This window comes from Notamacropus eugenii, chromosome 2 (genome assembly GCF_028372415.1).
Source record: "Notamacropus eugenii isolate mMacEug1 chromosome 2, mMacEug1.pri_v2, whole genome shotgun sequence".
Taxonomy (NCBI): Eukaryota; Metazoa; Chordata; class Mammalia; order Diprotodontia; family Macropodidae; genus Notamacropus; species Notamacropus eugenii.
This window is the reverse complement of record NC_092873.1, coordinates 481,219,886-481,364,064: the sequence shown is the minus strand read 5'-3', so window position 1 is coordinate 481,364,064 and position 144,179 is coordinate 481,219,886. Positions and strand designations below refer to the sequence as shown.

At 39.5% G+C, this 144,179-nt stretch overlaps 1 protein-coding gene across 1 annotated transcript; it reads right to left on the bottom strand.

Moving 5' to 3' along the window:
* Window positions 1–40,015: 40,015 nt before the first annotated feature.
* On the bottom strand, window positions 40,016–133,611 carry RXRG (retinoid X receptor gamma). Its single transcript, XM_072648765.1, has 10 exons — window positions 133,373–133,611; window positions 99,706–99,965; window positions 75,882–76,026; window positions 67,381–67,560; window positions 60,876–61,036; window positions 60,635–60,764; window positions 55,523–55,655; window positions 53,851–53,942; window positions 51,628–51,733; window positions 40,016–40,325 (listed from the first exon to the last, which is right to left on the bottom strand). The coding sequence occupies exons 1-10, from the start codon at window positions 133,419–133,421 to the stop codon at window positions 40,178–40,180; spliced, it is 1,404 nt and encodes a 467-aa protein (XP_072504866.1). The 5' UTR covers window positions 133,422–133,611; the 3' UTR covers window positions 40,016–40,177.
* Window positions 133,612–144,179: the final 10,568 nt, after the last annotated feature.

Below are 144,179 nucleotides of genomic sequence, written 5' to 3'. Positions count from 1 at the left end.
ATTTGGGGCTTTCTTGGGAAAGATTCTGGAGTGGTTTGCCATTTTCTTCTCCAGCTCATTTTACAGACGAAGAACTAAAGTAAACAGGATTAAGTGGCTTGCTTAGGTTCAGTATAAATTTATAAATTTTAAATTATGTAAAAATTTTGCAAAAAATAAATTATAAATAAAAAATAAAAATAATAGTTCACATTTGTATAATACTTTAGAATGCACAACTTCACGGCAACCTTGTGATATAGGTGATTGAACGTTATCTCTCTGTCTCTGTCTCTGTCTCTCTGTCTCTCTCTCTCTCTGTCTCTCTGTCTCTCTGTCTCTCTCTCTCTCTCTCTCTCTCTCTCTCTCTCTCTCTCTCTCTCTCTCTCTCTCACACACACACACACACACACACACACACACACACACACATAAACACACATTTTACAGATAAAACAACTAAAGCCCAAAGACAATTGTGATCCTTTTAAATTATGCTCAAGATCTTCACCAGAACGGCCCCCAAATATCTCAGAGCATGAGGGATACAACCACACAGAATTTCACATTTGGAAGGAGGTTGTTTAGGAGATTATCTAGTTCAATCTGTACCTGAAAAATAATCCCTTCTACAGTATATCCAACAAGTGGTCAATCGCCCTCCCCTTGTAAAACTCTCAGTGGTGGGAATCTACTATTTCCTGAGGCAATACATTCTACTTTAGGACTGCTCTAATGATTAGGGCATTGTTCCCTACTTGAAGCTTAAGTTTGCCTATATCTCCTCATGGGGATGCATCAAAGGCATCAAGCCACAAGCAAAACAGTCCCTAAACATTTGTAAAGCACATGCTATAAGCCAGGAACTGTACTAAGCATCTAGTTGTCTCTTCTTGGTGTTAGAGCTGGTTATTTATTAATTTAAACTCTGCTTGAACCCCGTGAGGCAGGGAGGAGCAGACAGACACAAAGATTTTTGAATTTTCAAATGGGAAAACCAAAGATTCAGAAAGTTGAATTCACTTTCCTAATTCGGAGAGCCATGAAAAGATTTGTATGAACTGATACAGAACAAAGGAGGTAAAAGAACCAGAACAATTTACACAATGACTAGTATAATGTAATTGAAAAGAACCCTAAAAGGCAGTCATAGTTACATTCATTGACCAATGGTCATTCAGTGACCAATCCTGGTGGTAGAGAATAGTTGATGAAACTCACTTCCATAGTGTTGGCAGAAAGATGGGGGACCATATGTGTGGAATATTGCATGCACTGACATGTATAGTTATTGTGTAGTTTTTTTAACAACTATTTTCTTTGTTACAATGGAGCATTCATTGTGAGGAAGACATCAGTAAAGGACTCTGGTATAAAATTCAAAAGAAATTACTAAAACTTTTTATAAATTCTATAATGCTTTTAAAAAGAAAGAAAGAAAACAATGTCTTCGCATTCCTTGGTTTCTTAGTACAATGGAAAGAGCACTCCACTAGAAATCAGGAGACCCAGGGATTAGTATAGCACTTCTTAGCTCGATCCCTGACCTGTCTGAATAACTATAGGCTGTTCACTTAAGGTCTCTGAGTCCCAGCTTTTTCATCTAATAAATGGTGCCTTTGCTGCCTCCCTCACAGCATTGTTGTGGGGAAATCATTTTTCAAGCATTAAAAGACAAGATCCTTGGCCAGGAGCCATTGGGCAGAGGTGAGATAAGCATTCAAGAAATTCTTCCTCCCCCTTGGTCTTGTCCTCATACTACTGAGCCTCACTTTCTCTGACTCTAAGAATAAAATAAAACAGGGGAAAATCATTTTCATGGTAATTCCTGGCAGCTGGTTGGAGAGTGTTTTTTCTCATAATCACTCACCAGTTGATAATATTTTTAACTGATGTGTCACACAAATCTGAACATGAGATAAACTTGACAACAATTATATATTGCTTCATTTGAAGTCAATTACATTTTCCAAAATGTCACTGTTGTTGGACCATGATTCATGTGAAGGTGTTCAAACATTTCAGGGAAAGAAAGGTATAGGGAGAGCTGGATAAACACTCATCTTACAGTCAGCTATTATATACCATGTTTCCCGAAAGGAAATGCTTAGAGTCACAGGACTTTGGTTGGAGGGGATCTGAGAACTTGCAGATTAACTAGCTGAGGTATTATTTTTCCCTATAACATTCCCATTAAGTGATTTTCCAGTCTCCACTTCAAGACCTACAGTAGTGGGGACACATTTCTTAACAGTGGCTCATTCTATTTGGGGACAGCTCTAGCTGATAGGACACACGTTCCTTATATAGAGCAGAAATGTGCTTCCTTTTAACTTTCACTCATTGATCCTAGCTTTAGCCTCCGGAGGGAAGAAAAAAATCATTCTTCTTCCACATGTCAACCAGGGAATCATCAATGGAGAAGAGCGTAGCCATTCCACCAACTGCCGCTCACAGGGCAGGTAAGACAATTTAGCTGAAGCAGCAAAGCAACCTGAGTGAAAGACAGGAGGTAGTAATCTACTTGCCAAGCAAGTAACCATCTAGACTACCATCAGCCCTTAGAGACTCATAGAGATAACCTAGGACCCAAGGGACTTGAGAACAAAACAATGCTTCCACACTGATGTCTCCAACCATCATCCTAGAAAGCAATCCCTATAGAGATAGACAACTACAGACAACTGTTACAACATCTTTTCAAGACCCAGAAAATACAGTTCTTATGACCAAAGTCCTTGGCAACATTAAATGATTGTCAGAAATTGACATAATTCCATCAGTGGAAATGTTATCAAAGAAGAGACGTTATCATGCATTTTTCTACTACACCCTTAGGACCACGAGACCTTTCCATCTGAGTAGTCGCTGAAACCTCCTCAGATATTGTCTCCCTCATTAAATGGGAGTTCCTTGAGAACAGGGACTTTTTCTATCTTACTATTCTTTGAACTTGTACTTAGCATAGTGTTCTGCACACAGTAAGTTCTTAATAAATATTTCATTCATTGTTTGAGGACAGTTTTGGTTTGTCTAATTTTGGGTTTATCCTGAGTCTCCCTATCTCACCAAGGCTAGAAGCACATCAGCCACTCGTGCTGATCACAGTACTAATCAGCACAGAAGATTGTTTACCTGAGCTGATTCACCCTTCCTTAGGCAGTTTGATCCCCTTCTGCTCCCTGGTGCTCTGCACATATGTGCCTGATTTAGCATGGATACCCAGCTGACTTTTGTTGCTGTTTAGCTGTTTTTCAATTGTGTCCAACTCTTTGTGACCCAACTTGGGGTTTTCTTGGCAAAAATACTGGAGTAGTTTGCCATTTCCTTCTCCAGCTCATTTTATACATGAGGAAACTGAGGCAAACAGACTTAAGTGACTTGCCCAGGGTCACACAGCTAATAAGTATCTGAGGCTGGATTTGAACTCAGAAAGCTGTCTTCCTGATTCCATACCCAGTATTCTATCTACTTTGTCTCCAGTTGGCTTTAGACCTACTGTAACTCAGAACTCCTGAATTCATGCAGTCCACTACCCTCAGCCTTTCCAACAGCAGGAGCTACATAGGTGTTCCATTATGCCCAGTTTTGAGGATAGTTATTCTGTCTTCTCTACTTTAGGCTAAATATCCTCTGTTCTTTTAACCAGTCTGGCTTAGTCCCCTTACCCTCAAGCACAGTCACCTTTCTTTAAATAAGCTCTATCTTGTCAGTGTCTCTTCAAGGACGGAGTGCAATATTGTACTTGTAGACTGATCAAGGCAGATTACAAGTGGGATTCTGAGCTTCCTTGTGATGCAACATGACTTCACACCAGCATTTTGGATCATCACATCACCTTGTTGACTCTCATGGAACTTGTAATCCACTAGAAGCCCCCGGATCATTTCATCCCCATCTTCATAACTCACACCCTACAGAAAGGACACAATTTCTAATGTATCTTTTCCACCTCTCTACCCATGCCCTTCCTTTCTCTCATCAGTGGCTCCAAGAAGCTGTAGCATGCACAGCAGCCACACCCCAGTAAAATTGTCTCCATAGATGGGTTAAACCAGGTTGAAGGGCCTCCAACCCATCAGTAAATTAGGAGGATGTCTACCCCAAGCCTATGAAGACTTCCCCAGATGAAATGGGCAGGTTAGAACAATTTATTCCAATGGCCATGAAGGCAGCTGTGGCATACTTAGAGCTTGATCAGACATCGAAGACACCAAGATCATCCATTCCATTCCAGGCCATCACCTGGACTGACTTCTTTGTTGTCACTATACATCAGTGACTCTGGAAGAGAGAGTGTGGTTGATGACTTTGTACAACTCTGTCTCACCAAAACCAATTCATCCATGAATCCAGATATCACTCTGTGATATCATTGGTCCTCTTTGAAAACAAAGGATGAACAGCACTCACTCATGCCTGCAAGTGCTCCTTTTTTTTTTTTTTTTTTTTTACCATATTTGTGTCTTTATCTATCTTTAGCATTGGAGTCTGGAAGCCAATTAAGGAAGAATTAGATGTCCTTCTGGTTTTTTTATCCTTTCTGTTACATTAGTGCTTCTTCATTAAGTATTAAATAGATTCACCGAGTCACACAATCTGAAAGGAATCTCAAAATTCATCATGCGCATCTCTGTGGAGCAATCCAGCTGATTACTCTGCATATGGTAAGCACTAATCCCAATTTCTAGAAATTAATTGAACTCATCTGTCTATAACTAGTGAAGGAATACTTCAGTACTTACAGAGATCCATAATTTTATTAGTTTCCGTACCTCCTTCACCAAAGCAGTGTTGAACGGAAGAAAGAGTCCTAAATGTTCGTGTGAGAAGGAGTCTTAGCTTTCAGTCCTATCATGGCTGCTTTGCTAGTTAGGTGGCTGGAGGCAAACAATCTCTTTTCTCTGTGCCCTGTTTCCTCGTGTCTAAAATGAAGACCCTGATACAATAAACACTGTAGCCACAGCTACTGAAGGGCCAGAAAAGAAAGTTCTCACAAAGTCCTTGGCACTTTCAAATGGTGGAACTTCAAAAATAAATATGGTTCTATCAAGGGAAATGATGTTGTAGAAGATTCATTTCCATCTGTTTTGCCCTACACCCTAAAGACCATGGGACTTTTCTATCTGACTTCCAGATGAAACCTTCCATGTTTGTTGTCTCTTACATAAGAAAGTGAGCTCCTCAAGGATAAATACTGTCTTACTTTTCTTTTGGTACCCATTACCTAACCTGGTGTTTGACATATAAATAGCACTTAATAACAGGGCAGCTAGACATTGTAGTAGATAGAGCACTGGGTCTGGAGTCAGGAAGATTCCTCTTCCTGAGTTTAAATCCAGCCTCAGACACTTGCTGTGCAACCCCGGACAAGTCACTTAACGCTATTTATCTCAGTTTCCTCATATTAAAATAAGTTGGAGAAGGAAATGGCAAACCACTTTAATATATTTGCCAAGGAAATAACTGAAATGGCTTAACTACAGTAACAACACAAAGTGTTTAATTTTTTTTCAGTTACTTATTAGAATACCTCTAGCAGTATGTCTGGCTTAATTTTCTTCCTCCATACATCCAGGTGACAAGAAGCCTTAAAAAAAGGAATGAAGATGCTTTAACTGAGATGTTTCTCACCTTCAGTGGCTTCCTTTCTCCGTCCACCTCCACTTCATCTACAATTGAAATTTTGACTTCTCTTTCTCCTTTGCCACCCACATTCTTCTCCTTTCTTTTTCACATGTTTTGGAGGCAATCGGGGTCAATTGACATGCCCAGCATCACATAGCTGTTAAGTGTCGGAGGCCAGATTTGAACTCAGGCCCTTCTCACTCCAAGACCACCGTCACCTAGCCTTCCCTGCCACCACGTTTAACTTTGATGATTCTTCTAAAACATTCCTTCAATCTACCCCTTTCTTTTACTTTCCTTCAACTGTGACTATAGGGACCAGGTCTTAGCAGAGTGGTTCACATATAGTCATCATTTAATAAATGTCTGTTGAATTGAATTGAGGGTGTAGCATTAAATCATCACTAAGTCACTCAATATAATATCAATAACTGTAGAATTTCCAAATGAAATTTTGCCGTGCCTTTATAAGCAATCTCAAGAGTTGCAACAACCAAGAGAGATTCAGAGAATCACAAGAGAAATCATGGAACTGGAGGGGGATATCTAACCTATACTAGAAAAGGAATTACCACTATGGCATACCCAACATAGTCACCCAGCTTCTGCCTGAAGACCTCCCCTTATCTCTAATTGTAGGAAGGGATTATTTTTCATTTCATAATACTGAAATCTGATTAAACACCCTCATTGCTTGTACAAATCATCATGTGACATGACTTTGAACTTGCTCACCATCTTGGTCACCTTCCTCTGGGCACTCTAGCTTATCAAAGTTCTCCCTAGATTGCAGGACATTGAACTGAGGCCAGTGCTTTAGGTGCAGTCAGTGGGTGATTTTAATAATGAGGCTCTCCAAACTTAGCTAATGTGATCTTCAGATGACACCACATGTCCAGTGTCAAACCCCTATACTTAACGTTTCCCATCTTTGTTACTTTTATCAAGTACTCGACTGGTATGCATTTTTTGAAACCTCAGGATCACTTCTACAGCAAGATGAGACTTCAGAATGTGACTAGAGTAGAACAGTACATAAAAAATTCTTGAAACATATTTTGGGATAAGAGAACAAGACAAGTTCTTCCAGAAGATTTCTCATAGGGGCATAGAGAACTGTTAGGTTTCTATGTTGGTTCATTCCAATAAAACCTTGCACATAGCAGATGAATTAACTATTTGAAAAAAACTCCAATACATATTTCAACAGAGCTCCCCACTGAATGCTGTTGTAGTGATAAGGCATATAGGCAAGGGACTCCCGCTGAGTCCAGGGCTATTGGCAAGAAAATCACACAAATTTAGAACTAAGAGGGACCAGAGGTTCTTAGCCTGAGTTCCATGAATCCTTAAGAAGTCTATGGATAGAATTCCAAGACTTCTATAAACTTAGGAAAAGTATCTCTAGTTTTGCTAACTTTGATCTGGAATTTGGCATTTCCTCCAATTACTTAATAACATTATTCTGAGAAGGGGTCCCTTGGTTTCAGGTAACTGCCAAAGAAGTCAACAACACACATAAAAGTTAAAAAAAAATTTTGACCTAGTCCATCATGTCTTTTTTTTCATAGAGGAGACTGAAAATTGTGGTGAGGGAGTCTTTGTGACTTTTACGGTGGGGAACTTAGCATGTCTATTAAGCAGTCTTACCTAGAATTGCCAAGAAATTCTCCTACCAAGCCACAGGCAGAGACATTAACATCCTCCCCCTTTTTTGCTGGGAAGGGAGGAAGGATGGGTTTTTATTACTATTAAAATACTTACCAAATTGATCAAGACCTCCCCTGATGAATTTTTTTTAGCATGTATCCTGCTTTTCTGAGAGAAAAAAGAAAATTCAAGAGCCAAAGCAAGGGAGGGGAATGAAGGTCATCTGGGAATCTGGCAGGAGACCTTGGGCAGGACACTGGAATGTCTCCAGGTCTCTCTCTTGGACAGGATAACACTGCCTAGTGCATGATGAGTGTTTAGCAAGTATTCCTTGTGGATGATGGATGTCTTATCTGGAATTCTTCCACACCACAAGTTTATTTCTTCATATACCCAGGCAATCAGAAAGCTTAAAAAAGGAATGAGGTTACTTCAACATCAATATCATGCTACCAAGGGTCTCTTTTCCTTTCTACCTGTTTCTCTTATTTCCAACTCCCCTCTTCTACCCATCATAACCTTATTTACTCTCTCCTTTGCCACTCACATCCAATATACCCCCTTTCTCTCCATTTCCACAATCTCAAACCCAAACAAAACTCTAATCTCCTTACGTATAGACTCCTCCAACAGTCTCCTGGTTGGAGACTAGCTGCAGGGACCTCTCTGCCTCCTGTCTCTTCTTCCCCTACTCCTCCCTCACCACTAAGTCATCTTATGCATTGTTGCCTGAATCTTATTTCTTTAATACTTAGATACTTTGACCAGCATTAGAAAACTACAGTGATTGCCAGTGGTCTCATATGTCAAATTTGAACTAGTAATCATGTGTCCCAAATCTGTCCCCCACCCCCAGCCCATCCCACCCACCTCATTTCCTATTATTCTCCAACTCAAGATTTTCTGTCTTGAGTCTAGCAGCCCTTCTTAATATCCCCACACATGCAGTTTACTTATTCTAGCCACCTGAGTCTTCACATTTATCAAGTAATCAAGTTCATACCTATTAGGGTACAACCATGCCTTCTTGTTTTCCTTCTGGTATTAGACTCTAAAGTCAGTATCTAAAGCTTGAAAATTATCTTCTCTCCCACAGCCAATTTCTAAGGTGAATAACTTCTGACTTGTTAGAACAGTGTAAGCAAAGTAAGTGGTGAAGTCTGATACATGATTTTGGAATAAAGATCGGCTCTAGCTAGGTAGGAAGGAAGGAAGGAAAGAAGGGAAGGAGGGAGGAAAGGAGGAAAGAAGAAAGAGAGAGAGAGGGAAGTAAGGAGAGAGGGAGGGAAGAAGAAAAAAGAAAAGAAGAAAGGGAGGGAAGGAGGGAAAGAGGGAAGGAAGGAAGAAAAGAAGGAAAAAAGAAAAAAGGAAGGAAGGATCTTCCCAATGAGCCTGTAAAGTAGGTGCTGTTATTACCTTCATTTTAAAAAATGGAGAAACTAAAATCTGAAATGGGTTAATTGAGTTGTCTGAATCAGAATTTGAACTCATATTCCAAATTCCAAGTCCCACACTCTATCCAACGTTCTGTTTAGCTGCTTAATCATCTTTTTTTCTACTTTATTTATTTATTTTAACCAAACCTATGATTTTCCTGGTAAATGGAGACTACTCAGTGCAGGTCAGAACTTGCTCGTGTACTTAAAGTCTTTGAAATTTTGTGGGTCAAGAAGTACAATGACTTGCTCAGAGTCACATAGTCAATATTTCAAGCAGAGATCAGTTGAACCTAGAAAAAAAGGTATATTATACTAGACTTAAAAAAAACTAATATAACCATATTGTTTTTTAAGGACAAATTTATTTGGGGGGGGGGAGGTGTAATTTCTGTAGTGCTAAGAGCATTGGATTTGGAGTCAAATAGGATGCATCATTCAACATAAAGAGCGCTGAATTTGGAGCCAGATGACTGGAGTTCAAACCTTTGCTCTGCTACTTACTAGTTGTATGATCTTGAACAAGTCACTTCTATTCTTTGGGTCTCTATTTCCTTGTGGGTAAAATTAGGGGATTAAAGTATCTGATCTTAAAGTTCCCTTACACCTGTAAATCTCTAATCCTATGACTTGGCCAGGGGCTATACCCATGACTGTAATAACAAGGTTCTCCATGGCTTGGCTCCAGTCTAGGACATTTCCTTTGTACCTTCTCTCCTCCCTTAGTACAGACTCTCAGAGCTGGAAGGGATTTCAGCATCTCTAGGATCTGCTGCCTGCAGCAGTTTAACCTTGTTTTACTGCCCTATTTGTCTTCCCCTTCTCCACTTCCATATCTCATTTTAAAAAGCCCCATCTGCGAGTACTGCCCCTCTCTCTGTTCAGATCATTTCTCCACATGGACACCCACCTCCTACCCACCCCCTTCCTTGAACTGGAGCAGATAACATTATCTGCACCCACACCAGCATTCCTGAACATCCTGGACATAAAAGCAAGACTGAAACACAAAAAATCCTCCCGATTTTTTTTACCTTGCATCTCTTTGGCTTTGATGTCTGGAGATCTTAAAAAAAAGTTAGACTTAACCTGCAACGCTGGAATGCGAAGAAAAACAATGCAGAGAACAGATGGTACAGTGATGGGAAAAGCTAGGAGAACACTGGGAATTGAAGAGTTAGTTCTGAAGTTTTGTGGCATCACACAGCTGGCTATTAGCTCCCTATTTGATAGTGCAAATCTCAGAGCAGGCATAGGCTGCTGACTACCTCCTCTGGGAAGGTCTCTCTGACAATCACCCGGCTCCTTCCTGGGTGACCTCATCTAGAAATTTTGTTTTGCACTTACCGTATAATAAGATGTATTTCTTTATTTGATGGGAGCTGCTATGTGATTCAGTGAATAAAGTGTGGGCCTGGAAGACCTGAGTTTAAACCCTACCTGTGTAACTCGGGGCAAGTCATATTCCCTCTGTCTGACTCAGTTTCCTCATATGCCAAATGGAGGTGATAACAGTATCTGCTTCTCAGGTTTGTTAGAAAGATTAAAAGAGATAATAGCTATCAAACCTTTAGCAAATCTTAAAATATGGTTTAAATCTTAGTTATGACCTAAGCCTTAAAATCCCACCAATTAACAAACAGGTGTTTATTAAGCACCTGCTATCAACCAGGCATAGTGCTGAAGACAGCAGTTCAACAGTCCTTGTCCCCAAGGAGCTTACATTCTTTCAAGAAATATTGATGGTTCTAGTTAATTAGCTAAGGTTAGCCCTTGCTCTCTCTGACCTTACCATTTAATGGAAACAAGGACGATTCCCTCAGCAAGGTCTTTGCTGACACTTTGGTCTCAGGCTTCCATCAGTTTGTGTTAACTTCATATATACTTTGTATTCACTTACCTAGGCACTTAGTATGCCCTTTCCACCTGATCCTCACCCAGTCCCCCAACAGAGGGGAAGCTCTTTCAGGTTAGAAACCTTTTAGTCTTGTGTTCCCAGCATTTAGTATGGTGTTTGCACACAATAGGCACTTAACAGATGCTTTTTGAACTGAATTGAATTGGAACAACAACCAAATTGGTCACATTCCACTTAATTGCTCATCAAATGTTGAAAGCAAGATTTACCTCAAAATCAAGACAATTGACAATGGGGAGAGAGAGAGAGAGAGATAACAGATGTAGAGACTAGTAGGTTGATTAGATAGATACATAGATGGGGTACCTAGGTGGTGCAGTAGATAGAGCACGAGTCAGGAGGACCTGAGTTCAAATGTCACCTCAGACACTTGACACTCATTAGTTATGTGACTGTGGGCAAGTCACTTAATCCAAATTGCCTCATCTTGGGTCATCTCCAGTCATCCTGATGAATATCTGGTCACTGGATTCAGATGGCTCTGGAGGAGAAGTGAGGCTGGTGACCTGCACAGCCCTCCCTCCTTCAAAACAAAGTCAAGTTCAAATCCTGTCAATATTTCTCTGATGGCATGGTCTTCTTCAGCAGTGAAGGATGATCACACACACACATGAAGATATATAGATATCACATAATAATATAAAACTGGCTTTTATTATGCTTTTATCTGTTATTTCTTTGGTGTAAGAAAATCCTGGTGAGGAAACTCTCAGTCAATGTAGATCAATGCCTGCTCTTCAGTTTGTAGTATTTCAGAGTTCATTGTTGGAGCGCTGATTGGTTGTTCAGGGTCTCAAAAGCAGTGAGAGTGTGTCCAAGACGGGACTTAAATTCAGGTCTTCCTTACTCTAAAGCAGTTCTCTAAATACTACATTATGTAACCTAAAGTTGGTTTCATGCAAGGATTTACAAAAAAGCTCAACATTTTGTAGGGTTTTTAAACTATGACAATAAGAGATTGTCCAGAGTTGCCAAAGAGGTAAGATGTAAGAGGTAAGATAAGAGGATGTCCATCAATTGGGGAATGGCTGAACAAGTTGTGGTATGAGACTGTAATGGAATATTATTGTACTGTAAGAAATGATGAGCAGGAAGACTTCAGAAAAACCTGGAAAGACTTAGATTACTTGATGGTGAGTGAAGTGGGCAGAACCAGGAGAACACTGTACACAGTAACTTTCACATTGCTTGATTACTGTCATAGACTTAACTCTACTCAGCAATACAAGGATCTAAAACAGCTCCAAAAGACTCATGTTAGACAATGCCATCCACATGCAGAGAAAGAACTATGGAGTCTGAATGCAGAAAAAAGCATACTATTTGCTCTCCTTTTTTGTTGTTGATTTATTTTGTTTTTCCTTTTTCATAGTTCTTCCCATTGGTTCTAATTTTCTTTTCAATGCGACTAATGTGAATTTAACATGAATGTCTACGTAGAGCCTATATCAGTTCTTTATGTTATTGTCAATATTGGTATAATTCATATTTAAATTTTTGTTTATTAAAATAGAACCATTTTTAAGCCCCAGATTCCTTGAGGCTGGGAGTCTGGCCAGGGGTTGACTATGAGCTTCTCCCCAGCTGTGATTGATTGATAACCATATGTCTGCTCTATCTTTTTTCAGAAGCATATTTCCTTTTGTGTTGGTGACATCTCTTACAAGGCTGTAAACTCTAAGCTTTGTATCCCCAGCCCCATCCCTCACCTAGCACACTGTTAACACTTTATAAATGTTCGTTGAAAAGCTCCTGCCCTGGACCTAGTCCCCCCTAGTCTGCCTCTATATGGGATTGGCCTGAGAGACTTCCCAGAAGTGATAGTTTCTAAATGGGGGTTTCTGGTTACAAAGTGCTTTCACTTTCATCATCCTATTTGTTCCTCACCACAAAAAAAAAAAAATCTAAAGGAATTCTTGCCCTCCTCCATCCCTCCCTGAATCTCTTGCCTAGCAGCTTTAGAACTTTTCTCCAGCCTAGGACAAATTCCAGGTTCCAAACTGGAATTTTCTGCCAGCTCCTGGTAAAAGCTTAGCTGTTCCTCAGATTCCTTCTGTTTTCTCCTTCCCCATCTTCCTCACTTAGTTTAATGAGGATACAAATGGAATTTTGCTTCCTTATCAAGCCACTCTCAGGGTCTTTTGGGAGATTCTGAACTTCTTTGGAACCTTTAAGGAGTCCCTGCTCTATCCAATTTAAATGCAAAGGGGAAAACAATTCCTTCTTTATGTATGTAAAGGTAGTGTAATATGAAAAGACTGCTGGTCTTCGAATAAGAAAGTAGGTTGGAACTCTGACTGACATGGGATTCAGAGAGGTTTTCAGGTTTAGGGAAAACACATGAAAGTGAAACTAAGCTGATTCTGGTTGGTCACAGAAGGCAGATGTAGAAACAATGGATAAAAATGTCAAAGTTTCAATTTGGGTTTGATGTAGAAAACATGTCCTGATAATTAGAAGTGTTCAGAGGAAGAATGGATCTCCTTGGGAGATGTCAGATTTACCTTTACTAGAACTCTTCAGGCAAAAACAGAATGATTATTTGTTAGGTACCTGGATCAAGAGAATTATTGTCCAAGTAGGAGTTAGATTAGACGAGGGCTGAGGTGAGGTCCCTTCTAACACTAAGATGTTGAAATTCTGTGATCTTTGGGAGTTAGAGTAATGGAAACATATTGGGAACTCGAATTTTAGTAGTGGTAGAAAAAAGCTTTGTATAGTGCTTCTCCAACTGGTAGTGGTTGGGGGTGGAGAGACTGAAGAAAGTTGGACAGTGATCAACTCACCAAGAAATTTATGGTATATTTCCAAGTGCAGACAGGAACTACAACTTCCAAGAAGAGATTTGTCAGACAGTGGCAGACTACAGAATGAAAATGGAATCACACAGACTCCCCTTGCTCCTACTTCTGTCTTATTTTATGATGTAATATCAAGAGGGATATTACCAGAAGAAGGGCTGGAGTTACGGCTCCTAAGGAGTTATAACAAGACTAATCTCTCACCCAATATCTTGCATTCAGTAGCTGGAATGGGTGTGTCTTATTGGCATATGAAGCTTGGCCTAATATACTGTATCTAAATTTAGTGTGATGTTGGATCAATTAATAAACCTGCCTCAGTTTTGGATTCTTCATCTGTATAGTATGGCTAGGGCTTCCTAAACCATAAGAGGAGGCAAAGTGGTACAGGAGAAAGAGTGCTATGACCTGGGTTAAAACCCATTTGTTATACTATTGATATGACCTTAATGAAATTTAACCTCACTGAGCCTCAGTTTTCTAGTTTGTAAAACAAAAGGAGTTTACAATCGAAGGGGAGAAGACAACAAATAAAAGAAAGTTGAAAAGGTGAGATTAAGGGAAATTCCAGAGAAAGAAGGATAGTTTGTTACGGCACTACCTCAAAATGTGTGTGTCCATCCTTCATTGCCAAAGAAGACCATGCCACCAGAGAAATGATGACATGACTTGCACTTGACGTTGTTTTGAGTGAGGGAGGGCTGTGCAGGTCACCAGCCTCACTTCTCCTCCAGAGCCATCTGAATCCAGTGACCAGATATTCATCAGGATGACTGGAGATGACCCAGCATGAGGCATTTGGGATTAAGTGATTTGCCCAAGGTCACACAACTAGTGAGTGTCAAGTGTCTGAGGTGACATTTGAACTCAGGTCCTTCTGACTCCTTCACTGGTGCTCTATCCACTGCACCACCTAGCTGCCAACCTCAAAATATAGATCCCATGAGGAACTCACCAATGGGAGAATGGGATCAAAGAGGCAGAGGAATAAAGCAGTTAAATCATCATGACAAAATTCAGAAAGTGGAGCATAGATGGCTTGAACCCTTCCTCAAAATGAAAGTTGTTAGAAGAATGAGCTAATAGGAGAAAGAGGCTATGGGGATGTAAGGAGAAGGCAGCATTTGGGGTAAGGGCTTGTCTACAAGATACTACTAAAAGTAGCTATTGAGTTTTTGCTTGAAGACATCCATGGACTTGAACTAGATGTTTCTTCTATCTCTAGATCCAGGATCTTATGAGCCTGTGAAATGTGAGCTGTTCAGTGATTTCATTAACATCAACGGGACTGTCACCCTTGAACCCTTGTATCCTGAAAGAGTTAATGCAACTGTAGTGTATAAAATCTCTGAAGGTCCTTGTTTCAACACACTCTCACAGATGAGTCTTGGAGCCCACAGCAATAGGGGTACCTATAAGAAAGTAGTTATGATTCTCTGATGCCACTGGCTTGGACCACCACCACCATGTCCCCCAAGATTATCAGTTGAGAATCACTTAGTGAGATAGCCTTAAGTAGCTTTTAGAAAGTATGATCTTAGAAAAACATGGAAAGAGTTACACGAAATAATGAAGAGCAAAATGAGCAGAACCGAGAGAACACTGTATACAGTAACAGCAATATTGTTTTAAGAATGACTTTGAACAAGTAAGTTATTTTGACTATTATAAATACTCAAATTAAGTATAAAGGACATGGGAAGAGAGATGCTATCTGCCTCCAGAGAAAGAGTTGACAAATAGAAATATGTATAGAATAACTATATGTGTGTGTGTGTGTGTGTGTGTGTGAATGTATAGACCAATTTGTGCTAGTGGTGACCATCTCTATGGCAGCATGAGGGGAGGAAAGATAAAAAAAAAAAAAAAAGAAAAATGGACATTAACTTCGTTGTATATTTAAAAGGAATAGTAGGTTCTACAAAGCAGATTTGCAACTTCATGTGCAATCTTCTTTTTACTATATTACATTATGAAAATGCTTGCTTTATTCCATAAATTAAAAGTAAAATACATTTTTAAAAAGTAAGTGGCATTAACTAAAGTGGTACAAGAAGAATAGTTGGTGAAAAATATTTCCCCAATAGTCTGTGTCATATTCTCCCTCAAGTACATACAGAGTCTGGGGAGAAGCAGACTCCAGATTGGAAATCACAGATGGCAGAAAGGTCACTCATAGCTCCCAGTTAAAGTGAATTCTTTGCTCCCATTTGTAAAGTGTTCAAGAAATTTCCTTTAGACATGGCAGGGTTTCTTTGCTGGGGCTCTTTCTCCCTTTGTCTCCCAAAAGGAATATTGCCATGGTGTTAGGGGAGATCAAAGTCTAAAGCTGAAGCTTCTCCACCATTCCCTACTCTAACATCTGTTCTCAAGAGTTTTGGCTAAAATGTCATATTCACTTCTGGAATAAAACATCTTTTTAAATTCTTTTGATAATTTATAGATGACCACTGGGAGCAGGGCAAAATTTCCCTAGCCTATCCAAACAAGATGTTTATGCAACTTCATCGCCATTTGGAGATACCGCTCTGCACCTCAGTCTAAAGCTTTTGATTAATTTATTGATTGACTGAGATATGCTCTGATTTTTAAGGTATCAAGATTAAAATGGAGTTTTGTGGGTTTGACCCTATCCAAATACAACTATATCCAAAGAAGGTAAATTTTTTTTAAGTGTCTAGCAGAGGAAGGAAGGGAGGGAGGGAGGGAGAGAGAGAGAGACAGAGAAAGAGAGAGAGAGAGAGAGAGAGAGAGAGAGAGAGAGAGAGAGAGAGAGAGAGAGAGAGAGAGAGAGAGAGGAGAGGGACAGGGAGAGAGAGCCCCAAACTCAACTGATAAAATTAAAATCTGTTTAGTGTCAGTTTAACTGAGTAACTGCAGGAAGTCCTCCACAAAAACCTATGTTCCAACTACTGATATAGAGTGATATATTCCATAATTTTTATTCTTATTGTTACATTTAGTGCTATTGTTTTTCCCTTTCTACAACACTTTACATGACTGTTGTATGAACTCATTGACCAGTGTCATTTACCTTTCTTTTAGAAGATTTTTTCTAAACTTTCATTGGGGTCCCCAAAATGAAACAAAATATTACTCAAGGAAATTCAGTGAAACTTAATTGTCAAATAACTTATTCCTGAGATTTCTTCTTTCCAGGAACTTGTAAAAATTATTAATTTTATGAGCGTTTATTATCTCTTCCTTCCACTACACCCCACTTGAATAAAAAAAGAAAACTCATAAAAATATTCATGGTCCAGGTTGTCCTCTGATCAAAGGGAGAGGGCAGAATTCCTTTCTTACAGTGCCCAAGCAAGTCTGTTTCAGGAACATGTCTGAGATTGCTTGCTGGCTAGACATAGGAATGTTCATCTCTAAACTAGCTTGCTAATTTATATGAAACCCGATGGGCATCACCAAGCTGCTTCATTCATTCTAAATATAGCTCCTGTACAGCAGCCACACCATATAATACTTTTCAAGGACTTCTGGAACCTAGTCTACTGCCTTTGATTGACTCAGTATTAATATTACTATAACCTATGTAACCTTGGGTAAGTCATTTCAACTCTGAGGTTCAGTTTCCTTATCTGTCATATGATAGGTTGAAATTTTAAAATCTGTAGAATCCCTTTCTCTCCTAAATCTATGATGTTGAATAGCAATTAAAACCATATTGATCATGTAGTGATGGTAACTAGACAGTACAGTCAATCTGCATTAATTAAACACAAATAAAGGAGAGAATCTCTGGGGAAACATGCAAACTGTTCATGAAAAGTAATAATTTTATAATTCAGTTGTGTTGAAAATAAGAAATAATAATAAGCAGCAGATAATAAACAGCTGTATCATGATCTTGGCTGTAACTTAGAAAACCATTTAATTTTAATCTAGATCACGAGATAAAGACAGATGATGATAGGTTACAAGATCTCCTTGGATACATTTAGCGACAGATTGATAGAGGTAGGGCAACCATACATAAAGTAAACAGAAGAAATGCACTTGGACACCGCTACTTCTACTCTTCACCTTAAAAAGTAATGTAATCTAGTCCCAACCAACTGAGCTGTGACAAAAACAGAGCTATCACATAGTCTAGCCAGAGCCAGAAATGTGGTTTCTGGAACGGAAACTTCATGGCGTTGGTTGGTCCAGAATGCACAGCCATAATCAGATGCTGCCCAGTAAGATGTGGTCATGATTAGTAATTGAAAGATAGGGCACAGCTGTGATTAATGAGGCACAGCCATAAAATTGGGGAAGGGTGGTGATGAGGGAATATGGGTTTCTTCAATGTTGTACTGATTCACAATAGATGGGACAGCTTCAAGAATAAAACGTGTGAAAATAATATATAAGATAGTTTTCTGGGGCAAGAAGAAAACAGATCTTTTTGTTATTATGCCTGTAATATATTTTTCAGGGGATGGCTGAAGACTCCATCTAAGTGGGGTATTGTAGAGAAATCACTTGAATCAAAAGTTCCAGACGTTCCTATTCACACATGACATTACACTCATTTCAGACCCCCAGAATACTATAGGGTCCCCTCAGTAAGATCAATAGCTACTCAAAGGAAAGCAGCTTAGCAAGCCATGAAGGAACAATCACATGTATGAAAAAAGTCTACTGTTGAGATTGTGACATTTAGTTAGAAAGGGAGGATAGCATAGAAGACAGAAGGCTAGACTTAAAATCAGGAGTACTGAATGTGAATCACATCTCAAACATCAGTCAAGGAATGGCAAGTCACTTACAGGAAGTTATGTACTAGCCTTCAGGTCATTCTCCCTCCTTTTTTTTTTTTTTTTTAAAGGAATTCAATATCTGGTCAATAGGCTTCTTCTCTACCACCAGTTCTAGTCCTCATGCTCTAGGATTTCCCTATCTATTTGGGTGTCCCCTTGAACATCATGATTTCCCAATTTTTCCACCTCCTGAACTCTCATGACTTTGGTCACTGATATAGTCAGATCTTAACTCCCACCATCATGTATAGCTGTAGTACATGATGTGGAACACACAATGTTCTCTGATCATAACCTCAAATCTTTCCATTTCCCCCTCTGCTCCATTCATTCTAAATGTATTTTTTCCATCCTTCAGTTCCCCATTTGCCTCCATTCACTCTCTTGATCCTGTGGTTGACCAGTTCAACAATACCCTATCTACTCTCTTAGAATCCTTTCCATCCCTCATCCTATTAATAGCCTCTCATACCTTGCCAAATCCCAGTTCTTCCTTCTTTACTGTTCCAAAGCCACTATGCGTGAAGGGTTGGACTTCATTCCAGGTTGTACTGAATACCAGTTTGATTGATACCAGTACCACTGTTCTATGGTACAAACAGCATAATTTCTGACATTCAGGTTTAAGTTTTGCAAAGGCAAATCTCTAAAGTAAATTCTTTATCTTGTATTCCATGCAGCCTCTTTCCACTAACACCACAACTGAGGATATTTATATGACTCTTTAAGGCTTGCAAAGTACCTTAAATTTATGTATATATGTATATGTATATATATATATATATATATATATATATATATATATATTGATGGTCCATATCTATAAGGTGCTCAACCAACTGCATAGCATGGTCTGTACAGTAGACATTTTTTATTCACTTGATATTTCCCACATGGATAATTAGGGGAGATCTTAAGTAATCATGGATTTCATTTAGAAGACTCCACATTGTTTCATGACTGGATGCTTCACTTCAGCAAATTAAATGCTTTCCCACAATCAACAATGAACAAGGTGAAATCTCACATTTCCTCTATTTTCAATAAGTAAAAATGTGGTCTGGTATAGAATATTATCTGCATGGTCTTTTTTATTCCCTTATAAAACATTCATCAGAGAAACATTCATCAGTGATATCTTTAATTCATGTATAGATTATTCTCATTAAGATTCTGTTGAGATGAAAAGGTGAGCACATAAACCCCAAAGATCAGAACCCCAGGTGCAGCAACTGTACCTGGCTCCTTTTCCTAGCAGTTATTATGAAGTGATGCTACTTAGAGCAGCAAAGGCAAGGATTTAAGATGCACAGTGGAATCCAAGACAGTCAAGTGATTTCTAGGGGACCACAGAGTTTCAAGACCAGGAATCAAGACAAGTCACTATGATAAGAGCAGGAAAGGAATGTTCCAAGGCAAAACTGTTATTTTGCTGTCATTGTGACAGAGATGAGCATGTACTATATGCACTCTAGCAAGAAATCTAGTATTAATTTACCTGAAGCTACAATCCGCTGGATCTTTATATAATTAGGAATCATGGCTACTATAGCGGGTAAGTTCCTCTAGAGTTCAAGCCAGCCTGACCACAGGTTTAGGAATTTTCTGGGGGAAGTGACCATGTTGTAGACAGACTGAGGCATAGATATAGACCAGACATCAGTGAAGGGAGTCAGCCATAGGGTGGTGAAAATTCTCATAGAGACAAAGGTTGGAGGGAGTACATCGAAACCAAGGAAACAGTTCCTACACAAAGTCTGAAAAAAGTCACCAGAAAATCATACTAGAAATGGTGAACCTCTCTGTCAATATATGCTCTTTTATCGTTGTTTTAGTGACAACAGCTTGTTTCAATAGCTTTCATTTAATTTCATATCTTTCACTCACTTTTTCTCTTTATTTTAATTAGGTATACATTTTTATTTTTGCTCTAAGAAATCAATGGTTTTTCTGCATATTAACAATTGATTAGCAAATGATTTTTCTCATGAACCAGCCATTTCTTAAAAACAATTTCATGTTTATAATGTTATTTAGTACTCACCATTTTCACTACCTCATGACTCTCTGTCAAAGAAAACATATATAGATAGATTAGATGATGGAGAGATAGATGTGTATATATACATATATGTCTCTTTTACATCTATGTTTGTATATGTGAATATAAGTATGTGTATAAGTATATGTAATATACATATACATGTGTATTATATATTGGCATAAGGCTTCTATTTAATCTATAAACCACTGGTAACCTGTGAGAAGGAAATATATCTTGGGTGTTACTTTTTTAGACTGTGGGTCCAAAGTGTTAAAAGTCCAGAGTTAAAAGGATGTCCAAACTGCCATATAATGCTACACTTGCAAACATACTTCCAGAATAAGGGGACTGTTCTCAGTCCATAGAGAGCATCTGAACGCATTTGGAAACTTCTTGACCTACCTCCATCTAACCTGAACCCTTACTGTGACCAGAAACATCCCATGATCTCTGGATCACAATGAGATTGGGAAGGGATCAGAGCAACTAGGTAGTGGCAAAAAGTTGTTTGGGAAGATTTTCCAAGGACTTTTTTGAAAGTATAACAGGAAATAAAGAAAATCCTGGTAGATGTGTCATGGTAAAAATCTCCCTAGCATCAGACTAGATTACCCAAGAGATCCATGATATATACTTAGAGTTTATCTGAGTACCTCACCCTTTCCAGGCAGAAAATTATTTATTTTATAGCTTGAATGCCCCTAAGACAGAAACCTGGAAATCAAGGTAGCCAATCTTTGCTCCAACAGCAGCCTCCTACATGCTGGGACCCCAATCAACTCATTAAAACCACTTATATGCTGTGTGATACTAAGTAAGTCATTTCTTCTCCCAGGGCATCAATTTACCCATCCGTAAAATGAGGTGTATAGACTAGATAATTTCTTCCAGCTTTAAGTCCTCTGACTATTTATCTACTTACTATCCTCCAGACAAAAATTCTGAGCATATATTTGAAAATAAAGTGATTTCCATGGTGTCAACTGACTTTCTGTTAAAACAAATGGTCTCTCTCCACTAAACAACTGCACAACACAAAATGAGGAATTCTATCCCTGATAGGAAACATGCTAGACTTGGACCCAGAAGAACTGGGTATGAATCCCAGCAGTACCACTATTTAGTAGTTATATGATCTTAGGCAAGGAACTTGATCTATTTGAGCCCATTTACTTCTCTATAAATTGGAAATAATACTACTTGCTTTTCTGACTTCAAAGGGCTATTGTGAAGAGCAAACAAGAGAAGATATGTAATATCGCTCAGTCTTTTCAGTTGTGTCTGATTCTACATGACCCCATTTAAGATTTTCTCATCAAAGATACTAGAGTGTTTTGCCATTTCCTTCTCCAAATCATTTTACAGATGAGGAAACCAAGGTAAACAGGGTTACAACTAGTAACTGTCTGAGAGCAGATTTGAACTCAGGAAAAGGAATCTTCCTGATTCAAAGCCCAGGCTCTATCCGCTGTGCCACCTAGCTGCTCAAGATACATGACAGTAACTATTTTAAAGTACTATAGTAACAAGGGAGGTAGCATGATCTGGTAGAAAGAATACTGACTCTAAGTCCAAGGTTCAAATCTTGCCTGGTGGCAGTCACTACCTATGTGACCTGGGGCAAATCTTTTAATCTACCTAGGTTTGTTTCCTCATCTGTAAAATGAGGAGATTGGACTGCATGACCTCTAATATCCCTAAAAGTTCTAAAGCTATGATCTTGTGTCACTTGGGGTATCCCCCAGTCTTTGTTCTAAGCTTAAAACTGGGGACACCATTATTGTTGAGAAATCTGCAGTTTTTCCTTCTCATCATTGAGCAAGAACTTACTGATGCTGGATATTTGGCAATGCAATTTGAAAGAAAGAAGTACAAGTTGGTGATTTCATTTACTTATTTATTTTGTAGGCTTAAGCTGTAAACTTGACGTATATGTTGGGATTTGTCCAGTTTTGACTTTAACACATCTGTTTCTAAAGTTCTTTCTTTTTTTTTTCTAAAAGAAACTAAGACTAGGCTGCACGCACCATGGCTGTTGGACTTTTAAGGAGGTTTTACTGTTTCTGATTATTGAGCATCTAGAAGCAGGTCCAAGCAACTGTGTAATGTTACACATACACCACTAGAGACTGAATGACAGAATGAATTCTTGGTAACAAAATGCTGAGGTTAAGGTTGAAAGACAACTTCCATTATAACCTCCTGTTTTCACTCACTTATAATTGTCCAAAAATTGTCCTTTTGCTCCAAATCTTTCCATGCTCTGTTTCCACCCAGAGATGAAATTGGTTGGAAAGTCTGAACTACAGTGGTTTGGCCATTTCAGAGTCAGGCAAGTGGGGGGAAATGTAACTCCTCCAACTGAGAAACCAATAAGGTACATTTCTGGCTGTGTCCAAGTCAGAAACAGCTGTGTCTTGATAACATCAACAACTTCACATGGGTGGTCAGTGTTCACCTGGGAAAGGGAATCTGTGTAAGGGTTGGGGGAGAGCCAATATCAGGAAAGGCTTCAGAGGCAATTAAAATACAGGATTTGGGTTTCTAGTGCCATTTTGCTCTGTGTAATAAGTTGTATTACCTACAGAAGGCATCATGTGCCTCTCCCGGGCATTGGCAGCTTCTTTGGGTCTATTAAATACTGTGTTTGGAAAGAGTATATAGTGATCTGAGGAATGCCTCCTTTTTCCACATCTGTATCAGTTTCTTGAAGCAGGGTGAAGGAGACTTCAATTTCATGCAAAAACCTACATATGTTAAACAAACCGGTACAGTGGGTAAATCAGAATGGAAGCCAAGAAAGTGATGTACAACTAGTCACTTCTGAACTTGAACCATCACAGTCAGTCAGCAAGCATTTTATTAAATACTTACAAAGTGTCAAGAATTGGGCTAACTGCTGAGGATACAAAGAAAGGCCAAAGACAGTCACTTTCTCACAGACAAAAAACTCATGGGACTATAGAGAATTGTGTTTGTCCTTCATTGCTGAAGAAGACCATGCCATCAGAGAAATGATGACATGACTTGCACTTGACTTTGTTTTGAATGAGAGAGGGCTGTGCAAGATCACCAGCCTCACTTCTCTTCCAGAGCCATCTGAATCCAGAGACCTGATATTCCTCAGCATGACTGGAGATGACCCAGGATGCATTGGGATACCTTGGGCCCTTTAGGCCAAGGTCTTTGCAGGCACTCACTTAGGGTGAGGTAACGGCCATTCATTGAATAGGCCTGTTTAAGAAGTAGCCAGGGCATGGCCCCTTTAATGAGGTCAAGAAAAAAAAAAAACATCAGGCTGGGAGGGAAACAGCAACAGTTACTATTGATAATCCCTCTAAAGCTAGGAGGGTCCAGAGGAGCCCTCAAGCAGGGCCCCAATGGAGTCCCAGTTTCAGAATGCAGTAGGTTTAAAGTTTTGGGAGAGGACAGGACAGGGCACAGGACAAGAGAGGAGGGGAGGGGAGGGGAAGAAAAGGAAGGGGAGGGGAGGGGAAATAGGAAAGGAGCCAGTAAAACCCAAGTCAGCTGGGCATCTTTTGGCCATCCAAGTTTACCTTCCTTTGCAGAGGAGAAGGAAGGGGAGGCAGATGATAAAGCTTGAAGGGACCTTTGAGATCAGGAAGTCTAACCTAACTTATTCTGCAGATGAAATCTCTAATGAGTCATTCAATTGCTTTTGTTCTTGGTTCCTTGGAGGAAAAATGAAAAGGTTTTAGGTAAGCTGATGTCAAAGGGGTAAAGTATAGGAAAATCTGGTTGATCAGTCTGTCAACAAGCTCTATTAAGTACTTCCCGCCAGGCACTATGCTAAGCAACAGAGATACAAAGAAAGGCAAAAAAATCCAGTTCCTGTTCTTAAGGATCTTACATTCAAATGGGAGACACTGATATAAACTAGACATACCCGATACAGTATTAATGGACAATCTAATTAATCAATTGGCATTTACTTAGCACCTAGTATATGCCCAGCACTGTGTTTATTGCCCGAGATACATAAGGGGGAAATCTCCACAAAAAACAAAAACAAAATAGAATCAGCCGTCAGAAAGCTTACATTTGAATGAGAGGTGAAAAGCAATCTAGCATTTCTATAGGTTTAAAGGTTTGCAAAGTACTTTACATATTTAACCCATTGATCTTCACAACAATCCTGTGAAGTATGTGCTATTATTATCTTCATTTCACAGATGAGGAAACTGAGGCAGACAAAGGTTAAATTGATTGCCCAGTAAGTATCTGAAACAGGATTTGAACTCGGGTTTTGCTGACTTCAGGTCCCTTGTAGCACCTAGTAGCTTATAACAATAGCTAACGTATAAAAATAGGCAACATGTATACAGTACTTTAAGGTTTGAAAAATCATTTTATAGTATTTATGCACATGTAAATATAAATATATGTATATATATGTATGTGTGTATATATAAATATATATTTACACATATATTTTATATGTGTGTATAGACATACATATACATATATGTGTGTGTACATATATATATATTTATATAAAATACAAGGCACTTTGAATCTCAAGGACCAAAATTCTGCAGGGAACTTCAGTCTGGAAAGGATAGAAAGCAAGCTGCACAAAATAAAATTCTGAAAATTCAAAGAGTAGCCTTTTCTATATAGAAAAAAAGGATAGTTTTCCACAGAGACTAATGTGCCTGTATATGGTACTCTTTGATCAACTCCACCTTTAAAAAGACACACAGAAGATGGGAACAAAGGCCAATGGTGAAGGAACGGTACAAAATCATTACATCCAGAAGTAGGAAAAATGTCACAAGAGCAAAGGCTCAGAATGAGCTGCAACTGGCAAGAAAAATGGACAGCATTTTAAAAAGCTATATCAGGGAAAAGAAGGCAATCAGAGAGAGGCGCAAAGCTCCTAGTAGTTGAAATGATAACTGATAAGAGGGAAAAGACAAAGTCGGTCACCTCATTTTTTTGACTTTATTTTCTTTTCTAACTAAAATACCTTTTGAACTAGAAAGGCAAAACAATGATTTAGATAAGTAGGGAGATAGTAAGAAAGTGCCTTCCTAACCACAAACTTCCTAACAACCAGGGCTTTTCAAAACTGGAATGGGCTGCCCCAGAAGTTAGTGATTTCTCTTTCATTGAAGGTGTTCAAGCATGTTCTGGATGACTACCCATGGGGCAGGTGGTAGAAAGAATTCTCAGTCAGGTATGGTTTACTCTAAGTGGACGACGAAGTCCCTTCCAACGTTGAAATTCCATAAAATTGTGGTTAAGTGATTGGTCCAAGTTCTTTTAAATGGTTAGTGGAAAAACACGGATTAGAATCCAGACCTTCTGGTCCCCTATTTACTGTTCTTTTCATTTTATCATCTCTTACTCCTAAAGGACGTCTCCATTATCCACAGAATTACAGTTTTTTACCTTTCTTTTAATTTTGTTTGGAGGTAATTGGGGTTAAGTGACTTATCTAGGATCACACAGCTAATAAGTGTCTGTGGCCAGATTTGAACTCAGATTACCCTTACTCCACGTCTTTAATTCTATCCCTAGATAGCCACCCCTAACAAATGCCCCTTCTACAAAACAAGGAGGGAGGGGAAAGCTTTCTCTTTATCCAAAATCTGAAACAGTGGCATGTTTGAAAGATATCTCTTCCTTCCCTTGCATTAATTAGCTGTAAGACCTCAAACAAATCACTTACTTTTTCTTAAGCCTCATTTCCTCATATATTGAATGAAGGGATCTTATTGGATGCTACCAGATATATGTCCCATCCAGTTCCTGCCATTTTACTTGAAAGCACATTCCAATGTTTTTGTCTTATAAAAATTCTTGTTGTCTATTATAGTTCATATGTAGGAATCAATTTGTAAATGTTCACATCACTGAAGCCGAAGTTCTGATTAAAAGTCAGCATTGATTTGCTTTGGTTTAAGGTTAGCAGAACCTAAACAAATTCCTTCCTAATTGGCAATTTCAAAACTTAACTACATTTCAAAGCCATCAGAATGATGATCTCAAAGCCCAAATGTGTTCTGTTGGGAGGCTTGGATGCCATATTTAGGTTCCTAAGCTCTACTTCAAGCACAGAATGGTGGGCTGGCAGTAGAGAAGTTAGATTCAAACCCACTATAGTCCCACTTCCAACCTTATCATTCGGTTGAAACTGTTTTCTTTAACGTCACCAATGCTGTCTTCATTCTAGAATCTAATGCCCTTTTCTCAGTCCCTGGTGCCTTGCACATAGTAGGTCCTCAATAAATACTTGTTGGGTTGTTGGATGGTAAATTTAGTAAAGTTCAGTGTTCAGTACTCTGTTCGGTAACCCAGAGACACTTACTGCCAGGACAGGGACACAGTGGAGAGAGATGACCATTGGGTTTTGAATGGAGAGGTCAATACCCAAGTGTCTATTTTTGGCAAAGTCACCATAAAAAATACGGCGACTATTTTTATTCAAACTCAGCACCGCTCTTGCTACACTATCTGCTTAATTCCTTGGTTCTATACTCAGTGAGAAAACCAGTCCAATGTATCCTCACCCTACACTTTCACTGACATCACACATTCAGCCACACTCAAAACCCAAATAATGCCAGAGAAACAGAAGTCTAGACGTCATTGTTACCATGGGAACCCCCATTGTTGCCCAGAGTGATAGTGATAGATAGGTTTAAAGAGACAGCCTTAATATGATCTTTTCCTTCAGCCTTGGTATTTAATCTTATTAGTTTTATAGTTGTGAGTCTGGGAAGAACAGGAAGGTATCCGGCATCCTCTTAGAGTGAGAGATGGGGGCCTAACTGGGGGAGGGGCAGGGAGTGACGGGTGGAGTCTCTTCCTTCACAACCTACACTCAAGCTTAAAAGTGTCTTTTCATGCTTTTTCAATAAATCATCCCCTTGGAATCTTCTTACAGCTCAGTTTCCCAGATTCTGAAACAAACTCTTAAAGTGTGTCCTCTCCACTCCCCACCCCGCATATGCTTTTAGTAAATACAAAGGCTGTGTCAATAGAACAAGTTAGGTTCAATCTGCAAAGAAATACCCATTTTATTAGGGATCCTGTATCTCATTCTCCCAGGGAGGGAACTTGATGCACCAAGCTAACTGCAGGTGGCATCAATGCCTAATAAGTTCTTCTGCCCAGATTATCTGGGGGCTGGTACTTTGCAGGCAATCACCAGCAGCGACTTTGTGACCAGATGGTGCTTCTTTCCAACGAAGTCTGGGTCTGAGCCAGTGCTTTTGTGGTCAGGGATGGCTCGAGGCTCAGACAGTATCATGGGAAACATTTTCTGCAAAGAAAGGATTGAGGGGTCTGATACCCCCAATGGGGAAATAGTTTAAAAGGAGAACTGGGGAGCCTCCTCCCCATCAGGCTTGCCAAAAGACCCATTTTCCAAAACCTTCCCATGACCACCTGAGGAGGGAAAAAAAAGAACTAAGTCTTTGTGATTTATTTTCATTCCTCTCCCCACTCAAGTACAGTCCCCCCAGGATAGCCCTGCCCATGTAAGAGGTCCCCAACCTCTCCATGGGGAGGGGCCTTTTAATATCCTGAAGCCTTGAGATTGCCAAGAGACACTATAGTCCTTTAATGGACCTGTGATCTCCTTTAGCTTTGGGTACTCTTTCCAATGGCACAGATTGCAACCCACCATCATCTTCTTATCCTCTGTGACTCTTGGCCTTGTGAATCCTCCACAGGGAATCCAGCCAGTGGGGCCCTTCTTGTAGGTCTCTTGGCATTGCATGGGTACCAGTGCAGCATGCAGGCTGCCATCTGTTATCACTGCCTCTGATAAAGCCATAGGGTTGTCAAAATCCACCCCATCCCCCAAACAGCCTGAATATAACATACCAGTAAAAACCATCCTGGCTTCTGCATTCATATCCCTGGCTTTCTGGTCACATACCACCTATTTGAAGATCCTAACATGCAAAGTGCAGCTTCAGAGCCCATGGTGCAATCTATCAAATACCCTGAAGTTGGCAAATCTCTGCAGTTGTTTTAAAAAATAATTTCACTTACTTATGTTTTATTTATTTAACTATTTACTCAAATACATACATACGTACATACGTATATATATACATATGTATGTATGTATTTGAAATAGCCAAAAGTCCTCCAGAGACCAGTCTGGCAATAAATTGAATTTATTGATAATAATGATGATATGACATAGAGAAGTAATATGGTATAGTAACACAAGAACTGGGGTCTCAGAGTTAAAAGACCTGGGTTCAAAGTCACCTCTGCCACATCCTGACTGTATAACCCTGAGCAAATCTCTTATCCTCTTGAGGGACTCAGGAAACTCTGAAGAAATCATCCATCTGTGTTGAGGTCAGGATGACACCAAATAAAGGTGTGAATGAAACATAAAGATGAGAATAGAAATTCATTTCCTTAGTGTTTGAAGGTTTAGAAAGTACTTTCCCACAATTTGTAACTATATCCAAAAAGTTACTAAATTGTGCATATCCTTTGACTCAAAAATACTACTAGGTCTATATAACACAGGGATCCCCTTCCCCCACAAAAAAAAGAGGAAAGGGATTTATATTTATAGCAGCTCTTTTTGTTGTGGCATTGAACTGGAAACTAAGAGGATGCTTACTCACTGGGGAATGGGTACACAAATTATGATATATCAATGTAGTGGAATACTATTGCAGAGAAGGTCCAGGTCACATGAGCAACAAGACACTTTCTCTGATCCCTACGATCTCCCAGACCTATGCAAAACAAAAACTACATGCCCAAGATAAAGCAACCTAAGACAACCAGAATCCAAGAGAAAGTTAAAAAAGAAAAGCATCTCAGGAGCTGATGCTGACTGACACTAAGTTCACTCAGTACACAGATATAGGGACATGATACAGGTTTACATCAAAACTCACCCCACACCAATCCCTTCTCCCTCTTTTCAGTGTCAGGGAGGTCTGCATCTCGACAACCAGTTTGGCCATAGCCCTGCAGACGCAAAAACCTGTCAAGGATTGTAACTTGGAAGTATTAGTGCTGCCAAGTTATAAAAAGGTGGTGTGTGTGGGGGGAGGAGTCAAGATGGCAGAGTAGAAAGACACACATACGCTAGCTCCAAACCCACAGCCCATAAAATACCTGTAAAGAAGAACTCCCAACAAATTCTGGAGCAGCAGAAGCCACAGAACAATGAGTAGAGGAGATTTCTGTTCCAGAGGGACCTGAAAAACTGACACCAAAGGTCTGTCATGCACCAGACCCATAGCAGAGCCCAGCCCTGCCTTGGCCAAGCCGCACTGAGAGGAGCAGATCCAAGCAGGCTTCAGGGACAGAATTTCCAGCAGCCGTGTAGGTCCCTCCACCCACGGGCGCTAAAGGTCAGTGAGAGAGTCTTTTTGGCTCACCGGGAGGGGAGCGGGGTGTCTCCATAACTCAGGCCTCCTCGGGAGGCAGCAGCAGAGGCAGCAGAGGACAAGGGCTCCCAAAGTAGGCAGGAGCTCGGATCCATTGTTGAAGGTCTCCACACAAACCCCCTGAGGGAACTGAGTCCTGTGTGGCTGCCCTGCCCCCACCTGAGCACCTGAACTTAATCTCACACTGAATAGCAACCCCGCCCACGCCAAAAGCCCTGAGGCTGGGAAGCAGCATTTGAATCTCAGACCCCAAGTGCTGGCTGGGAGGATCTGGAGGCAAAGTGGGTGTGAAGAGAATATTCAGAAGTCAAGTCACGGGCTGGGAAAATGCCCAGAAAAGGGGAAAAAAAAAAATAAGACCATAGAAGGTTACTTTCTTGGTGAACAGATATTTCCTCCCTTCCTTTCGGATGAGGAAGAACAAGGCTTACCATCAGGGAAAGACACAGAAGTCAAGGCTTCTATATCCCAAACATCCAGAATAAATATTCAATAGGCTCAGGCCATGGAAGAGCTCAAAAAGGATTTTGAAAATCAAGTTAGAGAGGTGGAGGAAAAACTGGGAAGACAAATGAGAGAGATGCAAGAAAAGTATGAAAAGCAGATCAACACCTTGCTAAAGGAGACCCAAAAATATGCTGAAGAAAATAATACCTTGAAAAATAGGCTAACTCAATTGGCAAAAGAGGTTCAAAAAGCCAATGAGGAGAAGAATGCTTTCAAAAGCAGAATTAGCCAAATGGAAAAGGAGGTTCAAAAACTCACTGAAGAAAATAGTTCTTTCAAAATCAGAATGGAACAGATGGAGGCTAATGACTTTATGAAAAACCAAGAAATCACAAAACAAAACCAAAAGAATGAACAAATGGAAGATAATGTGAAATATCTCATTGGAAAAGCAACTGACCTGGAAAATAGATCCAGGAGAGACAATTTAAAAATTATGGGACTACCTGAAAGCCATGATCAAAAAAAGAGCCTAGACATCATCTTTCATGAAATTATCAAGGAAAATTGCCCTGATATTCTAGAACCAGAGGGCAAAACAAATATTGAAAGAATCCACTGATCACAGCCTGAAAGAGATCCCAAAAGAGACACTCGTAGAAACTTTGTGGCCAAATTCCAGAGTTCCCTGGTCAAGGAGAAAATATTGCAAGCAGCTAGAAAGAAACAATTCAAGTATTGTGGAAATACAATCAGGATAACACAAGATCTAGCAGCTTCTACATTAAGGGATCAAAGGGCATAGAATATGATATTCCAGAAGTCAAAGGAACTAGGACTAAAACCAAGAATCACCTACCCAGCAAAACTGAGTATAATACTTCAGGGGGAAAAATGGTCTTTCAATGAAATAGAGGACTTTCAAGCATTCTTGATGAAAAGACCAGAGCTGAAAAGAAAAGTTGACTTTCAAACACAAGAATGAAGAGAAGCATGAAAAGGTAAACAGCAGAGAGAAGTCATAAGGGACTTAGTAAAGTTGAACTGTTTACATTCCTACATGGAAAGACAATATTTTCAACTGTTGAAACTTTTCAGTATCTGGGTAGTTGGTGGGATTACACACACACACACACACACACATACACACACACACACACACACAGAGACAAAGAACACAGAGTGAATTGAATAGGATGGGATCATATCTTAAAAAATGAAATTAAGTGGTGAGAGAGAAATATATTGGGAGGAGAAAGGGAGAAATGGAATGGGGCAAATTATCTCTCATAAAAGAGGCAAGCAAAAGACTTTTTAGTGGAGGGGAAAAGAGGGAAGATGAGAGAAAAACATGAAGTTTACTCTCATCACATTCCACTAAAGGAAGGAATAAAATGCACACTCATTTTGGTATGAAAACCTATCTTACAATACAGGAAAGTGGGGGTGAAGAGGATAAGCAGGATGGGGGGGAGGAAGGAAGGGAGGGCAATGGGAGGAAGGAGCAATTTGAAGTCAGCACTCTTGGAGAGGGATAGGATCAAAAGAGAGAATAGAAGAAATGGGGGGCAGAATAGGATGGAGGGAAATATAGGTAGTCTTACACAACATGACTATTATGGAAGTCATTTGCAAAACTCCACAGATATGGGCTATGTTGAATTGCTTGCCTTCCAAAGGGAATGGGTGGGGAGGGAGGGATGAAGAGAAGCTGGAATTCAAAGTTTTAGGAACAACTGTCGAGTACTGTTCTTGCTACTAGGAAATAAGAAATACAGGTAGTGGGGTATAGAAAGTTATCTGGCCCTACAGGACAAAAGAGAAGATAGGGACAAGGGAAGGGAGGGATGATGGAAGAGAAGGCAGATTGGTGATAGGGGCAATTAGAATACTCGGTGTTTTGAGATAGGGGGAGGGGACAAATGGGGAGAAAATTTGGAACCCAAAATTTTGTGAAAATGAATGTTAAAAGTTAAATAAATAAATTTTTTAAAAAAGAAAAAAAAAAGGTGGTGTCGGGAAAAAATAAACTTTGAATTGCTGGTATCCAGGAATGCATATTCTCAATTACCTATGTCATGTGAGAGAACTGAGGAATAAAGAGAACAGGACAGGTCACTTGGATAGGACATAATGCATATGAGGGGCTCTTAGTACTCCATCAAGCCTGTAGTAAAGAGCATAGCATCCAACTGGGGCCAGTTCTCATTACCCAAAAGTCAGCTAGAGCAGAGATCTAGTGAGATTTTTTAGTGTGAGATTAGTGAGACACTTTAATATCCAGTCCCCAAGGAAACCACAGTCAGAAGGGATGGAGTCAAGTAGTGAGTGAAAAGGAAAATAAAAGGGAAAAAGACTGAAGACCCTAAAGATTTCATAAAGAAGAAAATTCTAAAGACTTTGAACATGCACAGATAAATTAACAGGAAAAAGTAACAACAGAATATTCTTATGGTATAAGAAGGGACAAAATATACCATTTCAGAGAAACTTAGGGAGATAATCTAGGAACTGACAAAGTAAAGTAGGCAGAAGTAAGATGATAATTTATCCAATGACACCATATAGAGAAAAAAACTTTGAAAGACTGTAGAACTCTGACCAATATAATGATAAACCATAAATCCAGAGGACCAATGATGAAAAGCACTCACCTTGCCAGAGAAGAGATAACTAAAAATACAGAATAAAACATATGTTTTTGGACATAATCAGCATGGTAATTTGTTTTGCTGTACTATACACACTTGTTGAGGGTTTTTTTCTTTTTTTATTGTTTATGTGAAGGAGTGAGTAACAGTGATAGTGGAAAAGAGAGAAAATAAATGTTTACAAAATAAGTATTTTTAAATGATGCTAATACCATCCTGAAGGAGAAAAAAACTCTACACTGATTAAAAAAATAAAAATTCTTTTCCTAAAGATATTAGGAATTCGATTCAATTAAATAAACATTTATTTAGTGCCTAAGCTGGGCCAGGCACTATGCTAGACTCTAGGGATATAAAAACACAACCACAAAAAAGCTATTTCTACCCTCCTGGGGAAAACAGAATATACACAGATAAATAAACATAAAATATGAATGTGGTACCCCCTTGTGAATGCATGAGAGCAATAGAAGTGTTCTTTTCCTCCCCCCTCCCCACTTCAGAGCAGGTGTGACTGATTCTCCTCTTCGGTGTGACTGAGTCATTCTAGATTCCAAGGATCAGAATACAAAAAAGGAGGAGGAGAAAAGAAGGAGGAGAAGGATTCTAAGTTCCTTGAGGGCCAAGGGACTGTCTTTCTTTTTACTTATTGATCTCCAGCATTTAGGATAGCGATAGTGCCCTGCATATAGAAGGTGCTTAATAAATGTTTATTGAATTGAACTGGATAAAAGAGGATGAGTGCAAAAGCATACAGATGGTACATAGAGTACTGCATTAAGGGATAGAAAAAAGGCTAGTTTGGGGATTATAGAGTGAGAGATGGGAATTAATGTAAAATGAAACAGAAAAAGATAGATTGGGGCCAGGTTGTAAAATGCTTCACAAACCAAAGAAGGGATTTTGTATTTTATCCTAGAGACAGTAGGGAGTCATTGGGATTTATTGAACAGGGAAGTGACGTGGTCAAGACCTTAGTTTAAGAGTAATCATTTTGGCTGTTATGAGGAGGAATGGACTGGAGAAGAGGGAGCTTTGAGGCAAGAAAACCTATCAGAAATTTCTTGCAGTAATTCAGACAAATGGTGATGAAGGCTCTATGTAAAGCAGAGAGAATTGGCAGTACAGGAGAGGTATTGTGGAAATAGAAATGGTAAAATTTGACAAATGACTGGATTATGGGGTGATTAAGAATGTGGATAATGTCAAAGATCTAAACTTAGGAAACTAGAGAACTCTAAGGCCTGTAATAGAAACAAGGAGGTTTAGATGAAGGATATGTTGAGTTTCACACGTCTCTGAGACATCCAGTTTGAAATGTCTAACCTGTCATTGGTGATATGGGACAGGCTGGAACCAGATACATAGATCTGTAAGTCATCTGTATAGAGATAATTAAGTTCATGAGATATGGTGAAGTTATTAAAAGAGAAGATGTATACAGGAGAAAACAAAGGAAGGCCCAGGATAGAGCCTTGGAGAACACCCACAATTAGGAGGTGTTTTATGAATGATGACTCCACAAAGAAGACTGAGGAGGAACATCAGAAAGGAAAAGGAGAATCAGGGGAGAGTAGGGTCATGAGAACTCAGAAGGGAGAGAGTAAAAAGGAGGAAAGGGTGGTCAACAGTATCAAATACTGCAGAGAGGTCTAGAAGGATGGCCCTCAAGAAACCATCAAAACTAGCAATGAAGCAATGGTTGATTCTGAAGAGGGCAGTCTCGGTTAAGTAAAAAGAGCAGAAGCCACATGGCAAAGGGTGGAAGAATCCATGAGAGGAGAAGAATTGGAGGTGATGAGTGCAAACAATTTTTTCTGGAAGTTTGGCTTATACAGCAAGAAAAGATAAAGCTTAAGGGAGTGGTAGCTTCTGGTAAAGTATGTGTTGTTAGTTTCTTAAGAAACTTAGTCACGTTTGTGGAAGGACATAAGAGACAGGGAGATATTAGAAAGGTAAATAAATGGATATCAGAGATGAATTGATGATAGATGATAGATGGATAGATAGATAGATAGAGATTGATAGATAGATAGACAGATGGATGATGGATGGATAGATAGATGAATAGATAGAATTAACACTTCTGTGCCAGGGTCCTGGGGATACAAATATAAGAAACAAACCAGTCCCTCCTCCCAAATAGTTTAAATTCCAATAACAAACTACAAAACATAAAGGAAAGCTGTAATGGTGGGTGGTGTGAGATGGAAGAAAGAAAAGGGCACTCTTAGAGGCAAGGCAGTTTGTAAGGAGAGCAGTCTAGAAAGTGAATTTAGAAGGAAAGGAGAGGAAAGTAGATGACTGAGAAGTCAATCCACTGGAGAAGATCAGAGAGAATGGGATCAAAAACACATGTAAAAGAGTTGACTTTGTCAAGGAGAAGGGCTACCTCGTTCTCAGAGACTGGAAACAAGGACAGCACACTGGATAATATCAAGAGATTTCAAAAGTGAGAGAAGAGGGAGTTCACGACAAACAGACCAAATTACCTCCATGAAGTAAAGAGCATCCTCCCCTGAGAGGATGGGGAAAGGAAGTGTGGAAGTTTCAAGGAGAGGAAAGACTTGGAGTAAATTTTGTGGGGAATGAGACACCAAGTCAAATGAGAAAGAATTAAAGGACAGCTTTGCAAAGGTCATTTGGGCAATAAACTTTTACTTTTAAGCACTTACTATGTGCCAGGAACCATATCAAAAGCTATGTCAAGACCCAGAGCAGGTTAGAGAACAGAAATTTGTATTTTACCCACTCAGCATGGTTGGGTAACTTCTCAGCTCCATTCAGCAACAGGAGAGTGGGAGTGGAAGCCAATGGTCAGAGTACTTTAGGACTGGGGTTTGTCAAGTAATAAGCAGTGGTAAGACAAGGGGAAAGGAATTTGAGGTAGAGGATAGTATGGAGTTGAATCTATGAATATATGATTCTTTTTCAATTCAATCAACACTTATTGAGTGCCTATTGTGCCAGGCACTGTGCTGAATGCTGGTTCATTCTGTAGTGCCAGATTTAGAGTTGGCAGTCTTTCCAGTCTGATTCAGAATGTAGGGGAATATGGTGCTAAAGTATCAACAGGAGCCACCGCCTTCATAATATCTGGCCCCACTCTCCCAGTCATTGGCATTCCACCCCAACCACCAAAATTACTTTATAGATTTTGTATTTACTTTCTATGCATAATATTTCTCCCCATGAGATTATAAGCTTCTTGAAGTCAGGAGCTATTTTATTTATTTATTTGGCTTTGTTCCCCAACACAGGGTCTGGTAGAGAGTAGTCACTTAATAAAGACCTATTGAATTGACTTGAGTTGATCTTAAACCTGAAGCATGGAATTGTCACTAAATTTATCCAATGAATGCAGCTTCATCTTCAAGATCAGTCATGGGTTATCAGCATCCAGTAGGGCAAAATTATTTTTTTATTTATTTTGTTACCACTGCATCTCAACCTTCATAACATGGCCAACTTGGTATAGGAGATGGAGTGCTAGACTCAAGGTTAGAAAGACCTGGTTTCAAATTCTGACTGGGACACTTACTAGATGTGTCAGCCTGGGCAAATCACTCAATCTGCTCACTTTCCTCACCTGTTAAAAGGGAATAATGATAGTACCTGCTTTAGAGAGTTGTTGTAAGGATACAATAAAATTTTATATTTGTGTATATCTATATACATATATATTTGTGTGTGTGTATACATACATATATACACGTATGTATATATGTTGTTTTGCAAACTTTAAGCATTATATAAATGAATTATTATAGAGGGTTGAGGTGGGGAAAAACACTTATGACGACTTACAATATAATTTTTGTCCTTCATATGTCTTCAAAACTTGTTTATTAGGCTTCTATAATGACTAAATATCTTGTTCTCCAGGTATGTGTGCCTTTAATACCTGTTAATGACTAATATGGAGATGAGTCTTAAGGAAAATTGAACATTTCTCCATTCGGGACAGCATAGCTGATCAGTTGCCTACCCAGGGGAGTAAACAGTAATGGGTAACAATAGAGGTGGCCTGTGGAGGCACAGAATGTGGGTAGTGTTACTCAGGCATGAATAGAGGCCAGTCTGGCTCCCGCTGAGCTTCTGTCTAGCATTCATTGAGGTCCTGTAACAGCAATTACAGGAAACACCATGCCTGATAGATGGGATGCGATAAGGGCTACTCATTGATCAGCCTCAGATTTCGCTCCAGGCTAGAACTGGAGCCGGGTTAAGAAGGGATCAAAGATCGGAATGGGACATGGGGTTACAATCCATGGTGGGGAGAGAAATTATTTACTCCAGGAGTCCTAAGTGTGGCACCAATAAGTCATCTGTACACTGGCCAGTGATTTACGCCTGAGGAGGGAGAGAAGGCCTACAGCCGAATTCTTGGGCCACCATTTCCACCACAGGTCATGGGAAATGCACATTTCTTAAGAAAAGTACGTGAGAAACATCAGAAATTAGATTTCTGTCTTAGCACTTCATTCCCATTTCCCAGGAAAGCCCAAATTTCTCTTAGTTAATCTTCCCAAAGTCCTTGATAGATAGATAGATAGATAGATGGATGGATGGATGGATAGATAGATGATAAGTAGATAAATAGATAGATGAAAAAATATAATATAAACATATATGTATATACGTGTGTATGTGTGTGTGTGTCTATAAATTAGGCCTCAGACACTGTGTAACTCTGGACAAGTCACTTAACCTTGTTTGCCTCAGTTTTCTCATCTAATAAATGAGCTGGAGAAGGAAAAGGCAAACCACTCCAGTATCTTACTCAAGAAGAGTAGGATACTGCTGAAACAACAATATATGTATTCATATATATACCCATACATGCACATATATACATATATGCATATGTATATGTGTATATATAGTGTGTGTGTGTGTGTGTGTGTATATATATATATATATATATATACATATATCCTAGAGATAGAAGAATCAATCCTATTCTTTATATGTATTTACACATATAACACGTATATGTATATACTTGTATGTATGTTTATGTGTGTTGTATATGTATATACATAAAAAGAAAAGGATTAATTCTTCTATCTCTAGGATTCAATATAAAATCCTCTATTTGCCCTCTAAATCCCTTCATCGCCAAACTTCTTCCTACTCTCTCCATCTTTGACTTACTCTCTGTACTCTTAGTCAACATGAGCCTCTTTGCTGTTCCTTGTACATGTACCCCATCTCCCAAATGATCAATTTCTCTGATTGTCCTTCATGCCTGGAATATTCTCCTTCCTCATCTCTTTCAGCCTCTCAGTTTCCATGATACCCTTCAGGTCTCAGATAAAGTTCCATCTTCTGGAGGAAGGTTCTCCCAGTCCTCAATCTTAGTACCTTCTCTATGAGATAACCATCAGTTTATGCTATATGTAGCTTATTTGTATGTAGCTGATTGCATTTTGTGTGCCCCCAAACAGTCCCTGAGTTCCTTGAGAGGAGCACAGGATTTTTGCCGTTGTTTGTACCCCCAGAGTTTAGCACAGTGCCTGACTCCTAGTAGGCTCTTAATAAATGACTGTTGATCAACTGACTGATATGCATGTTAGGAGGAAACAAAGCCTCTGTCGGCCATATTCCTTTGTCCTTAGGGTAGAAATTCTTGTGAACTGAGGATAGGAGTTCTCAGACTAGTGGCAGTGACAAGCTTATGGCCAGGTAAGGCTTCGACATCTGATGAGAGAGTAAGATCCAGCTAGGTGCCAGACCTAGAGTCAGGAAGAACTAAGTTCAAATTCAGTTGCAGATACTTACTAGTTGTGTGACCTGTACGTCACTTATAACCTCTCTGTCAGATTCTTCATCTGCAAAATGGGGAGACAATAAGCATTTATATAGTGCAAACTTTAAAGAGTTATATAAAGGCTATTCATGATGTTGATGACGATGAATTGTTTAAAGGGACTCTGACAAAGGAGATAAAATGTTTTAGTCCTTTCTCTTATATGTCAGTGGTGGTTAGTGATAAAAGATTGATTTCCCCTCAAGAATAAGGTTGTTTTCTTACTGACTCAGGATACTCATGTACTTTGCTTGGAATAAATCAAAATACATCAAAGTCCTAATTACACATATCATATGCTCATTGACCTAGGGCTAGAAGAGATGTTGGTGGTCATGTGGCTCAATCCTGCCCTTTTAGAGATGAAGAAACTGAGACCTGGAGAAGGTTAGGGACTTAATCAAGTTCACCCAGTCCTTGGATCATAGAATCACAGACTCACAGTTAGAAGGGACCTTAAGAGTCATTGAGTACATCCCCTTCTTATTCGATAGATGAAGGAACTGACACACAAAGAGATGAAGCTATTTATCCAAGGTCATACAGGTTCTAAGCAGCAGAGAGGATTTGAACCTGGGTCCTGGGACTCCACCAGGCTTCCCACCATTCTCTGCTGCCTCTCCATCACTATTTGGTTACCATAAGACTAATAAGAAGATTCCCTCAAAAAGAGATCTCTTTTAGGGAATTTTAAATACGACTCAGTGTCTAAACACAATCCCATTTATGCATAGCGTTCTTGGAACACACACATGATATGAGTGTCTCCTTTGAGAAATCTACTCCTACAGAGGAAGGGTGGGTTTTTTAACTTATTCATGACATATCTTCTTGATCCATTCCTCCAGAAAGGTAGCCAGTGATTTAATACCTTCTGCCCTTCTGTAGATGGTTTAGTCCACTCAGAACTTTCTCATCCCTCTCCTCCACACTTATGAGCAAGTTGTCTTAAATTATATGGGGCTTGAATCAAATAAGACATGGTCTATCTCTGTCTAAGAGGCTGAGAAAATTCCTTTAATGTCAATCTATGAAATACATTCCTAGGGACCCCACTGAGATATTAACATTCCCAAGGATTAAACATTAGGGTTCTATTGTATGACAGTATTGGCCAGGGACATGGCAGCAAGGAGAGCTTGAGGACTTTCCAAATGCCATCTGGAGTAACCAGTCCAAACCCAATCGGACCTAGAGATCTAGAGATGAAAGATATCCTTGCCCACTCCCCCCTGTCAACTCCTTCTGATGGAGGGTTATTCTATTTAATAACATACCCCATACAACAGCAAGTGCCAATGTCATATATTATTTTATTATTTGCATTTCTTTGTCTTCTATGGTAAGTGAAAAAATAATTTAAACCAATTATATATACAGAGTGTCTGGTTAATGACCCAAGGACCATCAGAAAGGCCAAAACCCCTCAACCGCTTTCTAGCAAGGAACCGTTAAGTTTATCATCTATGCAAAACTCCACCTAAAAAGGTCTCATGTTTCAAAAAGTCTTTCTTTATTACAAGCTATCACATTACGGGGATGGGAAGAAAGTCAAGGTTGGGGGGAGGCTGGGAGAAGAGTATGCAGAATAGGGGGATCACAGGATCCTGGGCCTTGGAGAGTCCCAGGTATGAAGAGTGAAAACTGATGCATTCAGGTAATCTGGAGTGGGGTTTCCAGCATCTCCATGAGAAAGGTATCAATGGGTGTGTCTCCAATGAGCTTGAAGAAGAAGAGGTGCTCAAGACATTTTAAGCCAATGGATCGGAGAGCTGGGAGTCGGAGCAGAAGCTTGGCAAACCTGGAAAACAACATTAAAAATAGGTGACAGTGATGCTGGTGGGGTAGATTTTAGTTACACACAAGGAAGAACTATTGGGGTAAAAGAAAACTCTAATTGCATCTGATCTTCATAGCCTCCTCAATCAACAAGGATTTGTTGTTAACCACCTACAACTAGGTGGTACAGTGGCTCGAGCTCTAGACCTGGAGTCAAGGAGACCTGAGTTCAAAACCAACCTCAGACACTTAACTAGCTGTATGACCTTGGGCAAGTCACTAAACCTCTACTTGCCTCAGTTTCCTCATCTATAGAATAAAGATACCTCCCAGGGCTGTGATGAGAATCAAATAAGCTAACAATTGTAAAGCACTTAGAACAGCGTCAGATACACAGTAGGCAATATGTAAATGTCAGTTCTTATTACTAAGTACCCAGCACTATGCTAAACATAGCTGGGGAAGGGGCAGGGGAAAGAGACATAGAAGTAATCGTAATAGTAGCTGGCAGCTATATAGGGTTTTAAAGTTTACAAAGCACTCTACACATGTTATCTCATCTGATCTTCTAACGACTCTGTGAGGTAGGTGCTCTTATTATCCTTGTTTTACATATGAGGAAACTGAGGCAGACATTAGTAAAGTGACTTGCTAGTAAGTGTCCAAGGCTAGATTTGAACTGAGATCTCCAAGACTCCCAAGCCCAGTATGCTATTCACTGAATCATCTGTCTGCCTCGAGAAAGAAAGCATTGCCTTTCCACAAAGAGGTTATATACTGTCGTATAGTTGAGAAACAAGACATACATAGATATGTACCCCCATACACACATACACACACACATATACATATGTGTATATATGTGCACAAAACATCCACATACATGTGTATGAAATAATGCCAGAAACTTCCCAGTCATTTTCAACCATGTCACCTGCACGTTGGCCATCCTCTTCATCAGCCTACCATTAGAATTCAGATCATGCACTGGAACCCTGGGCTATGAGAGGTAGTCTTTAGCCTTATCCTGCTCACAACCAGACCATCCCTTCCTTCCCAACCATTTCCAACCATGTCGTCCCAGCCATCTTGCCATAAACCTTCCTAATTCCCCCTTCCTCACTAAAACTAGAATACGAGCCCTTTGAAAGCAAAGTCTTGCTTGTATGTGCACAGTGCCTGACATCTGGTAAGCACTTAATAGCCCTTGACATCTCAAGATACTTCTCCACCTCAGTCCCAGAATTCTTCTTGCCATAGTAATACCTCTACCCTTATACCTTCCTCCTCCAATGGGTGAGTTCCTATCCAGAAACTCCTTTAGAGAAAGTGCCTCTGCCAGCCATAGTCACATCTAACCTGACTCAGCTCCACATTCTGTAGACTTCTTTCTCCACCATGCCCATAGGCAGGTACCTTCTTCACCATTTTTTTGTGTTGTCTTCTCTCATTAGAATATAAATTCCTTGAGGGCAGAGATTTTTTCTTTGTGTTTACATTCATATTCTCAGCGCTTACTATATCTGGTACTTAATAAATCTATCTATCTAGAATCTTCTCTATAAATCTGCCTGTCTCTATTTCATTCCTTCATTTACTCATTCAGAAACAAATGCTACATTATAGGGCACAGGCTGTAAACAATGTCACAACTTTCAGAAGGGAGAGATCTGGGCAGCCTGGGATTAATCCGGACCCACTTTGACCTCTCTCTTTTTTTGCTCCAGCCTTGCAATTTTCCTAAGTTCCCACCTATTCACCCACTCTTCTTCCAAATCCCTAAGTTCTTTCAAGTGTTGATGGTTCTAACATTCCACTTTTCTTCATAAAATATGCTCCCAGATTTTAAAAATATTATTTTGAAAATGGGATAACTTCAGTCATCACTTATAAGAGAAAGCTGAAGGATCCACAGGGCAGTAATTTCCAACTTCGGTTGCAGATGCCTGGGAGGGGGGCGGTGACAATATTATTATGGGGGTGGAAGAGGGAAACTTTTCAGAATATAATTGTTCCAGGTGTGGTGGGGTTGCTACTACAGACAGGTTGGGAACCCCTCCTCTATCTATATAGACAATTTAAAACTATGGTAGCACATCACTTTAGAGCTACATTCCAAACTTTGTTGTTTGTACTTGTTTTTGGAGAAGACTGGTGACATCGCAAGCTTATGTCTCTGCTTGAATTGGATGTAAGTGAGACAGAGTCACCAGCCTCACTCTCTCTTCTTGAGTTATCTCAGTCTGGTGGCAAGACAAAAGCTAAGATGACAGGTGATGGCCCGGGATGCAGTGGGTGACCTTGGTGTCTTTGACATCTGACCGAGCTCTGAGTGCTCCACAACACCTACTTCATGTGCCTTTATGGTCCTTAGAATAAATTGTTCTCATCTGTCCATTCAATCAGGAGAAGTCATAACTTTAGGTATGATACTGTATATTGTGGTGGAATGGGAAAAGCCATGTCATTGAAAGTCAAGAAATATAGCTAGCTGCCACTTACTGGCTGAGTGACTTTGGACAAGTCACATCACCTCTTTACACTGCAATTTTTTCATCTATAAAACAAATGGGGTTGGACCAGATGATGTCTAAACTCCCAACCAAATGCTATGATTTGACAAAATATTCAAATCCATGCACTTACTTTTCTAGAACTTTTTACAGTAATAATCATTATAACAATATCTAACACTTCCCTAGCACTTTGATGTTTATGAAGCTCTTTACATAGATTATCTCATTTGATCATCATTACAACCCCCATTCTACAGATCAGGAAACTGAAATTTAGAAAGGGTAAAAGACTTGCCCATGCGTCACATAACTAGTAAGTTCCTAAGGCAAAATTTGAACTCAGGTCTTCCTAGTTCTAAGTACCACACTCTATCCACTATGCCACAAAGCTGTCTGAGTATATAGTACCTTTAAGAACTAATGAAGTTCTTGGACACCATCATGTCACAATTCAGTAATTCATTTCCTGAGATACATTGAATTCTACCTTATATCAGGCCCTCAGTATTGCTTCCCCCTTCTCACCCCACCTAACAGGCTCCACAGGTGGAAAAGTCATGGTCAAAAGTCTATAGAAATGACCTTCCCAGACAATTCAGGATCTGTGTCCTTCAGGTTAAGTTGACTTTTTCTTCTTGAATGATCTGGGTGATTGGACAATCTAGATACCACTGAGCTGAGGACCACTAAAGTGTGTGCATAGATTTTGCCTCACCTCTGTGAGCGCTTAAAGCATTCAGACATACTGGATTTCCTCTACAGCAAGGGTTCTTAAACTGAGGATTGTGCACATGTTTTTTTAAAAATATATTTTGATAATGATTTCAACATAATTGGTTTCCTTTGCAAAGCTGTGTATTTAATTTTGTACACTGAAAACCCTCATTCTGGGAAGGAGCCGCTAGGTTTCACCAAGGTGGTACATGGCATAATGAAGTTGAAAACACACCCTCCCCCTTCCCCCCACCCCCTACTGTATACAGTTCGGCAAGGACATAAACATAGCAGCCTTAGTTCTGGCAGGTCATTAAGACAATGATGTTGGCGGACCATTGTGCACACCTATTAGGAGAGTTCTTGACCCTTACTTTAGGCTTAGGCCAGTGAAAGTAGCAAAATGTTCCCCAGGGCTCTTCCTTTCTGGGAACTGTCGGCAGTAGAATAGAAAGGCAGGTTCTCATTCTAAACTGTTCAGTGTACCACTAGGGGGTAGCACACTCCCATTGAGGAGATTCTTCTGCTGCTTTTGCCAGTCTATTCATAAAGAAAGATGTATGCACAAGTGTACCTGCTGCCCAAAGGTGTAAATGATAGGAAGGTCACCCCCTCAGCCTACTCTACTAGACACAGCCCCTCTGGGTCAGATCTGCTGGATTTTGTCTAGATTTCCTTGGATAGGTCTCTGTAGTGATCACCTCCAGTCCTAGATTGAATTTATGGAACCAACCAATGGGCATCACATATTCTCGGGGCACTGGCACCACATAGTTTAAGCAATTAATTCAAAAAGAGCAGGACTTCATGGTTACAACTTCTTTGTTTATAACATAACTCAGGCTCATGTGTTCTTTGGCACTTGCTAAGTATTAACTGAAGATGTGAATGTAATACAAGTAACAGACTGGACCTGGATGGATGAATAATCACAAAGCAGTGTGATGGGACATGTGGTGAATCTTGAAGACTGTGTGGTTACTTCCTTAGCCAATCCTGCCAAGTCCCATTCCAAAGTTCTCTCTCTCTCTCTCTCTCTCTCTCTCTCTCTCTCTCTCTCTCTCTCTCTCTCTCTCTCTCTCTCTCTCTGTGTGTGTGTGTGTGTGTGTGTGTGTGTGTGTGTGTGTGTGTGTGACTATGCACGGTTGCTTGGGGGATCAAGGACCAGAAAGACATGCAGACATGGAGGGACACTGAGAGAGAGAGACCAGTGAAGACAGAGAAAGAGACTGAAATATAGACACAAGATGAGGTAGAAAACTGGATTTAGAGTCAGAAAGAGCAGGGTTCAAATATTGCCTCTGACTGTGTGATCCTGGAGAAATCATTTCAGCTGTAAGTACCTCTTAGAAGGTACCTCTCAGAAGATCTCCACTGGTTCAGAAAATTTACTGCATCAGTGAAATCGTAGGTACAAACCAAACAGAAATTTTACTTACTTAGTTGTTTATTTAATCTACAGCTGGAAACAAGTAAGCTGAAAAACTATCATTTAGAACTTAAAAAAAACTAGATCTGTATTTCTATCAGTGAGAAATTCCCTCTGTCAGTGCTGATCTCCACATGTTTGGCAAACAATCATAGTCTTAAAGAATTAGTTGCCTGCGGCACTGAGATATCACTGAAAGTGATTCACCTAGATTTGCCCAGCCCATGTGTGGCAAAAGAAAGTGTTATTTTAAATTAATGGAGCAGTTAGGATCTCAAACAGAACTCCAGATGAGTTCTATATCTGTGAATTAAAAGGGAACAGATTTCTTTTTTTTTTTTCTTTAGGGAATAGATTTCTATTCCATATTCCCAATTAGAGCCATCTATAAATAGATTAGGATCTCTCAAGGAGATAGAGAGTTCCTCATTAATAAACGTATTCAAAACAAAGACCAGATGACCGCCCATCAGGATATAGTGGAAGGTATGCATGTAGGGGGTCAGGGCTTTGGCAGCAAACTCGGTTAGAAACAGGGGCCATTAAACAATACATAAAATCCATGTGGGGTTACATATTAATTTAAATGACCACATATACATATTAACTGTCCTGCATTTTTATTTATTTTGTTAAATAATTCCCAATTACATTTTAATCTGGTTCAGGTTACACTCTGGGAGTATTATGAGCTGCATATTTGATACCCCCTCAGGTCCTTTGTTACTGTGAAGTTCTATAATGGTAAACCCGACGACCAGATTTTTGGTCTTAGAGGTGATTGCTGTTTGGTCATTTTCAGTCGTATCTCACTCTTCATGACCCCACTTAGGTTTCTCTTGGCAAAGACATTGGAGTGGTTTGCTTCTCATTTTACAAATGAGGAAGCTGAGGAGAACAAGGTGAAGTGACTTGCCCATGGTCACACAGCTAGGAAGGGTCTGAGGCCAGATTTAAAATCATGAACATGAGTCTTCCTGACTCCAGAAACAGCATTCTATCCACTGTGCCACTAACTGCCCTTAGAGGTGAACGAAAGCCCAGTTAGGGATCATAGGGTCATACATTTGGAGCTGGAAAGTACTTTGAAAGTCGTCAAGTTCAACACTCTCATTTTGAAGGTGGGGAAACTAGGAAGACAGGGCTTAAGTGACCTGCTCAAGGTCATTCAGCTAGTGTATTAGGCAGGATTTAAATTCAAGTGTTTTTGACTTCCAAGTCCAACACACTATCCATTCTGCCACCTAGTGGCTGCAGATGGAAGCACAGTCACACTCCTTAGGATTATCCTTTCAGAGCTAAAATAGATTTTAAAGGTCGCAGGATCAAAGACTTAGAGCTGAAAGATTCTTTAGAATCAGACTGGTTCAATCTCCTTATTTTGGAAATGAGGAAACTGAGGCTCATAAAAGTCAAGTGATTTGCCCAAAGTCACAAAGGCAGTAAGTGGTAGAGACTGCATCATCTCATCCCATTTCTCCGACAAAAATAAAACAGACTATAGGTGATTTATAAGCAGAAACAAAAAGCTTCTTCCCTGATCTGTTCCTAGGAGACAACTTAATACAAAAAAGTTTAGAAATATATTGGGGGAAATGTTAAATGTTAGACGATTAAGACTGAAGAATAAACATCTGTCTTCTCATCTCTCTCCTTCTTCTTAAGGGAAGGAAGGTAATCAATGTCCCATTCTCCACTAATCTTCTAGCTACTTTTTTATGAATTTTATTCATTTACAAATATTTGTTCAGGCCCCAATGCAAACCACTTTGCTAATTGACATGAGGGATGTCAATTAAATATGACACAGTCTCTACACTCCAGGACAGGATATTAATATATTAAAAAGTCTTTTAAAAATATGCCATGTCACAAAGCAGCTCACAATCAACAAATAGGTATGATGGCAAGAAAGTTTCATGGAAATTTTGGACATGAGTTGAGTCTTAAGGGGTACATAGGGTTTCAGAAGGCAGAGGTCAGAAAAAAAGACTGCAAGTAAGGAATAAGAAAAGATTTAGAGGCAGGAAATCATGACGGGATGAAAATAGTAAGAGCGGTTTACAATACTGGGTCCCCTTGGGTAAGCAATATTTGTATGAACACTGTTTTTCATTTAACTAAATGCAATAAAACTTCATGAATGCACCCTTGCAACAAATGTTGGCATTTAATGCAGTATGTGATTATAAGGAGAAGAGACAGACATGATGTGAGAGTGATGAAGGCAATGTATGGTGCAGAGTGCTGGACTGATCAAGGACTTATCCTTTCCCATCTAAATATTTGCATTCATCAAAAGTGCCACCCCCAAAGCAAAAAGACTACCAGAAGAAATGTGTAAAAGCTTGTTGGTGGGAGGCAATTAAAGTTCTCTCTTTGCCTATACATGCATGTCCACACCTGTGTATACATGTGTGTTCACATGTGCATATACACACGTCCACATCTGGGCATACACCTGCATTCACACCTGTGTGCATTCACACATTAACACTTGTGTATGCATGTATGCTCACGTGTCTATAGACATGCACTCACACCTTTTTATGCATGTGCATTCACACCTGTGCATGCATGCATGTTCACACATGTGTTCACATGTGCTGGCCTGTGCACATGTGCGTGTTCACACCTATGTACATATGTGTTTCACAAATGTGCATGTCATACCTGTATATAAACGTGCGTTAACACACTGCACACACATGCATGTTCACAACTGAGTAAACACATGTGTTTACACATACGTTCACACCTGTACACAATGTTCACACCTGTGTATATGCATGTGTTCAACCATTTCTTTACATGCATATTCATACCTGTGTATAAAAACACATACACACTTGTGTACACACATGCATCCATACCTCTATACTCACACCCACATGTGTATACACGTGCATTCTCACCTGTGTATACACTCACATTCACACCAGTGTAAACATACATCTTCACATTTGTGTACACATACACATTCACACATATGGATACACACATGTTGTCATGTGTCTATACACTAAACTCAATAGACCTTTATGGATGCACCCTTGAAGCAAACATTGACATCTAATGTGATGTGATAGATTATGTGATTATAAAGAGAAGAGACAGACAAGATGTGAGACTGACAAAGTCAACGTGTTGCAGAGTGTTGGACTTATCATAGACTTATCCTTTTCAAGCTAAATATTCTCATTCATCAAAAGTGTGCCCCCAAGGCAAAATGACTACCAGAAAAAATATTTAAAAGGTTGCTAGTGGGGGCAGTTAAAGCCCTCTCTTTTTCTATAAAGTGGTTTCACATGTGTCTGTACATGCTCATTCACACATGTCTGTATACACTCTTTCACAGTCTGTATACACATGCATTCACACATGTCCATACATACAGTTCACATGTGTCTACATGCACACAGGTGTGTTCTCATATGTCTATACACTAAATGCAATAAAACTTCATGGATGTACCCTCACAGCAAACATTGGCATCTAATAGAACATGTGATTGTAAGAAGAGATAGACAAGGTGTTGACAGTGATGAAGGGAATATGTGGTGCAGAGTGCTGGACTGAGCATAGACTTATCCTTTCTAAGCTAAATATTTGCATTCATCAAAAGTATCACCTCCAAAGCAAAATGACTACCAGAAGAATTAATGTCAACAAATTAGAGTTCTTCTCTGAGCATGAACAGTTTGTTGCTAATTTGAAGGGAAAGTTGAGCCAACACACAGCAGGCAATAGTGGAGCAGAAAAGCAGTGGGCAGCTTTCAGAGATTTGGTGTATAGCACTGCATTTGCTCATCTGAGTCAGAACGCTCGCAAACACCAAGATAGGTTTGATGAAAATGATGGAGAAACTCAGAAGGTAATAATTGAAAAATGAGAACTCCATATGGTTTATCAGCAGGATAGTTCATCCATCTCTAAGAAGGCAGCATTTAATTCCATCAAAAGTAAAGTACAAGCAAAACTTAGAGAGATGCAGGATTCCTGACTCAGTAAGAAGGCAGTTGAAATTCAGTTTTATGCTGATAGTAACAATCCAAAGCACTTTTATGATTCCCTGAAAGCTATTTACGGACCAAAAACCTGTAGTGCATCACAATTACTAAGTAATGATGGAACCATATTGATTAGTGATAAGGACCTGATCCTAGAGAGATGGGCTGAACACTTCCATAATGTTTTCACCAGACCATCATCAATCAATGCTGAGGCCATTAACCATTTACTTCAGGTTGAAGTCAATCCCTCCTTAGCTGAACTTCAAACTGAAGAAGAGATTTTGAGGATCATTAGGCTACTTTCATGTGGCAAAGCACCTCGTGCTAATTCTATTTTAGCTGAGATTTACAAGGTAGTGGACCCTTCCTCATACAAAAGCTGACTGAAATTTTCCAGGTTATATGGAAGGAAGAGGTTATCCCCCAGGATAACCTCCATTGTCCATCTCTATAAAGGTAAAGGAAATAGATTGTTCTGCGACAATCACTGTGGGGGGTCTTTCTTTTAGTCATTGTTGGCAAGATTCTTGATGGAGTACTCCTTAATAGGCTGATCCTTCACCTGGAAGATGGTCATATACCTGAGAGCCAGTGTGGCTTCAGAAAAGGCAGAGGAATGGTTGATATGGTGTTTGCTGCCTGACAACTCCAGGAGAAATGCCAGGAGCAGAAGGTCTGTAGATCTAACCAAGGAATTTGACACTGTTACTTATGAGGGCTTATGGAAAACTACGTCAAAATTTGGTCGCCCAGAGAAGTTCATCAGTATTGTACATCAATTTCATGATGGCATGTTTGCCCGGGTTCTGGATAATGGACAAAGCTCTCATGCCTTCCCAATTACCAATGAAGTGAAACAAGGTTGTGATCCTTGCTCATATGCTTTTTAACATGATGTTTTCAGCCATGTTGTCAAATGCTTTTAATAAAGATGAACATGGCATCAAGGTCAGCTACTGTACTGATGTTAAATTCTTCAATTTGAAAACGCTACAAGCCAAGACTAAAGTGGAGGGAGTGTTGGTGCATGATTTTCTGTTTGCAGATGATTGTGCACTCAATGTAACCTCTGAAGCCAAGATGCTACAAAGTATGGATCAATTCTCTGCTGCCTGCGCTAGTTTAGGCTTAATAATTAACACCAAGAAAACACAAGTGTTCCAGAAGCCACTACCATGCCATCCATACATGGAACCATTGCTTACAACAAATGGAGACGTTTTGAATGCTGCGGATAAGTTCACTTGTCTTGGAAGTGTGCTTTCTAGGGATGTACACATTGCCAATGAGGTTGATGCACACATTGCCAGAGCTAGCTCAGTATATGGGAGTTTCCAAAGAAAAGTATGGGAGAGAAGTATTAGCCTGACTATCAAACTGAAGGTCTACAGAGCCATTGTGCTGACCTCGTTGTTGTATGCCTTTGAAATATGGACAGTCTACCAGCACCATGCCAGGAAACTAAATCACTTCCATTTGAACTGTCTTAGGAAAATTCTGAGGATCACCTGGCAGGATAAGACACCAGACACTGAGGTCCTTACTCAAACTAAACTGCCAAGTATTCAAACTATGCTTCAGAGAATGCAACTCCAGTGGGCTGGCCACATTGTTTGACTGCAAAACAGCCTGCCAAAAAGACTATGTTATGGAGAACTTGCATGGGGCAGGCAACCAGCTGGTGGTCAGAAGAGGCAATACAAGGACACTCTCAAGGTCTCTCTCGAGAACTTTGGAATTGATTGTATGACATGGGAGACAGTGGCACAGGTCCGCTGAACATGGCATGCCCACATCAGAAAGGGTGCTGTGCTCTATGAGTAAAGCAGAATTGAAACAGCACAAAGGAAAAGAAGGATGTGCAAATTTGGAGCATCCACCCCAAATATTCATATGGACTATCTGTGCCCAATCTGTGGTAGAGCATTCTGAGCTTGTATTGGTCTGATCAGCCACAGTTGGATGCACTGAAACTTGACTTTATCATGGTGATGCCATTTTGGTCCACTTTGAGAATGAAGGACAACAACCTTACCATAGCATTTATATGAACACTGATTTTAAGACATTAACCTTGTCAGACAATAATAGAGATATCAATGATGATAGCTCATGCTTATACCATCTATAATGAAGAAGCAGTGTGGGGAGGGTGGATAGAGGGCTGACTTCTGAGTCAGGAGGGCCTGGGTTCAAGTCTTGTGTCAGCAGACACAATCTAGCTGTGTGATCATGGACAAGTGACCTAATATCCCTGTTCCCCAGGCAACTCTCTAGGACGACAAGTTACAAGTGATTTGCCAGTTGGTGTCAGGTAATTCTCTACATCTTTGGAATCACAGGTCTAGGTGAAATTCCCATAACCATAGTGTTTTCCATTTCCAGATACTGATAACAAGCAAAAAACCAAACCATCAGGGGCAAGACATGGATGTCTACAGTACACAGCTCCCCGTGTAGAAGACTGCTTTCCCTATACAATAATCCTCCATATACTGCCCATGCCATCTTTACCAAGATTTCCCATATGGGTCAACTTAGTCCAGCCCCTTCCCCCTCTCAATTGCCTTCCCCTTCCAAAACATAGAGGAAATTTCTGGGAACACAGTTCTTTGGGCAGAGCTGCCAACTCACACATAGATGTTGACTCACCTGCCAGGCTGATCGGGGTATTTCTGCTTAGTGTATGCTTCCAGGGTAGCATAAACCTTTTCTCGGAGGGCCTCCACTTCAGAGGGATTGGACAAGCCCTTAGCATCTGAAAAAGACCAACTCAGGTTGTGCTCCTGGGTAAAGACAGGAGACTAGAGCAGCTGACTATTCACATTGACTTTCAGAGGGATGAGGGGAAATTGTGATGTAAATTTCAGGGCCATCATGCCCCACCTTTCCTTGACCCCTCTCTACTGCCAGGTTCCTACCTAATAAAATGATATCAAAACATTAAGGTATGTTGGTACCTTCATGTGTCACCCTCTTATGTGTGAGATTTGTGTTTTAACAATGACTTTCTAGAAACAATGCCTTAACCTAAAGGATGAATCTCTTCTGTCTCACTCGCTGGGGCAATGGGTAGAGCACTAAGCCTGGGATCAGGAAAATCTGTGTTTAAAGTTGGCCTCAGATAATTAGTAGCTGTGTGACCCTGGGCAAGTCAGTTGCCTCCTGTCTGCTTCAGGTTCCTCATCTGTAAAATAGGAAGAATAATAGCACCTAACTCCCCCCATTATTGTCAGGAACAAACAAGCATTGTAAAATGCTGAGCATGGTGCCTGGCACTTAGTAGACATTTAATAAATATTTGTTTCCTTCCTTCCTTGAGAATTTTCCAGAACCAAAGTCCACAGATTGAGAAGATGAGACTCTCTTATTTGGAGTAAAGAGAGATGCGAGGGGAGAGGTGTCAGGCTTTCCCCATACTCTTCATATTGTACCTACTGCATGGCTGCTTATCTGACCAGAACTCAAACAATTGCTGTAATCCTTAAGAAGCAATGAAATAGCCCTTGAATGGTCCACTGCTGACCCTGCACCATAACCTATTATTACTGTGGTTCAGTCATTTCAGTCATGTTTGGCTCTTCACGATCCCATTTGGGGTTTTCTTGGCAAAGATACTGGAGATAATTGCCCTTTTCTTCTCCAGCTCATTTTACAGATAAGCAAACTGAGGGAAACAGGATAGTGTCTTACTCAACGTCACACAGCTTGTCTGAGGCTAGATTTGAATTTAGGAAAATGAGTTTTCCTGATTCTAAGCCAAGGACTCTATCCACTGTGCCACCTAGCTGCCCATAACTAAAACTAGTTAATTCCACAGCTAGAATGCTGCTCCACCAAAGGCCTTCTCAGTCACCACACTGAATCATGGAGGTGACCCTGAGCTCTCAAAGCTGTGGCAGGGGACAGGGAGCTTTGGCAGGTTCTTCAAGTTCAGTCCCATCAACTGACTGATTCTGGAATCCAAATAATCAATAAACAAGTTTTTAAGAAGTACCTACTAGGTAGCAGGAACTGTCCAAGGTACTAGGGATGAACACAATATCTATTTGCAATGAACTCGTACAGGATGTCCCAAAAGTCTTGGTGCCCTCTTAACTTATCTGCACCAAAACTTTTGGGTCATACCATATGTTATCAGATAGGACTATATGTATCTAGGTATGTATTATGTATGTACTATATACATGTGTACATATGTAGAATATGTAGTACAACTACAAGGTAGTTTGGGAGAAGGGCATTAATAGTTTGTAGTAGCAGAAGGTCAGCAAAGGTTTCATGGAGAAACCATTTCAAGGTTTGTTGATCAAATATAAAATGGTTTATAAACTCTACAGCACTGGACAGATGTAGCATTATTGCTGTTATCATTGTTATCATCATTTACCAATAGTCCCTCTTCTTATCAAAATAACTTCATGCAGGCAAGGAACAAGTAATTCTTAATCTCTATCACCACCACCACCCCCAACTTAGGACTGTATTCTGCACATAGCAGGTAGTTAATAACTTTCTCCTAAACTGACTTGACAAGGATGACCCAGAGGATTGAGTCAAAGAGTGCTCCGGGAGTCCATAAAAAAATAATAGGGTAGCCAGCATTTACATTATACTTTAAGGTTTGCAAAGTTTGCAAAATATATATTATTATCTCATTTATTCCTCACAACAGCTCTGTGAGGTAGGTGCTATTATTGTTTCCATTCTATAGGAGGGAAAAGAAGCCTAAGAGAGACGAGAAGGGGAGTGCTTTGCCCAGGGTCACCTAGCCAAATAAGAACTGAGGCAAGATTGGAACTCAGGTCTCCCTGACCCCAAGTTCAGTGCTCTATGCACTGGCTGCCTTGGAGGACCTTAGCACGGTGGACTTACCTGGGTTAAACAGGACAATGGCCCGAAGACAGCCTAACTCGGATTTATCCATCTGCATGTCTTTCATTTTAGAAACCAGTTCGGTGAGAACTCTGTTCACAGGAAGCAAGAATAGGTAATCATCACAGAGAGAAAATGCCAGGAGTAGAGGAAAGCTACAGCGGCAGCCCAGAGAAATCCAGGGGTGCAGACTCGGGGGAGTCATTCTGAAAAAAACCCAGCTTTGGCTTTCCCCCAGTTGCTCTTCATGGGATGCTTTCTTACTCACCTTGAAGGCTCCACAGGGCCAGGTCTTAATCATTTTTTGTATCTCTCTTTCAATGTAGCCAATGAAACCCTTTCACTTTGATTCTTCCCAAAAGGGGTTAACATAACCAAGTGTTTTGTTTTATTTCTGTTTGCATAGGAGATTTTGTTTGCTTTTTTTAAAAAAACAAACTATATTTCACCTGTGGAAGAATTTCTTCCACCAATGTAAATCAACTACTCATCAGAAATTGAATTCTAAGAAGTTGGATGCTGTTGTTACTCATCCTTCATTTTCAGAGGAAGACTTGAACCAGCATCTTCCCGAATCTTCAGCTGGCCCATTACCCACTATGCCACAGTAGCTCTCTACATATCTGTATAGTAGATACTCAATACAGGTTGATTGAAAGGCGCCGTGTTGAAATCAGAGTTGAAGGAAAGAGGCAGACCTAGCTTCTAACCAAGCCCTGAAACGAACTCTCTGTGTGAATCTGGAAAAGTTACTGCCTCTCCCAATTTCCTCATCTATCAAATGAAAGGTTGGATTTAATGACCTCTAGGGTCTGTCAAGGCTCTAAAATTCCAGAATTTTATTCCATGAAGGAAAGAGACATCCAAGTAAATGCATGTTCAAGTTACAACATGAAGATAGAAGTCATAGTCTGGGACCATGGATAAAAATGGACAAAAATGGAGGGAATCTGTCCTCTACTCCCTCTCAGGTCACCAATAGCCACACTAACTGCATTTGCCCCCTTTAAAATAATAATTCATCCCTCTTTATCTGATATAAAAACATGTACATGAACATGAATACACAATCTATATAAATAAATGTGTACATGTACACATACACATATGTGTGTATACGGTTCATTTGTTTCAGTCACGTTCAACTCCATATGACCCAATTTGAGATTTTCTTGGCAAAGATACTAGAGTGGTTTGCCATTTCCTTCTCAAGATCATTTTACAAATGAGGAAACTGAGGCAAATAAGGTTAAATGATTCACCCAGGGTCATATAGCTAAGTGAGTGTCTGAGGCTGGATTTGAACTCAGGTCTTTTCAACTCCAGGCACGGTGCTGTATCCACTGCACCACCTAGCTGCCTATCCACATATATGTAGTGTACTTGTACATATACCTAAATGTATGTATATGTATTTATATACACAGGTGTATACATACGTGTACACAAGCTCATATAGTTGCATGTACACATATGCTTATAACATGTATATACATTACTGATGTGTAGGTATACACATACACATATATTTGTTTTCTCCCTTGTTATCTGAGGCACAAAAAGCAAAGAATGAATGCTTTGCTTATGCACAGATCAGCTTCAGACTGTGCTACCAGATCCTACCCAGGGCACAAACTCCAACCCAGGAATTCAGGAGGAAAAAGGAAAGCACCTGTCAAAGATGGAGCCAACCCCGGCGCTGTGCGCACTGCTTCGATGAACGTGCAGACCAGTAGCAAGGAGGATCCCATCTTGTACAGACACTGAGCGATGGGAGAAGGAGGCAATCAGCAATTCATTCCAGCCTGAGAGGACAAGAAAGGAGATGGAGCTGGATGGAAGCTAACCTCTTTAATCCAGAAATAACCCCAACAACATGACATGTATTTACACACTACATGTTTTTAACCTTGCCAATGTGATTTTTGCAGCTGTAGTCTTATTTGAAGTTAATCGGTTTGCGATAAAGGTTTTATCAAGCCCACTTGACAGATGGGAAAATTGAAATACAAAGAGATTAATAAACTTGCTTAAGGTCATTAAGTTAATTAACAGAAGAGCTGAAAGCAGATACTAGTGTATACTCTTTGGTATGCGATGGCAGCTTTCCAGTACTTCCTAGTGTGGTGGCCAGGGAGTAAAGAACAAGTCTTTTGAGTAAATTAGTTCGTAGATATAAAGATCTATCTGTCTGTCTGTCTATTTGTACATGTAGAGAAAGAGAGAGAGAGAAACAGAGACAGAGAGAGACATAGAGAGAGAGAGAGCGGCAGAGACAAGAGAGAAAAAGACAGACAGAGAGACAGAGAGACCTACTATTTGCAAGGCACTGTGCTAAAAATGGAGGGGAACACAAAGAAATATAAAATGTCCTTCCCTCAAAAAGTTCATAATCCAATTCCATTTCTTTAGCACCCCAATAACAATTACTTCCCATAATGCTTGGCACATGGTTGTTTACCCACCCATTTCTATTGATTCATTTCTATTAATCTTTCTTAATTCAGCTATTGGATGATGATTACACAACTAATTTCCCTGCAATTCATTTATTCCCCCTTCAGATGTTGGCTGCCTAGCACCACATTGGACACTGTTCAGCATACAAAGAAGGATGATGTAATCTCCAATTTTTTTTCTTTTGAGCCTATGGTCTAGGAGAGCTTCCTGGTTCATATTCAGGTACTCACTCCTATCTCAACAGATAGAATAGCGGGGTTGGAATCAGGAAGATCTGAGTTCAAATCTGACTTCAGACACTTATCGTGTAATGCTGGACAAGTCACTGAACTTCTGTTTGCCTTAATTCACTGGAGAAAGAAATGACAAAGCACTCCAGTATTTTTGCCAAGAAAACCCCATGGATGATATAGTCCATGGGCCCATGAAGAGATGGACATGACTGAATGACTAAACAACAGTCTAGCAGGAATAAATGAACATATTATCTCAAAAATCAAAGAGACACAGAATACTCTTGGGCTCAATGGTGTTTAAGGTTTAGAAATAAGGGGTGAAAAACATTGCCATCCTCCTACAGTGAAATACATAGGGGAAAGCAATAAGAAACACCTTTCCATATTATCTTTTAAAAAATAAATGTTCATATTTTAATGGCAGAAATTTTTCTTTTCATCTGATAGATGTGTGTATATTCCTTCTACAATAAGTTGTCACATGCACTGCAGTGACAGCTTAAAGACTCCAAGGCTCCCCAATAAATAGGAGACAACTTTTCAAACACAGGGAAACACATTTTCAAAATTTCACTAGGATTCAAAATATCTTGTCCTGGCTCATTAGTGTATGACACACTTGTGCCTAAGAGTTAGAATTCTATATATCCTTAAACAAATGCCTTTGTCTTCCTTCATCTCATCTGCACAATGGGAATCACAATAGTGTTTTAATATGTTGGACTTTCATAAAGCTAATTCATCATTTTATCCCCAGCAATTAATTCTTAGTCTTGGAAAGTCATACAAAATCTTATACCATTGTTGGCTAAGAGGAGGTGTCCTGCTTCTTTTAAAATATGTTTAAAAAAAAACTTGTTTAAATCACAGGATATTAGAATCAGAGCTGAAAGTAACTTTAAAATATATTAAATTGAATCCCATCAGTTTATAGATGAGGTAACGGAGGCCCAGAGAGGCTATGGAATTTGTTCAAGCTCTCATAACTCAATGACAGAGCCAAGGCAAGAACTCAGAGAAAGGATGAAATCAATAAAGACAAAGATAAAATTCCAAGTCATCCATGACCTAGTGATATAGTAAAACTCAAATGTCAATAGTTAGTTACTAATAGATTCTCTCCTGGAAAATGGCTTTGATTTGTGGAAGAAAGAGAACAGGTACTTGAGGAAAAGGGTAAAGAAAGAAAAATCTGGAGGTAGCAACAGGAAATTCATGTGCTTCATAATTTGGCCTGAAACTAGGTCTAGGTCCTTTCCTATGACTAGAAAACATCCTTTGTCAACTTGGTGAGTAGAACATTGAAGTAGTTGTTCAAGACATCTCTTTGCCTGAGCAAAATTAGATTCTATTCACTGACATGCTTCTTTTTTTTTTTTTTTTTTATCACAGAAGTGGTTTTATAGCCATCAAGAGTCCTTTGATTACAAAGAAAATTGTCGGAGCCAAAATGGTATACAGGCAGCAACTCAGCTGAACTCTCCCAACATTCCCCTCTGTACAACTTTGAAATAACTCCTAAATTTTGGAGCAGCAGAGCCAAAAAAAGGTCAGAATGAGACATTCTTCCAGCCTCCAACAACCTAGGAGGTTGGCAGGAGAGATCTGTGACACCAGTGTCAGAGTCAACCCAGAGCACAGCAGCAGCTTATAAACAATATTTTTTTAAAAAAGAAAATTATCAGACTTCCTCATGTTTTCAAACACCTGCATAGATGTGACTGAGAAGCAAAAAGTATGGTTTTGTTGGTCTCTAAGGACAAGCCCAGAAAACTGGACTTTAAGAATAAGCACAAAGAATTAAAACAATGGGAGTAATCAAAAATAAAAGAATTAATTAAATCCCAGTAAATCAGCCATATTTTCTCTTTAGTATTAGCTCAGTGGTGGGACTGTCAGGGTCCTGAGATCTCTGACATAGGAAAGCCTAAAAGAGGAGGAAAGTCCTCCAGAAGTTCTGGCTGTTGCTGACTTAATGGCAGATTCATCATTGCCCAAACCTTCCACATCCTCTATGCCCAAGACCTCAGGTCACTTATAGCAAAGCAAGACATCCATTCTCTAAAGACAAATGCAACACAATCACACACACACACACACACACACACACACACACACACACACACACACACAAGGAAAGAATTATTCCCCAATTGTTATTCCCCAAGAATAACAAATACCCATGGCTGCTTTATTCTTCCCAAAGAGGTCTTACCTGGTTCCCTTCAAGAAATAATAACAACACAACAGGCAGTAGCAAAGGCCAACCTAACACCAGCCCAGAAGCTCTGACCTTCTCTCCTTTAATTGCTTTCTGCAGAAAACCTCCGAGTGAAAGAGAAACCAATTCAGTGATAGATGCTTTTGCCCACAGCTACTGTGTGTTGGAAGACCTTCCTGGGTGTGGTCACTTAAGGATTATTTCCCCTAATCTAAGTCTCTTCTCTCTTCTGCTTGGCTATTAGGAGAACTGAAGGGATCAGCGATTGTTTACCATTTTTTATCCTTCCCTTCCTAACACTAACTACCCCTACTCTTCCTCAAAAACTCTACACACGTTGCAGTGATGCTTCCAATGGTATCCTTTCTATTTGTTCCTGCCAGAAAAAAAACTATTCAGAAAAATTAAAAGCAGTTTACACTGGTTGAGATTTTTTTCTAAAATGAGAAGACATTGCTAATTGTGCATCAAACTAGGCAACTGCCCTGTCCCCAAGTGGCCATTGGAATCATACCATTAAAGCAAATCTTCCTTTGGAGAAGGTCAAGAGCCCTAGCTCTCCAGTGGCACCAGCCCACACCTACTGAGTCTCAAAAGAAGTGAACATAAAAGTACCTTATGAACTTAAAAGTTCTTTGTACTGATTTTCCCAGTGCCTAGCACAGTGCCTGCCTGACATGTAGTAGGTGCTACTTGATTCACTGATGTACAATGTTCTTCATTACAGGAAGGAATTCAATGTAAAGATCTCTTCTCTTTCCAAACCATTCTTCATGAGTGGCCAGATTGATATTCCTAAAAGAGATCTAATCATGTCACACTTTCCCCTACAAACACACGTACACACAATATTTAATAGTTCTCTATTGCCTCTATGATAAAATGCCAGATCCTTAGCCTGGCATTTAATGTCCTACACAACCTGACTCCTGCCTTCATTTGTTTTGGTCTTAATTTTAGGTCCTAGACCATGCTCACACGTTCTCTGTTCCTGTCAAGTAGCCTGCTAGCATACTCCCAGTGGGAGACATTTATCTCCTGCTATTGTGCCTTGTCACCTGTGCTCCCCTGTGTCTTGATGGCACTCCACCTACCCTCTGACTCAATCTCTAGATTCCTCCAAAGCACAGCTAGTGTGTCACCTCACACAAAGTCTTTCCTGATTGACCTCTGGGCCCCAGGCTTTGTATTTACCTCCTTATGTGCATGTCGTATCCCTTGGCCCAATACCTGGAACATAAATAGACTCTGTATATTGAATTGAATCCTAGATCATGTCCAAGGATGTTTAGTTACTAAATAATAATTCAAATTTCTATATCTTGTTAGAGTTTATAAAGTGCTTTGCTCAAAACTCTGTGAGGTAGGGAGCATAAGCTGTGATTCCCATTTTACAAATGAGGAAATTGAGATTTAGAAAAGACATTGGTAATTAAGTGTTAGAATCAGAACTTGAGCTCAGCATCCAGTAGTGCTGATGTGTAAAAAGTCTCCATATAAAGTGGTCCCAGGATGACATATAGTTTTAGTACATATTTTACACTGTAATTACAATTATTAATAATAACAAGTAGTACCTATGTAGTACTTTAAAGTTTGAAAATTCTTTACAGATATAATCTCATTTATTCTCACTTCAACCAGGGGAGACAACTGCTATCACAATTTTACGATAAGGAAATTGAAATAGACCAGGATCACACAGCTAGTAAGTGGTGGAGGTCAGATTTGAACTTGGCATTTCCTGACTCCATTCCAGTGTGCTAGCCCCTGCACCAACTAGCTGCTATATAGTATAACAGTTCCAGAATGATTCCAAAATGGCAGCACAGGCAAACAGGAAAGAGAGGACCCACAGCCCCTTTACCTGCCCGAAGAAGAATAACTTGGTCTTCCAAGGTGAGGTCAGAGAAGTGTGGGATGCGTTTGGCCCATTCAACAAGAGTAAAGAGCTGCTTATCAGCAGCATGGCATATGTTGGTGACCGGATCATTTGTCTAAAGGAAGAACAAATAGGGAAATGTAAACATAAAAAATGGAACTGGCAAATTCCACACTTGGGGCATAGATCAAGTGGTCACCCAGGACCCTCATCCATGGCCACTTACCGAGTTCTCCATGCTTGTGTCTCCATAGGATTCAGTCTTTGGTTCAACAGCTAGTTCTGCTTCTAGGATCCTCTCTACGGGCATGTCTTCATGGCCACTGCTGGTGGACTCCACTTCATTCTCAGCCCTCTCCCGGCTTCTCTGTCTCTCCTCCTGCACAGCTGGAATGGAGCAGGGCACACAGGTGTTACCTGCTCCCCTTCCCCACAAACAGGCACATGCATGCTACTCTTATTTTAAGGAAAAATGAGTCATCTGCATTTTCATTGCTCTGATCAGAGAGGCCTGAGATTCTGGGAGTCCTCCTCAACCCTTTCCAGAATCTTAGAATGTTTTTTTTTACTCTCAGCTGAAAAGAGGAAATTATACTCTTCCAAGAAAAGTGTGAACTTGGACTTCAGAATACACTTAGTTATTTCAAAAGATCTGTGATTTCCCTGGCCTGGGTACTGCTTCCACTAATCACAACCACTTTCCAGCACTGATTTCTGTCCCTACTACCTCTAAAAATAAGGAACTGGCATCTGTTTCCAGCTCGCCTGATGGATGGAAGAGATCCCTGATGTTGGTACCATAGTGAAGGCTGGTCTTCTCAATGAAGAGGAATAGAAGGTCCTATTCGATTCTTCCTTTATTTCCTAGTGACCAGATCTAGGATTCATTTAAGGAGGAATGTCACCATCATTATCATCTTGTTATATAACCCTTTTTTAAAGGTAGTTAGGTGAACAAGTAGACAGAGCACTGTCTAGAGTCAGGAAGACCCAAAGTCAATTCTGATCTCAGACATTTACAAGCTATCTGACCTTGGACAAGTCATTTAACCTCTGCCTGACTCAGTTTCCTCAATTGTAAAATGGGGATAATAATAGGGAGGGAAGGGAATCAGGCACTGTGCTAAAAGAGTTAATTGAACCTACCTCCCAAGGTTGTTGAGAGAATAAAATTAGATAATGTTTATAACATGCTTAGCACATTACTTGGCACTTGGCAGGCAACTAACAAGTGCTTATTTCTGTCCTTAAAGTTTACAAAAATCTTTACACATGCTTTTTCATTCATCCCAACAATCCTAGGAGGTAAATATCATTATCCCCATTTTACAGATAAAACTGAGGCCAAGAGAGGTTAAGTGACTGACTGGGGTCACAAAGCTAGTAAAGTGTCTGAAGCAGGATTGGAACTCAGGTGTCCTGGACTCTAAGAACTAACACTTTGTCCACTGGGACCCCTGGCTAGTGTTAGAACAAATTTGTCAAGGTCTGAAGAGCTGACTTTGACCCCTGGCATTTTCCCAATCCTACTGGGAAAGTAGACAGTGCCTCTGAAATATCCTTACTAGACAATTTACATGAGTTGCAGACCACGGGAGGTGCATCTCCAGATGGACTTCATGTAGCTAGGTGGGACCAAGGGCATTGCTGGATGTGCAGTGGAAACCTTTCCAGTTTAGTAGAACCAGGTAAGGCTTGGGCTCCACGGACATAACTTTAAGGACCCCAGAGTCACCTCCATGTCATGATAAGCATTAAGGTCAACTTTAAGGGAAGATGTTCTTCAAGGCTTATAAATAAAATTCAACATCCTACAAACTTTCAAGTCCCGGCAAGATGGGATTGATTCACATTCCTTTGCAACTGATATCTAGGCAGCATAATGAATAAAGAGGAAAACAACCAACCAACCAAAGAACCTGATTTCAAATCCTACCTCAGGCAGTTTGCAACCTGTGTGACCCATGGCAAGTTACTTAACCTTGCTCAGCCTCAATTACCTTATTTGTAACATGAGGATAATAATAACTGTGAGGATCCAATGCAGAAATATATCTTTAATGCTTTACACATTTTCAATGTTATGCCAACATTGCTATTGGGTTGTTTCAATTGTGTCTGATTCTTTGTGACCCCATTTTTTGGGGTGGGGGTTCTTGGCAAAGATGATGGAGTGGTTTACCATTTCCTTCTCCAATGGTAATAGTAGCTATTACTTAAATTTTCAATAGGGTTTTCAGTTTAAAAACTTAGGTCAAAAGATAGCAGAGTGCTCCCCACCACAATCCTCACATGGCATCCCAGGATATGTTTTTATTCATCTTTGCCTTGTTAGTTAACCAAAATAACAATAAAACATATTGCACTTGAGAGTTATAAGGTTTTAAGGACAATCATTGCTTTCAAGGAACTTAAGACCTCAATTTCTAATGCCTTCTCTCCTTTCAGAATTTATTTGTTCCCAAAATCCATCCTCCTCCTCTGTTTCAGTTGCCTACACCTGTGAATCTGTAACTGTTAAAGGCAAGTTAATCTTTTCTAATATTTTTTGATTGCAGGCTACGCATCATCCCTGGCATTTGGAACCTGTTATGTTCAGCCTAGGGTTTCAGCATGAACCTAATTTCCCCTGATCTAGCATGTTGGAGGCATGTCTTGGTAGGCAACTGCCAATCTCCAGTGAAAGGAAGGGAAATGTCATCTTCCTCAAAGACATTTCAGACTATCCTAGAAGGATGAGAAAAATTGCTAAAGATCCGTACCTTAGAACTTAGTAATTTTATTCTCTGATTCCCCCTAAACCTAACATCTTAGATGTCTCCAGCAGGGGAGAAAAGGAGGACCCAGTAGATCACTCAAGTTCTCTTCAAAAGAAGACCAACCTTCCGTGAGGTACTGGCATCAACAAAAAAGCTGGGAACAGGTGCCAATTTCTTAATCCTAAAGGTGACATAGAGAAAAGTCAGTGTTGGAACCACCCTCTTCCCAAAGCTGCTGGCAGACTGACGATTCAGTTACTACTCCAAAAACCACTTTTCTTTATAGTCTCTTGCCAAAGTATGGTTTTTCTCAAACTACAAAAATGACTGTATAGAAAGCCTAGAAAGGGAAAAATAATCTTGTGTGGGGATGAGAAAACTCCAAGTCCACTCCTGACTTCATTTCATCATATTCTTTTCAACAGAGCCAATATTCCATTCCTGTGAGGGGTTGGAAATCAGAGCTCTGGAAGTTTTTGGGGAGCAATAACCTAAATGGCCACAAGATGAGGCTATTTCTCCAAGAAAGTGTTTCTATTTGCTTTTGTTTCTATGCATTTCTTTCTGTGTGGAGGGTTTTCATTTTATGTATATGTCTCTCTGTGTGTCTCTAGGTGCACATGCCTCTCTATCTTAACCAAACCATATTCCTTGGTCTCTGTATTATTTCTTCTTTCTCTTTTCTTACCCACTTACTAGTGCTCCTTGCAATGACTGTGCATAGAAGATAAGCACTCATGTTGCAAAATATTGAAAGTTTGTGGTTTCAAGAAAAAAAAGGAGAGGAGGGGAGAGGAGGGGAGAGGAGGAGAGAGGAGGGAAGGAGAAAGGAAGACTGTGGGCCAGGTATGTGTGATCAATTTGAGCAAATCTCTGCCCACTTCTCCCTCCCTTCCCACCTAACCCCTGTAAGGATATTGTGCACCTTGGTAAAAGGGTAATTCAAAATTGGTTTATTTACAACAATAGTTAGCTGGCAGAATCTGCCCCTTTGTGCTGACATATAAAGAAGAGCCAAAGGTAATTCTTGGCCCTTTTTGGACTCCTCTTCTTCCCTGTTCCAGGGAAGACCAGAGGACCAAAGAACAACTCTGTGCATGCTCAATCTTCTCCCCCAGGACCTGGGAATGACTGTCTTGTGAGAGAAATACATAGGACTTACATGTGCTTGTCTACAACTCTTCAGCATGTCAGAAAATGGGAACCTGAGAATGGGCTTTACCAGATCAAGCAACATTTACAGAAGTTTCTTTTTGTCATTGCTATTATTAACTTAATTACCAACAAATAGAAATATTTCAACACATAAAGAATTAAAAGGGTATATTAAATTTAACAAAGTAGTATTAAACTTGTCCAATTTGCTCCCTTTTGAAATTCTTTTGATTTCTTCTGTGCATTAAAAAAAATGTTTCATTAATGCTCCCATCTCCATTTGTGACTCACTCTTTACTAGCTCCAATGAATATTTCAGCATGTATCCATCCTTCGTATGTAGAGGAACCATAATTTTATGCCTTCTTCAGCTGTTGTTCTTGCAGGCAGGAAACTATGCCCAGAAAAGTTAAATGATGAGCTACTACCCACTTTTGAGAAATTATTACTTGTGGATTTTTTTGCCTCTTGAATTGGAGGACTAATTGAGTCTAATTCTGGTTGTTCAACTTAAAAACTATGTTGGGGAGCAGACCTAGAGAAGACTAACCTAAATAATGGAAGAGAAGGGAAATGAATCCTATGACGACATGTCTAGGGAGTTGGGAGTTTTATCCTGGAAAAGCTAACAAAAGCATCTCCTCTTTCCTTTGTCTTATCTGTGGGTTTTCTTGCACTAGAATCTTAAAGAATTTTTTATTCTTTCTATATTTATTCTTAACAGCAAATAAAATAGCAGTAAACACAATTAATATGTCACTTTAAGGTTTATAAAGATATATATGTATATATATAATCATACATACATATGTGTGTATATACTGTTTAGTCATGTCAGTCATATCCAATTCTTTGCGACCCCATCTCAGGGGCCATTTCCTTCTCCAGCTCACCTTACAGATGAGAAACTGAGGCAAACAGGGTTAAATGACTTGCCCACAGTCACACAGCCTGAGGTCATATTTGAACTTAAGTTTTCCTGACATCAAGCCCAACACTCTTATCTACTGTGCCACTTAGCTAACCCTAGTGTATATGTGTACATGCATGCAACATGTGTGTATACATACACATATGTGTGTGTATATGTATTGTGTGTATCACTATTCAGATCCTGATTCTGACACATACTAGCTCTTTGACCATGGACTATGGACCACTGAACCCTTCCTATCCTCAATATCCTTGTCTTTAAAATGGCGATAATTCCAACACCTACCTCGGAGGGTTGTTGGGAAGATCAAATGAGATTTTACATATATGTATGTGTGTGTATATATTTATATTTATTACATATATATATATATGTTCAGTGGGTCATGGGCCATGGTCACAGGATTTGAATCTAATTCTTTATGTCAGATCCACAAACTTTTGTAATCCACCTACTGTGCGCCAGGAACTGGTTCTCCCAGCACACTAGGAGCAGAGTTCTGTGCTAGCGATTGAGAGAGATATAATATTGAATATTTTACAATATTGAATAGTTTATGATCCTTTTCCTCATGGAATGACAGTCTTTCTTGTTCACATTTACAAACTGGACTACCCCTTACAAGAAAAGCAAAGGCTGAACCGCGAAGAGAGAAGATTTCTTGCCCTGCTACATTCACATTTATTGCATTCCCCACATGAATATCTGAATTACTCTCTATTCACTTTGTCCATAAGAGTTCAATAGAGAATTGTGTTCTTTGTCTTTCAAAGAAGTGGGGGCTCTTTCCTGTGTTTTTTTTGCCCTTCTGATTTCCCATAAGTTAGCTATACATGATACTTCGTTTTTACTGCCCAGTGATAGTGGTTGGGCCTCTCAGCATTCAATAATTCATTTAAACCAAGTGGACCACAAATCAAATGTCCATTTTCCCAGTCATCCACACTTGAAACCATGGAGTCAGCTCAGACATTTCCCTTTCTCTTACCCCAGGCATCCTATCAGCTGCCAAGTGCTCTCCATTCTACTTCCACTATACTTCTCTCTTTGTCCCCCAATCACCACTCATATCTGTCCCTTTCTCTGCATTCATACAAACACCCGTTTAATTCATGCTCTGATCAGCTCTTGCCTGGACTACTTCAATTGCTTTATGACTGGTCTTCCTGCCTCTAGTCTCTCCCTATGCCAATTCTTCTTCCAGAAACCTGTCAAAGTGATTTTCCTTAAGTGAAGACCTGACCATGTCACTCCTCTACTCAATAAATGTCAGTAGTTCCTTATTACCATTGGTATAAAATATAAATTTCTCTACCTGTCTAGGCCCTCCACTTTCTGATTCCTGTACCTTTCCAGCATTGTTTCACATTACTCACCTTAATGGAATTTATATTTCATCTGTCCTGTGACCTTGGAATTCCATCTCCCATCTACTTGGTACCTCCCTTGCCTGGAATGCGTGTTCTTCTCAACTCCGCTTTATCTTCCTTACCTTCCTTATCTTTAGCAGATTCAACACAGTGTTTTTTCCTCAATGAAGCTTTAGCTATTCTCACAACTGTTATCATCCTCTCTGTCCTCATACTACTTTGTATCTACTGAACAGTGTAGACATTGAATCCACCTACCCCATGATCAATAGAATGTAAGCACCCAGAGGGCAAGAACAATTTTAGTTTTGTCTTTATGCTTTACACATTATAAGACTTTTCTTATTATTTTCTTTCTTCTTCCTTCTCCCTGTGTTTACTGGTCATACTTTGGGATATTGCTTAATTCCACTGGTTGATTTCAGTAGGGTTGACGACCTTGGTCTATACTCATATGTGCTGAATGGTAGAAAAGTATAAGCTCTGTTTCTCAGTAAGATGATCTGTCCTTACCTTCCCTCTTCATACCCATGACAAGGCACTTCTGATAGCGGCAGTATTGGCAGCGGTTCCGTTGGCGCTTATCAATGAGGCAATCTTTGTTATCTCGGCATGTGTAGATGAGGTCTTTCCTTATGGTCCTCTTGAAGAATCCTTTACAGCCTTCACAGCTGTATACCCCATAGTGCTTCCCTGATCCAAAAAGGAGAAAGTTTAGTGATTAACTTGAACTTTGCATTCAAAAATGTCTCCCTTAGGTTTCTTCTAGTGTGGCTGGAGAATTGGCCTGGATGTGATTAATCAATCCATATTTATTAACATCCTACTATATGCTAGGCATTGTGCTAAGAGTTGAATCAGGAACCAAGAAATGAATAGTGATTGATAAAGAAAGTTAGAAGTAGGGTTGACCTCAAAAAACAAAGTAATCAATGCAGGGCCAAAGTTTGTGATGATCCTTGTTTGTGTAAATCACAGGAAAGGATAATAAGTAGATCTGTTCATCAGAATTCTGTGTATATTTTTTAATCATCCAAATTAATCACATTTTAAGTAAAATATTCCCTTTTATTACATATGGAAATGGAAGTGTTCAAATATATGCTTATTTTGTATTTCACAGAAACTAGAGGACCTAATTTTGGCCAATCCTATCCTTTCAAACTAACAAATGATTATGTTTAAAAGTTCAAAGAGAGCCTCAGTTCATGAATCTGCTGTTTTCACTCTCATATTCGGGGATACCATAATTCTTTCCTGTTGGCAACAAGACTAGTGTTGGATATTTGAAACCATAGCACTATATTCAATCTGTAGATATGACATATGTGTCTGAGGGATACTGTTTTGCTTGATCTGGATAATCCTCCTATCATATGGTTAGTCCTATAATAAGCTTATATTCAGTGACCCTCACCAAATATATAATATAGTCAATTCCTAATTATTTATGGGAGTGGGTGGGCATCAGCAAGTATTCCATGAGTTATCATGTGACAAAGGTCATGATATGGATACACAAAACAGAAGATAACCCATACGGCACTTGTGTTTGGCTCTGAATAATGTTCTCTATGGCTTAGTTTACTACATATCCATTTATCTAATCTTGGATTTTTTGACTGTGATTAAAATAAGCTTATGGCCCCTCAGCACACACTTGCTGACAAACCAGTGTTAGTGACCTAGTATCATGGTGGGTGATAAGAGTAAGCTATCTTAAGCACAAATATTAGCAAGAGACATCTGCCAAGACGATGAGCCACGTGCAATTAGCTCTAAGTTGACTATATTCATGTTCTGGAATAGTAAACAAGTAGTTTTATCTTCTTGGGAAGAATCTTGTGAATTCTAAGAATGCAGAATTTGATGTTTATTTGCCTCAGCACTATTTCTCTTAAAGAGACATGGGCATTCGTAAGTACCTACATGGGCGCGACTAAATTAACTCCCCAGAGTTTCCATTAAAGTAATATAGAATGTCCTCAGTCTGCCATTCTAAGTCCATGACTGTGAAAAATTCCAACCCAGTGACAGGGTCTGTATGCTTTTGGTAGGAATGTTTTGATAGCAAGAACATGTTAGCTAAGGGAAGACAGGTTCATTGGGTCCCCTGAAGCCACTCCCCAAAAGACATTTCACAAGTGCTTCAGTCAGAGAAGGGAGCTCTCAGAAGGGGTGTGAGAAAGTTAGGAAAATGTTCTATCTCAGAGTTAGAGAACTCTTTGAAGCCCAACATCACTACCCCATATGCTTAACCCCCCCTCCCCCACTGTGTAAAACTGAAGTCTAAAAAAGAATAATTTATGCAATGGGGAATAGGAATACAGAATATAGGACAGGTAAGAATGCTTATTTCACCCCTGAATTCACCCCTGAAAACCCTAGGTTGGGTCCTTTACAGATCAAGCAAGGTTTCTGGTATCTATTACAAGAGCAACTTATAGCACAACACTTGCTCCCAAAAATTACCATGTAAATTTCATGATTTTAAATGGAATAATATTGTAAACAAACTAGGAAAACTTATTATTTAAAGGGAAGTTGTGACCAATCATTCTGTAATATATATGTACATATGTATATGTATGTATGTATATATATGCATCTGTGTATACACACACATTACATATGTGTATTGAGTATATATGTGTGTGTGTGTGTGTATACATATATATATATATATAGATAGATATAGATAAATCAATAAACATCTCCACAGAGTCCAGCTCCAATGCCACAGCTTGGCATGACAGTGATCTCAAGAGCTAGCAGACTTGTACCACAATGGAAAAACTTGGAGAACAGTCTGGACAAGAGACCAAGTCTGCTTCCTGGGCATCAGCCTAGATAAGCACAGGGAGACTCATGAAGAGCTTGGCATTTGGTGATGAATTCTTAGTCTGTGACAACCTTAGAAATAAAGAACAATATAGCATGGCCCTTGATCTGTTGTACCCACCTCTGATTTTGCAGTAGTGGTGTAGACAGGTAGGAAATACAGCAATGTGTGCCAAGAATCACACAGTTTCATCCATCAAGTATAACTTAACCATCAGTACTCTGGATGAAAGATCTGTCCAATAACCAATGAATTATTGGACCGTACTGTTAGATGAGAGGACCCCCATGTGATGGACTTATGGTAGGAAATGGACAATTGTCACCCAGAATGGGAGGCATAGGTGTAGTCTGTCATTGGAGGAGATGTCCAGCTCAAAAAGATCACAATTCTACCTGAGGATGGTATTTTCAGTAAACATCACTACTTCGTTTATTTATTTGTGGAGTTGGTTTTTTTTAAGTTTATCAAATCAATCTTTTATTTCAGAATCATCCTAAAGACAATGAAGAAGTAAATGATGAATGCAAATAAACTGAGACAATCTGTAGCACTGTAATAGGTGAATGCAAGTCATTGAATGGCACACAGGATGTGTTTTGCTAGAAATGGGGTAAGGGTTCTAAATAAGGAGGCAGCTAGTTATAGGGGATAGAGTGCTGAACAGGAGTCAGGAAGACATGAATTCAAATCCTGCATAAATGCTTACTATTCAAGTAACTTAATTTCATTCTGAGTCAGGTTCCTTATTTGTCAGATGGTTGTTGTTGGGTCATGTTAGTCATGTCCAATTCTTTTTCACCCTATTTGGGATTTTCTTGGCAAAGATACTAGAATGGTTTGCCATTTCCTTCTCCAGTTCATTTTATGGATAAGGAAACTGAGGTAAACAGGGTTCAGTGACTTGCCCAAGGTCACACAGTTAGTAAATGTCTAAGGCATAGTCGAGGATTGGTATTGGGAAAGTGGAAGGAGAGGGTAAGGAGGAATTCTTGGAGGGGTAAGATGGGGAATGGGAGGGTGGGGGAGAAAATATGATAAAAAGAGAAGCTGAGAAAGAAAATAGTGAGTAAAAATAAGATGAAAGGAAATTCACAAATAGCAATCATAACCTGAATGTGAATTGGATGTGTATAGCAGCTCTCTTTGTGGTGGCAAAGAACTGAAAACTGCAGGGATCCACATCGATTAGGGAATGGCTGAAAAAGTTATGGTGTACGGTTGTGATGGAATATTACTATGCTATAAGAAATGGTGAGCTCAATGAGCTTAGAAAGACATGGAAAGACTTGCATGAAATGGTGAAGAGCCAAGTAAGCAGAACCAAGAGAACATTGGATACAGTAATAACAATATTGTTTTAAGAACAACTTTGAGTGACTAAGTCATTTTGACTATTACAAATGCACAAATTAAAAATAAAGGACATATGAAGAAAGATGCTATCAGCATCCAGAGAAAGAATGGATAAATAAAGCATGTGTAGAATAATTATACATTTATAATACTTTCTTGCATCTAATGGTAGCCATCTCTAGAGCAGGATGGAAGAAGAGGCAAGAAAAAAGGGGGAAAAGAAATTTGCATTTATTTGTAAGTATATATTTCCAATTGTAGGGTTTTGTTAAAGAAAGTCATACCACGGGGGGCAGAGCCAAGATGGTGGAGTAGAAAGACACACATACTCAGGGTCTCCCCACACAGTCCATAAAATACCTGTAGAGAGGCACTCTCAATAAATTTTGGAGAAGCAGAAGTGGAGAACAACAGAGTGGAGGAGATTTCCAGCCCAGGGTGACCTGAAAGGCCCATGGGAAACGTCAGTTGCACTGGACGTGGAGCGGAGCGCAGAGCCCAGCCCAGCCTTGGCCAGCTGCATGGGGCAACTCTGGGAGGAGGACACCTTGGGGGCAGAATCTCCAGTCACAGTAGCAGCGAATCCCCAGTCCCAGCAGCAGCAGGTCCACAGATCCCTCAACCCACAGGTGCCAAAGGTCAGTGACAGGGTTTTTTCAGGGGGCCAGGAAGGAATAAGGGCCTTCCCATAGCTCCGGCCTCAGGCAGCAGCCCGCAGAGGCCATATCGGGCAGGTGGTAGCAGTTCTCATGGCAGCCCCTACAGCAGCCCACATTCATCGTTGGATTGTAAAAACTCCTGGGGGCACTGAGGAGCTGAATATTACCTTGGCCCTGTATAGAGGCCCTGAGGGAGCTGGTCTTTGTCTCACACTGAATGGCAGCCCTGCCCATCCAGCTTATCTGAAAATCAGCCCCCAGAGCTGACTTGGCAGAACTGGAGTCCAGGTGGCTGTGGAAAGGAAATTGCTAAGATTCTGGACACAAAAATCTCTCCCGGCTTCCAGATGAGTGTACACGCTTGATTGTGCCACCTTGGAGGAACTGAGATCTTGCGGATTCCCAGAGTATACTTTACTCTTGACGAAGGACCTAAAAGTCAAGTAATTAGTTGGGAAAATGTCTGAAAAAAGGGAAAAAATAAGACTATAGAAGGTTACTTTCTTGGTGAACAGATATCTTCTCCCATCCTTTCAGATGAGGAAGAACAATGCTTACCATCAGGGAAAGACATAAAAGTCAAGGCTTCTGTATCTCAGATATCCAAAACAAATATTCAGTGGTCTCAGGCCATTGAAGAGCTCAAAAACAATTTTGAAAATCAAGTAAAAGAGGTGGAGGAAAAACTGGGAAGACAAATGAGAGAGATGCAAGAAAAGCATGAAAAGCGGGTCAACACCTTGCTAAAGGAGACCCAAAAATATATTGAAGAAAATAACACCTTGAAAAATAGGCTAACACAATTGGCAAAAGAGGTTCAAAAAGGCAATGAGGAGAAGAATGCTTTCAAAAGCAGAATTAGCCAAATGGAAAAGGAGGTTCAAAAGCTCACTGAAGAAAATAGTTCTTTCAAAATTAGAATGGAACAGATGGAAGCTAATGACTTTATGAGAAACCAAGAAATCACAAAACAAAACCAAAAGAATGAAAACAATGGAAGAGAGTGTGAAATATCTCATTGGAAAAACAACTGACCTGGAAAATAGATCCAGGAGAGACAATTTAAAAATTATGAGACTACCTGAAAGCCTTGATCAAAAAAAGAGCCTAGACATCACCTTTCATGAAATTATCAAGGAACACTGCCCTGATATTCTAGAACCAGGGGGCAAAATAAATATTGAAAGAATCCACTGATCACATTCTGAAAGAGATCCAAAAAGAGAAACTCCTAGGAACATTGTGGCCAAATTCCTGAGTTCCCAGGTCAAGGAGAAAATTATACAAGCAGCTAGAAAGAAACAATTCAAGTATTGTGGAAATACAATCAGGATAACACAAGATCTAACAGCCTCTACATTAAGGGATCGAAGGGTGTGGAATATTATATTTCAGAAGTCAAAGGAACTAGGACTAAAACCAAGAATCACTTACCCAGCAAAACTGAGTATAATACTTCAGGGGAAAAATTGGTCTTTCAATGAAATAGAGGACTTTCAAGTATTCTTGATGAAAAGACCAGAGTTGAAAAGAAAATCTGACTTTCAAACACAAGAATCAAGAGAAGCATGAAAAGGTAAATGGCAAAGAGAAATTATAAGGGACTTACTAAAGTTGAACTACTTACATTCCTACATGGAAAGACAATATTTTTAACTCTTGAAAACTCTTTTCAGTATCTAGGTAGTGGGTGGGATTACACACACACACACACACACACACACACACACACACACACACACACACACATAGAGAGAGAGTGACAGAGAGCACAGGGTGAATAGAATAAGATGGGATCATATCTCAAAAAAATGAAATTAAGCGATGAGAGAGAAATATATTGGGAGGGGAGAGGGAGAAATGGAATTGGGCAAATTATCTCTCATAAAAGAGGCAAGTAAATGACTTTTCAGTGGAGGGACAAAGTGGGGAGGTGAGAGAAAAAACATGAAGCTTACTCTCATCACATTTGACTAAAGGAAGGAATAAAATGCACCCTCATTTTGGTATGAAAACTTGTCTTACAATACAGGAAAGTGGAGGAGAAGGGGATAAGTGGGAGAGGGGATGATGAAAGGGAGGGCAATGGGCGGAGGGAGCAATTAGAAGTCAATACTCTTGGGCAGAGATAGGATCAAAAGAAAGAAAAGAAGAAATGGGGGGTAGAACAAGATGGAGGGAAATATAATAGTCTTACATAACATGACTATTATGGAAGTCATTTGCAAAACTTCACAGATATGGCCTATACTGAATTGCTTGCCTTCTCAAAGGGGATGGGTGGGAAGGGAGGGATGAAGAGAAATTGGAACTCAAAGTTTTAGGAACAACTGTTGAGTATTGTTCTTGCAACTAGGAAATAAGAAATGCAGGTAATGGGGTATAGAAAGTTATCTTGCCCTACAGGACAAAAGAGAAGAGGGGGATAAGGGAAGGGAGGGATGTTAGAAGGGAGGGCAGATTGGTGATAGGTGTAATTAGAATGCTTGGCATTTTGGGGTGGGCGGAGGGGAGAAAAAGGGAGAAAATTTGGAACCCAAAATTTTGTGGAAATGAATGTTGAAAACTTAAATAAATCAATTTAAAAAGAAAAAACCTACTGACCACCTTGTAATTATAGGGAAATGTGTGCCTCACTTCCATTCTTCACTAAGCTCCACCTGTATCTGTTATAGTTCAGCCTTTGGGTCTTAATTGCTAGGAGAAAGCATGTATATATTATAAACCAAGTGCCAAATGAGGTCATATCTGCTACTGGCTTGTTATTTTCAACACTAATCAACTCAGATGGTCAAACCCAAAGCAAACCATAAGATCATAGATTTTGTGCTAGAAAGAACCTAAGGAGTCACCAACCACAGAAGCTAAGACTACAGAAGGGTTCAATGAATTGCCCAAGTTCTCATAGGTAGTAAGTGGTAGAAGCAGGATTGGTATCCAGCTGTTCTGACCACTTATTCCACCATACCATTTTGACACCTAATTTCATTTCAGATAGGGCACTCCCTTTCCCTTTCATCTCAACCTTAGCACACTGACTTGGGGAAACAAAAGTCTTAGAGGGACCATTTCTATTTCTCTAGGTTCCAGAAGTTGTAAGCATCCCACACCTCAACTAGATCAGGCCCATCCCAAATTCTAATTAATTTTCCTAATGTATTCACAGATCTCTTCTATGAACTAGTCTGCATCTGTAGCCAGCCATTATGAGCTGCATTGGTTTTACAGAATCTGAAATAATGATTTATTGGTAGGGAAATGGAAACTGGGGAGAGTTTTGGATGGTCAATTTGGTCAGTAACAAAAGCCCTAATTGGGTCAGGTCTAGCTACACATTAGAGTCTGGCTATTGCACACACACATGCTATGTACATACATACATACATATGTACATATGTATGTATGCATATAGATATATACATCAAAATTTCCTAGAGAGTATAGAAATTCTCTGGGGGTTTCAGTTTCATTCTAGTCATAGATTTAGAGAATTTACAGAATAAGATCAATATAATAAAAAATCTTATGGATTAGGTACAGTTGTCAAGCCAACAATGACAAAGTAGGAACTCTTGATTTGAGCTACTTCCTCCTCTTTAAGTGTTTCATTTTGTACTTTGAGGTAGCATTCGATATCCTTTAGCAGTGTAGTGAACCTGCCAAAAGACCAGAAAATGGGTTGACCTCCACTAAGCTAGCCAAGTAATATTCAAGAGGTTAGGATTTTAAGTACAATTTCCAGAGGTAACAGATCTGTTGACTCCCTCCCATGTTTATTATCCAAAGTACTATTTTCCCAAGCTCTAGGATTTCTAACTGGCATCTAAAGTATTTTGACTTGTAAATTTCTTTAGAAAAGATAATTAAAAATAAGAAGGATCCATTCATTTCTTAATGGTCAGTGGAGTTACTACTTCCGAACCAAGGGAGTTATAAAAGCAACCAAAAGGTTAAAATTCAGTGGCATGAATTTTAATGTCTCGACTCACAAGCCAACATTTTCAAAAGGATCCTCTTGTCCATTTTAGTTAGCTGCGAAGTAACTGGGCCTCCAGTAGCACAGGGGGCCATGCCCACTGCTCCATTTTCTCAGATTTCTCCCATGAATCACCACAACTCAATGACACTTGGGAGAGCATTCAGGTCAAGGCTTATACCTGATGATCTGTCTCCACAGATGGCACAGATGTGTTTGGCAAGGGATCCCGGGCTAGCGGATGGATAGGTCATGGCTCCCATTCCTTGAATCCCTGGCAAGGGCTTGACGTCATCTGAGCTTCTGACATTGTTCACAACATTAAGCTGTGGGAGAAGAAAGGACAAAGCATAAGTCTATATTTTTCAGAGTCTGGATCTCTTAAGGACAAAATGTCAACATCCAAGGGAAAGCCATTTTTGGTTTAGGAAGTTGTTTTTGCCTGATGGATTTTTGAGGTTGCCTGTGTACATACAGTTTTAAGAAGAAAAGAAATTGATATCATGGAATTTAAAGCAACTACAGTTACAAAATCCAACTCCTCCCCAAATCTAACTCTCTTTCTAATTCATCATCATCATCGTGAACAGTAATACTAAAAAAACAACAATGAAAACAACATGTATTTATTGAGAGCTTACTATCAGAGAAAATGAAATGACAGGCAGGCAGGCAGGCAGGCAGGCAGGAAGGAAGGAAGGAAGGAAGGAAGGAAGGAAGGAAGGAAGGAAGGAAGGAAGGAAGGAAAAAAGAAGGAAGGAAGGCAGAATCACCAGATCATAGATTACATGGAGAAGGTAGGATAAAAAAAAATTGGAAAGGTAGGGTGGGGCCAGGTTGCAAAGTCAAATGGGATTTTATATTTGATAGCTTTTCTATTGAGCCAGAAATCCTTCTTGGGTCTTTAGGCCTATAATGACTGCTCATAATGCATTGCACAGTTGAAGTATGACCTTACTGCTAAAGTCTAGAGCAGCACTTCTTAAACTATGGGTCACGACTCCATAGGAGGATGCTAAAAATTTGGCAATAGTGAAAGGTTTCTGAATGTGCAACAATCAAAAGTGAATTCAAAACCAACTATGGAATGAATCTGAGGTGTTTCTGGCAGCACTTGCCTGTGTTGCATCACACAACTTCACCATACGTAGCCTTGGTTCTGAACACCAAGCATGTGCACTTTGCACTGTGCGTGCCTTCAGGCCATACAACACTGTTGAAAAGCCAAAAGGGGTTACAAGTAGAAAAAGTTTAAGAAGCCCTGGTCTAGAGGAGCACTGTGGTAAGAAGAGAAGAGCACTTGACTTGCAGTAGGAAGTTCAAGTTCCAGTTTTAGTCCCAACCCTGCCACCTTGTTACTATATGACTTTAGGAGAATTATTTCTCCTTCAGAGCTCTGGTTATGTTAAATGAAAGAGTTGGATTAGACATCCTCTGAAATCCTCTCTATTATAATATTCAATGAATCTAAATGACAAACAAATAATCAAATCCAAATACAGAACAGTTTCAATGTATACAGTGTTTTAGCATTACATGTTCTTCTTATTTGATTTCCACAACTTTGCAAAGTTGTGATTTCCATTTTACAGATAAGGAAACAGAGCCTGAAAGTAGCTTTGTAAATTTGCTCAGTCATACAGCTGGTCAACGGCAAAGCTGGGACTAGCATTTGTTCAGGTTTCCCAATACCAAGCCTAATGCTCTTTCTACCACACCACACTGCCTCTCACACCTTAATAAAGCTGCCAGAACATAGTGTTACCATGGGGCAAATAAATAAATAAATAAATAACATCAAAATCATCAAGATCTCTTCTTAGGTCTTCTAAAAGTTTATGAGTGGTTTTCATTCAGTCATTTTGCCTCTGGGTTCCTTTTCTGTTCCTGATTCTCCAGTCTCTTCCATGTCCTCCTCAGTAGTCTTCTCACCCTGGAGATGCCTCTACCCCGGTAGCCTCTTCTCCTGATTGATGAGTTCCTGCTTGGAATCACCATTCAAGGCAGTCCTTCAAGGTCACCAGTGCTCAAGTCTCTCCTAGCTCTGTTTTCAGTCCTCCAGAATTTTGTACTTGTCTCTCCTCCTAGCTTTCCAGTTCCTTTTTCTATGTCATTTTCCCCCACAGAATCCTTGAGGATCCAGCTCTCTTTCTTTTTGCTTATATTTATATTCTCAGAATTTAGAACACAACCTGGCACATAAGTGCTTAATAAATGCTATTTATCTGTATGTCTGTCTATCTATCTTTTCAACAGGATAACTTTCCCCATATATGCCTATCTTTTCATAGAATTATAGGATCTTGTACTTAAAGTAGTTCAACTAGTATCTGAGAAAGAATTCTTGCTACAACCAAATCAAGTGGCCATCCAGCTTTTGCCTGGATATCTTTAGTGAAGGGAACTTGTTACCTCCCGAAACAACCGATCCCACTTCTAAAGCCTGAAGAAAGAGTTGAAACCAAATGTTGGGATTGGAAACTCAATTCCGTGTGGACGGTCTCGGGCGGGTAAAAGTGGGACTTCTAAATCTTAGAGTCTTACGAGGCCCTCCATGAACAGCAGGGATTCGAGAAGGTCAGACTGAGCTAGCTCGGCTAGCTCGGGTATTTCCGCCTCTCCCCGGGAGATACGTGATGGGTGGAGTCTCCCTGCCCTCGAGGTCGTCCCGGATCTGGGCACACTATTGTTATCTAACAGCACGGTATTTAGATGCAAACTGTGTGGCTGAAGGTTAAGTAGGATTGAGGAAGCCTGAAAGCTCTCTTAGCACGTGTGGAGCCAAGAGGACAGTAGGCTCTGCTCCTCTTCTCTTCTCTCTCCCCTCCCCCTCTCTCCCCGCTTGTACTTCTATTTCCAAGCCCTTAAGATCCTAGCCTCCTTAGGAAATCTCCCCCTCTTCCTCCTAAGGAAGACCCCCCTGCACTTGTAACTAGACCCTGAAATAAAGCTCAACCCTTGTTCGACTCTGGAACGTCCTTTCTCTCATATGTGCATCTGGTTTTGCCCAACCGAAGACCTCGGAGGTGAGGTAAGAAAGACTCGGGTAGCCCACACAGGCCTCTAGGCCTGGCAACCAAAAGGGTTCATAGGGGCCATTTAGTTTAGACCAACACCCTCATTTTACAAAAGATAAAATTGAAGCATGGGGCACTTAAGAGACTTGTCTAATGTTCTACATAGTAAGTGGTAGAGTTGAACTTGGACAGGAAGTCCTTTGACACTAGATCTAATTCTCTTTTCTCCTTGACCACATGGCCTCTCTTGTAAATAGCTCAAGATCTGGTGAAGGTCACTGGAATATTGATGATTGTTGTTGTTCTTTAGTCTTTTCAATCATGTCCAACTCTTCTTGACCCCATTTGGGGTTTTCATGTCAGAAATACTAGAGTTGTTTGCCGTTTCCTTCTGCAGCTCATTTTTATAGATAAAAAACTGACACAAACAGGGTTAAGTGACTTGCCCAGGGTCACACAGTTAGTAAATGTCTAAGACCAGATTTGAACTCAGGAAGATGAGTCTTCCTGATTTCAGGCCTGATACTTTATCCACTGTGCCATCTAACTGCCCTATTTTGTTGACAAATATGAGCTAGGAGACTCAAACATTGTCATTTAGGGAGTAGCACTAACCTAGTATACATTCTGCGTATATACCCATTGGCAGGTAACTTTGAAAATTGGAAGACGGTACAGAAAGACTTGGATTTAAATCTCTACCCTAATACATATAAGTTCTCTGGTTCCTCATTTATGAAACTTAACTTCTCTAAAACTATTTCCTAATCTGGAAAATGGGACTAATATTAAGTCCACTGCCAAACTCATAGAATGGTTGCAAAAAAAGTGTTTGATGAACCTTAAAGTACTATAGAAATATGAGCTATTATTGCCATCATAGAATTAACATGATAGCTACATGACCATTATGATCAGAGATTACATTCAGATAGCATTTAAGATGTGTAAAATATTTTTATATAGTATCTCATTTAATCATCTCAACAACTCTGTGAAAGGGCTGTTATTATTGATCAAATTTTGCTGTTCAGAAGACTAAGACTCAAAGAATTTGAGTGAGTTGCCCAGGGTCACACATCTAGTAAATGAATGAAACAGAATTTGAACCCAGACCTTCTTGACACCAAGTGGCAAACTATCTATTACATAAAGAAAGAGACACAGTCCTTGACTCCTGACAAATTTATAGTATTCCTAAGAGCCCTACTAGTTAGAACTAACAATTTTTGACACTCAAGATTGGCAACATGAAAAGTTATCTCGTCAGTTTCGTAATTCTTGATATGAAGGTAACACAAGAAATAATTCAAAGAAATTCATTTCAGTAAGAGGAAGAATTAGCCACTGTCCTCCCTTCTGTCACTCCCTCTCTCCCACTGTCTGTTGCTAGTAGAGGTTAGGCATTCTGTAAACATTTTTATTTAATTTTTATTCTGAACTCAACAAAAAATCCCATGCGTTAAATTTTTACATCTTCTAAATATCAGTCCCCTGAGGTAACTTCCCAGTTACCCTTCCTACTTATTATATTGCAAGCTGAACTTTTCACTCATTTCATGCATATTTCAAAGAGCTGAAAAGAATGCAACTCAAAGAATGTATGAATGCTCAAATGTTATAGAGTCAATAACAAAGAACTTAAATATCTTAAAAATATTTTATTTCAGAAACAAAAGTATAACTAAGTTCATATTGTAGAAACTGAGCACTTCATATCAAAAGTAATGAGGGTATCCAGTAACAGGTTCATTATAAGTATATAATTCCTACAAAAAATGAAAATTTACTCTGGTCATTGACCATGCTTCATATATAAATATTACTTTATTCAATTAGTGGTTTGGATTCTGCACACAATAGACAGTAACACAGAATTTGCATCAGTCAGAGTGTATGGGTGCTTAAGTTAATTTTTCTGCCCCCCTTTAAGGAAAGAACTCGAACTCAATGGTATATTTTTCTTTTTTTAAAAAAATCAAACTCCCTAATTGGAGTCATTGAAATTCTCCAACTGTTCAAAAAAAATCAAATATTTTCTTTCCTACTCAAGACCTTTGGGGCAGAAAAAAAATCAATAAAACGTAAGACATGACAGATCCAGAGACAGGTATCAGACAAGTCAGTTCCTTTCCTAGAAATCAGTTCTTTGTTCATTCAGTTCACTCAACAAATATTTATTAAGCCCCAGATCATGGAATTTAAAAAGTACCAAAGACACATGGAGCCAACCAATGAGTGGTTGGAGGAAAGAGAAAAGTATGACATAGTGGAAAGGAGTGGAAAAGATGGTGTTAGAATAAGGAGACCCATTTGAGTCTGAGTTCCAGCTTCCATATTTAATGACGTAGGGCTGTGGAGAAGACTCTTTGCCTTTTAGGGTCTCAGTTTCCCTCTCTACAAAAGGAAAAGGTTAGGCTTGATGATCTCTAAGGCCCTTTTAGATCTCAATCTATGATCCTGAGAGTGACATAGCTATGAATTTAGAACTTTTCAGCAAGATAATTGTTGATTGCAAGCATTAGGATTTGGTAGAAAGGTTTTAATGAATGATGTCTATAACCTGGAAAAACTAGCCTTAAAAATTCAGATGTCCCTAAATATTTTGATGTAACAAAGAAGATTAGGAGTAATTAGGGGGAAACCACAAAAGACCCCCAAATTTGACATTTAGCAGTCCCAGAAAATGAAATAATTGTCACAGTGCCCATCAGGACCAGTGTGATATTTGTCTCTACCAGAGATAATTGATAATTATTTATGTACCAAATGTAAATTAATTTCCCTGCTGGAGAAGATGAATGGGTTTATATCACCAGTATTAATCCAGAAAATCTTTGGGCGTTATGAAAGCCTAAGCAAGAGAGTAACAAACTCAAGGACACCATTGGTGTTTTCATAACTCTTGCCAACTAAAGACTTCAGAAAATGAAGGAGAAAATGAGAAATGGAAATCTGGTTAAGAAATGGGGAGTCTGGCAGGTAGCATTTGTTTTAGATATAAAAGGAGAGACAAACCAAAGTGATGTTGTGTTGGGAGTATACAGCTTGCCAATATAGATATAGAAAATGGATGACAAATTCTTGGAACAGATCATATAATTGGCAGTCAGGTTAAAGTTAGGTTAAAGAATTTGAGCCATACAGATATCTATTTACAGTTGGACTCCATTAAAGTAAAATCATCTAAGAAATCTGGTACTGGTAAAGGTTAACTTTCAGAAAGCAGAGAAGATGAAGTAAACTGCTATTTTATATAAAAAGGAGGAATGAGAATGAGAACAATTATTCTGGATAAAAAGGAAGAAATGATTGGAAAGTAAAACCCATGGGAACTTCAAAATAATGGGATCATGTCATCTTAGATTTCTAGATAAAGAGAGGAATGTGAAATACAGTTTGACACATAGTCTAGACTTCAGAAGAAGCTAAAAAGAATTCAGAGAAAAGACAAGTGTCATCTGTAAATTTAATAATAATACTATCTATTGTTTCATCCAATCACCAACAAAAAGTGTTAAACTTCACATGTCAACCTAACACATTCTAATAGAGGACTGCTCTACCCAAGGGGGCATGATGGGGCCAAGAAAAAGATATTAAAAGGGAAATAATCATATATAGGAGAACATTCTCTCAAGAACAAAATTCTGATATTACAATCACAAATAATTACAATGGAGAGGAAAATGAAAAGCTATTGTCTCCATAGAGAGCCAATGGATGAACTCAAGTTAAAAAGGGTATTTAATTAAACAAATATATATTAAGTGCTCACTATGCGAAGACACAGTTTCTATTGAATTGTTCAGGTCCTTCCTCTGAAGGGTTTTCTACTCCCCTATTGGGCCCCTCTTGCAGTATTTTCTACAAACAGTTTTCAATTTAAGCCAGGATGAAGACATTCTCCTGGTCTATGAACATCACATCTGGATCTGCCAATGACATGATAACTGACTCCCAATTACCTCTAGGATCTAATACATATGTGTGTATATATGTATATACAGATGTATGTATGTGTATATATGTATACACACATATGTATTATGTGTGTATGTATGTGTGTGTATATGTATATACTCCTTCATTTGGCATGTAAAACCTTGGTTTCAACCTCCCTTTCTGTCTTGCTATATATCATGACCCTTCATATACATTGTGGTCCAACCAAAGTGGCCTTCTTCCTGAAACATAATCTTTGATCTTCTTATCCTCATACATGGTGCTCCATCTTCTCCTCCCTATACATGGTACTCCATATCCTCTTTCCCATAGGGTAAATGGGGGACCAATAGAAACTGTTCTGAAAAATGATGAGTTCCCATTAAGCAAAGGTTTGGGTGGCTACTTGGTAGGGGTTTTCTAGAAAGGATTTACTTTCAGTTAGAAAACAATGGACAACAGAATGAGAATCCAACAAGATGAATTTTAATAAGGATAAATTTAAATTCTTAAAATTTGATTAAAAATCTAATGATACAAAATGACTAATACGGAAATGTTTCACAAGATTGCACATGTATAACCTATATCAGATTGTTTACCATTTCGGGGAGGGAATAGAGGAGGGAGAGGGGGATCACATTTAGAGCTCAAAACTTCAAAAATGTTAAAAAATGTTTTTTACAGATAATTGAGGGAAATATTATTTAAAATAATTTTAAAAATCAGATGATGGGGAAGCTAGGAGGACAATGAATAGAGAGCTAGACCTCAAGTCAGGAAGTCCTGAGTTCAGATCCTGCCTCAGACACTCAATAGCTGTGTGACCCTGAACAAGTCACTTAACCTCTGTCTGCCTCAGTTTCTTCATCTATATAAGAGGGTAATAATAGTATTTACCTCTTTGTAGTACTGTAGGATAAAATGAAATAACATTTGTAAGGCTCTTTGCAAACTCTAAAGAGCTATATAAATGATAGTTATCATTATCATCATGATATCTGACATACCTTGACACTAATATTCTATAATCTGACATTGTGGAAGCATTCTACAAGGCATTATAAAGGAAACAAAGTGGAAAAGATCCTGATCTTCGGCATCTTACCTTGGAATCAGAGCCTACACATAAGACAAAGGATTTAGAGATAATTTTTGCCCAATACTCTCATTTCATAGACAAGAAAACTGAGGTTCAGAGATGTGACAGAAACTACAGAAAACCACATAACTAATCAGTGGCAGATGTGAGATTAAAGGCCAAGTCCTCTTGATTTCAGGCTGGAGATCTTTCCCTTATATCATGTTGTCTCACTTTTCCATAAGAAATTAAATGGCAGGCCTGTCAGGAAAATGCTCCTGCTGTCTTGAGCTACGATGAAGCTTTTGGAGTTCTTGGTTATGTTGGGTTTTCTGAGAACTGACTCCAAATGTCTTCCCTTTTCCCTTCATCATCAACATGGTTCAATGATGGACAAATACTGTCTGCTCACCAACTGTATTGAGGCTATCAAGAAGAGTGGGGCTCAAAAATATCTGAGGGTGTAAACATTATCATCCAAAACATGTTTTTGAGAACGGATAAAGAAGTTTTTTGTCAATAACAAATGAATATGGTATGGTTGTCTAACACCTTCCAGGAAAGTAAAGAAAACTAGTAACTTATGAAACAATAATAATAATAAGCAACAGTCACAATAGTTATAGTACTTTTATAGTGCTTTAAGGTTTGAAAGGGCTTTATTAATATTATCTTCTTTTTATCATTACAACAACCTAGGTAGGTGGATGCTATTTATTATCCCTATTGTACAGACAAATAAAGTGGAACCGCTAGAGGTTAAATGAACTGTTCAGGGGTCACACAGATTAATGTTTTTAGAGGTGGAATGTGAATCCAGTTTCTCTGATTCCAAACTTAACATTCTTTCTACTGTACTTCATCCATTGAATTTCTAGTTGAATTGAAGAGAGAGAATTTAGCTACCTACAAGCAACCCATATCTTTCGAATCTGCAAGATTACATTGGTTGGACAAAAAGTCATGAGAATAAGGAGAAGAAGCCATCACTTTGTATTCTTATGAGATTTTAGTGATAAAGGGATATATATACACATATACATACATATATACTTGTGTATACATACATATACATACATGTGTGTACACACATATATATGTATTGAAGTAGAGGCAGAAATTCACCTGAAATCTCCCTAATTCCCCTCTAAACAACTTTAAAATATCACCTCCAATTAAATTCTGGTGAAAGGAGTGGGTAACAAAATGTTAGGGAGAAACAATTTTCCAGCCCAAGACAACTTAGGAGGTTGGCAGAAAAGGTCTACCTTACCAGGTTAGTGGTCAGTCTGAAGTAACAAAACCAACCACAGACCCAGGAAGAGGCTGTGATAGCAGCAGCAGGTTTGGGAGCTCTCAGCCCACAGATAATAAGGGGATCAGAATGGTCAGAAAGAGATTATACAGGTCCATTTGCTGGTACTAGATTCAAAACCCTGTTAGATTGCCTATATACAGTTAGGGGTCACAGTTCCAGGGTTAACAGGAGCACTCATACTTGTGGCCTAAGGGAAATATGATCCTACTTGGGTAAAGACCAGAGCACAGGCCAGGAAAGCAGTGACCACAACTTTCCTAGGTCATACTACCTTAGAAGGACCAAAAATTTACAGAACCTTAGACTTAACCCTGAGTAGAGCAGTATGAAAAACCTGGAACTTAGGACAATGCTTGTCTCACCCTAGGAACAGAGCCCAAATAAGTTAAAAGTCACGAAATAGTGTGGAAAATGAGCAAACAGCCAAGAAAAGAAACTGACCATAAAAAGTTATTATGGTGACAAGGAAGCTCAAGACACAAATGCAGAAGAAGACCATGATGTCAAAACAACTACAGGCCTCAAAGGGAAAAAAATGTGAGTTGGAAACAAACCCAATAAGAATTCATAGAAGAGCTCAAAAAGAATTTTGAGAATCAATTAAGGGGGGTAAAGCAAAAATTGGGAAAATAAATGAGGGTGATGCAAGGAAATTATGAAAAGACATTCAATAGTTTGGTGAAAGAGACAAAAAAATACTGAACAGAAATGCATCTTAAAAACAGAAGTGACTAAAATGGTAAAAGAGGCAAAAAAATTCACTGAAGAGAAGATTCTTTAAGCAGCAGAATTTGCCAATGGAAAAAGGTACAAATGCTCACTGAAGAAAATCAGTTCTGAAAAATTAGAATTGGGCAAGTGAAAATTAATAACGTTTTTGACACATCAAGAAACATTAAAACAAGGTTGAAAGAATAAAAAATAGAAGAAAATGTGAAGAATTTTATTGGAAAAACAACTGATCTAGAAAAATAGATTTGTGGAGAGGTAATTTAAGAATTTAAGAGGTAGTTTAAAAACCATGATCCAAAAAGAGTTCGGGTGTCATATTTCAAGAAATTTGTAAGGAGGACTGCTCTGACATCCTAGAAACAGAGAGTAAAATATATATTTCTTTAAAACTCTACTGATCACCTCCTGAAAGAGATCATAAAATAAAAGCTCCCAGGAATATTATAGCCAAATTCCAGAAGTCCCAGAACAAGAACAAAATATTACAAACAGCCAGAAAGAAACAATTCAAGTAATGTGGTGCTAATCACACAAGATTTAGCAGCTTCCACCTTAAAGGGGTGGTGGACTTGAAATATATTTTGGAGGCCAAAGAGTTAGAATTACAACCAAGAAGAAGCTACCCTGCAAAACTTAGCATAAGCCCTCAGGGAGGAAATGGATATTGAGTGACTTTCAAGCCTTCTCAATGAAAACACCAGAGCTAAAGAGAAAAGTTTACTTTAAAAAACAAGAGTCAATAGAAGCATAAAAAGGTAAAGATGAAAGAGAAATCTTAAAGCATTCTATAAACAGCTTACATTCCTATACAGGAGAATGATCCTTGTAATTCTTAAGAACTTCATTAGGGCAGTTAAAAGGAGTATACATAAACAGATGGGATGGGTGTAAATTGACTATTTTGAGATAATTTCAAAAAAATCAAATTAAGTGATGAGAAAGAGAGATATACTGGGAGAAAGGGGAAGGTAGAGATAGAAATGGGGCAAATTATCTCTTGTTAAGCCTATATTTGCCAATTTACAATTTCTAAGTTCCAGAATTCCTGGTTTTGTCCTATGGGGTTGAACAGAATAAGTCTAATGTTTCTTCCACACGAGGGCCTTCCAAAACTTTAATATGTCCATCATCTCCTTTCAAATCTTCTCTATTCTAAATATCTCCAGTTCCTCCAACTCATGCTTATACGACATAACATCAAGATCCTTTACTGGATCAGTTGTTCTCCAGATGTTCATTACTTTATTAGTATCCTTCTTAAACTATAGTGTCCAGAACCAAACATGATATTCTGGAGGGGAACTGATTATAACAGAACCCAATGGTACTATTACTTCATCATTCCTAGAAAGTTATTTCTCCCCTGATGTAGTCAGAGATTATATTGGCTTTCTTTAGCTGTAATATCATACTCATTCATATTGAGCTTGCAGTCCACTAAAACCTCTAGATCTTTTTTTTTTCAGACATATCATTTTCTACTTATTCCTCTCTATTTTGTACTTGTGAAGTCATCTCTGTGAAATATCACATCCAGACACTATTCTCCAAACCTTCTCTTTTCCACCCTAAACATCCCCAGATCTTTCCACTGATGTTCATGTGAAATAATCTCACAGCTCTTCACCATCCCAGGTTGCCCTTCTCTGGATACCTTCCAGTTTATCAAAGCGCTTCCTAAAAGTCCTTAGAACTGAAACCAACATCCCAGGTGGTCTTGTCAGGCAGAGTGCAATGAGACTATCGTCTCTCTCATTCTAGCCACTATATGTAAATTTGAATTTGCTTTTTTAGCAGCCGTATCATCATGACAACTTATATTAATTTTGTAGTCTACTAAATCTCCTTAATTTTTTTTTCAGATGAACTGCTGTCTCACCATGCCTCCTCCATCTGGTACTCATGAAGCTGATTTTTTGAATCCAATTTTAGGAATTTACATTTATCCCCATTAAAATTTATCTTATTGGATTTGGCCCAAACCTCTAGCCCGTCAAGATGCTTTTGGATTCTCATTCTGTCATCCAGTGTGTTAGTTATCCCTCTCAGCTTTGTTGCATCTGCAAATTTGATGAGCATGCCATCTGTGCCTTTACTGAAGTCTCTGATAAAAGTGTTAACGAATACAGCCCTAAGCTACTCCTTCAGGGATAGAGGTCCTACCCAACCTGTTTCATTGAACAGATGAGAGTAATTTATAATTAGCATGTTGATTTATTTAAATACATGCTACTAAAGTGATTTTCCTGAATGAGCTAAATCTTTCTTCTGCAAATTAGTCAATACTATTAATTATTTACTGAACACTTTTGCTCCTAGATGATTAAAGGAGGAAATGCACACTGCTTGGATAAGATACAGCTGTAAAGAGGGGGCCTCATCTATGCAAATTAAGAATTAGTGAAGTTATCTTCAAAATATGAGGTGTTCAAGCCCAATTACCAGCAGAGATGCAAAGGACTGGAAGAGTCATTGTTGGGAAGGTGTTCATAATAATACCCTACTGGTCATAGGATTCTGGGCATGCAAGGTTAGCCTTCTAGCCAAGATAGTTCCCATCTCCAACAGAAAGGGCTCTGGAACCAGAAGACCTGGGTTTAATTCTTATCTCAGGATTTCTTACCTGTGTAGCCTTGGGCATGCTGCTTCACCTCTATTTCCCTCAGTTTCCTAATCTGTAAAATAATGGAGAAGACTAGATGGCTCTTTCAGTTCTAGATCTGCAATCTTGATCCTTTTTAGCTCTCATTGCCGATTCCTCTGTATTCCATACTGAGATAAGAGAAACTCCTCTCTCGTTTACTCCTGTTTATCTTGTCCATAACTTGTTTGGACATATTTGTTTGTTATATCCTCTATTATAGTGTGAGCTCCTTCAGGACAAGAACTTTCTTTTTGTCTTTTTTTGTATTCTCAATACTTAGCACAGTGCCTGGCACACAGTAGGTGTGTACTAAATATTTATTGACTTATTCATATCTTGATTCTATTTTCTCTCAGTCTTGTTTCAAAAGTATTTGGTCCCCAACTCCCATGATTGCTTTTTTTAGGCAAGTCACTTAACCAAGGTCTTGTGAGGTTTCATAAATAGTAGTCTTGGGCTAGCTAGTTTGGGAAGCCTAAAAGAGTTTCTGGCCAGTCAGACAAATTGTCTACATTCCTGGCCCTATTCTATGCCCCTCCAACCTCCACCACAAATTCTCTAATGACCAAAGTTGCCCTGGAAATTTCTTGATTATTTGGATCAGTCAATAATTGACAAAATTAAAAAGGAAGAGGGGCTTTTACTTGATGACCAATAATTTTGTCTCCAAATTTTAAAAAAACGGTTTTGCTGGAGACTTGATCTGAAAGTCAAAAGGAAGATTCAGGACCTTAGACAGGGACTGGACTTGGTTATTAACAACTCTAATACTTTCTAAAGAGTGAGTTAAGATTTGGGTTGCAACCAGGTTACTCTAATGGAACAACTTTTTAAGGGTCTTAGAAAGAAATTAAGGGTAAATCCTTGAAAAAGAAACTAGCCACATCTCCGCCAACACGAATTAAGTAGAAACTTTGTATTGAAGAATAGTTTCATACACACCCTGCCAACATTTGAGTTGATAGTTCCAGATTGCCTTACCTTAAGTATATTATCAGGAATTACACAGCAGAATTTATGCTACTGGTTTGGATCTGTTCTTCTCAATTGAAATGAGCTAGGTAGCAGCAGAAAGGAATGTAACTATAGTATTTACATGAAGGCCATCATTGAGCCAGCTGGCCCTACTTGGGAGATGAGGAAACCATGAGACAATGAGCAGGCAGGACCACTAGTGATAGGATTCCTATCCTTCTACCTCTTCTCTCTAGGGCTTGTGCTGGTCTATTCTTATCCGACCTCAAAGTTCTCAATTTAGTCCTTCTGTATTCTAGCAACATTGAACATTGATTCTTTGGCCTTTGAGTTGGCTTAACAGATGGAATAAGAATTAACCTTGCACATATCCTATAACAACAAAGGTAAATTTTTTTTTCCAACAAAACAGTCTAGGAAGTCATCAGGAAGATATTTTCACCCTAATCTCTTGTTGCCAGTGCGGTTGGGCTGGAGATACGGCTAGTGTTGAGTAATCTACAGACTGCTTGGAATGTATGGAAGATCACTTTCCACTTGGCTCACCATGTCCAGAAGTTAGGCAGTTATCTTCTGTCATCAATTGTATCAATGTTCTCTAGAGACTACCAGAATTTCTTGAGGTGTTCAGTGCATAGGAAATTGAGACTATGCTTCTGAGTCAACTCAATTAAATTAGAGTCAACAAGCTCAGAATTTCAAGGCAATGGGGATATATTCAATGAAGTGTGTCCTAGAGGCTTTGGTCCTAGTAATACATTTGTAACGCTGACAAGACCAAAGGCCCACACCATCCTTACATAAGTGGGTTGGACAAATAGATCTCATAAATACATCTTCTAGCTTATTGTGTTATATCTCCACAGAATGCTCGTCTTGACTTCCATGTCATTCCACAGAAGCACTGGTGGCTGTAGGTGAAATTTTAAAAAATGGGGACCAAGTCTGTACAGCAAGTAGGGAGATTCTCATATGATCATCATTATTGAGCACTAGTTCCTACCATAGGAGACTTTATAAGAGCAGTAGTTGGGACATTCCCCAGTTTTCCCAAAGCTTGTTTGAACATATTCGTTTGTTATATCACCTATTATATTGTGAATTCCTTCAGGATAGGAACTTTCTTTTTGTCTTTTTTTTTGTATTCTCAATACTTAGCACAGTGCCTGGCACATAATAGGTGCTTACTAAATGTTTATTGACTTACTCATATCTTAATTCTATTTTCTCTCATCTTGTTTCAAAAGTACTTGGTCCCCAATGCCCATGATTGCCTTTTTAGGCAAGTCACTTAACCTGAAGTATCACTATGTGACAGTCACTGTGACCTGAAATGTAATATATATTTGTCAAGGGTATGAATGGAAAACTGCATTTCACACATGGCTCAGATAATCTGAGTAACTTATGGATATTTGAATACTGTAAAGCATGTATCATGAGAAGCATGGATGAAGTATATAACCTAGATCTGCTAAATCAGGGAGGAGTCAGTTACCTTGGCAACATTCTGATCTACTTCCTATACAACATGAAACCCACCCAACTGACATAAGTCATTCTGGAGGAACCCCATAAGTGCCACTTGCTCTCAAAGTTGCTTAAGGGGTAGTTTAACCAAGAAGAATTGGAATTCTTGGGACAAATTATGTGCCTCCAAAAGGTGAACATATAACCTTAGAAAGTGAAAATCATCCTCACATGAGAAGTTCCAATGACTGATGGACCAAGACAGATTCATGGAGTGAGCTAGGTACTCTTACAGTTTCACAGTTGATTTCTAACAGCTGTTCACCCCAATCAATGGTTTTCTCAAAACCTTGAAGAATTTCCAGTACCCAACCATAGTTGAAGGAGAATTCCAAAGTTGCAAAAGGTACTTTACCATCACTATATAAATGCTAGCAAATATGCCTCTCTGACACTGACTCTGACTGACACTGCTACTACCCTGGCACAGGATCTAACGCACAGTTGCAATAGCCTGCTGTTTGGTCTTCCTGCTCCAAGTTTCTCTGCATTCCAATAATTTTTTCATTCAATTGTCAAAGTGATCTTTCTAAAATTCATATCTGACCATGTCACCCTCCTCCTCAGTAAACTCCAGCGGTTCCCTATGACCTCCAGGATCAAATATAAAATTTGGCATTCAATGACTTTCATAACTTTCCTTAACCTACCTTTCCAATCTTCTTAGACCTTACATACATACATACATACATTCTCTCTCTGTCTCTGTCTCTGTCTGTCTGTCTGTCTGTCTGTCTGTCTGTCTCTCTCTCTCTCTCTTTCTCTCCTATCCTGTGACACTGGCCTTTTTGCAGTTTCATTAACAAAATATTCTATCTCTAGACTCTGGTCCATTTTCTCTGGCTGTCTCCCATGTCTACAATGATCTTCCTCCTCATCTACATCTCCTGGCTTCCCTGACTTCCTTCAAGTCCCAACTAAAATCTCCCCTCCTACAGGAAGTCTTTCCCAATCTCTCTTAATTCTAGTACATTCCTTCTGCTGATTTTCTCAGATTTATCCTGTCTATAACTTGTTTATTATACATAATTATTTGCATGTCATCTTGCCTATTAGACTGTGAGCTCCTTGTGAGTGGGAACTATTTCTTGGCATCCTTTATGTTACCTGAAAGCTTAATACTTTTTCCAGACTGACTTCAGGAGCCCTGGGATAATGCATTCTGGAGCATTATATGATCACACTCACTGATACAACTGCCAATCCTCTGGCTGGGAATGACTTGGGCAGCATGTCAAATGGCGCTCAGAAACAGACAAGAAGCAAGCGACAAAAAGCCACTCATGACAAATGAGAGGACACCTGGGACAGGGCCAGCTCTCTGCCTAGACCAAAGAGGCAGTCACCTATGCGGCATGGCTTGAGGAATGCCATAAGACCCTATCTGCCTCCCACATCTCTGTTCCTGTGACACTGGAAATTCCCACAATTTGAGTCATTTCTTTGAGTTAAGATATCTCCTCAGTAATCCTCAGTTAAAATATTGGGAGGTGGAAGGGTTAATCATAAACCTAATAATTTATCCATTTTTTTTTCCATTTGTAGGGAACAGAGGCCCAAAGGACTAAAAAGGAAAGTAAGTCTTGATAAGAGGAAAGGAAGGCAGGAATATGAAAAAGTATTGGAGGCAGGTCCAGGTTGATTATGGAACAGAAAAGCCAGAAAACAACACAAGGGTATTAAGCACCAGATTGAAGAAGCCTGGAGGAAGGGCAGGACAGCCAAGAGCAAATGATTTGTGGGAATGTTCTGTATCATCCTGGAGTCTGTTGTAGTCACTGACACTAGGTACCCCTTCTCTAGGAATAGTGAATTAGGAGTCATCTTAAATGACTAGATTCAGATAGGCAGCTGGGTTTGGCCATGTTGCAGCTTAATCCTCTAGTTCTATTGCACTCAAGAGGGCCAGAAATCAATTCAGTGAAATAAAAAATGGAAAAGCAAATCACAACCAAGCCAGACAAAAATAAAATGATCAGAGACTGCTAGGCAATTACATATCCACAAAAATGACCACACAGAAGAAATTGAGGTATGCTTTCCAAAACATAAAATGCCCCAATGGACAGAGTGCTGGATTTGAAATCAGATAGAGTCATCTTCCTGAATTCAGATATGCTCTCAGACACTTACTAGCTATGTGACCCTGGGCAAGTCATTTAACCCTGTTTGCATCAGGTTCTTCACCTGTAAAGTAAGCTGGAGAAGAAAATTGGAAACCATTCCAGCATCTTTGCCAAGAAAACCTCAAATGGAATCATGAAGAGTCAGATACAACTGGAAAATCAGAAAAACAACTGAACAAAATAACTCCAAATAGAGATCTTAAGCAATCCAATCTCAGAAAAGGAAATAGAAATGTTGTAAAGAAACTGCTGAAGGTGTGGGGAGGAGGGATCATCCTGGTCCTGATGGATTTACTGGATAATGTTATCAAGCATTCAAAGAACACTTAGTATAAATATTACAACCTCCTAAACTGATTAAGAAAGCATCTTTCTAAACTTCTCTTAGGAGGCAGTTTCTAACACCTAATCCCTAAATCCTAATGCCTAAACCAGGAAAGGATACAACAAAAAAAGAGAATTACAAATTATATAATTAGTGAATATTGCTTCAAAATTTCTAAATAAAATCCTGACCAAAAAATTGTAGTGATATATCCAATAATTTTTTCATTTTGACCAATTTGAATTTTTACCAGGGATAGAAAGATGGTTCTAGAACAGGAGAGAAATTAATATAATAAATTATAGTAAAAAACAAAATATTCTAAACTCTCTCATTATCTTAATAGATGGGGGGGGGGGGGCAATGTTAAGTATATCACTCACTTATGTTAAAGCATCATTTGCAAGGGGGAAAAAAAAGTCTTTTCCAGTAAGTGCAGGATGCTGACTCTCCCTGCTATTATTTTGAATAGTTATAGAAATGTAAGCAATACAAGTAAGATAAGAAAATGAAATTTAAGTGGCAAAGATAGGCAAAGGGGAAACAAAGCTATTCCTGTCTGCTAAGGACATGGTTGTTTACTTAGAAAATCCTAAGGAATCAGCAAAGAAACTGATACATTGACTTCAGCAAAGTTGAACCCTACAAATAAACCTAGAAAAATCAACTGCATTTCTATATAATAATTATAACAACAAAATCTAGGTGGCATAGTATATGGAGGGCTGGGTCTAGAGTCAGGAAAGCCTGAATTCAACCCCACATTCAGACACTGTGCAAGCCTGGGTAAGTTGCTTAACCTATGTTTACCTCAGTTTCCTCATCTGTAAAATGGGAAAACCGTGCAGGATTGTTGTGAGGATAAAATGAGGCAACATTTATAAAGTTTTTAGCAAAGTGCCTGACACATAATAAGTCCCTCTCATCTTCCCCCAAAGTGTCAATAATGGAAAGGGAAATTCCATCCAAAATTACTATAAAATGCATAAAATATCTGGAGTTCAAGCTACCAAAACATACTCAACACTTCAATGCACTCAATTACAAAATACGAAAAAATTTTAAAATCTGGAAAAATAATCAGTGCTCATAGCAGGGCTATGCCAATATATAATAAAATGCCAGTACATGTAATACTATATATTATAACTGTATATATACTATGTATGCCAATATAATAAAAATGGCAATACTACCAAAGTTAATTTATAAATTTAATGCTATGCTAATCAAACTATCAAAGGAGTATTTTATAGAATTAGAGAAAAATAATAAAATTCATTTGGAGGAACAAAAGTTCTAAAATGTCAAGGAAAATTATGGGAAAAGATAGGATTCAAAGAGGAATAGCCATTTAAGACCTACTAAAGATAGAAAAAAAGCCTGATCCCAATAGGTTTACATCCTTAGAGCCAAACAGTGTCAGGAACATTACAGGTACTTAATAAATGTAGTGGGTGAACATTGCTTCCCAGGAAAAATAACTAATCTCCAGCTTTCTATACCCAGCTAGCCAGAGAATCAGAGAATTGGAGGGTTGGAAAAAGACACAGTAAACAGGAAATCCACACTATGACAGACCCAGCCCAACCTCTACTTAAGGACCTCCAAGGTGGGGGAACCTGCTCAAACCTATGAGTTTGAAGGGACTTTAGGGATCATATGGTCATAGAATCATTGATTTAGAGATGGAAGAAACTTAGAGGTCATAGGGTCTATCCTTGTAGTTTACAGATGAGGAAGCTGAGGCAAACAGAATTAAGTGACTTACTAGGGTCACAAAGCTAGTAAGCATTTGAAAATCCAGTTCTTCTTGACTGTACAACTAGAATTTTATCAGCTTTATCACGCAACTTCTTAACTTGTTCATTTAAAAACCAAGGTAACAAAACCACAATAAAGTCATTTCTGCAAGATCACAGGACAAGTGATGGAATGGACTGACTCCCGAGCTTTCCCCCATCCAGAGCATGATGCTCATTGAGGTGGCATTCTTACAGGCCCAGGTTGTATTTTGAGGGTTTCCAGCTTTTTGAAGCACAAAGCACCTCTCCTCTGTCTGCACTTGCCTAAAACAGCCCAGACTAGGGATTTGGTACAGGGGGAGGGGCGGTGCTATACCCTCAGTGTTTGCAGTGAGGTTTCTATGTGTTAAGAGCAATGATGAATGAGCTTTGAGACAATCACTTGAGCCCAAATCCATTAGCTGCCTAGTTTCTAAGTCCCCCAGCACCTGGCTGTCTGGTTCCATTAGAGCAAGCCCAACTGAAGGCTGCTCTTTGGAGCTGTGGGCTCATCACAACGGTTCAGATCTGCCTCAGCAGTCACGCGGGCTGCTTTGGGGTACAGCCTAAGTGCTGAGAGAAAAGCCTCAAGCAGACTTCCCCCAACCCCCAAAGCCGGTAAGAGAACCATGTGCTTCTGGGACAGCTCTGGGCTGTCAATAAATCCTCATCAAACTCTATGTCTGCAGCCCCTTTTTTATCTCCAAGAATCCCAGAGGAACATGTGCAGACTCTGAGACTGAACCAAGATTGTATAGTGAAATAATCCTGGACTGGAAGGCAGAAAGTCCTGAGTTAGAGGGACAGCTCCAGCGCTTACTAGCTGAGTGACCCTGGTCAAGTTATTTCATTTCTCTGTACCTCAGTTTCCTCATCCATAAAATGGTATGATAATCCTTCTACCCATGTCCCTGATTTGTGGTGAGAATTAGATGAGATCACATATATGAAAGGAGTTTGTAACCTTAAAACACCACGTTAATATGAGTGGTTACTTTGATACTTAGATGACCTCATTGGTGTGGGCATGTCCCATCTCTGACACAGAGCAGTTGTCTGACCCTAGGGAAGTCACTTAACCTTCCAAGGTTTTAGGAAAACTTTCTAAGTCTTTAAGATGCAGGGAAGATGACAGCCTGCTTTGGTACAAGGAATTGGGAGTTTACCAATGAAATCACAGGTCCCAGACCTATGTACCTATGTGCATATGTAGATACACAAATATGTATGCACATACATATGTATATACACACATGCACATTATGTCCATGTATGTGTATGTACACACATATGAGGCTGTGATACATATGCATATATGATATGCTTGTGTGTATACACAAATATATGTGTGCACACGCATTTAGAAATTTATGTGTTTGAATGTGTGCATATATGTGCTTACAAGATAAATACATAACTTTGTGGAGGGGGAGGTAAGAAGGGAAGGCACTAGCATCTTCCTCCTCATTTCCACATCCTAGCTTCCCTGCCTTCTTTCAAGTCTCATCTAAAGCCCGACGTTCTGTAAGAAGCTTTTCCCATTCCTCCTTAATCTTAATGTCATCCCTCTGAAACTAACCCCAATTTATCCTTATATGTATTAGGTGTATGTGGTTATTTGAATCTTGTCTTCTCCATTAGACTGCGAGCTCACTGAGAGCAAAGACCATCTTTTGCCTTCCTCTGCATCCTCAGCACTTCGCAAAGTGCCTGGCACATAGTAAGTACTTAATAAATGTTAGTTGACTGACTAACATGTAGGGAAATAAGAAAAATTTGATGGAGAAGTCAGTAATTGATCAAAATTTTGGAAGAAACAAGAGATTCTATGAGGGGAAATTCCAGGCTCTGGGGACAACCAAGGAGGGGCTAGAAAACCAGTTGCCAAGACTAGAATAACTGAATGGCAGGCTGGTTTTAAAGAGCTTTACAAACTAAACAGAAGAGTTCAGATTTTATCATTGAATTAATGGGAGCCCTTGAAGCTTTTTGAGCGGAGTAGTAACCTGGTCACACTTGAACTTTAAGAAAATTCCTTTTAAAAAAATTTTAAGTTACTTGAATTACTTTAAGAAAATTACTTGGCAGGTGTGTGGAGAATGTGTCAGAGTAGGGAGAGACAGTATTTCTTTTTCATGAGACCATTTTGGCTATCACGAACCACAGGTATAATTTCTTCAAAAGAGAGACACACATGAATGAGGAATGGAGCCATCCTCTGACATCTTGGCAACCTTGTTCATTTCTGAGGGTCCCTTATAGAATATGAAAATGTACTGATTACATGGGACAGAAACCTAGCAACAGGACAACAGTAGTAATAGGCATGAATTTAAAATTATTGCTCTAGGAGGTCCCGATAACAAGACGTATCTACCTTTCAAACCATATAGTAACAGCCAACAAGAAAGTTATCTTAAAGATTAATTAACACTGCTTGTCTTCAAGTCTCCTTTCTTGGTGTTTGAATGATTTCCTAGGAGAAAATACAAGCTTATATTGCACACATTGGTATGAGCTAAAATTCTGGACCTGCAAGAAGGACTTTGCAAACAAGAGTTCAATTTATATAATGTTTAGAGCACTGGCATTGGAGTCAAGAGGACCTGAGTTCAAATCTGGTCTCAGACACTTGACACTTACTAACTCTGTCACCCTGGGCAAGTCACTTAACCCCATTTTCCTCACCAATGCATATGTATGCACACACACACACACACACACATGCACACACACGTATATATACACATATATATGTATATGTGTGTATATACATAGATATGTGTATATATGTATGAATATATACACATACACATATATGTATGTAAGTATATATAATATACTTGCATATGTAAACACATATATGTGAGAAAGATTATTTTACATGAATATTATTATTGTATATTACATGTGATATTGTAAATTTGTGAGCATTACCACTAGGCATTTGCGTATAGAGAAAAATGTAAAAGTAGTGAAACCTTGAAACAGTAGAGAAATAATGAGAGCTGGAAGTTTGATACTCAAAAACTAACTGATATAAAATATGAAAAATATATGTGAGTGTAGTGTGACTTTCAATAAAATCAGATGGAGTTGCTTTTAAGTAAGATATTTAGATTCATGTCACACATTTCAACTCTGAAATCTCTAATCATTAAATGAGGCTTTCACATCTTGACTTAGGGTGACCTTAGGGTCATGGGTTTAGTTGATGAACCTTCTTGCATTCCTTGGTCCTTGTGGACAAATTAGCTGTTCACAAAGAGCTAAGACAAGGCCAGTGTGACCCTGGACTCCATCTTTCATCATTTATCAAGAGCTTTGGTTCTTGAGATGACTAGGCTGTGGTTAACAGATGTCAGTGTAGCAAGTGGTTTTATTTGTTTGGTAAGACTACCAAGAACTGCAATAAAAGAAAGGGAAGATACTGGAATCTCTCAATATATGAAGAAATATCATCACATAGTTATGTGACAGGAAGAGAAAATGAGCTAGTCCCATGGCAAGAGTCATGGATGACAAATGGATAGCCAAAATGTGCCTCTGCTCCCATTTGGATGTTGGGAGCAATTGAGGAAAGCTTCCTGCAGGTTAGGTGGACCCTCCTGTAGCAAACCTTTGGGAGAATATGGGCAAGGATCCCACAGGATGGTGAAATTTGGATCAGTTGTAATTTGCATCACAGGAAAAAACTCTCAAACTTCTAAGATAACAATTCAATCATACTCCTGGAAAATCTAGATTAAAAGTTAAACGCTATATGTTTTTTTTTCTCATCAATTATAGTAGAATATAAGATCCTTGAGGACAAGGAACAATTCTTTTATATCTCTAGCAATTTATCACAGTATTTGGTACCTAGTAGGTCCAAATAAATGTTATATTTAAACTTGATGGGAAAAGCCTGGAAAAGAATTGAATTAGAGGCAAATTGCCAGGTTCATATAAAGTGATAGTGGATTATCTATAAGGACCTGGTCAAGAAATATGAGACATGAGAGTGAGAACAGTTTATGCTTATGTCAATCACTTCGTCTAAATTAGAACTTAGATGACTTATATGCCCTAAAATAACAATTCTGTGCTCTAAAGTTTTTAAAATTTACCTTCTTTCTCTGAAATACTTGCAAAGTACCTTAAATATTAGTAAAGTTAACTTCTTTTTGTAAGTGAATTAGAAGAAAATATGGAAATATTCAGGACAGGCTTTTCTAGGAATGGCGGTAGTGATCAAGAGAAGCTAAAAGGTGCTACATCCAGCAACAGCATTGGGATGCTAGAAATCAAATGAAGTAAGAACAAAGAAGAGTATTCAGATGAGACCAAGTCATCTCCTCTTGGGCCTGGGCTTTGGTTTCTCAGGGCTATTTTTCAGCCACAATCTTTCAAACAGAATAGTCTCTCAAATTTTGAGGGACTGCCCCCATCCTTAGGGCAACAGACTTATGAAGGACACAACAGTGAAAGTAGGCTAGTAGGAATGATATAAACTGTAAGAAATCCATAGAGAAAACTCAACACCTACCTGAGAACTGGCTGGACCAACCATGTTGACACCTGGAGAGGTAGCCAGGGATAAGGAGTGAGGTCCTATGGCTGATGTAATGACTCGGTAGGAAGAGCCCAGAGCATTCAAAGGAGACCCAACAGCACTCAGTGGGGAGGCAAGTGTCCTGGGAACACTGACTGGGGCCTCAATGTAGTTGGAATGGCTGTCTGTGGATTTTCCTGTGGTCAGGGCTGGTGATGGGCTCATAGATGTAGAGTTAGTGTGACTGAGAGAACCTGAAAGTAAAAGAATAGTCTTAGCAATGACAAATCATGAAAAAGTAAAGTGTGACTGGGAAAACCTGTCAGGACTAGCATAGTCTTAACAAACAGTCATAACAATAAGAGATCATGGAAAAGCATAGATAAATTACCTACTAAAGCAAATTAAAACGACTGCTTGATGATACTTCATCTGATCACTTAGTCATTCAAAAAGTATACAATGAACACTTGCCATGTTCAAGGAGGCTAGAGCAACATTAAATAAGGACTTCTGTAGTCCTTTCCTCATTTTTACAGACGACGAAATTGAGGCACAGAGAACGTGACTTACCCATTAGTTAAGTAGCAAGGATGTGGGAGGATAGAGACACGAACTGAGATTTTTCTCTACAAACCCATTTTTATTTTCACTATACTGCACTGCCTGTATTGTTTCTCTCTCAAAATTAATGGAGTGACTTTCAGCTTCAGTATTGTCTTCAACTGATTTTAATTTCTTTGAGGGCAGTTCTCCCTTGAAAAGAATAAGGCATCTTCGCTCCTAAATTAATCACACTAAAAGTTGCAAAGAAACATATTGTCATTGATTTATCCCCAAAATGTATGGTATGTTGCGAAAAGTAGCATATTTGGCGGATAAATTAATGACAAAATGTTTATATCTTTTTGCACCATTAATTCAAGAATGAGGACACATTATTTTTAAGGGAATAATGCTGTCAAGGAAAATAACATCAGCTGAAGGCAACACTGAAGATGAAAGAAACATATATGTATACACACCTATTTCAAAACTTTGTTCATTATTTTGTTTGTTCATTCATTGTATTTCAATATAATTTGTTTCCTTTGTAATTCTATATATTTTTGTATTATACACATTTAAAAATAGTAACTGAAAAGGGATCCATAGGTTTCATAGGTCTACCAAAGGGGTCCATAACATAAGAAACATTAAGAATTCTTGAAATATAGTATAAGAGAGATAACAGATACATAGATTATAGATATGATAGATGTAGATGATAGATAGAAATAGAATGACATGATAGAGAGAGGTGTAGCTATAGATAGACTTAAACAGTTGTTGTACATGATTACCAACACATAACATGTCCTTTTCTCCCTTTTTCCTTTTATCATATATGAAAGAAAGCTATAGGAAAAGTTCCTCCTATCTGATAAGGAGTGAAAAATTAAAACTGAAGCCATCTCATTAATTAACTCTAACAGCCAGAGCACACAAAATTGAACATCTTTTATTTGAAACACAGAGAAGTCAAGCAACTCCAAGAAATAGGAGTTTTTGATCCCAAAGATGGCTTGAAGTTCCAAAGCCATGAACAAGGATGAAAAGAATGTCTCTCCAAGTTAGAAAGAGTCCAGATAAAGTCACTAATTAAGATTAGAGTTGTAATGAATAACCAATAAGGTTTACTGATAAAGATACCAAGTTGTACCTCGGTAGTTCTTTTTTTCAAAAATTTTTTCCTTCTTTGGAAATATTGATTTTACTGTTTGTTTAAATTCATTTAATGAAGAGATTTTTTTTTTAAAAAAAAGAAGGAAACGAGGGCGGAGCCAAGATGGCGAAGTAGAAAGACACATGTACACATAGCTCCGAACCCACAAACCACAGAATGGCTAGAGGGGACCAACCCAGGGCGAATTCTGCACCCAGAGGCCACGGAATATTGGAGCAAGGGAGATTTCTGTTCCGGAGAGACCTGCAAACCTCTCGCGGGGGGTCCTTCGCGCTGTGGACTGGGCACCGGGATGGGGAGCAGAGAGCAGCCCTGCCGCGGCCACAACACCGTGAGGAAAAGATCCAAGAGGGCTACGGGGACGGGATCTCCAGCGGCCACGCGGGTCCCCCCACCCATAGAGGGACCTGCAAACCTCTCGCAAAAGGTCCGTCGCGCTGCAGACTCGGAGCCCAGCCTGGACCTGCAGCGGCCGCGGCTCCGAGAGGCACAGATCTGAGAAGCCTCCAGAGACGGGATCTCCAGCGGCGGCACAAGCCCCCCCACCAACAGGTGACTGACGGGGGTAGGTGAGAGAGTCTCTTTGGCGGGTTGAGAGGGGAGTGGGGAGCCCCCATGGCTCGGGCCCCCCGAGGAGATAGAAGCTGAGAGGCGGCTACAGACAGGGGCTCCCCAAACGGGCGGGAGCCTGGATCCATTGTGGAAGGTCTGTGCATAAACCCCCTGAGGGAACTGAGCCAGAGAGGCGGCCCGGCCCCTGACCACCTGAACTTAATTCTCACACTGAATAGCAGCCCTGCCCCTGCCAAAAACCCTAAGGCGGGAAGCAGCATTTGAATCTCAGTCCCCAAACGCTGGCTGGGAGGACCAGGAGGCGAGGTGGGTGTGAGGAGAACATTCAGAGGTCAGGTCACTGGTTGGGGAGAATGCTCAAAAAAGGGAAAAGAAACAAAACTATTGAAGGGTACTTCCTCGGAGAAAAGACACTTCCTCCCTTCCTTTCTGATGGGGAGGAACAATGCTTGCCATCAGGCAAAGACACAGAAATCGAGGATTCTGTGTCCCAGCCCACCCAATGGGCTCGGGCCATGGAAGAGCTCAAGAGGAATTTTGAAAATCAAGTTAGAGAGGTGGAGGAAAGACTGGGAAGGGAAATGAGAGGGATGAGGGAGAAGCATGAAAAGCAGATCAGCTCCCTGCTAAAGGAGAACCAAAAAAATCTTGAAGAAATTGGCACCTTGAGAACTAGCCTAACTCAGTTGGCAAGGGAGGTGCAAGGGGTCAATGAGGAGAAGAATGCTTTCAAAAGCAGAATAAACCAAATGGAAAAGGAGATTCAAAAGCTCACTGAAGAAAATAGATCTTTCAAAACTGGAATGGTACAGATGGACGCTAAGGACTTTATGAGAAAGACAGATATCTCAGAACATACCACGCAGATTCGAAAAATGGAAGATAATGTGAAATATCTTATTGGAAAAACAACTGACCTGGAAAATAGAATCAGGAGAGACAATGTAAAAATTCTGGGACTACCTGAAAACCTTGATCAAAAGAAGAGCCTAGACATCATCTTCCATGAAATTATCAAGGAAAACTGCCCTGAGATTCTAGAACCAGAAGGCAAAATAAATATTCAAGGAATCCTCAGAACACCACATGAAAGAGATCCAAAAAGAGAAACTCCTAGGAGCATTGTGGCCAAATTCCAGAATTCCCAGGTGAAAGAGAAAATATTGCAAGCAGCTAGAAAGAAACAATTCAAGTATTGTGGAAATACAATCAGGATAGCACAAGATCTGGCACCCTCTACATTGAGGGATAGAAGGGAATGGAATAGGATATTCCAGAAGTCAAAGGAACTAGGACTGAAGCCAAGAATCACCTACCCAGCAAAACTGAGTATAATACTTCAGGAGAAAAAATGGTCTTTCAATGAAATAGAGGACTTTCAAATTTTCCTGATGAAAAGACCAGAGCTGGAAAGAAAATTTGACTTTCTAACACAAGAATGAAGAGAACCATGAAAAGGTGAACAGCAAAGAGAAGTCATAAGGGACTTACTAAAGTTGAACTGTTTACATTCCTACATGGAAAGACAATATTTGTAACTCTTGAAACATTTCAATATCTGGGTACTGGGTGGGAGTACACACACACACACATGCACACATGCACACATACATAGAGACAGAGTGCACAGAGTGAATTGAAGAGGATGGGATCATATCTTAAAAAAAAAAAATGAAATCAAGCAGTGAGAGAGAAATATTGGGAGGAGAAAGGAAGAAGTTATATGGGGCAAATTATCTCTCATAAAAGAGGCAAGCAAAAGACTTATTACTGGTGGGATAAAGAGGGGAGGCAAGAGAAAAACATGAGGTCTACTCTCATCACATTCCACTAAAGGAAAGATTATAATGCACACTCATTTTGATAGGAAAACCTATCTCATAATACAGGACAGTGGGGGACAGGGGCACAAGCAGGGTGGGGGGGAGGATGGAAGGGAGGGCATGGGGAGGAGAATGCAATACGAGGTTGACACTCATGGGGAGGGAAAGGACCATAAGAAAATAGAAGTAATGGGGGACAGGATAGGATGGAGGGAAATATAGTTAGTCCTATACAACACAACTAGTATGGAAATCATTTGCAAAACTAAACAGATATGGCCTATACTGAATTGCCTGTCTTCCAAGGGGAAGGGGTGGAGAGGGAGGGAGCTAAAGAAGTTGGAACTCAAAGTGTTAGGACCAAATGTAATGTTCTTACCACTGGGTAACAAGAAATACAGGTTAAGGGGTCAAGAAAGCTATCTGGCCCTACAGGACAAAAGAGAAGACGGAGACAAGGGCAGGGAGGGAGGATAGAGGAGAGAGCAGATAGGTCACAGGGGCAATTAGAAAGCTTGGGTTTGGGGGGGGAGGGGAGAAAAGGGGAGAAAATTTGTAACCCAAAATTGTGTGAAAATAAATGTTAAAAGTTAAAGAAAAAAAAAAAAGAAAAAAAAAAGAAGGAAACAGTCCTTGCTTCTATTTCAGACAAAATACAGCTATTACATGAGCTTTGCCCTTCCCTAAGGTAAGAGATGCACTTGAGAGGGAGAAAAAACCCAGTAATCTTGAGAGTTCTGGAATGGCAACTCTGGACTTCTAAAGTGATGACAATTCCTCTGTTTGCAGGTAGAAGGCTGCCAGGACTCAAGATAGCTATGTATTTAGAGAAACTGTTCTTTATTGTGGCAGTTTCCTTTTTAAAAAATCTACCGTTGTCATTGGTTTCTAGGCAGAAGATTGGGGTTTGTCCAGGAGCACAATGAAAACAAGCTGTCCCCGAATGGGAGCTATAGAAAGGAAAGTGGATGATCTGCTCTCCTTATGTCTTCTAGATTCCTGGAAAACTGGAAACGTCCATCAATGCTTCTTTTGGGGGAGAAACTAGCAAATAACAAGCAAAACCATCTTCTCTACCCTTGCCTTCTAGTGACCTCAGTAACATGAGGTGAGGCGAGAAGAATTACTTTGCACAGAATTAAACTAAGGCTTTGAGTTACTTTGGTCAAAGGCATAGAAGTGCACTTGTGAGACTACTAGCAGGGACGATATTTACACAGGATTCATAAAACACCAGAGATGAGAGGGAACTGAAGACATGCTTTGGGACAGATCGTTCATTTCACACATGAGAAAAACAGGGTCTATACAGTTTAAGTGACTTGCCCAAGATTTCTCAGAGCCAGACATGGCCTTGAGCCCCCTCATTTCAAGGCAATTGATTTTTTTTCACTACAACATACTGATTCAGAATGAAAAACACATACAAGCACACACACACACACACACACACACACACACACACACACACACCAAAAGTACCAGTTTTTCTAACTTCCAATAGAATCTTTATCTATTAGGTTGCCCTTCACTGGGCCCGTGTACATTTAATACTACAAGAATCTGCATTTAAACCTATTGTAAATAAATGCTCAAAGCTCTGGATTGATCATGACCAAAGATGATCCATGTACATGAAGTTAATTTAGAAGCAGAAGTCTCAGGGCCATCATTTTTCCTAGACTTGGATGTACAGAAATCTCACACCTTGGCAAAATGGTCTTCCAAGGGGCAACATGCTGAACTTGATGGCCAAAAGACCTGGGTTCAACTCCTACCTCAGAGACGTACTAGTTGGGTTACCTTGGGTTTAACTTAACCTCTCTGAGATCCAGGTTCTTCATCTGCAAAATGGCACCTACCTCACAGGACTGTAACCCTAGGCATTGCTTCACCTCCATTCGCCTCAGTTTCCTCATCTGTAAAATTGAGATAATACTAACACCTACCTTGTAGAGTTACAAGAACCAAATGAGATAATAATTGTAAAGCACTTGGAAGAGTGACTGGCATATAAGTGCAATATAAATGTTGGGTATTATTATTACTATTAGGATCAAATGAGATAAAGCGTATAAAAACTTTAACATACTCTACAACTATGAGTTCTCTTTATTGCTTTCTCTGGACTCCAGAGTATTATGCAATTCAAAGCAGAGAAAATCCTAAATGGGGGCAAAGAGAGTAGGACATGACTGAAATGACTCAATAACAAAGAGATGGCAGAGTCAATAGAGCACTGGACTTGGAACCAGGAAGACTCCTCTTCTGAGTTCAAATCTGGTCTCAGACACTTACTAGCTATATGATTATGAGCAAGTCACTTAATCCTGTTTGCCTCATTTTCTCATGTGTAAAATGAGCTGGAGAGGAAATGGCAAACCACTCCAGTATCTTTGCCAAGAAAAGCCCAAATGGGGTCACAAAGGATGAGACATGACTAAAAATGACTGATCTACAGCAACATATTAACCAGGTATATAACCCAAGTGGTCAGAAAAAAAGACTCTCTATTTGTACCAAAATATAAATAACAAAACTTTATTATAGCAAAGATCTAGAAAAAAAAGATGCCCATTTTACTGGGGAATGGAAAAACAAATTAGGGTGCATAAATTCTTTCCTTCTAGTCTTTCTCCTGAGCTCTAGTCTTACATTATCAACGCCTTTTAGATATCATGAACTCTATGTCCCAAACTCAACATGTCCAAAACAATATATTTAGAGTGATTATCAATAGTAACTGTTGCTGTTTCCCAACCAGCCTGAAGTCTTTCTTTTTCTTGGCCTCATTAAAGGGGCCATGCCCTGTCTACTGCTTAAACAGACCTGTTCAATGAATAGGCATTGCCTCACCTTAAGTGAGTACCTACAAAGACCTTGGCCTAAAGGGCCCCAGGGCTCCCATTGCATGCTGGGTCATCTTCAGTCATCCTGATGAATATCTGGTCACTGGATTTAGATGGCTCTGGAGGAGAAGTGAGGCTGGTGACCTGCACAGCCTTCCCTCACTCAAACAAAGTCAAGTGCAAGTCATGTCATCATTTCTCTGATGACATGGTCTTCTTTGGCAACGAAGGATGAACACACACACACACACAACCACTCATGTCATCAAAACTCCTTATTCTATATCTTACCCCTTCAAGTCCAGCATGTTGTACCTTCTACATTGTTGTTGTGTCATTTCAGTCATGTCTGACTCTTCATGACCCCATTTGGGATTTTCTTGGCAAAGATATGGGAGTGCTTTGCTATTTCCTTCTTAAGCTCATTTTACAGATGAGGAAACTGAGGCAAACAAGGTTAAATGACATTCTTGGTCACAGAACTATAGCAAGTGTCTGAAGTTAGATTAGAACTCATGAAACTGAGTGTTTCTGATTCCCAGTCCAATATTCTATCTATGGTATCACCTAGCTGCCTGTGCCTTCTATAGTCAATTTTAAAAATAACCATATAAAAAATTTTTTAAACTAACCCATGTAAAAAGAATAGATAAAGAAAACCCTTCCCTTCTCCCCTAGTAAGTGATATGCATTCAGTGACCTTTTAGAATTAATGCTCCCATTTTATTATCTAGTTCAAAGATATGATAATGTTAGTGAGAATTCCAAGCTGGATCCTAGAAACTCTGGCACATGTGTGTGTGTGCATGCACACACACACACATACCTGTCCAAGAAAGTATGAAAGTAGACTGCACAGGATAGAGGTGTCATGAACTTTGAGGTACAAAATCATCACTGGCTGGGCCTTTGGTGTACTCTGCCTTAGACATCGAGCAATTTACAGGAAATCCTAACACACAAGACTTTCCCAGGAGCATCCACAACACAGTGGAACACAAGCACCAACACAGAAGGAAAGCCATTCAAATATCAAATAGCCAAACTTTCCAGATTTTCAAAATTTAGATTTTGCTTTCCTTCCTTCCAAAACATACAACTCAACCACCACAGTAAAATAAATCAGTCTTATAGGTGACCCAGTGGATAGAGTGACAGGACTGGCACCAGGAAGACTCATCTTCCTGAGTTCAAATCTGACCTCAGATACTTACTAGCTGTGTGACAAGTCACTTAACCTTGTTTGCCTCAGTTTTCTCATCTGTAAAATGAACTAGAGAAGGAAATGGCAAACTACTCCAGTAATCTTTGCCAAGAAAACTCCCAATATGGTTGCGAAGAGTTGGATATGACTGAAAATGACTAAATAATGACACCAGTAGTCCAGAAGCAGTTGCAAAATAGAAGAGAATTAGTGTCCTTGTTAGAATCATTGGCAACATCTGCTGCCTTCTTGCCCCCAGAAAAAGTGCCCTGCTTCCTGCCCCACAGAATTGTTCTCCTGATGGTGATAACAAATAAAACAAGATAATGAAACAATAAATGAACGGGGGCAAATTGGTAGCAGACGGAGATGTGTAGTGCTGGTCAAATTACATGAGAAGTCCAACTTTCCTCTCCCTTAGACATAAGGCCACCTCTACCTCAGCCTCTAGGCTCCTCTCCATTTTTTCCAGCCAAATCCTTTAGTAATGAATGACTTTGACCAATATTTGGGTAAGCCTTCAAGTCAGATGGTCAACATTAAGCAAACTACCGGGTGTGAGTATGCAGGAGTAGGGGTGGGACAGTAGAGGCAATATCTGAATCCAAAGCCTTGCTTCCATTATGTACTGTTTCTAGGGTCTAGCCTGAAACTTAAAGTACTAACCAGACACAAAAATGAAAATCAAAGGGAATCAAAGAAGGAGACATCCCACTCTTCTTTTGAGGTTCCCTCTTCCTCCTCTTCCAGGGCTTTCTTCCTTAGTATCCTTAGGCATAATAAGAAAAACCTAATGAGCAAGCCATGGTTCATTGATGACATTGCCTTCTGCAAGTATTTATTAAGCACTTTGTTCAGTAAGCTAGCTTCCATACTGGGAAAGCGACCTGAAGGGTCCATAAAACATAGTAGTAGTCCTCATGGAACTCAGAATCTACTAGATTATATTACCATTTAGAATGCAAAGTTCAGAGCCATAACTAGCCACTGTGATGCCTGGAACAAGCACCCACAAAATATGCGGTAGGCAAAGAACAGGAAAGGTCTATTCAAAAAACTTTTGAAAAATAAATTCACTTGATCTAAGGAGTTACTTAAGACCTGAGGACATAAGACCCCATGAATGGAGATTCTCCCAATCTGAATGGGTTGAGGGGCAAATAGAGTAGAATGGGACCAGGTGAGAAAATGATGCAATCTGGGAGTTTCCAAATTTTTCATTCTGACTTGAAATAAAGATCAGTTGTTTCTATCTGAGTGTTACCAAGGACTGTGCCCTTGAAATTTTAGCTGGAAAGAGCAATATCCCAGTTACCCACCTTTTTAAGCTTCTGAGAACTGCACACTTCACTAAGCCTTCCATGATATCTTCCCATGTGTCGTCGTTCCCCCCCCCCCACAGAGTTGGATGTGACCTTGATCTCCACAGACTTTTAGAACACTGCTTCTCTCTTATTCTTTTATCATATTCTATCACGGATTATAGTTGAGTATATGTGAGTCCTTATCTTATCCTTATGAGATGGCATACTCCTTGAAGGAAGGAACCATGTCTAAATTATGTTTCTATTTCCTTCAATACCCAGCATGGTACATATTGCATGGAAGAAAGGCATGAGAGTATAAAAATAATCTCTCTCATTTATATAGTACTATAAGTTTTACATTCTCTGCAGTAACCCTATAAGCCAATGTTCGCATATCTACATTTCACAGGAGAGAATACTGAGTTCCAGTGGAGACGAGTAACTTGCCTACAGGCACAGTATTAAATGTTGAACCTAGGCTATAGACCTGGGTCAACTGATTGCAAATTCAATGACTACAGTTCAAATCACAATTGGAGACTTAATTTCTTCTTCTCAAAAGTGGGAGTAACACTTACACCCCCTATATCATAGGATTGTTGTTAGAAAAAAAGTTCTTGGGGGAGGAGCCAAGACGGCGGAGTAGAGACGGAGGAGTAGAAAGACACACATACTCTAGCTCCGAACCCACAGCCCATAAAATATCTGTAAAGAAGAACTCCCAACAAATTCTGGAGCAGCAGAAGCCACAGAACAACAGAGAGGATGAGATTTCTGTTCCAGAGAGCCCTGAAAACCTGACGTGAAAGGTCCATCGTGCACCGGACCCAGAGCACAGCCCAGCCCAGCCTTGGCTGTGCAACACCGAGAGGAGCAGATCCCAGCAGGCTTCAGGGACAGAATCTCCAGCAGCCGTGTAGGTCCCTCCATCCATAGGTGACAAAGGTCAGTGAGAGTGTCTTTTTGGATGGCCAAGAGGGGAGTGGGGTGTCCCCGTGGCTCAGGCCCCCTCTAGAGGCAGCAACAGAAGCAGCAGACGACAAAGGCTCCCCAAGCAGGCAGGAGCCTGGATCCATTGTTGAAGGTCTCTGCATAAACCCCCTGAGGGAACTGAGCCCCCTGAGGTGGCCCTGTCCCCACCTTAGGACCTGAACTTAATCTCACACTGAATAGCAGCCCCACCCTGCCCAAAGCCCTGAGGCTGGGAAGGAGCATTTGAATCACAGACCCCAAGTGCTGGCTGGGCGGATCTGGAGGTGTGGTGGGAGTGGAAAGAAGACTCAGAAGTCAAGTCACTGGCTGGAAAATGCCCAGAAAAGGGAAAAAAAATAAGACTATAGAAGGTTACTTTCTTGGTGAACAGATATTTCCTCCCTTCCTTTCTGATGAGGAAGAACAATGTTTACCATCAGGGAAAGACACAGAAGTCAAGGCTTCTGTATCCCACACATCCAAAATAAATATACCATGGGCTCAGGCCATGGAAGAGCTCAAAAAGGATTTCAAAAATCAAGTTAGAGAGGTGGAGGAAAAACTAGGAAGAGAAATGAGAGAGATGAAAGAAAAGCATGAGAAGCAGGTCAACACCTTGCTAAAGGAGACCCAAAAAAATGCTGAAGAAAATAACACCTTGAAAAATAGCCTAACTCAACTGGCAAAAGAGGTTCAAAAAGCCAATGAGGAGAAGAATGCTTTCAAAAGCAGAATTAGCCAAATGGAAAAGGAGGTTCAAAAACTCACTGAAGAAAATAGTTCTTTCAAAATTAGAATGGAACAGATGGAGGCTAACGACTTTATGAGAAACCAAGAAATCACAAAACAAAACCAAAAGAATGAAAAAATGGAAGATAATGTGAAATATCTCATTGGAAAAACAACCGACCTGGAAAATAGATCCAGGAGAGACAATTTAAAAATTATGAGACTACCTGAAAGCCATGATGAGAAAAAGAGCCTAGACATCATCTTTCATGAAATTATCAAGGAAAACTGCCCTGAGATTCTAGAACCAGAGGGCAAAATAAGTATTCAAGGAATCCACTGATCACCACCTAAAAGAGATTCAAAAAGAGAAACTCCTAGGAACATTGTGGCCAAATTCCAGAGTTCCCAGGTCAAGGAGAAAATATTGCAAGCAGCTAGAAAGAAACAATTCAAGTATTGTGGAAATACAATCAGGATAACACAAGTTCTAGCAGCTTCTACATTAAGGGATCGAAGGACATGGAATAGGATATTCCAGAAGTCAAAGGAACTAGGACTAAAACCAAGAATCACCTACCCAGCAAAACTAAGTATAATACTTCAGGGGAAAAAATGGTTTTTCAATGAAATTGGGGACTTTCAAGCATTCTTGATGAAAAGACCAGAGCTGAAAAGAAAATTTGACTTTCAAACACAAGAATGAAGAGAAGTATGAAAAGGTAAACAGCAAAGAGAAGTCATAAGGGACTTATTAAAGTTGAACTGTTTACATTACTACATGGAAAGAAAATATTTGTAATTCTTGAAACTTTTCAGTATCTGGGTAGTGGGTGGGATTACATACACACACACACAGAGCACAGAGTGAATTGAAGAGGATGGGATCATATCTTAAAAAAAATGAAATTAAGTGGTGAGAGAGAAATATATTGGGAGGAGAAAGGGAGAAATGGAATGGGGCAAATTATCTCTCATAAAAGAGGCATGCAAAAGACTTATTAGTGGAGGGATAAAGAGGGGAGGTGAGAGAAAAACATGAAGTTTACTCTCATCACATTCCACTAAAGGAAGGAATAAAATGCACACTCATTTTGGTATGAAAACCTATCTTACAATACAGGAAAGTGGGGGAGAAGGGGATAAGCAGGGTGGGGGGATGATGGAAGGGAGGGCAATTGGAGGAGGGAGCAATTTGAAGTCAACACTCTTGGGCAGGGACAGGATCAAAAGAGAGAACAGAAGCAATGGGGGGCAGGATAGGATGGAGGGAAATATAGTTAGTCTTACACAACACAACTATTATGGAAGTCATTTGTAAAACTACACAGATATGGCCTATATTGAATTGCTTGCCTTCCAAAGGGAAGGGGTGGGGAGGGAGGGATGAAGAGAAGTTGGAACTCAAAGTATTAGGAACGACTGTCAAGTACTGTTCTTGCTACTAGGAAATAAGAAATACAGGTAAAGGGGTTTAAAAAGTTATCTTGCCCTACAGGACAAAAGAGAAGATGGGGACAAGGGAAGGGAGGGATGACAGAAGAGAGGGCAGATCGGTGATAGGGGCAATTAGAATGATCGGTGTTTTGGGGTGGGGGGAGGGGAGAAATGGGGAGAAAATTTGGAACCCAAAATTTTGTGAAAATGAATGTTAAAAGTTAAATAAATTAATAAAAAAAAGAAAGAAGAAAAAGAAAAAGAAAAAGAAAAAAAAGTTCTTTGTAAAAAAGAAATCACTAGATAAACATGACTATATTCTCTTTGGTGCTTAATTAGACATTTGCTAAGTTATTAAATTGAATTCGACTGTTTCTTTCTGAGCAGGGACATCCAAATCTGTCTTCTACAGGTGTTTCTGCAAAGGAATGTAACTTCGGAACTGGTCAAACGCAGGAAGAGAGTTGAGTTCAAGTGAAAGCAATATTTGAGTTTAACTTCCCCTCCTATTCATCGGTAATAAAGTCAAGGGACATTTGAGACATCAGTGTGGAACCCCCTTTAAATCACACCACGTATGAACAGATGTAGCCAAAAAACACCCCCATGTGTTCTCTATTAGTGACCTGCGCTTTCGAGAAACCACTGTGTCTCTCAGTTGTAAAACCATTCTGATCAGTGCAAATGTCTTTTTAAAATGTAGCCTGGGGGGAGGAAAAGGCAAAGTGCTGTAGAAATTAAAAGCAAGTCTCCAGTGGAGGCCAAGGTTGTAAAATCTGCTGGAAACCTCTTACTGCACTTAGTAAAGAAAGCTATTCTATTGAGATTAAGCATTCATCTATCAGGAGGGGGGAGAGCATCCAAGTTAGTAAAGTTAGCTGACAGAGACTAAAGAGAAATGTTCCCAAACTCTACATAGACCCAGCTTCCTGCCTATGTGCACACATGGCTAGTGTCTATGTGTTTTCCAGCAAAATATTAATAGGCTCACAGCTCTAGAGTGCAATGAATATTTAGGGGACAGATAGTGGACCTGCCATTTCATCAGTACAGTGAATTCCTGGGTCAGATGGGGTGGGCACCTTCTCTGCATTTTACAATCTTAACTAAGAGGTTTAAGTGACTTTCTTAAAGGTCACAGAGCCAGCATGCATCAGACAATGAACTTACACACAAGATCACATCTCCAGTATTTAACACCTGTCAAAGGCTATATGAGGCCCTGGAAATGCAAAGATCGGTAGGATAAGGGACTTGCTCTCAAGGAACTTAGAATCTAATGAGGGGAAAGATAAATATACAAATAACCAAGATGCAAAGAAATATGAATTAATGAAAAGGAGAGGTCCAGGCAAAGTCCAAGAAAAAAAGAGGAAAGAAGTCAGAAGGTTTTATGAAGGAAATGGAACCTGAGTTAAGATCATAGTAATAGAGATTTAAAGTAGGAAGGGACTTTGGAGGCCACCTAATACCATTCCTTCATTTAACAGATCAGGAAACTGAGCCCCAAAGAGTTGACTTGCCGAAGGTCACACAAGTAATAAGAAAGCCAAGATTCAAAATCAGTTCCTTTGTCTGACTTGAAATCCAAGATTCTTCCCATTAAGCCTCAAAAGAAAAAAGAAAAATCAGCAGATGGAGATGAGGACTAGAAGCATTGATGTGCAGTGGGAGGGGCTCTATATGAAGAAATATATAGCCATGGAAGAGGTAGGTAAAATGAAGCATGTATTGTAAAAAGGAATGGAAGCAGTTTGGTTAAAGGGCTATAGACCACCTGGGCAGAAAATAGCTGAGGATTTTGTAAAACACGTCACAAGCCTGGCATGGAGGGATGATGTAGGAGTAATGGGAGAGTATAGTCCAGTATGGTTAGCTCCTTGCTCATGTAAAAGGGAATAATGTGGGATAAGGTGGGCCTGGGAGAAAAATAATGACTTGAGTTTGCATTTTCTTAGTCTGAGGAACATCCATTTATGGGAAGCTAAAAGCGGGCTCTCTCTATTCCCTCTTACCCCCTGCAAAAGGCAGGGATTCCAAGGGATCCTGGGAAAGCTAAGCAGGTAGTGCTAAAAAGACAAGTTAATTTCTCTATGAGTAAATTCAAATGTTAACAAATACACACAAAGGGAAACAACAGAAATCAATTAATCTAACCCCCTCATTTTACAGATGAAGAAACAGAGACACAGAGGGAGTGAAATGATTTGCCCAATGTGACCCAGCTTAGTAAGTGGCTAGGACAGGATCCAAAACCAGCTTTGCTGATGTCAAGTCTAGTACTCTTTCTACCACATCATACTACTTCCTTTATGAGCTAGGAAAGCAAAGGATAGAGTGAAACTTCCATGAAAAAGATCAGGTAAAATTAAGGCTCATAGGAAGAAGAGTAGGTCAGTGATTCTCTGCGCAGGGACTCTGTGGCAGTTATTTGTCAGACTGAGAGCAACAATGAAGTCTGTTGTCTTCTCAGGGCATATGTCCAAAATAAAACAGAGAATTTCCCAAGATTCATGAAAACCTGATAACAAAGAGGTCTGTTGTCTTCTTGGGGCACATATCCAATACATTATGAAAAACCTTCCAAGACTTATCAAAAAAGATGACAATTACCCACTTCTGGTGATTCACATGAGTACAAGTGATTCTGCTAGAAGGAACCTAGTAACATGGCCAAAGTTTACAGTGTCTTGGACAAGAACCTGAAGACTAAAGGGACATGGGCTGTGTTTTCCTCATTGCTACCCACTGAAAGTAAGAAAGTATGTGTGTGTATGTGTATAAAAATATATGCACTATAATCAAATGATATTACATATGGAAGCACTTTACTTCAGCAATACACAAATAAAAAGCATATAATAAAAAACAATGCAGAAAGGAAGTAATCAAAAATGGGCTTTGGATTTCTGGATTGTAACTTAAATATGGGGATGACAGACTCTTGGCCAGGAATGGAGTCAATCTAGCTAGTCATAAGGTCTTTGTTGGGTATCTTGAAAATCTCATCAAAAGAACTTTAAGGAGGGAAAGAGTGAAATGTTTGTGCATACTCAGCACGATGGATACCATGATGTGCTCCTACAGTGAAGGAAGAAGAGCTGAGATTCCCAAAATTTCGTGGGATATAAAGTCTAAGAATGGAGCCAATAGTAAAACTCATGGTCTCAAATGACTATACAGAAATGTTTAAAGTTAAAGCAATAAGCAAAATGAAGTAGTAGAGGTCCTAATACAAGAAGGCAAATTTGATCTCATAGGTATTACTGAGAATTGGTGGGATAAAACTCATTATTGAAATATGACTGGATGGATAAACTTAATTCATAAGGAAAAGTATAGGTAAAAGTCAGAGAGAAAAGCATTTGAAGCACTCTATATTAAACATATATATGTATGTGTGTATATGCATATATATGTATGTATATATATGTGCGTGTGTGTGTGTGTGTATATATATATATATATATATATATATATATATATATATATATATATATATATATATATATATATATATATATATATATATATATATATATATATGTATCTTCAATTGCTGAAATTCAGGAACCAGAGGGCAGAGAGCATGGTCCGGATCATTTGGGTAAGGATCAGTGGAGGGAGAAACAGAAGCAATTTTGCTCTTAGATTATGGCATAGGCCACCTGCACGAAAAGAAGAAATAGATAGAAATAGAGTTTGTGGAACAGTTCATGAGTTTGGCACAGAGAGATGATATAGGAGTAAAGGGAGAGTTCATTTGTGAAGACAGCTGATGGATGGTTTTATCGGCCAAAAGCAAAGCAGTTAATGATTTCTTGATTTGTCTTTATGATAATTACATCCTTTAAAAGGCAGAGGAACTAACAAGGGGGAATATTGTACTAGATCTAGTTTTTCTTTGACAGGAAGGAACTGGTTGTGAGGTAGAAAGGATGGGATCTCCAGGATAGGACATAAGTGACCACTTCCTCCTAGGTTCTATAATAGAGAAGGGAAAATTGGGCATAGTCTGACATGCACCATAGATTTTAGAAAAATAAGATTTCAAAGAGGAAGGAGAGGTGGGTTACCATAAATTAACATTCTGGAGAGGAAACTAGATCAGGAGGGAGAGGAGAAAATCAAGGAGAATTTCTCTAGTCACAAAAAAAAAAAAATATTCCATTAGATACGAAAAATGCTAGCTTTCCAAATAAACTAATGGGGATGCTTGCACAAATGTTTAAGGAAACAAGATATAAAGAAATATAAAAGCTAGGTACAATTATTATTCTGACTAAACTTCAACTCTTATTGTCATCACAATCTGTTTTTTATCTCCCCAGCTAGGTAGAAAGCAGAGTTCAACTCAGCCTAAGCCATTTTCTTAGATTCAATAGCATGGAGTTCGTACGCCCCTCTGGCTATGATTCTGACACTCACTTTAGCATGAACCCTTCAAGAGGAACAACTTCCCTTGACTCTTATCATCACATTGGTAAGATCACCTACAGGAGAAACATGTTATTCTGTCTCTGCTCTCTTTGGTTTTAGTTGGTATGGTCTAGACACATAGATGCACCCACTCCCAATCACATAGAAAATTTGAAAGGCTGCTTTCTGGTTTCTAGCTCCTAGAAAAATGTAAAGTTTCCTAGAATCTGGAATAAACTGGGTCTAGGGTATATCCTAAGGTAAGCAAAGCAACTGAAGAAGCTACTTTTGAGCTGCTGTGGCCAGCAATTAATTTGTCTGAGTTTTTGGAAGTCATACAGAGAGAAACTCAGCAGAACTGGACAGTGGGTGGATTATTATATTGTTGAGTACTTTACAATACAATCGTCTATCAGTCGTGATATAAAAAGTACTGAAGTATAGTTTTGTTAATGATTTACTAAATGATTAATTTATTTATATTTATATGCACATATGTGTTCTATCAATATAAATAATTTACTTAATCCGTATGGTCTGTGCATCAAATGTCTTGTTAATCTTTTCATGAATGTGTTACTTGTGTCCCTGGGAGCACTGAACAACAAACTGTTGCCCACTCACAGATAAGGACATGAGCTATACAGGGTTGGTACTAGGAATGATAGAATACTTACTAAGGTAAAAAAGTTGCTTAGCAACCACATCCTTAGCCAATGGCAGTAAAATGTCAAACATCCAAAGTCTCTGACTGGCCAAACAAGTGAGCAAACAGGCTGGGTTTTTCACCCTTTCATTGCTGCGACATTGAAGAAAAAGGGAAGATTTCCCTTAGGGAAAAACTGACTCCGAATAAAGAAGTTTGTAGTGAATCAGTTAAAAGAAGCTTGGTTAATCAGCAACCTGTGGGGAAGGCTGATGTAGGGGATATAGCACTAGGCCAAGAGTTCAAATTCTGAGACTTCCTGTTGAACATCAGTTGAACTGTCATACTCTCTCATCTGTTAAATGAGAAGGTAGTAATGTCTTCTGTATCTCTATCATAGGGTACTTTGCATATTGTTCAGTTATTTCAGCCCTGTCTGACTTTTTGTGACCCCATTTGGGGTTTTCGTGGAAAAGATACTGGAGTGGTTTGCCATTTCCTTCTCCAGCCCATTTTACAGATGAGAAAACTGAGGCAAACAGGGTTAAGTGACTTACCCTGGGTCACGCAGCTATCAAGTATCTGAAGGTAGTTTTCAACTCAGGTCTGGTGCTACATTCACTGCCTTATCTACTTGCCCCAACTTTGTAGCTTGCAAAGTGATAAATACATATAAGATAGAGAATAATAACAAGCAGGAACAATAACAGTGGGGGAGTCTGCTTTTCAACAAACTGGTCCCATTTGAATTACAAGATAGGATTTTTTTCTTCTCACAGGAATTTCATGTACTTGATCTTTTCCCAGACTACTTAACAGAGAATAAATTTCAAAGTTTATTTTTTCTCCAGGGGAGGAATATTATACATTTGCTTAGATTACATTTATATGTAATTTACATGTCTATATGATATAGACATATATAAATGTGTTTATAGAAATAAATTAAAATCTATATGACTATTCCTGCAGATTTGACTAGCTCTACTTTGTGACTGTCTAGGACAGAACTGTGCAAGTTGAAGATGTTCAATAAATTTCTACTGATCAGTTGATGGATTGCCTGATATCAAGGACCAAGGTTCTCAGGTAGTGTGACCATTTACCCTCAGATGTCTGGTTTGATCCTGGTTGGGGTGAATTTTGTATATATGTGTATATATATATATATATATATATATATATATATATATATATATATATATATATATATATATATATATATATATATATATATATACACACACACATACATATGTATGTATATGTATATATGAATGTGTATATATATGTATATGTGTGTATATGTATGTATGTATGTATGTATGCGTGTGTGTGTGTGTGTGTGTGTGTGTGTGTGTATTCTGAGAGTCAGCCTAGAACCATTTGTTTGTCAACTGGTTGTATGTCAACCATCTCAGCTGGCTGCCTTTCCTTCTTTTACTATATAAATGCCTTCTGATCTCAAATTATAAAATTGGAGTTTGGCTGAGAGTAGGACATAGTCATTAAATATCTAAATAGTTCAAGGAAACATGGAGAATACTTACATAGATCAATTCAATTTAACGAGCATTTTTTCAGCACTTATCTTACTCTGTAGAATGGGTACAAGACACTGTGAGAAGTTCTGGAGATACAAAGATTACTAAGAAAAGTCCATCATCCATGTCCTCCAGGAGCTCATAATAGAGTAAGGGAGATGTCATATATACAAATACTTGTAGTAAAAGAGTAATATAAATGCACGTGAGGGGTACAGAGTAATATTAAAGATTGAAGGAAGGAAAAAAAATATTTCTGACTAAAGTGATCCAGGAAGGATTCTTGAAAGAGGAAGCAACTGGGCTGAATCTTGAAGGAAGGGGAAGAAATATTTTTTAGCCTGGGAGAACCTGCCTCAGTTTACCAAGATTTTTACATTTATGCTCTTACATGCTTATCAATTGAGAAGTATCACAGAGTGAAGAATAGTGAGCTGCTGTCACATAAAAGACTCTGTGGTTCAAGTTTCACTTCTGACGATTACAATGTGACTCTGGATAAGACTCTCAGTAGCAGAGCAGATCTCCAGCCACCATGTTTAAGAGAGTTTCCTAAGTCAATAAAATCATACTTCTTGTCCTCCTTCCCTTTCTTAAAAAAAATGCATATCAACTAGATAAAAAGAGGGGGCCAGGACAAGAGATCACAGTACTGACTGAATAAAGCAAAAATTCCAAAAAAGTCTCCAATGCTAAGACATCTTGAAGGTTTCTTTACATGTCTATCATCTACAGATGGGTTCCCTGAATATATATAGAATCAATGAAACTGTATGCATAGTTCATTATCTATGAGGGGGTAAAAATTACTTGAATTTCTATAATTTCCACATTCAGTATCTCATCTGATCCTACATAATTGTGAACTCAAGAGCCGAAACCATGTAAGTTTCATGAAGGCAAGGACTAAGCACTTGTTGACTTGAAATCTCTGCTCAAAATGGGTATGCAAAGCATCATCACTCTGAAGGCACAACCTCCACAGCTTCCAGCCAAATTTTTTTTATGAGCTAGTGGTCAAACAGTGCACCAAGAGAGCAGCAGATGAGACTTCAGTGACTGCCACTGTGTGCCCTTCTTTAAATATTACATGTTTATAAGTAGTGTGATCAATGAAAAGAGCCTCTTTGCCAGTGGGTAGAGGTTGGGGGAGGGGAGAGATAAATGATTCACTCTCTACCTCCCTCCTCCACAGTGGAAACCCATAATGATGGCAGTGATAAGACAAGGAGAAGGGATGACACTCTGGCTTCCCTCACGGTTAATTTGTTCAAAAGTTCAAGAAGTTGTCATTTCATTGCTTGATCATACTTTACCCGTTGATGTCAATGGCATGTCTTAGTTAAGGGTTTTCATGAGTTTCGCTGCACAGAACTAAATTAAATATATGTAAATTATCTACCTATACACACACACACACATCTCTGTGTGTATGTGTGTGTGTGTGTGTGTGTGTCCTCTTCAGGCAGTTTCCTGTAGCACAGTCCCTATTCCTATTTACCAACAAAGGTGTTGAAAAGCTTATATTGTTTAATAGAAAAGAATGATTTGTAATTAGCACAGTTTTTTATGCAAATGATATTTGTACTACAAAGGTTTAGGTATAGTAGAGAGCCGACACATTTTCAATTCAACAGATAATTATTAAGTGTATATTAGGCAATGGAGTTTTAAAGACAAAAACAAGAATTCCATGAATTGCTGTGTTTAAAGAAATTACATTCTACTGGGAGGAAACGTGTACACTATATACAAAATAAAGCAACTATGTGACTACATAGAGCACTGGATTTTACTTAGGAAAGCCTGATTTCAAATGCTGCCTCAGACACTTACTAGCTATACAACCCCAGGTAAGTCGTTTACCCTCTTTATGCCTCAGTTTCCTCAACTTTAAAACTGAATAACATTGAAGAATAGCACATACCTCCCAGGGCTGTTGTGAAGATCAAATGAGATAATATTTGGAAAGTGCTTAGCACAATGCCCCACACATAGTAAGCAGCAAGAAATGCTTGTTTCCTTCTTTCTTTGCTTCCTCCCTTCCCTCTTCTTTTCTTTCTTCCTTCCCTCCTTCTTTTCCTCTCTCTTTCCCTCCTTCCTTCCCCTCCTTCCTTCCTTCCTTCCTTCCTTCCTTCCTTCCTTCCTTCCTTCCTTCCTTCCTTCCTTCCTTCCTTCTTTCCTTCCTTCCTTCCTTCTTCCACTTCCTTCCTTCCTTTCTGGTGAGTTGAGCACTAATAATTGGGGGAATAAAGAGAAGCCTCTTGTAGGAGTAAACACTTGAGTTATGCCTTAAAGGGAGTTAGAGTTCCCAAGAGGGTGAACAAATAGAGCATTCTGGACATTAGGGATGGAATGGAATGGACTGCCATGTGTGAGGGAGAGCAAGTAGACCAGTATCTATAGTGGATCTGCCTTTTCCTGAACATAAGCTCTATAAAAGGAAAGAAACATGGCTTATCCATTTGCTTAATCAATCTCACAAAGGACATAGGATCCTCTTACATAAAGGCATTTCTCACTTCAAGAAAAACCCATATTTTTGAAATCATTTATTAAATCAGAGATCCCTATGCAGTTTGTGAAGAGAAGTCTGAGATCACCAGCATGGGGCAAGGGGAGGAGAAAGAGTTGGGGGCAAGTGGTAACAGGAAAAATCTTTGAGTGGGAGAGAAAGACCAAAAGGCATCTCTGCTCTTGTTCCTGCTGAGAGTTCTGGCAAACATCAGAGACAGGGATGTGACAGCTAGGGGATAGTGACAGTGTCAGCTCCTTTGGCTGTCTGCCAGGAAAGGCTTTGAGATCAAAGGGGACTCCCTGGTTATTTAAATTAGAAAATAATTCTTCACTTTGCATAATGACTCACTGCAGGGATTCTTTAAATAATAAAGCTCTCTGATGAAGATCAGTGTGATCTAGTGGGAAAAACCCTGACCTAGGAGTCAAGAGACCTGCTGTTAGCTAGCTAGTTGTATCAGCTTAGGCAAATCAGCTCAGCTCTCTGAGTCTTAGGCTGCTCATCTAGAAAATGAAAGATGAGGGAGCTGGACTACCTCTAAAGCCCCTTCTTAGATCCAATATTCTATGAGTCAGCTATTTGACAGGAAGATAGAAATGCAAAGCTGAAGTGTTAAGAGTTACTGCCAACTGAAGCTCAATTTAAAATAAAAATAAAGTATCTATGAAATTAACATTTAAGAGAAAAGAAAATATGGCTCAATTAACAAAAAAACCCATTCAGGAACATTTTTGCTATAGAAAGGAAGGAAATAAGCATTTATTAAGTGCCTACTGTGTTTCATATACTACATGAAGTATTTTACAAATATTATTTCTTCCTCACAACAACTCTGAGATGTAGGTGCTATTATTATTCCCATTTTACAGTTGAAGAAAATGAGGCAAATAGGGGTTAAATGATTTGCCCAGGTTACACAGCTAATAAGTGTCCATGACCAAACTTGAACTCAGGTCTTCTTGACTTCAGGCCTAGCACTTAATCCACTGTAGCACCTAGTTACCTATGTAAAGTGGGATAAACTTGGAAGTATGTGTTGTGGCTTTTTTAAATCTTCCTCCTAAGGCTAGTCCATCACCTCCTAATCAATTCATTTTATTCATATCCTAGAGGATAGATTCCCATAGGGAGTGATACTGGTGAGGGAGGGAGGGAGGGAGGGGATGATGGAACAATCCAAGGGGATGGTAGTAGCCTCTGGGGTAACTGGGGAGCATTGAATAAAACTGAGGGGTCTGTGGAAGCATAAGAAAAGGAGAGAAGAAAATTTTTTAAAAGCCATTCATACATGTTTCATCTATTGTGTAACAGAGTTAAAGTCATAGTGATAACATTATTTTCCAAATAAAAACACAAAATGAATGTTATAATCTATCAGTGGTCAAGTCTGAAGACAGGTATTAACAAGCAAGTGTTGGCAGACAAGTACATTATGCATTGTTGGGAAGTCCAGCATGCATCGGCAGGAATGTGTGCTTGTAATGACTTGTTTACAGTGTGATACTATGAGGTTACATGATGCAATATTGAATCATCAAAATTTCAATGCTGGAAAAAACCCACAAATTTACAATAAATTATTAAATTTAAGATGCATCATTTTTTAAAAAATATTTTATATTTTTTGAAATTATGCAAATTTTGAAAGAAAACTATTAAAGCATTAAAGAAACTAGATATTCAAGGGGGAGCTGGGTAATTTTTTTAAAGGGAGTGGCAGGCCAAATAAGTTTGGGAACTTCTGTTCCAGAGTTGTCATTGAACAAAAAATAAAATGTACATGAATATGCCTCAAAAAGCGTTAAATACTCAGACCAAAAGAATTGTTAGTTCGTTCAATTTTGTTTCATTGTAGAGATGCATGCTGAATGTGAGCAGGCTATGATATATAACCAATGAGGAACTCCAAAGGAGAACAGAAATAACGTATGTCATCAAACGTTTATATGATAGGAATAGCTGGCCATATGAAAAGAGCAAGGGATAAAGGTTGGAGAGTACTCTAATAGCCCCCTTGCCAGGAGAAGTCAAGGAAACCCATTGGGTGGAATCCCTATGGTGTATTTTTGGGATAACATGGACAAAAATCTCATGAGATGAACAGACATGAATGGTTGCAATCTACACCAGTGGAGAGAACCCCCAAATTGTTAAGAGCACAGACCCATTTAAGTATGCTGAATTAATCCACTTTCTATATCTATGAACTCTGATACTGGCTCTGTTTAGGTGTTACAGAACATTTCCATGTACTTTCTCTAGGATGTGGGAGAATCATCTCTGCTGGGTCAGACAGATAGGCTGTCAATCAGTCAGTAAATACTTATTGAGCACCTACTGTGTGTCAGGCACTGTGCTAAGCACAAGGGATAGAAAAAGGTAAAAGACAGTCTCTACCTTCAAGGAGCTCACAATCTAATGGGGGAGACAACAAGCAAATAAATATGTTGTTATTTGTTGATGATATTCATTCTCAAAGAGAAGCAGGGACATCAGGAGGGTGATATCTTGACTTAAAAGTGCATTGATTTAAGTGAGGCAGGACTGTGCAACGTCACCAGCCTTACTCTCTCCTCCAGAGTCATGAGAGTCCAGTGGCAAGACATAGCTCAGGAAGAAGGGCAATGGCCCCAGATGCAGTGGGAGACGTTGACTTTTTTAAGCTAAGGTTTTTCCCAGGTCTCAGTTTGTTTGAAACAACACCTATTCAGTAATTAAAGGCCAGGTAAGAATTAAGAAAAAAGATGACCTAGATTGCTTTCCTAAAAGAATCAGTCTGGGTGGGGAAGACCCTCAAACAAGCTATATACAGGATAAATAGGAAAAGGGATAGGCACAAAATTAAGAGGGCATGGGAAAGACTTTCTATCTAAGATGGGATTTTAGATGGGACTTAATGGAAGCCAGTGAAGCCAATAGGTAGGGCAGAGAGGGGAAAGTATTCTACTCATGGAGGACAGTCAGAGAAAATGATGGAGCTGAGAGATGGAATGTTTTATTCATGGAACAGTTAGGAAGCCAATATCACCAAAGTATGTATCAGGGAAAAGGGTATAAGAAGACTGGAAAAGTAGGAAGGGGCTAGGTTTTGAAGGGTTTTGAATGCCAAACAGGACATTTTGAATTTTCTCCTCAAGGTGAGGTAGAGCCATGAAGATTTATTGAGTTGTGGAGTGGGAGGCAGGGAGGTGTCACAGTCAGACATACATTAGGAAAATCAATTTGATGGCTGAAGTCAAAATGAATGGAGCAGGAAGACACTTGAGGCTGGCAGACCCATCAGCAAGCTACTGCAGTAGTCCAGCCATATGGCAACGAGAACCTGCCCTGGAGTTGTGTCATAAGGAGAGAAGGGACTGCATTCGAGGTTGCAGTGGTGAAATTCATAGGTCTTGATCACAGATTGAATATAGGGGGATGAGGGAAGGGGTTAGAGAGAGAGTGAGGAGTGAAGGTTGAGTTTTACATTGCAAGCCAGAGGGACTAGGAAGATGGTGTCAACTCTAGGGAACAGGGAAGCAATAGGGAAGGCAGGAGAAGTAGAAAGGTTTACGGGGGAAATAATGAGTTCTATTTTGGACATATTGAGTTTAAGATGATTATAGGACATCCAGTTTGAGAAGTCTAAAAGTCATTGGAGGCAGATTTGAAAATCTTCAACATAAAGGTGGTATTGAAATCCATGAGAGTTGATGAGATTCTCCAAGTGAATAGGTAAAGAGGGAGAAGAGAAGAGGGTCCAGGACAGAACCTTGGAAGATAACTACAGTTAGAAGGCATGACCTGGATTAGAACTCAGCAAAGGAGACAGAGAGGGATTGGGCAGACAGGCAGGAAGACAATCAGGGGAAAGTGGCATCCTGAAAATCTAGAAAAAAAAAGAGTATCAAGGAAGAAAATGTGATCACCAGGCTGCAGATGGAAAAGGCAGAATGGTCCAATGGAAAGAGTATAGGATTTGGCATCAGGGGACTTGGATTAAAACCCTTGCCCTGTAACCATCTACTTGTCTTACCTTAGGCAAATTATCTAATTTCTCAGCCTCAGTTACTTCATATGTAAAATAAGGGGTTATGCTAGATAATCTCAGAGCATCCTCTCAGACTGTAGTCCTATGAAGTTCTCATTGTTCTCTTCCCTTTTTTGGTGCTATATCTTAGCTCTGGAATAGCAGGCACTATGACTAACCCCAAGACTATGACTTAATACAGGTGACTGTGAACATCCTACATTCACCCACCATGTTAGGCACTGTTATGTTAACCATCTTTCCTAGTCATATACATCAACTCACCATCTCTGTGACTTTGCTAGATCAAAACTCAGTTCTAAAATTACTACTCTTTTATGTATGTTGATTTTCTTAGAAGATTATGAACTCCTTGAATTCAGGAATTGTCTCTCTTTTTATACTTGTATTCCCAGAACTTAGCCCAGTGACTGGCATATAGTGAGCACTTAATAACTGCCTTTACATTCATTCATTCATTTCATTCATTCATTCATTTATTCTCCAGATGTATCTATACTGTTACTGCAAATTCTGTCCACTATCACATATAGACCAATAGGATCACTGGAACATCATCATATCTGTTCCTTCTACTCAACTTCTCTAACCATCCTGACTAGCTTCAGTCTTAGGGGCAAAGGGGTAGAGAAAGGGGCTGTTATAATTGGCCTCCAAATCTATACAGCTGTTTCTGGCATACCTGGCATGATTAGAATACTTGCAGAGAATTTCTCATCCATGCTATAAATTTCCACCTCTACTTCTCCCCCTATTTCTCTTCCTCCTTCATCTCTTCCTCCACAGATGTACTCTACCAAAATGACAAGTCAGTGGACTGAACCAAGGTTTGGGATGCTGGCAATCAATTCTTCTCTTCTGTGCCTGACCATTACAGACCAGGTAGTCTTCAGAAAGAATATACAAATATTATACATTTATGTATATGCATATATACACAGAGACATGTAACATACGTATGTGTATAGGTAAGCATATGTGTTTGTGTGTGGCTATCTATACCTGCATACATATAAATATGTGTGTGTGTGTACACTGCATGTATATGTACATGATTCGTTGATTGTTCCCCTCCATGCTCAAACAGGCTTGGAAGGTTCTTCCACAGGTTGAGAACAAATAGCCCACGTGAACATTTGAAGTGGAGATGTCTCTAAATTTGTGTATCTCACATTTCTTTTGAGCTACTACAATTCTGCTTTGCTCATAGAGCGCAGGTCCTTCTTTGCTATGGGCACCCCAAACTGGGTCATCCTGTTCCAGTGTCTTCCACATCTCAAAATCAATTCCAAAGTTCTTCAGAGAGACCTGGAGAGTGTACTTATATTGCTTCTTCTGACCTCCATGTGAGCTTTTGCCTTATATAAGTTCTCTGTAAAACAGTCTTTTAGACAAACATACATTTGGCACTTAAACAACGTTGCCACCCTATCAGAGTTGTACTCTCTACAGCAGAATTTCAGTGCTTGGTAGTTTAGCTCAAGAAAGGACCTCAGCATCTAATACCATATCTTATCTTACAGATGATCTTCAGAATCTTCTTAAGACAATTTAAATGGAAACTATTCAGTTTCCTGGCATTGGAATACTGTCCAGTTTCATAGGCATACTACAATGAGACCTTCAGTTTGGTAATCGTCTAATATCTCTTCTCTCCCATGCTTGCCTTCAGAGCTTTTCAAACATTGGGATAGCTCTAGCAATGCATGCAACGACCTCATCATCTATGTGGATATCCCTGAAAAGTATACTGCCAAGGGAAGTGAACGTACCCACATAAACTTCTCCATTTTCTGTAACTGATGATTCCACATATGGATGGTATAGTGCTGACTGATGTGTGCATGTGTGTGTATTACTTCCTCTCATTGTGCCTTGTTTTTCTCAACTTTAAAATTGTGGGAAAATGGTACAAACTTCCTTCCAGAATTACTGGGGAAAAGAGTCCCCCAAATGTGAAGATGATAGCCTTTATGAAATCTATAGAGCAGACCAAGTGACTGCCCAATGCAATGGAAAAGGCAGCATTGATATGGAAAATGAGAATCTGGGTTTGCATACCATTTCTGCTATTTGCTATATATGTGTCCTTGGATGAGACACTTCGCATTTCTAGGCCTTGGTTCCCTCATTTGTTAAAAAAAAAAAAAAAAAAACAGACTAAATGATATCGAAGGTCCCTTTTATCTCTGAATCTCTGAACCTGTGATTTCAAGATCCTCTCAGCATAATTTCTTCTCCTAGTTATTGTTTGGTCATCCATCTCCTACAGAGATTGAAAATGGTATAAAACATAGATTACACTGGACATATTCCTCGATCAAAGTTTATATAAAGTGACTTTGTTATGTAAACTGTCATCATGCAATCGTGATCAATCACCAATCCGACACCTACACAAAAAAACCTCGCTGGCTCAGTCGTTTTTGTAGGAGGGGAGTTTTCTTCATTGAATCAGGGTGAGCAGAATCAGAACTTCATGGGCCACAAGGTCCATGAATTAGCTTCCTCTTTTCAAGGTAGCCTTCTTTAAATTCTCTCCTCAGTTTCCCATTTCTGTGTCTTTGCACATGATTGACACACATACACACATGTACATCACATGGGCATGCCATGGCCTCCTGTCTAGAATGCACTCCCTCCTCATTTGAACCTCTAGGAATCTATGCTTTCCTTCAAAGCTCAGCTGGAATATTAGCTCCTTACATGAAGCCTTTTTCCTGCCAACGTAGTACTGCCAACAAATAAATTGCATCTCTTTTGTACATCTTTATTTATATGTGTACATGTTATCTTCCCTTACAGAACACAAACACCTTTGTGGGCATTTTCATTTTGGACTTTCTATCGTCAACCTTAGCACAGGGCCTAGTGATGAATAAATGTTTATTGATTGATCTACCAAATGTGGATAACAAAAACCTGCGGCACCTATATCATGGATTTGTTTCAAGACTTTGATGATATAATGTGTGTAAAATGCTTTGCCAACCTAAAGAGCATATAGGTATCAATTACTATGACTTATTATTAAACAAAAAGTTTCAGAGAAGGTGGCAGCTGGCCTTAAATCCCTTGTGTCAGTAAAATCACAGGTTCATTCCCTATCTCTAACCCTTATGGGGTTAGATGTCCAGGTTTCATAGGCATACTACAATGAGACCTTCAGTCTCATTGATTGATGGCTGACGTTATTATTATTGACTGTGCAGCCAAGCAACCTAAGGCACTGCTCTCTATGAAGAGGCTGTGCCTTCACATTCACACAGTCTGATTATTTTGACTGATTGTGCGTAGGAATGATTGCCCTCTGTCAGCAACCTGGCAAGTCAGGTAAAAGCTAAGTGGATTTGCTAAAGGACTAGGCTACAGTGTGTACCCCTCTCAGGATTTCTGGGTACCAAAACAAGGGACGATAACAAAGGTTTCCTCCTGTTTCCTGGAATATGCCTATCATCACTTGCTGGAGCCTTGGAGGAAGCCTCCCCTTCCTCTTAATCTTCTCTCCACCCTGGGTATTATGCAATTGCTTAAGGGGATAATAGGGATTTTTCTTTATCATTCTCTCAGAGACAGGATCTAGGACTAGAGACAGAGACTGTCTCACCCTGGAACAATAATTCTTCAGCTAAGCAGCTGCCAAGTTCAGAGGATGACCAGGAGACGGAAAGAGGTTTCCTGTTGCCTCTAACACGCACTAGAGTGGAATGATGTGAGCCTGGAACAGCTCAGTGAGACTCTCTCTACCTGAGGCAACTAGACTGAGTGCTTTGCCTTAACCAATAGGTCAGTACTTGCTTCAATCTAATGACTGATTATTTTTTTTTCACCACTGAATTGACTGGTAGTTTTGGACAATTGCAAACCTGATCCCATTTATGAATCCCAAATGTTATTTCCAGAGTGCTGATAATTCCCTAGAGAACCTGCAATGACTCATGGTAGTCTGAAGTGCCTGGATTTGCCAATCTATAAAATAGGGGGAAATAAATCATAGCTCGTTTTATATGTGCAGAGCATAGCAATTTGTTAACAGCAAGAGGCTGAGGCTACAGAGAAACTCTAATCTAGTCCTGGCCTTTCCGTCATTCATCCCTCAGTGTTTTCCCCAAGCCCTGGACCAGTGCACATCACTTTGATGCTAAGCACCTGTATCTGACATACTCGAGCCCTGTGCTTTGGTGCAAATTTCTAGTTGTATTCAAATACAGTTGTGGAGAATCAATAGAGCTCATCCAAACCCTCACTGCTCTTCTCTCTTGAGTCTGAGAGGAAAATACTTAATTTAGGTAACTGTCTCTCTAGCCTTACTCTCCCAACCATCCCCGTTACATCTGTGCCCCTTTTCCCCTTCCCCATTCACATTTTGGAGTGTCATCATCACTATGAAAGTTTGTGCTTTTTACCAACGGAAACCTAATCACATCAAACTCTGGGTCATAATTACCAAATAAATTCCATGTTTATAGAAACTTTGTTTTTATTATTGTAACAGCAACTACATTTGTTCTTCAGAAAATGATCTTGGTTTTATGTTTACAAAGTGATATTTCTAATGAATTTACATATATTTATTTGAAAAGATTGGACATAGTGAAAAGATTACCAGCTCTACGGTCAGAAGACTTTGGTTCAAATTCTGCAATGGACACTACATTATCTGGGTCTGTTTCCTGTAAGGTCCTGTCCTGCTCTGTACACAAATCATAGGCTAATACATTTAGAGTCTAGATGCATCATCCTACAATTCTATGAATATATTTGATCTAGCCCTACACATTTACTGAGGAAGTCCCAGTGTTGACACTCTCCATCAAACCAACAATCATAGAGCTACATGGGGCACTAAGAGGTTAAGTCACTTTCTCATGCTCTCATCACTAGTATGTGACAGCCATTGGAGTTGAACACAGGTCTTCCTTACTCTCGTTTACATAATGTTACTCTCTGAAAAATATAATTTTGATGATTTTAAGTTTATATAATAGTAACATAACCCTGATAATTCAAGCTCTTCCTTCAGAGGTCTCTGTCACTAACTAGCTTTGTGACCTTGGAGAGGTCATTAACTTCTATTTCCTCATTTGAAAAAATGGGATGATCTCTCTTTAAGATAAAAGGAATCTCTAAAAATTCAAAATCTAGGAGAAAGAGCCCCTGAATTCAATTTGGTTGAATTCAACAAATATTTATCAGGCACCTACAAGTGCAAAGCACTGTGCTGGATATCTGAATTGAGGTTGATATATTTCGTCACAACCTAAACTTTGTTCAGATTCCTCTCATTTCTCTTTACTTTAATTTATCCCCCCACAACCACCTCAATTCACCTCACACGCACCTCTCCATAGCTTTTCACCAAGCGGTAGACAAAATAACAAAAAAAAAATTTCTTTCATCAAAAGAGTATTATTATAAGTAAAGAACTTAAAAGGTCCTGGAAAAGAATGGTCCCACATAAGTACATTCCTGAGGCAATTGTACTCCAAGAGAAAGAAAGCAGCTGTTTACAATTCTGCGTCCATGACACACACCCTAACCCTGGGGTTCAGAAGTCTTTTCACACCCAGTATCTTACTGGAGACTGGAGACAGATAACAACTTGCTGCATGAAGCTTCATCAGTCACCACTTAGCCTCAATCCAACCCATCCTTCATTCTTGTGCTACAGTCTTACGCTGGTCTCCTCTACTGCCGATGGACCTGACCACTTTCTGGACTGATTCACTCTGTGGTATCCTAATACCTGGGAAAATGTCCTTCTCTCTAAAGATGGATGACAAGAGGAAAGATCCACTAATCATCAGGAGTTTTTAGATCCAGATAACTCTGGATGAATTGGCTACCTGTCCAGTGAGGAAGTGAGAAAGGATTCTGCCTTCAGAATTTCAAAAAAATCTCTGCCTTGCTGGGCTCAGTCCTAGTTTTCTCACCTGTAAAGTCTCACCCCTGTAAGTTCCCTCTTAATGCTGGTGCCTTCCCTTCCAGGTTATTTCTATTTTATCCTGTCTGTATCCTACTGGTATATAGCTTGGAGGAGGTGGGGCTGCTGTCCCTTCACTCTGCCTTGTGCTGCCTGAAAGTGACACATGGCAAAGATTCCACTATGGCTACTACAGACTGTGTGAAACTGTGTGGAACCCCAGCCACCAGCCTAGAAGTGAGAACTCTGGTCAAGCAGTCATTTATTTGGTCTAAATGGTTCTGCCAGAAACTCTGAGAGTCTTTCCCTCCCAGATTCTTTTATGAAGGCAAACTAGGCCATCTTTTGCCTCAATTCTTACCCATCCTTTAATTACTGAATGGGCACTTTCTCAAGACAAACTGAGACCTAGGAAAGACCTTAGCTTCAAAAGACCAGGGGCCCCCATTGCATCCGAGGCCATTGCCAGTCATCCTGACCTGTATCTTGCCACTGGATTTCAACAACTCCAGAGGAGAGTGAGGCTGATGACTCTGCACAGTCCTGCCCCACTTAAATCCAACTCACTTGCAAGTCAAAACATCACCCTCCTGATGTCATTGGTCTGTTTTCAAGAAGGGAGGGTGAATAATAACAAGAATCTGGTTTAAATACTGCCAGACAACCCATTTGGATGATTCTACCACTAAAAGAACTGTTTTCTGACTGAACTGATTACCCATTGCTCTTTTGTGGAAAAAGTCTTCCACAGAATCTTGAAGTTAAAAATGACCTCTCATAATTCAGTCTATACCCGGAAAAAAATGAATTCCTTCCATACCAGACAAGTGGTCATCCTGCCTTTGCTTAAAGAGCTCAATTGAAGGGGAGCCCACTTCCTCCTGAGGCACCCCATTCTACTTCGGAACAGCTCTACGGCTTGGGAAGTTTTCCAGACCTCAAGACTAAATCTGATTCTCTCAGAATTCCCCTTCTTGCTCCTAGAACTGTCTTGTGGGGCCAAGATGAGCAAGATCAATCTCTCTTCCATGTGCCAGCACTTCAAATGTTTGAGGACCTTTATCATTGCCTCCCTACCCCCAGCCTTCTCTCCTCCAGACTAGACAAAAGCCCTTGGAATGACTCCAACATGTGTAGTATCATGTCCATGTTGCTCCCTCCTTAAGAGGAAAACTTGATCAGTCAGGTTGATGTTTACTACCAAAAATAAGATTTTTACATGCATGATGTATGTAAATCCCTCACACACATACATATATGGAAATTATGGTAATGACAGATATAAATAATGACATGGGGAGGGGAAGAAGGACAGGGTATTCAAGATTTTTAGGATAGGAGAGGAAAGAAAGAAAAGACAATGGCAAGTTATTTTTCCAGAACACCTAACACTTCAGTCTGATGGGTAGAAAATGGTACTTTTCCAGAAAACAACCCTATCATTGTTACCAAGCCTTTTCATGGCGGTTAATATTTTCAAAACCTTTGACAATAGCTTTTCTTCCTGATAAGTAGTATAGGAGGAATGTAATCATACTTTTATTATTAACTATTCTACTTCCATGCACACTAGCTCCCACATGAATGCTCTTATTGTATCTTAACTCATTCTAACACATATCGGCCCCCATAATACTCCTCTTCAACTCATCTTCTCTATACACACCACACAGTCTCACTTACATGCAATATACAGTATCTCTCCCTCTCTCCCTCCCTCTCTCCCTCTCTGTCATTCTCCCTCTCTCTCCGCAAACACACACACACACACACACACCTTCTATCTCACTTCTCTTTCTTACACACCTGTGTATATACACTTGCTCTAACAATCCCAGTGAATTATTCCTTTCTGGAAGGATTGGGGGGGTGGGGGGGAGCGAACCCACAACACATTTCTCCTCCTTATCTCATTCTATCATACCAAGGTCCAGCTAGCCCCGTCCAAGTGACATACTTACCGCCAAAGCCTGCAGGAAACTTCATGAAGTGAGAGTAATTTCCATACATGTTTACTCTTCAGTTCATCTTTCTCTCTCCTCTCTTTCTTTCCTCTTCTCAATAGTGCTGCCTCTCCCAGCTATTAGGCAAAGACGGGACTCCTTCAACTTGGTGTGGGAAGAGCGATCATCATCCCCTGGCAGCCACTAGGAGTACAGGGGCTGTCCGCTCACGCTCACGGAGATTAATTAGGAAGGAGCCTGTGTCTGGACGGGAGAGCCTTCAGAGTGCGTTAAAGGCAGCTGTGGCGGCAGCAGCTGGTGTGTAAGTCAGGGCGCATGCTGCTGTTGCTGCCGCCTCTGCTGCTGCCGCCGCTGCTGCTGCTACTGCGGCGGCGGCGGGGGCTGCCCCTTAGCTTCAGCTCAAGGCTAGGTTTCCGTTCCCCAACTATCTGAGCTCCTTACACGTTCGCTGAGGGCTCCATCAGTGGCGCGTTCTATCAGCTGGGAAGCCAATCGATGTCTGACCGCATCGGCATAGGACAGAAGTGAGGAGGGAGGGATCAAGCAATGGGAAGACTCTTTGGGTGCCTTTGCTTTCTGTGATATATTTCCCCCTCCAAAAAAAGATAAATATGGTTTTATTTAAAAAGGCATTTTCTCTCTCTCTAGCATTTCCCCATTCGTTGCAGCTGGTATTTGACCTGTGACAGGAACTGGGGAAAAGGGAGGAATGAAGTTCTTCCAAGAGAGCACAATGCATACAGCAAGAGACTGAGCCATAGGATCATGGAACCAGAAGCCAGGACTGGGAGGGAGTGAAATTTCCTCATTTTACAGATGGGGAAATTGGGGCCCAAAGAGTTGAAGTGACTTTCCCAAGGTCACACAGTTGATAGAGGTAAGATTTGAAACTTCATTCTCCAACTCCAAAGCCGGTGTTCTTACCACGGTACCTCTCTGCCTCCCCAAGTATAAGTAGATAAAGCTTTCTTTCTGCAGGCTATGGGTTCTCCTGACTATGTTGTCCCTTATGTCGCTTACCAGCTTCACCTGAGAGATTCCCAAGAGGGGGACCTGAGGGCCTGACTTGGCAAAGGAACAAAGAAAGCCTTCCTTCCACAGAAGAGCAGAATGTTGGACAGCGCCAGGCTCTGTTCTGGGGAAGGCACAAGAGACAAAAGGAAAAAATGACCCCTGCCCTCAAGGTGTTTCCCTCTCTAGCAGCAGTGGGAAACTACAGTAGCCTTTAGCTTCTGCGGAGACTCTTTCCTGGTCTAATTTTCTGAAAGCCTTTGCCATCTATCACATCTCAAATGAGAGACTGGTGAATTGAACTGCGAAATGCTCTTAGACACAGCTCAGTCACAGTGGGAGAGGCGACAACCTATCAAGGTAGAGAGGGAGTATTGACTGGACCCTGGGGTTATTTTCCTAATGTCTCTGTGGAGGAATACATTAATCATTTCAAAGCACTATATTTATCTTTTCACTCTCCTGTCCAAAAAAGAAAGAAAGAAATCAATGACTCCTAGTTACCACAAGACAAAATCCCACTTCTGACATTTAAGAAACTGATTGCAATCTGGGGTTCTAGCATACTTTTCCAATCTTATTTTTCACTTCTCCTGCTTCAGGAACCAATTCAATCCAAATATTGTACTGGGCACTGGAGATTCAGAGACAAAATGAAGACCACTCCCTAGCCTCAAGGAACTTACATTTTACTGGGAAGATTACATAACACTCTGCCTCAGCCAGACTGTTCCACTCTCTAGCCTCCAAACAATCCATGTTTATTCCCCCTCCTGTACTAAGAGGTAAGGTGCAAGAAAGCATATCGGTGGGTCAATCAGAAAATCCGGATTCCAATCCTGATTTAGCAATTTACCTTTGGCAAGACTTAGCCTTAGTTTCCTCACCTATAAAATCCTGCTTTCTGTAAGAAGCCTTTCCTAATCCCTCTTAATGCTAGTACCTTTCCTCCAAGGTTAGTTTCAGTTTATCCTGTCTATATCTTCTTTGTATACAGTTATCCTGTCTATATCCTCTTTGTATATAGTTGTTTACTTGTATCCCTTCATTAGAATGTGAGCTCCTTGAGAGAAGTGAAATGTTTTGTTTTTCTGTATCCCTAGCACTTAATACAGTGTTTGCACATAGTAGGTGCTTCTTGATTTAACATGAGGGAGTTTAGATTAGAAAATCTTTCAAATCCTTCCAGTTTTAAATCCTTCTAAAATGCTGTGCTCCTGCCATTTGGCTCCTCATTTGGCAAACCCTCCCCTCTGTTCTGTTTAACCATCTTACTCAATCTTTCAAGCCTAGTCCAATTCTTATCTTCTCCCATAAGACTTTCCCTGACTTCTGCAGTACAAAAAAAAAAACAAAACCCTCTCTCCTACAAACTATCTCTTATCTCACTTAATTCCTCATCATCAAATCTTCTCTTTTGACACTCCTCTCACTGTTGCCTTATGTTATCTAACTTCACACATATTATAGGTCATGCATTTTCCAGAATTAAGAGTTAGGTCAAAATGTTCTGAGTGATTATAGATCTAATTTGGAAGAGTCTACCATGTTCTAGGGATTGATGAAAACAACATCATCTAAAAACAAGATTAGTGATCTGATTGTCTATAGGGAATACTTCTTCAATGGGGAACTTCCTGCACTGGTTTTTCTCCATGATGGTGGCAATCATATCATTTTTAAAGCCTCTGTTGACATCAATAATCCAAGGGTCAATGAACAAAGATATCTGTTACATCTGTTGTTCCTCTTTTAAGGAAGATTGTGGGATTTTGACATATGTAATCAAGGTACCTAGTTGAGGGGCAATTTTTAAGGAGATGCTTTGCTCTACCAAACCAAATGACCATAAGATGATAGCTTTAGAGTTGGAAAGAGTCCAATCCATTCATTTAAAGTGTTTTTTTTTTATTTTTAAAAGCACTTATTTTGTCTTCCTCTCAATTTCCCTCAAAAAATTTCAAAAAGGAAACTCTTGTGGCAAATATGCAAGGTTGTACTAAAAAAAAAATAATAAAAGGCATGGTTTCAAAGAAACCTGGGAAGATTTGTATGAACTAATGCAGAGTGAAGTAAGTAGAACCAGGAGAACCATATACTATAACAACAATATTGTAATAATGGACATTTTTGAAAGACTTAAGAATTCTAAGCAGTGCAATGATCATATTCTTCATTTTATAGGTGAGAAAAATGAGGCACAAAGTGTTTAAGTAACTTATCCAGGGTCACATAATTTTTACAACAGAAGCTTTGTTGGTGCTCTATTGCCTTTAGGTTCAAAAATAAACTGCCCTGTGTTTGACATTTGAAATCCTTCTCAATCTGGCTCTCCCTAGTATATCCTTCTAAGTTGATTACATATTAGTTCCCCTATGGTACCCCACACTCCAGTCAAATCAAACTGCTTTGTTGTTGTTTAGTCATATCCAATTCTTCATGACCTCATTTGAAGTTTCTTGGCAAAGACGCTAGAGTGATTTGCCACTTCCTTCTCCAGTGCATTTTATAGATGAGGAAATTGAGGCAAACAGAGTTAAGTGACTCACTCAGGGTCATATAACTAGTAGGTGTCAGAGGCTAGATTTGAACTCATGTCTTCCTGACTCCAGACATGGCACTCCATCCACTGTGCCACCTAGCTTCCCCTGATACTAACTGCTACTGTTCCCCATGTATGACATTCCTTTGACCGTATGCTTTTACATAGGCTGTCCCCAATACGTAGAAAGCTCTCTCTTTTCTCTTCTGCCTCTGGGAGGTCTGAGCTCCTTTAAGCTTTATCTCAAGTGCTACCTTCTACAAGACATCTTTCTCCATCTCCTCAGGTGTTAATTCTCCCCTAATCACTGTGCATTTTGTTTGCTTGTTGTGGGCATGGGTATGGGTGTGTGGGTATTTATTAACATATTGTTTCCTCCAGTAGGAAGTGAATCCCTTAATGGCGGAGTTGTATCTGCAGGGCCTAGTACATTGTAGGTTTCGTCATATATAAAAAATAGTGATTATACTTTCACTACTTACCCATAAGGCCCTTTGAGAAGTAAATAAGACAATGTTTATAAAGTGCTTTGTAAGGGTTCAATCCCTATAAAAAGAAACATAAATCAATAATCAATTTGGTGAACTTTGGTAAAAAGCAGTTCCCAAGATTCCCTGAGATCTCAGAAGTTTCCTGCTTACATCATCACTAGAATATTGCTTTTATACCCTTTGCCCAAAAGGCTCACTGCTGAGTTTCAGGACAACCATCAAATAGCCCCAGTCTCTCTCACAATGTCCTGACTCACAACAGTCATGGCGGGGAAAAGAGAGTCAACTCAAATGGCCCCATTTGCATCAGAGCTTCCTGGCCCACAAGCCAACGAGTAACATTGCCCTCCTTTTCTGGCTGCTATCCAAACTGTTGCCTGTGGGCTAGGTACCACTGCCTTCATTACTACTACTAAGGGCCATGGCATTATTGTCTCCTTACCCTCTCCATTTTTTGCAGTGGTCTGTTATATCAGATATAGAAGTCCTCTTGGGACAATTGGGATCTGGTCCAGTGACCTGTCTTTGGGCAAAGAGGAAATAAAGATTACTTTGTCTTACAGGCTGTTTTTACCTGGGAGGGTCACTGAGTGGAGTGGGGGTAATTCTTCATGTGAACCCTTAGGCTCTGAGTGATTTCTTCTACCAGAGGCAGAGCTGCTTTGGGACCACCCCATTACAGTTGATCATTTCTATATATCTGACTGTCCTGACTTGCTGAGGTTACCCCATCTGGTATCCTGACACTGTCTGGACTATATCTGGGGTGCTCAGTATCTGGCAAGACTTTAAGACACAAAGCTGTCACTACCTCATCTTTACTTTTTTGCATGAGGTCAGAAATCCTGCTTTGGGTAAGAAACTTTGGTTGTTAGCTAAAGGCAAAGCCAACTTGTCTGTGTCCCCTGAGGTACAGGTCCTACTTTGGGATTGTGTGTCTATGTCCTTTCAGGGGATCATCATTTCTTGCAAGACAATTGGCTTGGAGGTTCTTGTGTAAGACAGAGATACCTGAGACAATACCTTTACTTGGAAATAATTGGAAGTATAACAGGAAGCATTTGCCTATGATGCCAAAAGTCAGTGATTCCACTCACTCCAACAACAGGGTCATAGATTTTGAGTTGGAAAAAGCCTGAGAGGTAGCCTAGTCAAACCTTTCATTTTACAGGGAAGAAGCAGAGTCCTAGAATAAATAGCTAAATGTCTTGCCCAAGATCAAATATGTATTAAAAAAAAGAGCCAGGACTTGAACTCAGTTTTCCTGCCACAAATCCAGTGCTCTCTCCCCTGCACCATGCTGTCTCCAAATAGTCGTTGTGCACTCATAAACATATCACGTTGTCCAATCCTTTCAGACCCCATTTGGGGTTTTCTTACAAAGTATTGGAGTGGTTTGCCATTTCCTTCTCCAGCTCATTTTACACATGAGGAACCGAGGCAAACAGGGCTAAGGGACTTGTTCAGGGTCACACAGCTAGTAAGTGTCTGAGACTGGATTTGAACTTAGGTCTTCCCGACTCCAGGCCTTGTGCTCTATCCATTGTACTACCTAGTTACCCCCAAAATGTATCATATCACTATATCATGACTGACAGTCAAAAGGATAGAAATGAGCATGTATTAAGTTTCTACTTTGCTAAGCAATTTACAATTATTATCTCATTGGATCCTTACAATAACATTGGGTGGTAGGTCCTATTATTGTCCTCATTTGACCAATGAGGAAGCTGAAACAAAGATTAAGTGACTTGCTTAGGGTCACACAGCTAGCAAATATCTGAAGCTAGTACTGAAGTCAGGTTTCCCTGCCTCCAAGTCCAGACCTCTATCCACTGTGCCCCATAGCTGCCTATGATCCCTAGAAATGAAGAAGAAGTAATTACTTCATGAATTGGAATCCTATCTTTACTCTTGTGGATATTTTGACTTTCTCATTGAACTATAGTGCCATCAGTAAAATTATCAATGAGATAAATGGAATATAACATGATGGATTATTCACCAGTCCACATGAATTTCATGCTGACATACCATAGCAAGGATCCTGGCCCAGTCCACACTTCCTTATAGTGACATATGTGGTCAAGATATCTGGTCTTTCTGGACTTCAGTGACTCTGGAAGAGAGCATGAGGCTCTCTGTAACTCTGTACAACTCTTCTGTGCTTACATTCAATCCACACTCAAGTCAAGACATCACTCCAGTCATCATTGGTCCTCTTCAAAAATTAAGGATGAGAAGCATCTCACAAGGTTGTTCTAAGGATCAAATAACATAGTAAAGTGCCTTGTAAACCTTAAATTGATATGTAAATTATTCTCATTATTGCTATTATAGGAGATGTCATGTGCAAGAAGGATCAAAGTTGTTCTGCTTGATCAAACTATAGTGAGAGGAATGGGTGGAAAGAGTAGACGGGTAAATTTCAGGTGAATGTAAGGAAAAACTTCCTGATTATTGGAGTGGTGTCTTTGGAGACGGGTTCTCTCTTACCAAAGGTTTTGAAACAAAGACCAGATGACCATTTCTTGGTTTTATTATAAAGGGGATTGTTTTTCAGGCATGGTTTGGTCTAGAGAACTTCTGAGGTCCCTTCTCATTCTTGTGATTCTGGAATGTATATGTCAATGTCTGTTATAACTTCTATTAATAAGGATAATAATTGACTACTATACAGCAAGCCATTTGTACTTTTCAAAGGCCTTCTACATCTACTTCATTCAGTCCTCTTGAACCTGTGAGCTAGATGAGATAAATATTATTCTCTTGTTTGTTGATGGAAAAAACTGAGACCTAGCAAGGTGAAGTAGCTGAAAGTCACACAGCTAGTTACTGGCTACCTTAGGATGAAAACCCAAATCTCCACACTCCCTACCAGCATTCTGCTCACTACATCATATTGCCACTAATCAATGATGCTTCCACCATATGCATACTTCTATCTGTTTTCATATTTCTTCATAGTCTGCTTCTTTTTTGGCTAAAACTTCCAACCTATAATTTCTCATGTGCTAGTAGTAACCTTCTACCTCTGCCACCTTGACTGGATGCTTCTAGTTCCAGCATCTGCCCTCTTCTACTAGCACTGCACTTTCTCAGTGCATAATGAGCCTAGGAAAAGTCTATTTACATGAAATGGGCCAAATCACTAATAACACAGAATGACAAAAAATATCATATGACTGAAGAATAATTTGAGCAGTGGGTCACTAGCTGGCTTTTAAATATCCTCAGTCTCAACAACTGCATTTCCTGACTTCCTTTAAGTCTCAAATAAAATCTCATCTTTTACTGGGAGCTTTCCCCAGTCCCGATAAATTCTTGTGTCTTCCCTCTGTTAATTATTTCCTATTTATCATATACATATATAAATATATATAGCCTGCTTCATATGGTTGTTTGTCCTTCATTCTCTAAGAGCATCAATGACACCATGAGGATGATGACTTGAGAGTGAGTTGGATTTAAGTGAGGCAGAGCTGTGCAAAGTCATTAGTCTCACTCTCTCCTCTGGAGTCATCAGAGTACAGTGGCAAGACATATGATCGGCGATGGCCCAGGAGACAGTGAGATATATTTGCTTCCATATTGTCTCCTCTATTTAGATTATAAACTCCTTGAGGGTAGGTATGATCTTTTGCCTCTTTATATATCCTCAGTGCTTAGCCCAGTGCCTGGCACACAGCAGCAATTAATAAATATTTATCGATTAATTGACTGATTGAATGAGTTTCCCTAAATGGCCACATAGCTCAGCCTATTCCATTGCCATTCTAGAGTCTCTCATGATTCAATCATGACCCCAGAACCTCTTTATGGATGTTCCTTCAAGTCTGGTTCTATTCTTAGGACACTTGAATAGGTATTGGCTACATCTAGCTCCCAATTCACCAGGCTTAGCCCTTTTATAGGGGTATAACAGGTATGTTTGTACCCAGACAACTGATCCTAGCTGTCTGTTCAATATTCTTGGCATGTTTTCCAGGAGTCTGGTGGCAGCTCTACCCCAGCCCAATTAGCAGCACCCTGTAGCCCAATTTCTTCGGGGAAGACAGATATGATAGAACCTGCCCTGGACTTGTAGCCACAAGAACTTATTTTGAGTCTTGGCTGTGCAATTTACAGTTATAGGAAAATCAGTTAACCTCTTTCCTCAGTTGGTTATCTGAACAAAATAGGTATAATAGTTCTTTGAAGTTTGCAAAATGCTTTACACACTTTATGTCATTTGATCTTTTAAATAACCCTGCAAAGAGGTATTATATCAAGGTTGTCAAATGGGCACGGTGGATAGAGACCTAGGCCTGGAGTCAGGGAGACCTGTGTTCAAATATTTACTGGCTGAGGCATCTTGGGTAAGTTACTTAACCACTGCTTGACTCAGTTTCCTCATCTGTAAAATAGAGATAATAGTAGCATCTACTTCTCAAACTTGTTGTAAGGATTAAATAAAATAATGTTTGTAAGGTATCTTGCACAGTGTCTAGCATGTAGTGGGTGCTATTTAAGCAATAGCTAATATTATTAATCCCATTTTACAATTGAGGAAACTGAGACATAAAGTAATTAAGTGAATAGGGTCACCCAGTTAGGATATGTCTAAGTATGTATTTGAACTTAGGTCACTTTGCTCCCAGGCCTATAATCTATCCCCTGTGCCACCTAACTGCCTTAATAATTATTTTTGGTTCTTATTTGATAAGGTGGTTGTGAGAAAAAGTGTTTTGTAAAACTGAGAGCCCATATTCTGTTCTTGCATGTTGACTGTCTCCACTACAAATTTTTATGTAATTTGGGTCCCCATTGTAGCAAGGCAATTCTTTTATTCTTCCCAAATAGGATCAATTCCATTGATCTAGAAGAGATAATTTAAGAATTACTGAACTACTTGAAAGACATGATAAAAAAAGAACCAAGACTACATATTTTAAGAAATTATAAAGGAAAACTGCTCTAATATCTTAGATCCAGAGGGTAAGACAGAAACTGAAAGAATCCATTAATCACTTTCTAAGAGAGAACTCAAAATGAAAACTCCCAGGAATAATATAGCCAAATTCCAGAGATCCCAGAACAAGGAGAAAACATTGCAAGGAGCAAAAAAAAAAAAAAAAAAATTCAAATATCATGGAACCACAGTCAGGATCACACAAGATTTAGCAGCTTCTATGTTAAAGAAGCAGGGGGCTTGGAATGTGATGTTCCTGAAGACAAAGGAAATAGAATTACAACCAAGAATCACCTACCAAGAAAAACCGAGTATAATCCTTCAGGGGGGAAAATATATTTAATTAAATAAAGGACTTTCAAACACTTCTGATGAAAAGGCCAGAGCAGAATAGAACATTTGACATTCAAATACCGGATGAAAGAGAAGCATAGAAAGGTAAACATGCAAGAGAAATCAGAAGGGACTCAATAAAGCTAAACTATTTATATTCCTGTATGAGAATATGATGTATGTAAATCCTAAGAATTTTATAATTATTAGAGGGCTTAGCAGGAGTGTACATAGACAAAGGGCACAGAAATGAGTCAAATACATTGGCCCAATCTAAAAAAATAAATCAAAGGGTAAGAAAGAGGGATGCACCAGAGAAAAATGGAAGAGAAGGGAATGGGTAAAATTATCTCACATAAAAGATGATCAAAGGAAGAGTTCTTATAAAAGAAGGGAAATGGGGGGAGGGGAAGGAAGTGCTTGAATTTCACTCATCAGAATTGGATCAGAAGGAAGAATATGCATGCGCACACACACACATACACTCAGTTGGGTATGGAAATCTATTTTACCCAAAAGGAGATAAGAGAAAGGGGTGATAAAAGTGAGGGTGGCTTAAAGGAGGCAGTGGTCAGAAACAAAATTAACTTTTGAGGAAGTACAGAGTAAAAAGAGAGAAAAGGATAAACAAAAGAAAATAGGAGGGAGGGAAATACACAATTACTAATCATAACTGTGAATGTAAATTGGATGAACTCACTTGTAAAACAGGAGTGGATAACAGAATGGATTATAAACCAGAATCCAACAATATATTATATACAAGAGATACACTTGAAACAGAAAGACATATACTGAAAAAATTAAATTAAAGGGCTAGAACAGAATCTATTATGCTTCAGCTGAAATAAAAGGAAAAAAGGCAGAGGTAGCAATCATGATCTCAGACAAAGCAAAAATAAAAATAGACTTAACTTAAAAAAATAATCAGGGAAACTACTGTTTTCTAAAAGGAATCACAGACAATGAAGTAATATAAAAAATATTACATCAATTTTCTCTGATAAATATCTTATTTCTTAAATATATGGGAAACTAAGTCAAATTTATAAAAATAAGAGCCAATCCCCATCTGATGAGTGATCAAAGGATATGAACAGGCAGTTTTCAGAAGAAAAAATCAAAGCTATGTAGAGTTGTATGAAAAAATGCTCTAAATTACTATTGATTAGAGAAATGCAAATTAAAAACAACTCTAAATTACCACCTCACAGCTATCAGGTAGCCCAACATGACAAAAGGAAAATGAAAAATACTGATAGGATTTAGAAAAATAGGTACCCTAATCTATTGTTGGTGAAGTTGTGAACTGGTCCCATCATTCTGGAGAACAATTTGGAACTATGACCAAAAGGCTATAAAACTGTGCATATCATTTGAATCAACTATACCACTACTAGGTCTGTATCCAAAAGAGATCAAAGGAAAAGGTAAAGGGTTTATATGTACAAAAATATTTATAGCCACTCTTTTTAT

Bases quoted from the DNA above. Each gene is read 5' to 3' on its own strand.
- RXRG (XM_072648765.1), bottom strand. From the start codon at position 133,421: ATGTATGGAAATTACTCTCACTTCATGAAGTTTCCTGCAGGCTTTGGC. The intron at 51,734-53,850 runs GTAAGTCCACCG...GGTCTTTTTCAG, and splicing joins CATTGTCCTGTTTAACCCAG to ATGCTAAGGGCTTGTCCAAT. The intron at 40,326-51,627 runs GTGAGTCAACAT...GTTGTTTTCCAG, and splicing joins TACCCCGATCAGCCTGGCAG to GTTTGCCAAGCTTCTGCTCC.